Raw genomic sequence first — 144,179 nt, 5'->3', positions numbered from 1 at the left:
ACAAAATGTAACGAGATCAATTACACACTACTGCAACAGTAGGTGGTGGCATGCACAAACAAAATGTGCGAATGCTATGATACCAAAGAAGAAGAAGACTTGGGTGCCGCCAGAGATATTTTTGAGGAGATGGGAAACTCCGTTGGAACCCTATTAATGCCCACTGTGAATGTTGCCCATACGTTGTCAATGGGCTGTGGTGTGCATTCTGGGTTAATTCTTACAAAAGAGCTCTCCTTCAAGGAGTCAATGGGAGTCAATTGTGCGCTAGAAAAAATAAATAACATGAGCACGAATTATGTGAACAAGAAGCTCAACATTACAAATATTTTATAGGATTTTAGATAAATAATAATATCGTATAGCTTTGAAATTGTCACATTATTTACTTTCGAGGAAAATAGGCAGGTTTCTCGACTCGTGCCACGTTCACATGCTAGTCGGAACTAGGAAACTCTGACATTTTCGACTTGCTAATTCGTTGTACGTGGCATGTGTATAACTACAACCAGTTAGTAAGTCGGACATTTTCAAGTTTCCTAGTATCGAGAGCAAACTCTGATTTTTAGAAGGGATTGCGTGAGTATTATTTTAGCAATCGCATGACACAGCATGACAACATGAACAGGATTGGTCGACAGTCTGCTGGGCGGAGTGTTGTATATTTCTCCGTTCATTTCCTGCTGGGATTCTTATCTCCTCCTTTTCTCCTCCGAGTGGCGCAGCGGTCTAGGCACTGCATCTCAGTGCTAAAGGCGTCACTACAGACCCTGGTTTGATTCTGGGCTGTATCACAACCGGCCGTGATTGGGAATCCCATAGGGCGGCGGACATTTGGCCCAGCGTCGTCCGGGATAGGGTTTGTCCTGGGTAGGCCATCATTGTAAATAAGAATGTGTTCTTAATTGACTTGCCTAGTTAAATAAATGTTAAATAAAAAGATGGTGCTACTTGCTTGCAGCAGTGTGATGGGCAGGGGCCTGTGAGTTTGGCACGAGAGGGAAAGAGAGAGAGTAGCCATACGAAGTTTAGCGGCCTCACCCATTTGATGGATGATAGGAGCTTAAATTGGAAGTGGAGGGAGTACAGGGCTTAGCATGTCCTTCGAGGAGGCTAAAAAGAGATTTCTACTTGGAAAAGTTGAATATTTTCAGGAGTCGGGTAATTGGTTAAGGGAGGAGGATTGGAGGGAAAGAGGTTAGTTAAGAACTGTTCATCGAGAGCTTCATGAAATGGGTTTCCAGGGCCAAGCAGCCGCACACAAGCCTACAATAACCATGTGCAATGCCAAGCGTCGGCTGGAGTGGTGTAAAGCTCACTGCCATTGGACTCTGGAGCAGTGGAAACGCGTTCTCTGGAGTGATGAATCATGCTTCACCATCTGGCAGCCCGACGGACAAATCTGGTTTTGGTGGATACTAGGAGAATGACATTCTAGACAATTCTGTGCTTACAACTTTGTGGCAACAGTTTAGGGAAGGCCCTTTCCTGTTTCAGCATGACAACGCCCCCATGCACAAAGCAAAGTCAGAACAGAAATGGTTTGTCGAGATCGGTGTGTAAGAAGTTGACTGACCTGCACAGAGCCCTGACTTCAACCCAAACTGAATACCTTCAGGAGGAATTGGAACACCTAATCGCCCAACATCAGTGCCCGAAATCACTAATGCTCGTGGCTGAATGGTAGCAAGTCCTCTCAGCAATGTTCCAACATCTAGTGGAAAGCCTTCCCAGAAGAGTGGAGGCTGTTATAACAGCAAAGGTGGAACCAACTCCATATTAACGGCCATGATTTTGGAATGTAATTTATCGACGAGCAGGTGTCCACATACTTTTGGTCATGCAGTGTACATTTGGCCCAGTAGGAGTGAGATTTTTGAAGAGGGTGGAACCAGGCTGATCCATGGGTGGTTTCAGGTTGGGTGGAAAAGATGGTGGGTGCGGTGAAGGTAACCCGAAGTGGACTTGTGATGTTTATCTGTGTTTCTTCAGATCAGAGGGAGCAGGCGCTCTGTGCGACGCAACTTGAGGAAAGATCTGTATCGTGCTTTGCGCTAAGGTAAAGGGCACTATTGAAAGGAGTGCCCTGCCGTTTGGAGCAACGCAGACCCGGTGGGGAGAGTGGTATTTGTATTTATTAGGGATACTCATTAGCTAACGCCAAGGCAGCAGCTACTCTTCCTGGGGTCCAAACACATTAAGGCACTTACATGACATATAAAACAAAAGATAAAACAGTACATCATATAACATTATTACACCACTACATACAGCTGAAGTCAGAAGTTTACATGCACTTAGGTTGGAGTCATTAAAACTCGTTTTTCAACCACTCCACAAATTTCTTGTTAACAAACTATAGTTTTGGCAAGTCGGTTAGAACATCTACTTTGTGCATGACACAAGTCATTTCTCCAACAATTATTTACAGACAGATTATTTCACTTATAATTCCCTGTATCACAATTCCAGTGGGTCAGAAGTTTACATACACTAAGTTGACTGTGCCTTTATACAGCTTGGAAAATTCCAGAAAATGTAGTCATGGCTTCAGAAGCTTCTGATAGGCTGATTGACATCATTTGAGTCAATTGGAGGTGTACCTGTGGATGTATTTCAAGGCCTACCTTCAAACTCAGTGCCTCTTTGCTTGACATCATGGGGAAATCAAAAGAAATCAGCCAAGACATCAGAAAACAATTGTTGACCTCCACAAGTCTGGTTCATCCTTAGGAGCAATTTCCAAACGCTTGAAGGTACCACATTCATCTGTACAAACAATAGTACGCAAGTATAAACACCATGGGAACACGCAGCTATCATACCGCTCAGGAAGGAGACACATTCTGCCTCCTAGAGATGAACGTACATTGGTGCAAAAAGTGCAAATCAATCCCAGAACAACAGCAAAGGACCTTGTGAAGATGCTGGAGGAAACAGGTACAAAAGTATCAGTAGCAACTGTACATGGGCACAAAGATCGGACTTTTTGGAGAAATGTCCTCTGGTCTTATGAAACAAAAATAGAACTGTTTGGCCATAATGACCATTGTTATGGTTGGAGGAAAAAGGGGGATGTTTGCAAGCCGAAAAACACCATCCCAACCGTGAAGCACGGGGGTGGCAGCATCATGTTGTGGGGGTGCTTTGCTGCAGGGGAGACTGTTGCCCTTCACAAAATAGATGGCATCATAAGGAAGGGAACTTATGTGGATATATTGAAACAACATCTCAAGACATCAGTCAGGAAGTTAAAGCTTGTCGCAAATGGGTCTTCCAAATGGACAATGACCCCAGGCATACTTCCAAAGTTGTGGCAAAATAGTTTAAGGACAACAAGTCAAGGTATTGGAGTGGCCATCACAAAGCCCTGACCTCAACCCTATAGAAAATGTGTGGGCAGAACTGAAAAAGCGTGTGCGAGCAAGGAGGCCTACAAACCTGACTCAGTTACACCAGCTCTGTCAGGAGGAATGGAACAAAATTCATCCAACTTATTGTGGGAAGCTTGTGGAAAGCTACCCGAAACGTTTGACCAAAGTTATACAATTGAAAGGCAATGTTACCAAATACTAATTGTGTTAATGTAAACTTCTGACCCACTGGGAATGTGATGAAAGAAATAAAAGCTGAAATAAATAATTCTCTCTACTATTATTCTGACATTTCACATTCTTAAAATAAAGTGGTGATCCTAACTGACCTAAGACAGGGAATTTTACCAGGATTAAATGTCAGGAATTGTAATAAACTGAGTTCAAATGTATTTGGCTAAGGTGTATGTAAACTTCCGACTTCAACTGTATCTACAATACAATGTATAATACCACCATACAACAACATTACAATGTACATGTATGTAGAGTGTGTATGCTTGTGTCTGTACCTTTGTGTGTCTCTTCACAGTCCCCGCTGTCCATAAGGTGTATTTTTACCAAAAAAATTCAATCTGATTCTACTGCTTGCATCAGTTACCTGATGTGGAATTGAGTTCCATGTAGTCATGGCTCTATGAAGTACTGTACTCCCATCGTCTGTTCTGGACTTGGGGATTGTGAAGAGACTCTGGTGGCATGTTTTGTGGTGTATACATGGGTGTCCGAGCTGTGTGCTAGTACTTTAAAACAGACAGCTCGGTACTTTCAACTTGTCAACACTTCTTACAAAAACAAGTAGTGATGAAGTTCTCTCTTCCAATTTGAATCATGAGAGACTGACATGCATATAATTAATGTTGGTTCTCCATGTACTTTTAAGGGCCAGCCGTGCTGCCCTGTTCTGAGCCAATTGTAATTTTCCTTAGTCCCTCTTTGTGGAACTGGACCACACTACTGAGCTACAGTGGTTCTTCTTTTACAAGTTGCATTATACTGCAGCACACCTTGTGGGCTGCCGCAGAATGCATTAGATATTCTGTGTTTTTATTTTATTCTTTTTTTGTTTTACCTTTATTTAACTAGGTAAGTCAGTTAATTAAGAACACATTCTTATTTCAATGACAGCCTATGAACAGTGGGTTAACTGCCTTGTTCAGGGGCAGAACGACCGATTTTTACCTTGTCAGCTCGGGGAATCAATCTTGCAACTTTTCGGTTACTAGTCCAACGCTCTAACCACTAGGCTACCTGCCGCCCCATTTACAGTAGTGATGGACAGCTGGAGGCATTTTGTTTTTCACAAGCGTAGTTTTAGAGTACTTAAGCATCGAATACATTGCAAGTTTGCCCATTTTGGCCTTTAGGGTACACTTTACAATAGTACAAATATATTATTGAATAAAAAAAACTGTTTTAAATGTATATGTTTATTAACCCTCCTGTTGTGTTTGTTTCATGTTAATTAATTCTGTGTTCCCAGTCCAAAATGACCACCCCATTATAGCTGATTATAAATCCATAATAATACATATATTATCACCTAATGTTGTGTTAGATCTTTTTATCAACTTAAGTTCTTGTGAACATTACAATGTTTTGAACTACTATTTGCTATTTATGGCCAGAGGCCTCATTGACCTGAGCTCATACAACTCGTTTTTGAGTTTAAAAAAGCATAATGTATGTATTATTTTGACTATAACAAATACTCAGATGAAACATAGTGCTATTTATCACAGACTATTTTGTGTCAAAGTTTAACAAAGACATTTGTTTTGAAACCCTTTCAAATTTTAAATAGTGGCAGGATTTTATGTCATCAACCCGGCATATGGCGTATCTCGTTGGCCCTGGGGTCATCCTGATAACATTTTCAGCCGACAGCCGACCTCTCCTCTCAGGTGGGGATGAAGACCAGGACAAATTCCCATTCTTTGACCAGAATGTAACAACAACCTCAGCAGGGCCCTCTTCCTCATCACTGGCTTGTTCCACATCGGTTGTCTCTTGGTCTGGATCATATTCTGTGGTGTCTTCAACTTCTGACACTTCATCCTCTAATGCATCTTCACTGTCAGTTTCCTGGCCTCTCTCCTCCTCACCAGTGTCATGATCAAAGATATGATCAAGAGCCTCACATACAGTATATCGTTTGGTCATTGTGCTGCCACAGATTGAATTGTGAGCAAGGCCTCAAAAAAGCTTTATATACCAGAGCTGCGAGAAAAATTCTATATATTATTGAAACAATGTTGCGATTGTCTGTGAGAATTCCAACAGGTGTGGTTCCCGTGGGGGAAAGATTCTATTGGGGAAAGGTTCCCGTGGGGGTTGCCATGGAAGCCAAGAAGGGGAGTGAGGTGTGTGTGTGTGCTCAAACACACATGCATGTGGGGGTCTGGGAAAGGAAGTGAGTCCATCTGATGAATGGGCATGTGCCTGAACTCAATTTTATACACTAATTGTAGTCTCACCCATCCATTTCTAACAACCAGTCATTTTTGACTGGGAACAACACATGTGTACAAAAGTTAAATAAAACACCCAAAATGTTATGAAAATCATCAACATTTATTTTGTGTGTTCAGATACCCTGTGTGGACAAAGTCATGGAACCCTATGACAATCAGATTAAATGAACTACATTTTCAGAGAGAAAACTTGTAAATATGTCCAATTCGACCGGAACACAACAGGAGGGTTAAGTAGTCTTGTTTGTCTCAGAGCAGCGTGAAACGGTACTGAAATAGTTGACCACACGCGGGTAGGCTATTGCTTCAAATCCTATTATAACAATTGGATGACATTGGGTGTTCCAGTAAGCAAATATTTGTTTTCTTCATTAGCCTACTTCATTAGCCTACATTTATAAAATGTCTTATTTTTAAGACATTTTATATATAAATATATATATATATATATATATAATTTTTTCCAGAACATGTGTGTTCTCTTGTTTTGTACTGTTCTGTAGTTTTGACCCAATGATTCTCTGACAAACAAAGACCTTTGCGTACTGCAGGACCATGCATGGATCAAAGCTGGCGAGACATTCAATGACATCATTAAGAGATATGCTGGACCCTACTTCAGAGAGGTGTTTTTGGGACCACATCGTGTCTATTGTCCTGCTAATAGACCTTGTGAAAACATGTTTTCAAAAGGCCTCCAGGGCCGACAGAGAAGTTCCTTACTTTTTCCCCCTTCCACTTGCCTCTTCCATTTATTCCAATAGTAATTCGTTATTGTTTGCATTGCAAATTAGGGCATAAACTGGGTCAAGACGCCAGCAGAGCAATTAGACCTTTATGTAGTAAAATTAAGGTTAAATAAAAATAAATAAATTAAAGACCTACTACACTTTTAATAGCACATTACTCAACACTAGTGAGACTCATGTTGCCTACAGTTGTCACGTTCCTGACCTGTTTTCTGTTATTTTTGTATGTGTTTAGTTGGTCAGGACGTGAGTTGGGGTGGGCATTCTATGTTTTGTGTATCTATGTTAAGTGTCAGTGTTAATTGACCTTGTATGGCTCTCAATCAGAGGCAGGTGGTTTACGTTTTCCTCTGATTGAGAACCATATATAGGTAGGTTGTTTCACATTGTTTGTTGTGGGTGATTGTCTTCCGTGTCTGTGTCTGTGCACCACACGGGACTGTTTCGTTTGTTCGTTCGTTTGTGTCGTCTGTACCAGTTCATGCGTTCTTCGTGTTATGTAAGTTCGTTTGTTCGGGTCTGTTTGACTTCGTTTATTATTTTGTATATTCTCAAGTATGTTTAGTTTTCGTCTTGTTTAATAAATATTCATGTCGTATCACAACGCTGCGTTTTGGTCAAATCCCTACTCCTCCTCTTCGTCTGAAGAGGAGGAGGAAAACCGTTACAACAGTATATCAAATAAAATGTGTAGGTCTTCTGATTTAAACCTGAACTTGTTGCAACTGCATGTTTGTCTGGCATGGATTGTGACTCCAACACTGCCAATGCCGCCTGACTCTCCGCCAATGACGTGACTCTCCGCCAATAATTACATTTAGAGGATTGGAGGATTCTAAATTAATATCTAAGGGGCATTTTTCGTTAGGGCAAAACTGGTCTGTGAGAAAATCTAAGGGGCTTTTATATAATTATAATGCAGGGTTAATAATAATCATTTTGTAAATAAGGATGCATTATGAAAGTAAAATGACATGCGCGAGAGAAGGTGGTATATATTTTTATTCATCACAAATTTCTTTAACCAATTTTGGTCTTTAATGCAGGGCCTTAAGACAAGTTCCTTAGATTTTTTAAACTGAAATTGCAACCAACTTTCTATGGCTTGTTTAAAAAATAACAATATTTTGGAGATGATTTTGTTTAAAATAATCGAAAGTGAGCGATTGTAATCTGAATAAAGGGAAAAGGCCATCCTTGGACATGGGTGAGACATTCTTCTTCTTTTTTTTATTTAACTAGGCAAGTCAGTTAAGAACAAATTCTTATTTATTATGACAGATTTTTACCTTGTCAGCTCGGGGATTCGATCCAGCAACCTTTCGGTTACTGGCCCAACGCTCTAACTACTAGGCTTACAAATTTGTAAATAAAGCCAGTTTGTTTTTTAGAATTATTTATTTCTGTTTTTAGAGGGAGAGAAACCCAAAGCCCACCGTGCCTATTTTTTGAAAATCGTCAGTCCACATGTCAAGTGAAATTCCTCCATTGTATTTACCCAAGTTCTCTCTTAACTCCAGGACCACCGACAGTTTTTGTTGTTATTGCCTGACGCAGGACTCTGGTGCCAGAGGAGAGACTCTCAGACTGAAAACGCCTCCATTAATTGCCACAGTTTAGACTTCCGACAGCCTTCTAACTCCCTCTTGTGACAGTATGATGCAATGACAGAATGCCACCATCTACCACAAACGGTTGCGGCATAAGCTCGTAACTTTTAAAGGAAGAACCACTGTAGGGCCTATAGGACCGGCCTTGTTGATAGTGTTGTTAAGGCAGAGCAGTGCTTTATTATGGACAGACTTCTCCCCATCTTAGCTACTGTTGTAACAAAATGTTTTGTCTATGACAGTCCAAGGTTACTCCAAGCAGTTTAGTCACCACAACTTTCTCAGTTTCCACATTTTTCAATACGAGATTTAGTTGAGGTTTAGGGTTTAGTGAATGATTTATCCCAATTACAATGCTTTTAGTTTTGGAAATATTTAGGACTAACTTATTCCTTGCCACCCATTCTGAAACTAAATGCAGCTCTTTGTTAAGTGTTGCAGTGATTTCCCTCGCTGTAGTAGCTGACGTGTATAGGGTTGAGTCATCCTCATACATAGACACACTGGCTTTACTCAAAGCCAGTGGCATATCATTATTAAAAAAAGGTAAGGGGCCTAAACAGCTGCCCTGGGGAATTCCTGATTCTACCTGGATTATGTTGGAGAGGCTTCCATTAAAGAACACCCTCTGTGTTCTGTTAGATAAGTAACGTTTTATCCCTAATATAGCAGGGGGTGTAAAGCCATAACAGATAAGTCTTTCCAGCAGCAGACTATGATCGATAATGTCAAAAGCCGCACTGAAGTCTAACAAAACAGCCCCTACAATCTTTTTACCATCAATTTCTCTCAGCCAATCATCAGTAATTACTGCTGGCGCTGTGCTTGTTGATTGTCCTTCCCTATAAACGTGCTGAAAGTCTGTTGTCAATTTGTTAACTGTAAAATTGCATTGTATCTGGTCAAACACAATTTTTTCCAGAAGTTTACTTAGGGTTGGTAACAGGCTGATTGGTCGGTTATTGAGCCAGTAAATGGGGCTTTACTATTCTTGGGTAGCGGAATGACCTTTGCATCTCTACAGCCCTGAGGGCACACACTTTCTAGTAGGCTTAAATTGATGATATGGCAAATGGAGGAGTGGCAATATCGTCCGCTATTACCCTCAGTAATTTTCCATCTAGGTTGTCAGACCCCGGTGGCTTGTCATTGTTGATAGATAACAATTTTTTCACCTCTTCCACACTCACTTTACAGAATTCAAAAAGTACAATGCTTGTCTTTCATAATTTGGTCAGATATACTTCGATATGTAGTGTCAGCGTTTGTTGCTGGCATGTCATGCCTAAGTTTGCTAATCTTGCCAATGGAAAAAGTAATTAAAGTAGTTGGCAATATCAGTGGGGTTTGTGATGAATGAGCCATCTAATTCAATGAATGATGGAGCCGAGTTTGCCTTTTTTCCCAAAATGTCATTTAAGGTGCTCCAAAGCTTTTTACTATCATTCTTTATATCATTTATTTTTGTTTCATAGTATAGTTTTTCTTTAGTTTAGTTAAATGATTTCTCAATTTGCAGTATGTTTGACAATCAGTTGGGCTGCCAAACTTATTTGCCATACCTTTTCGCCTCATCCCATTCATCCATACAATTTTTAAATTCCTCATAAATCCAAGGGGATTTGACCATTTTTACAGTCCTTTTATTAATGGGTGCATGCATGCTTATTAGTAACTGGAATAAGCAATTTCATAAAATGTGTCAAGTGTAGCGTCTGGTTGCACTTCATTACACACCACAGACAAGCAAATATTATTTACATCATCAACATAAGAATTACTACAAAACTTATTGTATGACCTCTTATACACTATATTAGGCCCAGCCTTTGGAACTTTGGTTTTCCTAGATATGGCTACTATATTGTGATCATTACATCCTATGGATTTGGATGCTGCTTTCAAGCAAATTTCTGCAGCATTAGTAAAGATATGAATACATGTTGATGATTTCATTCTATAATGAGTACGATGGGAGACAGAGTGCTGGTTTCAAGCGCAGGGCACAGCAGGTGTTTATTAGTAAAGGACCACAGGAGGAGGCAGGTAGCTGCGTCCAGGGACAGGCAGAAGGTCATACACAGGGACTCCAAAAAGGTAACAGTACAGGCAGGGAAAAGGCTAATAACGTAGTCCGGGAGATCAGACAAGCGGTTGATGACAGGAAATCTGATAGGCAAAAGTACAGGCAGGGATGGCAAAAAGGCGTTGTTAGTGAGGATGGCCAAAAACTACGATACACGGGAGGACTAATATGGAAATAAACAGAGCTCCGAATAGAATGTCTACCAAAACAAACAATACCTCACAATGATGGGGTGCAAAGAACTGAACTAAATAGTGTGTGTAAATGACATACAGGTGTGTGAACAGGTGATCAGAATTCAGGTGATTGGGATCTGGAGAGTGAGCTGCGTTCAGGGGATCTATGTGTTTGAGAGTGTGAGCTGGAAAGTGGGCGGGAAAGTGAGCTGCGTTCAGGGGATCTATGTGTTTGAGAATGCGAGTTGGAAGCAGACGTTACACATTCCTGTGCTGTTTGTAACTACCCTGGTAGGTTGACTGACAGCCTGAACCAGGTTGCAGGCACTGGTTACAGTTTTAAGTTTTTTCTTGAGTAGGCAGCTTGATGAGAGCCAGTCAATATTTAAATCACCCAGAAAATATACTTCTCTGTTGATATCACATAACGTAAACTCACTCACTTTTGTACATCGCCTTGGTCCGTACAATTGACCTTATTTTAGCGCCCCAAAAACGTAATACTTCCAGATCAACTGTAATGTCAATACCATTGTAAAGCACAATTTCTCCCCTTTCCAACAAATTTAATGACATGACCTCCAAGCTGCCCGTTTCTGCATTATTCAAAAAGGCAATGAGCTCCGTCGGGTCTTTTTAAAAATGGCGGGTGGGGAAGAAAAACGAATGTGTGGTAGTGAGAAGGAGAGGATATGTGTGGGAAAACAGCTTTTTTTCACTCGATCTGTCCAACTTATCACCTTATCGCCTCTAAAATGTAAATAAAACACTATAAAGAGTTTATATAATGTGTCATTACATACCTATTTGAAGGTTTGTGTCGAATTTGAAATCGGGTTTTTAGGGCGGTGCTAAAGTGATCTTCAGAAGTAAACAGAGGCTTTGAGAGTCATGATCGCTTACAGTGATGACGCAAAAAATTACTAGGTATCCCCCCTTACCCCCGTCACTGTCCATTTCTTGTTTTTAAACAATGAGAGAAGTGCTACACCTGGTGGAGATTGATTGTAAGACAGAAATAGTAGCTTTATGCGTGCTGTACGTTACGGCATGACACGTCACGATGTAACGGAGGGTCAGTTTGTTCAAAATTTTCTCCAATACTATAGAGCCATTACCATGTCGATCAACGCTTGAATAGAAACGTAGTCCCCACCCCAGATTTTGAAGTCAACACAGTCGCTACAGTCCCATTAGTTTTCTTTGCAGCCTCGTTTGAATGTCGCGGTTGCGCACATTTGTACGAAATGGGGTGAGTTTACGTTACATAATCAAGCATTTCACACATATTATGCAGATACTAACTGTTAGCACTTGGTGGTCTATAGCAGCTTTCCACAAGAAGAGGATGTAGGTGAGGCAGATGAACTTGTAGCCATATTACTTCAACATCAAATAAAATGTAATTGTATTTGTCACATGCGCTGAATACAACAGGTGTAGACCTTACTGTGAAATGCTTACTTACAAGCCCTTAACACTATTTCTTGAACTGCATTGTTGGTTAAAAAATGTACTAAATTAACTAAAGTAAAAGAATTTAAAATAACAAGGCTATATACAGGGGGTACCGGTAACTAGTCAATGTGAGATCCTCTAAGCTTTACATGAATGTGGTTCTGAATATAGACCGCAACACCGTCCCCGTAAGCATTTCTCTTTTCTGTAGATGTTATAACCATGTATTGCTACCACTGTATCAAAGGTATTATCCAAGTGAGTTTTAGAGATAGTCAGAATATGAATGTCATCTGTTACAAGCAAGTTGACGGAATGAACCTTGTTTCTTAGGCTACATAAGTTAATATGGGCTATTTTTTAGCACTTTCTGATTTGCTTGATTGTTTTCGATGCTTTACTGGGAAGCTTATCAGAAGTAGACTTGTGGTGGTGAAAACAGAGGTGACACAGTCTGTTCTTTGAGCTTGATTCAGAGGATTTACCTGATAAAGTAATGTTAGGATATATGAGTTATGCTGTTAGAGCTTTTGTGCTGAATCCACTGCAGTGTTCTAGTTGTCATGTTTATGGGCATGTCACAGCAGTATGTGGGAGGGAGAATCTAAGATTTGGGAAGTGTGCAGGAGGACATGGGACAGAATAATGTTAAGTTTCGGTAGGAAAAGTTGTGTGTGTCAACTGAGAGAGAGGCAGGTTGAGTTGGCCAGGGTCAGAGAGGCAGGTTGAGGTGGCCAGGGTCAGAGAGGCAGGTTGAGGTGGCCAGGGTCAGAAGGGCAGCTTGAGTTGGCCAGGGTCAGAGAGGCAGGTTGAGGTGGCCAGGGTCAGAGATGCAGCTTGAGGTGGCCAGGGTCAGAAAGGCAGGTTGAGGTGGCCAGGGTCAGAGAGGCAGGTTGAGGTGGCCAGGGTCAGAGAGGCAGCTTGAGGTGGCCAGGGTCAGAAGGGCAGCTTGAGTTGGCCAGGGTCAGAGAGGCAGGTTGAGGTGGCCAGGGTCAGAGATGCAGCTTGAGGTGGCCAGGGTCAGAAAGGCAGGTTGAGGTGGCCAGGGTCAGAGAGGCAGGTTGAGGTGGCCAGGGTCAGAGAGGCAGCTTGAGGTGGCCAGGGTCAGAGATGCAGGTTGAGGTGGCCAGGGTCAGAGAGGCAGGTTGAGGTGGCCAGGGTCAGAGAGGCAGGTTGAGGTGGCCAGGGTCAGAGATGCAGCTTGAGGTGGCCAGGGTCAGAGAGGCAGCTTGAGGTGGCCAGGGTCAGAGATGCAGGTTGAGGTGGCCAGGGTCAGAGAGGCAGGTTGAGGTGGCCAGGGTCAGAGTAGTGCAGAAGATGCCGCATGCTGAGGCAGTGAAGAAAGTAGAGGGAGGATCAAGGGTGAGGGATTCTGAGAGGAACCCTGTGAATATTAGGTCTGTGCTAGAACAGAGGGATAAGCCAATATGTTTCAGTAAGGTTGGCTTCTTAGCAATGGTTATCAACTGTACCTGTCACGCCCTGATCATAGAGAGCCCTTGGTTCTTTATGGTATTGTAGGTCAGGGCGTGACTAGGGGGGTGTTCTAGTTTTTTCTAATTCTATGTTGGTGTGCTTGGTATGGTTCCCAATTAGAGGCAGCTGATTATCGTTGTCTCTAATTGGGGATCATATTTAAGTTCTCCATTGTTCCCACCTGGGTTGTGGGATATTGTTTTGGTAAGTGCTTTGTTGCGCTCCGTGACTGCACGTTTGTTATTCTTTGTTGTAAGTTTCACTATTAAAGATATGTCGAACTCTACTCACGCTGCGCCTTGGTCCACTCATTTCAACAAGCCTGACAGTACCGCAGAGATGGAACATTAGTCACAGAAAATATATGTTGTGGTGGCAGCTGCAGAGAAGTACTTGGGGGTTAGAGATTTGACTTCAGAAGAGTTACAGGGTGTGTGGAGTGGTAGTGTCTGTCCTCTCAGGTCAGTGGCCTGGGGAAGGATCAGATAGGGTTAAAGTAGTGGAATAAGGTGGTGGGTTTTAATGGGTGTAGGGTTAGTTGTTAGGGTAATTAAAACTATATTTATTTTTCCCGTTTCCCCTTTTCCCATGTTGTATCACAAAGTGTAATGAATTTATACTATAGTTCAGTTGGGAGCGGTAATTCAATATATTGGATGCCAACCGCCGGTAAACCTCACCGAAGAAGAAGAGTAGCCATACAGACTCATGCTAGTTAGACAAACCTGTAGATTCCAAAGGTTATCATCACATCTGGGAGTGCCTGTCTTGACGATAGCTAGCTAAATAAGATACCCAGCTGTTAGCCAGTTAATAAGCCTAGGTTGCTAGCTAGCTAAGGCTATTTTGCTACGCTTCTCGTCCTACCTGATGGTTGCTCGTCGTTGTAGCCTACTCCTTCTCATTTAACAAACTTTATTATGTAATGTGTATTCCATTTTGCATTGATTAGAAATCTCCCACTTTGCTGGCTAAAAATGGAGCCACTGACTGTAGACACTGCCACGACAAATCAAATCAAAGTTTATTTGTCATGTGCGCCGAATACAACAGGTGTAGTAGACCTTACAGTGAAATGCTTACTTACAGGCTCTAACCAATAGTGCAAACAAGCTATTAGGTGAACAATAGGTAAGTAAAGAAATAAAACAACAGTAAAAAAACAGGCTATATACAGTAGCGAGGCTATAAAAGTACGAGGCTACATACAGACACCGGTTAACAACCACAAAAACAAACACGTGAAACCCTTGTAGGTTACTACGGTATGTCTTTTTATGGGGCACGTCATAAACTACATTCAAAGGTTTGTTGTTTTATTGAGTTAAGAATTTCAAACGTCATGGTATATCATTGGGTGTAGCAATGTCACATGAAATGATTTGTCTTTCTCCAAAAATGAATACTCTTGCAAGTATTCAAATACTAACGTCCGTTTGGATATTCTACTATTCAAATAACCGTGCCCATCCCAAATTAATACACACCTCTGCCTTTAACACAACTTCAGGACCAGAAATGTTGGTCAAGAACATGTCATCCATCATGGATTAAAAATGAATTCATGTAAGGCGATTACTTGAGAGGTTGTGTACTCTGCTCATTTAGTCTGACATATTTCTTTGAGTTGCCCAAGTACAGCCATTACATTTACTCCATTTATACAATTTCAAGGTCAGATGTATGTTTTAGGGCTCCAGAGTTGCGCAGCGGTCTAAGACCGCTCAGTGCTAGAGGCGTCACTACAGACCCTGGCTTTATTCCAGGCTGTATCACAACCCGCCATGATTGGGAGTCCCATAAGGCGGCACACAATTGGCCCAGCGTTGTCCGGGTTTGGCCGGGGTAGGCCGTCATTGTAAATAAGAATTTGTTCTTAACTGACTTGCCTAGTTAAATAAATGTTAAAATAAAATAAACAAATAATACTAAAATGCCTAATTTCATTCTCTACTCTGGAGCGGTTGATTGAATGCATCAGCAAAACTGCAGGAGAAACCTATAGCATAGAAAATTATGGCGACTCAATTGGCAACAGATGACTGTGATCCAGTAACTCAGTTGCAGTACCAAATTCACTTAATTTACAATTGCTAAAACTAGATAATTGAGCCAGGAAGACAGATTGGCAAACAAATCAACCAAAACAATGTCATAGCTGCCACTGCTTCTGAGTGGTGTATAATGCCATTTTGAGACAAGGTTAACCTCATGAAATTCCTGGGAGATTTTTAGCGCAAATGTATTCACAGTTTGATCCCTATATGTAGGCCTTTGCACTCGTACCCGTATACGGGTTGAAAATGGCAGATTTGGGTTACTGATAAATGGCTACATTGGAATGCAGTGGCTGCACAGTACAGTAACATGCTATAGCCTACATGACGCCAGAGCTCTGGCTCTGCGCTTCACGGGTTTTGACTGAAAGGCGTTCTGAACTTGAGCACCTCCGCAACAAGAAGTTGCCCCCATCTCTCCTGTTAAATGGGCAACTCTTGACATTTTGAGGGAAATGCTGTAAATTTCAAACTATGTATTTTAGAAGATGAGACATTGAGGATTATATTAAATACCACAGCTTTGGTGTCAAGCCAAACACCTGTGAATCCAAATGTGCACTTCACATTTCCATATCCTAACACTCGTGTCATATACAGTGTCAACATTTATGGTCATTATGTTTGATATACAGTTACAAGATGACATGGCGTCATACCCTGGGTTGTTCTGAACAGAATGAGCCATGTTTGTCTATTGTGAAAGAAAATTGGCCCAGGACACACCTAAATGCACTCATGACTCCTTTCCTGACTCCGTGCATTGTGTAATATCGTATTTTATTACTTAGCTAGTCATGTTGTCAATAGAACAAGCTTTCAAATCATGCCCACCTGACCCAGGCTGTTTTTGGATTGCATAAACAACAACATATTGTGTGATGGTGGGATGCAGGATTGTGTTCCAAATAAAACAACTACAAGTGTGCTTGTTCTAATTCCTCAACTGCACAGTTAGGAAAGCACAAAAAAAGTACCTTATAGTTGAAGACTGTTCTTTGAGTCATAAAAATGCATTGAAATTGCTTAGGAACTGTACACACTTTGGAGGGGGGTGAAGCCACTTGGAGACACCACCTAGTCCTCTCACCCATACCCTTCTCATGTGTTTGTCTTATGTTGCACCTACCCCACATTTCCCAGAAATAGTCTTATTGTGATAATATTGCGTTTAGGAGGTAGGTGAAGGAGTCAGGCGCAGGAGAGCAGAGATGTCTGAGAAGCGTACTTTAATTGGCAAGTCCACCCACACAGGTATGGCACAATCAAAAGGTACAACGCCCTCGACAACAGAGAACCCGTACAAACGCACGGAGGAACAAACAAAGTTCCGACAATAACACACTCTTATGAATCCGTGAAAACAAAAAATGGCATAACCTCACCGAGCACATCACAATGAAAGAATAATCCCACACAAACCTAGGCAGGCAACAGGGTAAATATATACACACAGAAATGAAGGCAAATGAAACCAGGTGTGAAAAGAACCAAAGACAAAACAAACAGAAAAGGAAAAAGGGATCGGTGATGGCTAGTAGACCGGTGACGCCGACCGTCGAGCGCCGCCCGAACAGGGAGAGGAACTACCTTCGCTGAAAGTCGTGACACTTATCACGTTAGTAAATGTTTCCAGAGTATTTTTTTTTTCGTTATTAGCAAATGCATTGAAAACAGTAAATGAAAAATGCACATAAAATCAACAGTTTAATGTTTGGATTCCGTCTTGTGTCAGGTGAACTGTCGTTGTCCTGAATTTTGGTCTAATAATTTTTCCCATAATCTCCCAACTGTTCCCTTTCAATTGTTACCATGCTTATGCTTTTCGTATTTCTTCTGTAAAAAAAAAAAAGTTTCATTTATCCCTATCCATATAGACAAATTCCCATAAGTGTAAAGGGTTAATGCAACATCATATAAATCGTGGCACGCCTGAATCAGTGTTTTGAAAACAGACATACATCTTTGTCAATGGAAGCATATTAACATACAGGCTAGGCTGCGTGATAATACAAAAAAAAAGTTAACCTAATTTAGCAGGCGTAGAAAGACGTCTGAGCGAAGTTCCCACTTCCGTTTTCAGGGGAAAGGGAAGTTAGTTTGAAAATACTGTATCCCTGAAAACCAGATGTTAGCGTTTTCAGGCGACTCCACATAGGCTAAGCTCTTCATGACATACACATACTGACAGCCAGTGGTGTAAAGTACTTAAGTAAAAATACTCTAAAGTACAACTATTACTTTAATACATTCCTGAAGAAAATAATGTACTTTTTACTCCATATTTTTCCTAACACCCAAAAGTACTCATTACATTTTGAAAGGAAAATGGTCCATTTCACACACTTATCAAGAGAACATCCATGGTCATTCCGTTACTACCGCTGAGCTGGCAGACTCACGAAACACAAATGCTTTTTGTAAATTATGTCTGAGTGTTAGTGTGCCCTTGGCTATCTGCCAGTAAATTAAAAAAATACAATTGTGCTATCTGGTTTGCTTAATATAAGGAATTTGACATTAACATTTCATTATTTATTTTTCCATATTTTCTCATGGTTTCTGTGATCAAAAAATACAATTAGCATTTAAATTAATTTCTTTAAGAGTCCAGTGTAGTATTTTAGTATTTTGATACTTTGTGCAAGGCAATTGATAAGCATTAACAACTTTGTGGATGGGGCCTCCTGAGTGGCGCATCGGCCGCACCTGGGAGACCCATGAGACGGCGCACAATTGGCTCAGCGTGGTCCGAGTTAGGGGATGGTTTGCCCGGCTGGGGCAAACCATGTCCTTGTCCCATCGCGCTGTAGCGACTTCTGTGGCGGGCCAGGCGCATGCACGCTGACATGGTTACCAGGTGTATGGTGTTTCCTTCGACACAAAATGTTTTTTTTTGTGGATGTGTATAATTTGTATGTATAAAATGAATAATAGTAATATTTAAAATTACTAAATCGGGTAATTTTGTATACATGTATTTACATTTGCATCAGGTCGCTTCTGGGGGGATTCTGGTAAGATGCCGGCAAAGTCGGCTGAATTCCGGTAGACTGAAACGGCCCAATGTACTTGGGCCGATTCTGGGCAGTCATTCATTATGATTCGGGCTGAGTCTGACACCCGATTCCGGGCCAATTCAATCAGTTCTGGCTCCCCGGAAGAGGGCCGCTTCTGGGGTGATTCCTCATTGCTAGCTGGGAAAGGAGAAGTGTTTGCTGCAACGCTCAGCAGACTGCAGGGCAGAGTATCCATATGAGGCAAAGCTGTTCTGCCAAGTTACTGATTTTGTTTTTACGATCGTTTGGATGGCTCCATAAATTAGCATCGCTAATCAACAGCTAATCGCTAACAGTCATGGTAAAATGCTCATGTATTCCAATGCAAAATGCTAAAGGTAGTGCTAACACTAGAGGGAGCAGGAGCTAGCTAACAAGCTCAACACAGGGTAATTATACACAATAGACCACAAAACTTAGCTCCACATAATAGCACACAGATCTCAAGGCACTTACGTTTAGATGCACACACAATCAGACAAAGAGATTCAGCCCACAGGAGTAAAAGTTCAGTAGGAGGGAAAACTGTGGAAGTGCTCATCAGGATGGGGAAAGCACATTTCTGACCACACAGCGTGCTAGACTAACTGAAACTGAAGTCCCGTGAATCAAAGTCACTGGTAGGCTGATCGAGATGTGGTGATAAGGATTTGGCGTGACCTTGGCCAATAAGACACTAAGAAAAGTGGGGGTCCTCTGAATGGGAGACTAAGATTCCCGACTAAAACTAACCAGAAGGGATGGCTAGAATCAGCTGACTGAGTTGGCCGTTTTAACAGCAGCCAAGTGTTTGAGTACATGCATCCTCTAAGAGGGACGTTTCATAGTCAGTGCTTGATGGTCAGTGCTATCCCATTGCTTGATATGAGGAAGGGTTGTCATTAGTTACCACAGCCACAAAGGTATAAACCCCGCCTATTTCTGCAATGTATCGTCTTAAAATTGTATTTTAAACTTAACCTCTAGCTCTACCCAGGTTTCTTTGGAATGTGGCATATTCATTTTTGCATTATGGTAGAGAGATGCCCGATGTCGAGAGCTCAAATCAAATCAAGTATACAGAATTGATTTGAAATCCCAGATGATCTAAAGGAAAGTAAACAACTTACGAAACTAATGTAACTCCATGTAAGAGCAGCAGTACTTGGATGGGCTCTCACATGGCATGAAGGCAGACACTTTTATATTCCTAATATTCATGTCTGGTCTGCCAATACCTATACTCCTCAGACAACAGCAACTCCATTTAAAGCCTTTTAACAGATTTAATGACAGTATATTCAGAGCTTTAATCATGAAAGATATAAACGGCACTAAAAGGTGCAGAGACCAACCAACCCACAGTTATTTAAGGTTAACTGCTACCACATTACCGGCTGTGAAAAAAATAAGACAAATAAAGTTGATATGAAAATATACTGTAATTCTTCCAGTGACAAACCCACAAGAATACCACTCTGATATCCCTGTTACTGTGTTTCCAATGTAGAGAAGCCATTGATTCTAAGAAGTAAAATTGTGCCACCCTCTGGAATACCTACAGTATCACCACATTACTACCTCCAACAAACCACTGCCTCACATGGCCTGTGATTGGCATTAGAATTGTCTCCAAGGCACAGTAAGAACAGAGTAGTATTCAGTACGGTTCTCTCCTCTATAAAACTGCAGACTGATTTCACAAAACTCATCCAGAAAACCCTGTGAGTTATAGCATATTAGTGGACGTTTACAGTTACCATCCGAAGCCAAAAGTTAATAGATCCAATTGTTCTAAATGATCTTTAAAGTTCTCAGTAGGACGAACGTACTTAATGATTGGCGTGAAGGAAATTTCCGCAAAGAGTGACATCATGGACTGCTGAGGCTGATAGATATATAAATCATACTGTATTTCAAATCCATTTCTGGAGTATGAGGCATAGTCACAGTACATACGTGAATGCATGCTTATAAAACACTTGTTCAGTGCATTTCATTTTTACAATGTCTTTATCTCCTGGATGAGCTAGCTTTTGATTTATAGCCAGCAAGGCAAATCTCCATTCTCCCAATAATCCATGTCTGACATATCCAACGAGAAAATTTCAACAGAAAACAGGGTGTTGAAATTGCCCTGTCTACCCTCATAATGCCGCCCTGTACATCAACCTCTAAGCCGTTTGGCCTTGGGTTAGGTCACCTCCCATTTAGTTTGGAACCCTATCACAGGGAGCTTTCTCAAGCTCTTGCCTGACTGATGTCTTGGCCTTCATGAGCCCTAACCAACCAAAACACAGTGTTGGCCTGATTGCGGTTGTCTGCCTGTCTTGTGAGGTCAGCTTTTTTTTTTACAAGCTAAGCCACCCATAAAGACAGCAATGCTCACTCAGCGTACCGGTGGGTGTTCTCGCTACCTAAGGCAGGGCATCATTGTGGTTGAGAGAGCAGTTTGTGGCTACCCATTAAATGACACAGTAATATGTGTGGACAGACACATTGCCTATACATTCAAACAGCATCCAGGAAGGGCTACTACCAACTAATAAGCACTATACAGATAGCTAACACCGCCCACCATTAAATGCACAGACGTTTTGTCCTTCAACAGACTGAAGGTCTCTGAGGATGCTATGTGAGCAGTAGTCTCTGTGCAGTAAGTCTACGCTATGTTAAAAATATGGTGTTTTGGCAGAGGTGGCGACTGTGGGCCGGAATGGAAAGAATCAGTTGAAGATGGCTGGAAAAGAAGCTGTTCACCTGATCTGAAGCCCTGCACTCCCCAGAGGGCGATATGGCTCTCACCACACTCTCATTCTGTTAGCTTTCAGCCTGATACTAAACCTATTGTGAATCCAGCTAACATTTGATATCTCCAAGAGGGTAAAAGTAAATGGCATCAATAGTTTGCCACAAGGAAGAAAAGTAAGAAGTTCATTAATCATCTTCACAATCGTGAAGGTCAATGACAATATAAAAAAGTATTGAAAATCTATGAACTTGGGACATGCACAGCTATTGTGAGTGAATTGTAACACCAACCATAAAGTAATTTAAGATCCACTATCCATTTTTTAGAGGGTGTCTTTCCATACAGAACTGTATTGAACACTACTGTCATGGAAACTAGCCTACATCAAGCCAAACAGTAAACATTTAGACCCAAAGCACCCTTTAAACTTCTGTCTGATACCCTTGATATCTTTGCTATTGATGGTTAAGGCAGATTGTATTTTTAGAACTTGGATCATGGATGTGAAAAGATACATCTCAGTGTGCAACTCAAGGTTGTGTTTTCCACAGACCCTTTTCTCTTACTTACCGTCTGTTACTCTTCATTTGACAGGCCTGTGCAGCTGCAGGATTTCACTTTGAAATGGGCAGCAATGAATGATCCCCATGTGTTTGCAGACCAAACCAGGCAACCAGAGTTGAATTGCCCAATAAATGCATCTCCATTGACCACCTGGTGGGTGTATTTTACCGAAGAGCATATAACTACAACAGCATTTCCTATCGCCCAATCATTAAACTGCTTAGCCACTCACTTTCATCCAGTATGAAAGCTTCTATTTTTTAAAGGGCTATCCTTGCAACCTACCCAATTCGTAGGATTTGGTACGTACCTTTGTTTCCCTCCATTTAGTATTATACTGTATACTACTTTACATTAGGTTACTGTCACGACTTCCGCCGAAGTTGGTCCCTCTCCTTGTTCGGGCGGCGTTCGGCAGTCGAAGTCATCGACTTTCTAGCCATCGCTAAACCTCTTTTCATTTTCCTTTGGTTTTGTCTTGTCTTGTATCACACCTGGTTCCAATCCCATCAACTACATGTTGTGTATTTAACCCTCTGTTCCCCCTCATGTCTCGTCTGTGATTGTTTGTTTGTAAGCTATGTGCAAGTTATGTTCTGGTGTGCGACGGGTTTTGTACCCACTTGTATTACTTTGGTTTTTGAGCATTTATTTAACTGCTCTGTTTATACCAAGTTCGATCTCCTGCGCCTGACTTCCCTGCCACCAGCATGCACCCGCTTACAGTTACATTATGACTGGAATAGCAGTGTACAATATCATACGAATTAGATTACGTTAGGGCTGGGCGGTATACTGTATTTTACTATATACACCGGTATTGATGCGCGGACTGCTTTGGGTTTGTACTTTACCTTCTATAGGGGTATTTCAACGTTTACTCAGTTAGCTACTTGAGTCATATTTCTCACTCTCCTCCTGCTGCATGCCGCTTCCCACACCAAGCCCTGCCCCCTGTCACTGAAGGAGAAAAAAAGATGTCCAAAAGGCGTCAGCATTGGTCCGTGCTTACTGAGTTATAGCCTACAACAGGGATGGGCAACTCCAGCTGAAACGAATTGCATTCTAAACTGAAGATCATGATTAGTTGATTATTGGTGTCAGATGTGTTAGCTGGGGCTGGGGTAAAATAGTGACACCAATCAGGCCCCAGAAGACTGGAGTTGCCCATCCCTGGCCTACAGTGTTGCCTGAAATTACATTTTAGGAATGCCCATCTATGTAGTAGGTCTACCGTTTGTAAACCCCCCCCCCACCCCCCAAAAAAATAGAAGTCCAGTCCAGATAGGACCAAAAAAAGACGGCCAAAGACGTCGGCATCCGTGCTTAGTGGAGTGTAGCCTAACATGTCGGCCCGCAATGGAATTTTGTGAATACCCATCCATGTGGTAGGCCCACTGTTTGTAAAACAGGCCATTGCATTGGCCTTATTAGTCCTGAATTCTGTGACTAATCAATTTGGATATTTAAGATCTGAATATCAGCTACCAAACTTTATTAGGAAGAGTTATCCTGAGCCTATTTGCAATGTGTTTACACAGCTGGAAATGCAAAAGTATTTTTTCCCCCGCTATGATCAGCTCTTAAAACATCTGCGGATACAAACTTAAAACCACTGATCATCTAGCCAGTACCCAGAACTTAGTCACTGTCTCTAGCTGGCTACCACCCGGTTACACATCCCTGCACCTTAGAGGCTGCTGCTCTATGTACATAGACATGGAACACTGGTTAATTTAATAATGTTTTACCCATTTCATATGTATATACTGTTTTGTAGTCAAGGCCATCCTATTCCACTATTGATGTACATATACTATTCTATCCTAAGTATTCTTCAGATATACTACATATTCTATCCATATACTGTCCATAATGTCTATGCATCCCATCACACACATATACTGTATATATATATTTATATATTTATACTCCAGACGCCGACATTGCTCTTCCTAATATTTCTATATTTCTTATTTCCATTCTTTCCTTTTAGATTTGTGTGTATTGTTAGATATTACTTCATTGTTGGAGCTACAGTAGGAAAACAAGCATTTCGCTACACCCGCAATAACATCTGCTAAATATGTGTATGCAACCAATAAAATGTGATTTGATTTGGTTAATTTAGCTTGGAAAATGCTGCCCTCGTCAATCTGCCGCCACAGGCGGCCGCCTAATCCTGCCTAAAGAGCAAGCCGGCCCTGAAAGAAACACATACCAGACAAGTAGATGTGCAATGGATTATGATCATTGTTGTTAATTACCACGTTTTGTGCCCTAAACTATATTGAGAATATTGGCCTGTTGGAAACTCCCTACTACATTGCACAGTTCAGGCTGGATCAGACTTATCTCTAGAGAAACTGTGCTTTGAGCTTGCAGGGAAAAAAACTGAATGAAATGGATTTCAAATAATTGAACCGACATTGGTCAATTAGTTGTTTAAACAATGGAAAATAACCGACATTTTGGTTAATCGCTCAGCACTATGAACCCCGCTTATTTCTACAATTTCTCTTCTTAAAATGTGCTTTTAAACCTAAACCTAAACTTAACCATACTGCTGGCCTTATGCCTAACCCTAACCTTAAATTAAAACCAAAAGGCACATTTTTGTTTTCATGAGTTTTTGCGATGTTGCCAATTTTGACTTTGTGGAGGGTAATTGTCTACTACGAAGATAGCTATGGCTCTGGCAGCAAATAGTAAAACATATCAACAAGCATTCAGCAACGTAACCAGCTGGTTGCACAGTAACAGCGTCAGCATCACCAGCTTGAATCTATTCTGTAGTTACAGTTCCTCTATCAGCATATAAATTACTTCCAAAGTAGAGAAAGTTATTTTTCTCGCGATATGTTTATTGAGCGATAATATTTTATTTCAATCACGTGCTAAAACCTAGTGGATATTTTTTGCTCAGTAAACTTGGGGGGACAAATAAAGTTGGGGAACCCTGCCATACAGGGAGGTGTAATATTTGCACATTGTTAAATTAGCAGAACACTGCTTCTACAGTATTATGTGAAGTATGGTTTGTTCTACATGGAACTGTCACACTTGAAAGTTATCAAAACACCTTATTTAGAATATCTACATAAGTTCAGCAATTGCTCTCTTCTCATATTACTCTGCAGGCTACTGGCCGATACAATGCTTCCTCCTGGAGGAGGCTTTGAATTGGTCAATAGCCTACAGAGTGGTATGAGAAGAGTGCCATCCTCCTGCATCTCACATCTACCTGTAGTTATTGAACTCTGCCTGCTGGACCCATGGGTTGAGGCAAACTCTGTCATATCCAGGATGGAGTGTCATGCATTCCACCTCTCCTGCCACCTGGCTGCACCTGTCCATAACCTGTAATACATTACATATAGTAGATGGAAGGGACTTTATCACCCACTGGAGACTTGAAGACAGAACCTCACCCAGATAGCTATCCATGTCAGTGTGTGGTTAGACAGCCAAATCCTTAGATAGACAAATAGAATGGCAAAACAGAACAAATGCAATGCCAGTTATGTTAGACACCTGCAGTTGTACTCTACACAGAACTTATTTTTAAGTGTAGGCATAGTTACTGTCTTTATAAGCACATCAATATGATATTTAAAGCATAACATATTTTGTCTTTCTAACACAAACATACTTTTTTGTTGATAAATGTATCTACACTCAAGCTGGGTGATGTTAGTACAATGTCCACATGTAGCCTAAACCTGTTGTAGGGATATTAGTAGTTCTGGGAGGTGTCCCCCAGGAAAGATCTAACCGTGACCGACAGTGTGGTGAAAAATGCGCAAAAGCGCCTCGTCAACCTCAGGAGACTGAAGAATGTTGTCTTGGCCCCTAATACTCTCACAAACTTCTACAGATACACCATTGAGAGCATCCTGTCGGGCTGTATCAATTCCAGGTAAGGCAATTGCACCGTCCGCATCCGCAGAGCTCTCCAGAGGGTAGTGCAGTCAGCCCAACGCACCATCGGGGGCACACTGCCTGCCCTCCAGGACATCTACAGCACCCGGTGTCACAGGAAGGCCAAGAAGATCTGTGATTTTAATGCAGAAAAACTGAAATCCATTTTACCTCATTTCTACGAGCATCTCACCTGTACAATTTGAGGGGAAAAAACTCTAGATCACATTTATTCCACACACAGAGACCCATACAAAGCTCTCCCCTGCCCTCCATTTGGCAAATTGGGCCATAACGCTATCCTCCTGATAACTGCTTATAAACAAAAACTCAAACAGGAAGTACCAGTGATGCACTCAATGCGCACGGCAAGGGGTACCAGAGCGCCAAGTCTGTGACCAAAAGGCATCTGAAAAGCTTCTACTCCCAAGCCATAAGACTGCTGAACAGTTAATCAAATGGCTACCCATAATTTACATTGACCCTCTTTATTATTTATCTTGTTTTGCACTGGCTCTATGCACACTCACTAGACTCTACCCACACACTCACACATACTACACTGACACTCCAACCCACGCGCACACACACTACATACGTACGCTCACACACACACACACACACACACACACACACACACACACACACACACACACACACACACACACACACACACACACACACACACACACACACACACACACACACACACACACACACACACACACATGTATATTGACGCCACACACTCATACATAGACACACTTTACATACGCTGCTGCTACTCTGTTTATTATATATCCTGAAAGACTAGTAACATTTACCCCTACTCACAGTTCCTTCAGAAAATATTCATAATCCTTGACTTATTCCACATTTTGTTGTGTTACAGCCTGAATTCAAAATTGATTAAATTGATTTTAGGTTATTGTCCTGCTGAAAGATGAATTCATCTTCCAGTGTCTGGTGGAAAGCAGACGGAACCAGTTTTTCCTCTAGGATTTTGCATGTGCTTAGCTCCATTCCGTTTCTTTTCTATCCTGAAAAACTCCTCAGTCCTTAACAATTACAAGCATACCCATAACATGATGCATTCAGTAATGTACTGTATTGGATTTGCCCTAAACGTAACACTTTGTATTCAGGACAAAAAGTACATTTCTTTGCCACATTTCTTTTAGTATTACTTTAGTAGAGAAGAAACCCCAACTTAATTAGGTCTATAATCAATAGTCTAACCGTTTAATGTGCCTGGCTTTATAAATCATCCATATATATCTACATAAATAAGACAGATCTTGCTTTTGGTGCCTGTTTGAGTATTTGTTTAATAGTATACTGATTTCATGAGCACCAAGCCTCATGCAATGTTGCAAACAGAATATTTTTATTCTGTACATGTTTCCTTCTTTTCACTCTGTCAGTTAGGTTAGTATTGTGGAGTAACTGCAATGTAGATCCATCCTCAGTTTTCTCCTTTCACAGCCATTAACTCTGTAACTGTTTAAAGTCACAATTAGCCTCATGGTGAAATCCCTGAGCGGTTTCCTTCCTCTCCAGCAACTGAGTTTGGAAGGACGCCTGTATCTTTCTAGTGACTGGGTGTATTGATACACCATCCAAAGTGTAATTCATAACTTCACCATGCTCAAAGGGATATTCAATGTCTGCTTTTTTTTTACCCATCTACCAATAGGTGCCCGCCCTTCTTTGCGAGACATTGGAAAACCTCTCTGGTCTTTGTGGTTGAATCTGTGTTTGAAATTCACTTCTCGACTGAGGGAGATTACAGATAATTGTATGTGTGGTGTACAGAGATGAGGTAGTCATTCAAGAATCATGTTAAACACTATTACGGCACACAGAGTGATCCATGTGTCAATGGTGTAGTGGAGGCGAAGTCAGGTGCAGGAGAGCAGAGTATAATGAACAGGCACACTTTTATTATTGTTCCAAAAACGAGAGAACTACACAAATCAAACGCGCTCAAAAAACAGAACATAAAAGTAAAGCGCGTAAACTAACACCACATAACATGAAACAATTACACACAAAACACGATGGGAAACAAAGGGTTAAATACAAGTAGATTGATTGGGGAAATGAAAACCAGGTGTGTATGGAAACAAGACAAGACAAATGGATATATGAAAAATGGAGCGGCGATGGCTAGAAAGCCGGCGACGTCGATCGCCGAACGCCGCCCGAACAAGGAGAGGAGCCGACTTCGGCGGAAGTCGTGACACCATGCAACTTATTATGTAACTTGTTAAGCACATTTTTACTCTTGAACTTATTTAGGCTTGCCATAACAAAGGGGTTGAATACTTATTTATTCAATACATTTCAGCTTTTCATTTTTTATCATTTGTAAACATTTCTAAAAACATAATTTCTAAAAACATAATTGTGTTTAGGCCAGTGACACAGAATCTTAATTTAATCAATTTTAAATTCAGGCTGTAACACAACAAAATGGTTAAAAAGTTAAGCGGTGTGAATACCTTTTGAAGGCACTGTATTTAGCATGATACCATATAATCTATAATTGTATACAATTCAACAGCACAATCCATCTTCCCTGTACTTACTCATGAGACATTCAGGAGACCCCCCCCCCAAAAACATTTTTTTATAATTAAACAGTCAGTGACCTTGAGTCACTTCTTTAGTGTTTCACCCTCCCTACAACCCACATACAGTATGACTGATAAATGCAATTGTTATTACTACAAGTCTCATAGTCAATTGCCAACAATAACTGTCAGATTTAAACTAAGAAACCACTGACATTGAGAAAGTAAACACATGGCGTGGAGAAAGTCGAGAAGGAGACAGACAGAGAGGCCCCCGTGGAGCAAGCTGACTGAAACCCTGTGCGGAGGATAAGTGTTGTCTGTGGCCCCTCCACCAGAAAGAGCCACAGGGCTTAAAGAGCAACTGAAGGCAATAAACAACTTATCTAGTAGAAAACTGGCAATGTGGCATTAATATTAGTCAACATTTATTCTAGTGGAATCTAGTCTCAGAATTGACTACAGAGTGTAAAAGTCAGTCTCGTCCAACTATTTGTGAGATAATTAGGAAAACAATTTATGTCACGGAATGAAGGATACCATAAGAGTTTTCCTTGGGTTGGGTTTATTTCAATTTTGCCCACATGCCCACAATTCAGAGAGCAGCTGCACGCAACCCAATCGTTATGCCCATCTTTGATTTGGTTTGACATTTTATATCCATATGTGGCTAGTTTATTACCATCAGTAAATTACACAATGTACATGGGACAATATTTTTTAAACGTCAATAGCTCCAAATTTCAATGGCTTAAAAACTTAAAACTAACTATAAATTGTAGATATTAATGTACAAATATTAAAAGCATTTAATTACATAACTATTGTGTGATTGTCATGTATTGCCGGTCCCTAACTAAACCAATTTTGCCACGATCGCACACCGGCCTGGCTGAAGCTAATTGGTGAAAGAAGTTGGCTAGCTTGCTAGCTAGTCTAGGCTACTTCCAAACACAACCTGGTTAGACTGTTTCAAGTTATCTAGAAGAGTGACTGTAAATGTGTACTATTTTTGACAGAATGAAAGTACAAACGCTTCCCACGTTCGAACACACACACACACACACACACACACACACACACACACACACACACACACACACACACACACACACCACACAAGAGACACCCACATCAAAGCATGCCTCCAAAACCCATTTCTCGTTCTCAGTCGCATTTCCTAATGAGGAAAATTGAAACAGAGGTTAAATCAGAACTTTCAGAACCCCGTTAATTAGGCTGCGTAAGTCCAGAGTTTCAAATTATGCTTTCATAACATTTGTGCTCTTACCCTGCATTGATTCCATCAACAGCAGTTACTATTCCTCTGTTCAATTCTGAAAATAATTATGAGGCAAAGAAAGAGTCCAGTTCGTTACGAAAACTGAAACACTTGTAATTGGTATAAAAGAAATGCGTTACTTGTTCTACGATGTTCGAGAGCAACAGCAGGAAGTATTTACAGCGCAAGAAAGCAGTTTGATCTCCAATATACTTATCCTTTGAATCTGAGGATTATATGGCTATAACTAAAAATAACCAGTACGATTATGGGACAGACAGTTTTCTTATTGTGTTGTTGATTTTTACACAGTCTTCATTTAAGTGTATTGAAATATAGCTCCATTTCAAATCAGTTCATGCTGTACTCTGGCCTCTCAAGCAGACCGAAGCAGACCTGAGACCTTGACAGAACATAAATCCACATACACAATTCTACATGTGCAGTATTTCCAGTGAAACTATTTGATCAGTGCTTTGGAGACTTTACACTCACATAGGAACGCTGAAGTGACGCTTCGCTGCTCACTCCATGATGTTCCTAGGACATTTTAGACTGAGATCTGGACGATCTGATAAACAATTTATTTGGGCTAAAATTTGCGCAATAAATCATCCAAAAGCACTGACAGAGAAGCAGAATTTCAGAGCAGCCTGCCACTTTAATTTATATCTGTTGAATACCAAAAGATAAGCTTAAAGCTGTAATCAACCACATTCTATTAAAGACGGTGTAACGGTTCTCGTCCTCTTCGTCTGAGGAGAAGCAAGGATCGGACCAATACGCAGCGTGGAAAGTGTCCATTTTAATTTATTAAAACTGAACACTGAAAAATACAAAATAACAAAGTAAATAATACCGAAAACCGAAACAGTTCTGAAATGTGCCATAAACACTGCAACAGGACACAATCACCCACAACACACAATGAAAAACAGGCTACCTAAATATGGCTCCCAATCAGAGACAATGACTGACACCTGCCTCTGATTGAGAACCATACTAGGCCCAACACATAGAAAACTAACAACAGAACAAAACATAGAAAAACAACATAGAATGCCCACCCCAACTCACGTCCTGACCAAACTAAAATAAAGACATAAAAAAGGAACTAAGGTCAGAACGTGACAGACGGAGGTTGTCAGATCTTAGTTGGTTAAACAGGTCAACTGCAGTGCACATAGGGACACTGGCAAACTGCTGACTCCAAGGACAAACACAATAATCTCCAGATGTGTAGTCCAGTAGGAAGGAAATATAGCTACATTTATGTCTTAATCTCAAATCAAATCAAACGTTATTCGTCACATGAATACAACAGGTATTCACCTTACACTGAAAGGCTTACTTACGAGCCCCTAACCGATGGTTTAGTTTGAAAAAATACGGATAAGAATAAGAGATTAAACTAACAAGTAATTAAAGAGCAGCAGTAAAAAATAACAATATACAGTTGAAGTCGGAAGTTTACATACACCTTATCCAAATACATTTAAACACCGTTTTTCACAATTCCTGACATTTAATCCGAGTAATAATTCCCTGTTTTAGGTCAGTTAGGATCACCACTTCATTTTAAGAATGTGAAATGACAGAATAATAGTAGAGAGAATAATTTTTTTCAGCTTTTATTTCTTTCATCACATTCCCAGTGGGTCAGAAGTTTACATAAACTCAGGCCTCCCGGGTGGTGCAGTGGTCTAAGGCACTGCATCGCAGTGCTAGCTGTGCCACTAGAGATTCTGGGTTTGAGCCCAGGCTCTGTCGTAGCAGGCCGCGATTGGCCCAGCGCTGTCCGGGTTAGGGATGGTTTGGCCGGCAGGGAGATCCTTGTCTCATCGAGTACTAGTGACTCCTATGGTGGGCTGGGCTCGGTGCATGCTGACCAGGTGTATGGTGTTTCCTCCGACACATTGGTGCGGCTGGCTTCCGGGTTGGATGTGCATTGTGTCAAGAAGCAGTGCGGCTTGGTTGGGTTGTGTTTTGGGGGACGCGTGGCTCTCGACCTTTGACTCTCCCGAGTCCGTACGGGAGTTGCAGTGATGAGATGAGACAAGACTGTAACTACTACCAATTGGATACCATGAAATTGGGGAGAAAAAAGGGCTAAAAAAAATAAAAGAAGAAGTTTACATAAACTCAATTAATATTTGGTAGCATTGCCTTTAAATTGCTTAACTTGGGTCAAACGTTTTGATAGCCTTCCACAAGCTTCCCACAATACGTTGGGTGAATTTTGGCCCATTCCTCCTGACAGAGCTGGTGTAACTGAGTCAGGTTTGTAGGCCTCCTTGCTCACACATGCTTTTTCAGTTCTGCCCACACATTTTCTATAGGATTGAGGTCAGGGCTTTGTGATGGCCACTTCAATACCTTGACTTTGTTGTCCTTAAGCCATTTTGCCTAAACTTTGGAAGTATGCTTAGGGTCATTGTTCATTTGGAACACCCATTTGCGACCAAGCTTTAACTTCCTGACTGATGTCTTGAGATGTTGCTTCAATATATCCACATAATTTTCTTCCCTCATGATGCCATCTATTTTGTGAAGTGCACCAGTCCCTCCGGCAGCAAAGCACCCCCACAACATGATGCTGCCACCCCTGTGCTTCACGGTTGGGATGGTGTTCTTCGGCTTGCAAGCATCCCCCTTTTTCCTCCAAACATAACAGTGGTCATTATGGCCAAACAGTTCTATTTTTGTTTCATCAGACCAGAGGACATTTCTCCAAAAAGTACGATCTTTGTCCCCATGTGCAGTTGCAAACCGTAGTCTGGCTTTTTTATGGTGGTTTGGAGCAGGGGCTTCTTCCTTGCTATGAGGCTTTTCAGGTTATGTCGATATAGGACTTGTTTTACTGTGGATATAGATACATTTGCACCTGTTTCCTCTGGCATCTTCACAAGGTCTTTTGCTGTTGTTCTGGGATTGATTTGCACTTTTCGCACCAATGTACGTTAATCTCTAGGAGACAGAACCCGTCTCCTTCCTGAGCGGTATGACGGCTGCGTCCCATGGTGTTTATACTTGCGTACTATTGTTTGTACAGATGAACGTGGTACCTTCAGGCATTTGAAAATTTCTCCCAAGGATGAACCAGACTTGTGGAGGTCTACAATTTTTTTCTGAGGTCTTGGCTGATTTCTTTTGATTTTCTCATGATGTCAAGCAAAGAGGCACTGAATTTGAAGGTAGGCCTTGAAATACATCCACAGTTACACCTCAAATTGACTCAAATGATGTCAATTAGCCTAACAGAAGCTTCTAAAGCCATGACATAATTTTCTGGAATTTTCCAAGCTGTTAAAGGCACAGTCAACTTACTATATGTAAACTTCTGACCCACTGGAATTGTGATACAGGGATTTATAGATTATTTCACTTGTCTGTAAACTATTTTTTTGAAAAATTACTTGTGTCATGCACAAAGTATACGTCCTAACTGACTTGCCAAAACTATAGTTTGTAAACAAGAAATTTGTGGAGTGGTTGAAAAACGAGTTCTAATGACTCCAACCTACGTGTATGTAAACTTCCGACTTCAACTGTATACAGGGGGGTGCCGGTACAGAGTCAATGTGCGGAGGCACCGGTTAGTTGAGGTAGTATGTACATGTAGGTAGAGTTCATCAAAGTGACTATGCATAGATGACAACAGACAGTGGCAGTGATGTGGAGAGGGAAGAGGGGGAGGGGTGCAATGTGAGTACTCTGGATGTTCAGGAGTCTTATGGCTTGTGGGTAGAAGCTGTTTAGAAGCCTCTTGGACCTGGACTTGGCGCTTCTGTACCGCTTGCCGTATGGTAGCAGAGAAAACAGTCTATGGTGGCTGGAGTCTTTGACAATCGTTAGGGCCTTCCTCTGACACCGCCTGGTATAGAGGTCCTGGATGGCAGGAAGCTTGGCCACAGTGATGTACTGGGCAGTTCGCACTACCCTCTGTAGTGCCTTGCGGTCGGAGGCCGAGCAGTTGCCATACCAGGCAGTGATGCAACCAGTCAGGATGCTCTCAATGGTGCAGCTGTAGAACCTTTTGAGGATCTGAGGACCCATGCCAAATCTTTTCAGTCTCCTGAGGGGGAATAGGTTTTGTCATGCCTGCTTCACGACTGTCATGGTGTGCTTGGACCATGCTAGTTTGTTGGTGATGTGGACACCAAGGAACTTGAAGCTCTCAGCCTGCTCCACTGCAGCCCCGTCGATGAGAATGGGGGCATGCTCAGTCCTCTTTTTCCTGTAGTCCACAATAATCTCCTTAGTCTTGATCACGTTGAGGGAGAGGTTGTTGTCCTGGCACCACACGGCCATGGCTCTGACCTCCTCCCTATAGGCTGTCTCATTGTTGTCGGTGATCAGGCCTACCACTGTTGTGTCATTGGCAAACTTAATGAAGGCGTTGGAGTCATGCCTGGCCGTGCAGTCATGAATGAACAGGGAGTACAGGAGGGGGCTGAGCACGATCTCCTGAGTTCCCTTTGCTGAGGAGCAGCATGGTGGATGTGTTGTTACCTACCTTTACCACCTGGGGAAGGCCCATCAGGAAGTCCAGGATCCAGTTGAAGAGGGAGGTGTTTAATCCCAGGGTCCTTAGCTTATTGATGAGCTTTGAGGGCACTATGGTGTTGAACGCTGAGCTGTAGTCAATGAATAGCATTCTCACATAGGTGTTCCTTTTGTCCAGGTGGGAAAGGGCAGTGTGGAGTGCAATAGAGACTGCATCATCTGTGGATCCGTTGGGGCGGTATGCAAATTGGAGTAGGTCTAGGGTTTCTGGGATGATGGTGTTGATGTGAGCCATGACCAGCCTTTCAAAGCACTTCATGACTACAGACGTGAGTGCTACGATTTGGTAGTCATTTAGGCAGGTTACTTTAGTGTTCTTGGGCACAGGCACTATGGTGGTCTGCTTAAAACATGTTGGTATTACATACTCGGACAGGGAGAGGTTGAAAATGTCAGTGAAGACACTTGCTAGTTGGTCAGCACATGCTTGCAGTACACGTCCTGGTAATCCGTCTGGCCCTGCGGCCTTGTGAATGTTGACCTGTTTAAAGATCTTACTCACATCGGCTGCGGAGAGCGTGATCACACAGTCTTCCTGTACAGCTGGTACTCTCATGCATGTTTCAGTGTTATTTGCCTCGAAGCGAGAATAGAAGTAGTTTAGCTCATCCTGTAGGCTCGTGTCACTGGGCAGCTCTCGGCTGTGCTTCCCTTTGTAGTCTGTAATGGTTTGCAGGCCCTGCCACATCCGACGACCGTCAGAGCCGGTGTAGTACGACTCGATCTTAGTCCTGTATTGACGCTTTACTTGTTTGATAGTTCGTCGGAGGGCATAGCGGGATTTCTTATAAGCTTCCGGGTTAGAGTCCCGCTCCTTGAAAGCGGCAGGTCTACACTTTAGCTCAGTGCGGATGCTGCCTGTAATCCATGGTTTCTGGTTGGGGTATATATGTACGGTCACTGTGGGGACGACGTCATCGATGCACTTATTGACGAAGCCAATGACAGATGTGATGTACTCCTCAATGCCATTGGAGGAATCCCGGAACATATTCCAGTCTGTGCTAGCAAAATAGTCCTGTAGCTTAGCATCTGCTTCATCTGACCACTTTTTTATTGATCTAGTCACGGGTGCTTCCTGCTTTAATTTTTGCTTGTAAGCAGGAATCAGGAAGATGGAATTATGGTCAGATTTTCCAAATGGAAGGCGAGGGAGAGCTTTGTAAGCATCTCTGTGTGTGGAGTATAGGTGGTCCAGAGTTCTTTTCCCTCTGGTTGCACATTTAACATGTTGATAGGAATTTGGTAAATCTGATTTAAGTTTTCCTGCATTAAAGTCCCAGGCTACTAGGAGCGCCGCCTCTGGGTGGGCGTTTTCTTGTTTGCTTATGGCGGAATACAGCTCATTTAATGCTATCTTAGTGCCAGACTCTGACTGTGGTGGTATGTAAACAACTACAAAGAATATAGATGAAAACTCTCTCGGTAGGTAATGTGGTCTGCAGTTTATCATGACAAACTCTACCTCAGGCAAGCAATAGCTCGAGACTTCCTTAGATATTGGGCACCAGCTGTTGTTTATAAAAATACATAGACCGCCGCCCCTTGTCTTACCAGACGGTGCTGTTCTATCCTGCCGGTACATTGTATAACCAGCCAGATGTATGTTGATATTGTCGTCGTTCAGCCACGATGTTACAGTTTTTAATGTCCCGTTGGTAGTTTAATCTTCCCAATAACTCGTCCATTTTATTGTCCAAAGATTGCATGTTTGCTAGCAGAATTGAGGGGAGTGGGGGTTTATTTGATCTTCTCTGACTCCTCAGAAGTCAGCCCGCCCTCCGTCCTCTCTATCTCCACCTCCTCTTCACGCAGATCACTTGGTTTGGAGCCTGTTCCGAGGGAGTCGTATATCCTCCGCCTCGGGCTCGTCATCTATCCTTGATTTTAAGAATATTCAGTTTTATACGCACACACACACCAATGAATGGATCGTCTGGTTTCTTAGGTTTGCCACTCTGGCATCCTTTATATCCTGGCAAACTGTATGTCATTGAGGGGACTGTGTGGGAGTTGGATACTGTCTGCAGACCTATTAAACTGAGAATATTCAAAATCCTAGTCAATTCAACAAGCAGACAATGCCAGAGTACAGCAGTATCTCAACTATGAGAGATCAAACATTATAGTTGTCAATAAAAGTATTTCCATGTCAGAAGTTCACAAAGATATGTCATTCACAAGTGACTATTCTAATCACGGCCTCTACATTCAGACAGATAACAGAATCTATAAAATGACGTTGGCTATCGTTTCTCGTGCACCTGCAAAAGTTTCTCTTCATAAATCAATGTAATGGCTGGAATGTTAGATAATGGAAACAGGGATAATGACGGCACATTGGTGTAAGATATCTCCAAAATTATGAGACGGAACGGTAGTAGGTTGATATGGAAGCATTGAGACATCTGGTTCAGGTTGTTCATAAAGCACCAAGAGGTTGACTACCAGATTAGTTCTTCAAATCTAATTTAATATGTTGCAATTAAATGAAATATGTTACAAGTTACAATAAGTGAAGACATTACATGGATTTTAATGAGATTTTAAAAATGATACAAATTAAGAATGTTGCGCAAGTGCCTTTTGCTTCAACAGAGACCTACTGTGACAATGCCTACAGTACAGTACATTAAATATATTTTTAAAAGTTATATCTTTAGGTGGAGCTTTTGTCCTGCTTTTCAGCAGTGTTTATACTGAAAATCCACTGTTATTTGATCCAACAATATATTAGTAGCCTATACCAAGAATATAAAGCAAATGTATAGCTTCTATGTTCCATTCTTTTTAGTCTGATATACCGTTACCATTTTTCTTTGTGAGCATAACATGAGGAATGCATGATATGGATCAAGAGATGAAAATAAAAATATTATACAAAAATACAACATACAAGACTGAATAGTTGAGCTGTGAGTTTAGGCCGTGAATTTTACCTGACTATGTAAAGTCATTCAACCGGGTCTGATAGAAAAATGAACAAGTGCCCTCTTGTGCCAATGAAAAGATTCTAAGAAGAAAAGAAATACCACTTTTATGTGCTGAGTAAAAAAACTTTGAGATACCTTTTGAAGTTGAAAATGCATTTAACAACGACTTGAATCCACTGACCTAGGAGGTCCTTCTAACCAGTCAAATGGGAAATATAACCCATTGAGACGGCATAAAGAGCTGAGGCAGAATATAATTAAAATAACATATAAAGTCTGTATGACCTGCGAGACGGAACAGGACTATTTCATCTGGCTCACTATCAATGTCATAAATCAATCAATTATTTATGGCTGGGCCTGTAAAGAATATAGTGGACCTGGAATTTCCTTTTTTAACGTTGGACTGTACATCTTGAAATGTAGCAGGGACATAAAAGCAGTTGTCTCGAACCGTTGACAAAATAATAAAGAGACAAACTAACAAAAGTACACAGGTGACCCATGTCAACAGTAAGACGTAGGGTCCAACAACCGGCAACCAGACAAGAATATCTTATCAATGAGAATATAGTAAAAAACAATACAGCACTCAGTATTATACAGACGCTCATCCTCACATGCATCCACATACAGTAACACTCATCCTTATCATTTTTTGGGACGTGATATCATGCCTGTAATCTATTCAGAAAACACATTTATATATATAAAAATATGACACATTTAATGCTGGCTTTACTGCCAATAAACATTTGACACTTTTCCAAACCAAGTGTCTGTTTTATTTATTAGTCACTACAATTTATACAGCCCTCTACAGGGGGGACCTATCAGATGTCTTTTTACATAGGAAAACCTGTGATCTCATCCCTCCACCCCTACTCCATGATCCCTCCCTCTATCCCTCCACCTCATCAAACACTCTCACCTTTTCGCACAACACTGGGCAAGGGACCAGTTGAGGATAAAAACTGACAACCTGTGGAAATACACTGACTTTACAAAACATGCTCTTTCCATGACATAGACTGACCAGTTGAATCCAAGTGAAAGCTATGATCCCTTATTGATGTCACTTGTAAAATCCACTTTTATTTAACCTTTATTTAACTTTCGCCTTAGCAATCTCACTAGAATAAAGACCTCCTCCATTCCTGCCATTATTGAAAGAGATCGTGATACCTCACATCTCAAAATAGGGCTACTTAATGTTAGATCCCTCACTTCAAAGGCAGTTATAGTCAATGAACTAATCACTGATCATAATCTTGATGTGATTGGCCTGACTGAAACATGGCTTAAGCCTGATGAATTTACTGTGTTAAATGAGGCCTCACCTCCTGGTTACACTAGTGACCATATCCCCTGTGCATCCCGCAAAGGCGGAAGTGTTGCTAACATTTACGATAGCAAATTTCAATTTACAAAAAAAAAAACGAAGTTTTTGTCTTTTGAGCTTCTAGTCATGAAATCTATGCAGCCTACTCAATCACTTTTTATAGCTACTGTTTACAGGTCTCCCGGGCCGTATACAACGTTCCTCACTGAGTTCCCTGAATTCCTATCGGACCTTGTAGTCATAGCAGATAATATTCTAATTTTTGGTGATTTTAATATTCACATGGAAAAGACCCACTCCAAAAGGCTTTCGGAGCCATCATCGACTCAGTGGGTTTTGTCCAACATGTCTCTGGACCTACTCACTGTCACAGTCATACTCTGGACCTAGTTTTGTCCCATGGAATAAATGTTGTGGATCTTAATGTTTTTCCTCATAATCCTGGACTATCGGACCACCATTTTATTATGTTTGCAATCGCAACAAATAATCTGCTCAGACCCCAACCAAAGAGCATCAAAAGTCGTGCTATAAATTCTCAGAAAACGCAAAGATTCCTTGATGCCCTTCCAGACTCCCTCTGCCTACCCAAGGACGTCAGAGGACAAAAATCAGTTAACCACCTAACTGAGGAACTCAATTTAACCTTGCGCAATACCCTAGATGCAGTTGCACCCCTAAAAACTAAAAACATTTGTCATAAGAAACTAGCTCCCTGGTATACAGAAAATACCCGAGCTCTGAAGCAATTTCCAGAAAATTGGAACGGAAATGGCGTCACACCAAACTGGAAGTCTTCCGACTAGCTTGGAAAGACAGTACCGGGGAGTGGCGCCACTCCGGGGGCTGGGGAGTATCGCCGTCCACGGGAGGAACTGGAGGCAGCAAGAGCAGAGCGGCAGCGTTATGAAGGGACTCGGCTAGCAAGGAAGCCCGAGAGGCAGCTCCAAAAACGGGGAGTGTGGCTGAGTCAGGTTGGAGACCTGAGCCAACTCCCCGTGCTTACCGTGGCAAGCGTCGTACTGGTCAGGCACCGTGTTATGCGGTGGAGCGCACGGTGTCTCCAGTGCGCGTGCACAGCCCGGTGCGTTACCTTCCAGCTCCCCGAATCGGGCCGGGCTAGAGTGGGCATCCAGCCAGGTCGGAGGATGCCGGCTCAGCGCATCTGGCCGCCAGTACGTCTCTACGGCCCGGGATATCCTGCTCCGGCTCTGCGCACTGTGTCTCGGTGCGTCTGCACAGCCCAGTGTGTCCTGTGCCTGCGCCCCGCATCTGCAGGGTGAAAATAACCATCCAGCCAGGACGGGTAGTGCAGGCTCTACGCTCAAGACCTCCAGTGCGCCTCCACGGCCCAGTGTATCCGGTGACTCTGCCTAGGACAGGGCCTCCTGTATGTCTCTCCAGCCTGGTGAGTCCTGTGCCTGCGCCTAGATCTAATCCTCCCGTATGTCTCCCCAGCCTGGTGAGCCCTGTGGCAGCTCAACGTACCAGACTGCCCATACGTCTCCTCCCTCCAGTGATGATCCATGGCACGAAGCCGCCAGTGATGATCCATGGCAAGAAGCCTCCAGTGATGATCCATGGCACGAAGCCTCCAGTGATGATCCATGGCAAGAAGCCTCCAGTGATGATCCATGGCAAGAAGCCTCCAGTGATGATCCATGGCACGAAGCCTCCAGTGATGATCCATGGCAAGAAGCCTCCAGTGATGATCCATGACACGAAGCCTCCAGTGAGGAGTCATGGAACGAAGGCCTCCAGTCCGGAGCCTCCAACGACGTTCTCCAGTCCGGAGCCTCCAGCGATGGACTCCAGTCCGGAGCCTCCAGCGATGGACTCCAGTCCGGAGCCTCCAGCGATGGACTCCAGTCCGGAGCCTCCAGCGACGTTCTCCAGTCCGGAGACTCCAGCGACGAGGGTGCCCAGTCCGGGGCCCGCTACGAGGGTCCCCATTCCGGGGTTGGCGGCGATGGTCCCCGCACCAGAGGCGCCACCAAAGTGGGGGGAGCCAGAGGCAGAGGGGGGTCTACGTCCCGCACCAGAGCCACCGCCGTAAATGAAGCCCACCCGGACCCTCCCCTTTAGAGTCAGGTTTTGCGGCCGGAGTCCGCACCTTTGGGGGGGTACTGTCACGCCCTGGCCATAGAAAGGCTTTAATTCTCTATTTTGGTTAGGCCAGGTTGTGACTAGGGTGGGCATTCTAGTTTCTTTATTTCTGTTTACAGAAACTGTTTACAAGGACAGCTTTTTCAAAAATCTGAAACTTTCTGTCCAAAAATGATGCAGAAAAATTAATCCATGCTTTTGTTACTTCTAGGTTAGACTACTGTAATGCTCTACTTCCCGGCTACCCGGATAAAGCACTAAATAAACTTCAGTTAGTGCTAAATACGGCTGCTAGAATCCTGACTAGAACCCCAAAATTTGATCATATTACTCCAGTGCTAGCCTCCCTACACTGGCTTCCTGTTAAGGCAAGGGCTGATTTCAAGGTTTTACTGCTAACCTATAAAGCATTACATGGGCTTGCTCCTACCTATCTTTCCGATTTGGTCCTGCCGTACATACCTACACGTACACTCCGGTCACAAGGCGCAGGCCTCCTAATTATCCCTAGAAATTCTAAGCAAACAGCTGGAGGCAGGGCTTTCTCCTATAGAGCTCAATGTTTATGGAATGGTCTGCCTACCCATGTGAGAGATGCAGACTCGGTCTCAACCTTTAAGTCTTTACTGAAGACTCATCTCTTCAGTAGGTCATATGATTGAGTGTAGTCTGGCTCAGGAGTGTGAAGGTGAATGGAAAGGCTCTGGAGCAACGAACCGCCCTTGCTGTCTCTGCCTGGCCGGTTCCCCTCTCGCCACTGGGATTCTCTGCCTCTAACCCTATTACAGGGGCTGAGTAACTGGCTTACTGGTGCTCTTCCATACCGTCCCTAGGAGGGGTGCGTCACTTGAGTGGGTTGAGTCACTGACGTGATCTTCCTGTCTGGGTTGGCACCCCCCCCCCCCCTTGGGTTGTGCCGTGGCGGAGATCTTCGTGGGCTATACTCGGCCTTGTCTCACGATGGTAAGTTGGTGGTTGAAGATATCCCTCTAGTGGTGTGGGGGCAGTGCTTTGGCAAAGTGGGTGGGGTTATATCCTGCTGGTTTGGCCCTGTCTGGGAGTATCATCGGATGGGGCCGCAGTGTCTCCTGACCCCTCCTGTCTCAGCCTCCAGTATTTATGCTGCAGTAGCTTATGTGTCGGGGGGCTAGGGTCAGTCTGTTATATCTGGAGTATTTCTCCTGTCTTATCCGGTGTCCTGTGTGAATTGAAGTATGATCTCTCTAATTCTCTCTTTCTTTCTTTCTTTCTATCTCTCGGAGGACCTGAGCCCTAGGACCATGCCTCAGCACTACCCGGCATGATGACTCCTTGCTGTCCCCAGTCCACCTGGCCGTGCTGCTGCTCCAGTTTCAACTGTTCACAAATTCTTTTTTACAATGACAGCCTACACCGGCCAAACCCGGACGATGCTGGGCCAATTGTGCGCCGCCCTATGGGACTCCCAATCACAGCCGGTTGTGAACCAGGGTGTCTGTATTGATGCCTCTAACACTGACCTTAGACCGCTGCGCCACTCAGGAGCCCACTTCAATCAGTGTTCAGTGGTTCTCAAACTTTTTATAGTCCGGTACCCCTTCAAACATTCAACCTCCAGCTGCGTACCCCCTCTAGCACCAGGGTCAGCGCACTCTGAAATGTTGTTTTTTGCCATCGTTGTAAGCCTGACACACACACATACTATACGATTCATTTATTAAATATAAGAATGAGTGTGAGTTTGTCACAACCCGGCTTGTGGGAAGTGACAAAGAGCTATTATAAGACCAGGGCACAAATAATAACATAATAATAATCAATAATTTTGCTCTTTATTTAGCCATCTTACATATTAAACCTAATTTGTTCATCAGAAATTGTGAATAACTCACCGCAGGTTAACGAGAAGGGTGTGCTTGAAAAGATGCACATAACTCTGCAATGTTGGGTTGTATTGGAGAGAGTCTGTCTTAAATACTTTTCCACACACAGTCTGTGTGTAACGGCTGTCGTCTTCCTCCTCGTCTGAGGAGGAGAAGTTTGAAGGATCGGAGGACCAATGCGCAGCGTGGTAATTGTTAATCTTATTTAATGAAAGTGAACAACTCAAAATACAAAAACAACAAAGTGAAAACCGAAACAGTTCTATCTGGTGCAGACACACAAAGACTGAAAACAACCACCCACAAAACCCAACCGAAAACAGGCTACCTAAATATGGTTCCCAATCAGGGACAGCGAATGACAGCTGCCTCTGATTGAGAACCATATCAGGCCAAACACAGAAAACCAACACAGAAATAGAAAACATAGATTACCCACCCAACTCACGCCCTGACCACACTAAAACAAAGAAAATACAAAAGAACTATGGTCAGAACGTGACACTGTGCCTGTATTTAGTTGTCATGGTAGTGAGGGCCAAGAATCCACTCTCACAAAGGTACGAGGTTGCAAAGGGCATCAGTCTATTAACAGCGCGATTTGCCAAGGCAGGATACTGTGAGTGCAGCCCTATACAGAAATCTAGCAGTCGCTTCTTTTATTTTTTATTCCCCTTTTTCTCCCCAATTTCGTGGTATCCAATTGGTAGTTACAGTCTTGTCCCATCGCTGCAACTCCCGTACGGACTCAGGAGAGGCGAAGGTCGAGAGCCGTGCGTCCTCCGAAACACCACATAGCCAAGCCGCACTGCTTCTTGACACAATGCCCGGAACCCGGACGCCAGCCACACCAATGTGTTGGAGGAAACACTGTACACCGGGCGACCGTGTCAGCGTACATTGCGCCCGGCCTGCCACAGGAGTTGCTAGTGCGCGATGGGACAAGAACATCCCTGCCGGCCAAACCCTCCCCTAACCCGGACGACCATGGCCCAATTGTGCGCCGCCCCATTGGTCTCCCGGTCGCGGCCGGCTATGACAGAGCCTGGACTCAAACCAGGATCTCTAGCGGCACAGCTAGCACTACGATGCAGTGCCTTAGACCACTGCGCCACTCGGAAGCCCTAGCAGTGGCTTCTAATTAAATTAAATTTTCACAGAACCACTTGTTGCAATTTCGATGAGGCTGTCTTGTTCAGACATCAGTAAGTGGACTGGAGGCAGGGAATGAAAGGGATAACGAATCCAGTTGTTTGTGTCGTCTGTTTCGGGAAAGTACCTGCATAATTGCGCACCCAGCTCACTCAGGTGCTTCGCTATATCACATTTGACATTGTCCGTAAGCTTGAGTTAATTGCACACCAAAAATCATACAATGATGAAAAGACCTGTGTGTTGTCCTTGTTAATGCAGACAGACAAGAGCTCCAACTTCTTAATCGTAGCCTCAATTTTGTCCCGCACATTGAATATAGTTGCAGAGAGTCCCTGTATTCCTAGATTCAGATCATTCAGGTGAGAAAAAACATCACCCAGATAGGCCAGTCGTGTGAGAAACTCGTCATCATGCAAGCGGTCAGTCAAGTGAAAATGATGGTCAGTAAAGAAAACTTTAAGCTCGTCTCTCAATTTAAAAAAACGTGTCAATACTTTGCCCCTTGATAACCAGCGCACTTCTGTATGTTGTAAAAGCGTTACATGGTCGCTGCCCATATCATTGCATAATGCAGAAAATACACGAGAGTTCAGGGGGCTTGCTTTAACAAAGTTAACCATTTTCACTGCATTGTCCAAAACGTCTTTCAAGCTGTCAGGCATTCCCTTGGCAGCAATAGCCTCTCGGTGGATGCTGCAGTGTACCCAAGTGGCGTCGGGAGCAAATGCTTGCCCGTGCGTTACCACTCCACTCCCTGTAATGGCGTTTGCGCCATCAGTACAGATACCAACACATCTTGACCACAAGTCCATTTGATGTCACAAAGCTGTCCAGTACTTTAAAAATATCCTCTCCTGTTGTCCTGGTTTCCAGTGGTTTGCATAAGAGGATGTCTTCCTTAATTGACCCACCATAAACGTAACAGACAAAATACCAGGAGCTGTGCCAGGCCCGCCACGTCTATTGACTCATCCAGCTGTAGTTGCTTCAAAACATCTCCTGCCATGTCACTGATGCGTCATGAAACAGTGTTGTTTGATGAAGACATTGTCTGTATAGTTTTTTTTGGCCTTTTCCCCTAGCATTGTCCGAGCCATATCTGCTGCAGCAGGAAAAATTAAGTCCACTACAATTGTATGGGGCTTGCCTGTCCTAGCCACTCGGTAGCCCACCATATAAGATGCTTCTAGCCCCTTTTTATTAATGCTATCTGTTAGTTTTATACTACTCAAAAGTCGTCTTAATTCTCATTCAAAAAAGTCCCGTGGCTTATTTTTCAAATTGGCATGTTGCGTTTCTAAATGTCTGCGCAAGAGTGAAAGTTTCATCGAGTTGTGAGATAGTACTTTTGCACATATAACACACTGTGGCTAAGGAAAGGCACTACTCCCAATATAAGTGAACCCCAAATCAATGTAGTTCTCATCATATGTGCGCCTCTTCGATGGTCCAACGTCCCTGTCTGTTGTTCGGTGCTTTCCTGGGTAAGGGGGCAGTAGCTCTTCGGCTGCATCAGATTCTCAACTGTCAGTGTCCATGCTAGCTGGGCTAGCAACAAATATAGAATTACTGATGCTAGCATTGGATGTGCTCGTGGAAGCAGAACAACTTGTGTCATCGATAGGTGCAGGTGTAGTACTGCTGGTAGAGCTGGTATGTGTCTCCATGGATGTGGGCCTTACTTTTTTTTTAACCATTTATCAATTTTTGATTAAACGGAATGAGCAGCAGCTACGTTTGGCTACATAGTGGAATTCCTGCGAGAGAGTAACGGTTAATGTGATTGGATGTTAATTATTTGACTAGGCTACCTGTCACGCCCTGACCTTAGAGATCCTTTTTATGTCTCTATTTTGGTTGGTCAGGGCGTGAGTTTGGGTGGGCTTTCTATGTCTGGTGTTCTATGTTGTCCTTGTTTTGTATTTCTATGTGTTTGGCCTGGTATGGTTCCCAATCAGAGGCAGCTGTCTATCGTTGTCTCTGATTGAGAATCATACTTAGGTAGCCTGTGCCCACCTGTGTTTGTGGGTGGTTGTTTTCTGTTTTGTGTGTTCACCTTACAGGACTGTTCGTTTGTCGTTTTTGTTGTTTTGTTCAGTGTTCAGTTGTTTAATTAAAATAATGAACACTTACCACGCTGCACCTTGGTCCTCCTCTCCTTCTCCCGACGACGTTCGTTACACTACCTGTATTTGACATTGTGTTGTTATCTCGCTGAACACTAGATGGTTTAATTTTATTTTTGGCAGTGAAACGAGGCTACTTTAAATGGACTGTTTGAAAATGTGAATCACATTTTTATTTGGTGTACCCCCGAAGGCATTGCGTACCCCAGTTTAGGAATAGCCTGTGTAGATGAAGTAATGGACTTGTAACCTGTTTTGAAGATGTTCTATATGTTTTAGTGGGAAAGAATGTGTTTTGTTTCATTTTAAGCCTTGATACAATTGAGACATGGATTGTGTGTGCATGCCATTCAGAGGGTGAATGGGCAAGACAAAAGATTTAAGAGGCTTTGAACAGGGAATGATAGTAGGTGACAGGTACCCTGGTCGGTGTCAAGAACTTCAACGCTGCTGGGTTTTTCACACTCAACAGTTTCCTGTGTGTATCAAGAATGGTCCACCACCCAAAGGACATCCAGCCCAACTGTGGGAAGCATTAAAGTCAACAAGAGCCAGCAACTCAATATTAGGAAGGTGTTCTTAATGTTTTGTACACTCAGTGTATGTTAATGTCAAAACCCCCAGCAAAATGAGGTTGAGTGGATGATGTCATGTGGAAGGACTGATGGTGCCATGTTGCGATATGAGTGGCAAACCAGTCGAGAATCCTTTTACTTCAGTCAAGTAAACACATTCACACCACACCCCCACTTTCCCAACATGTCCAGTGTGGTACATTGCCATCCTTCAAACTCTTAGAAAAGAATTAGCCACACATCTTACCATGCTATAATGCTTTAGTGTAGTGTGTTTACGTATCCAAATCCGAGGTGGGAAAAATGCAGAACTAACCAAAAAAATTACTGGCATTTTAAATGTGAAATTCCAATGGCTCTAGTTCATCTTGAGGATTTTCTGGTTGTATTTTAATGTAGGCGCAGGAGGACAGTGAGGGAGGCACTGGTCTGGGAGATATGTATTCACAATGTTAGAGCGTGAACTGTTCTTTATAAGGGAGGGGAGCTACAGTTCACTTTCTCCTCTGGTCAGCTTTCGGTGCACATACAAAATCATAAGCTACGTTTTGTTCGGTTTAACCAAATCCTTAAGCTATTCTTCTTAAAACAGGGCCGTTACATGATTGAAATAACACCTTTAATTCATTTCTACATGCAACATTTACCTTTAAGCTGTGCGGGCCAGAAAAGTTGCCTTTTTTCCTCCTTTGAGTATGAGGTTTTGACTGCTGTGAGTTGTTTAAAGGGTTTTTTGAGAAGCTGAGCCAAATAAAATATAAAAAGATAATGTTTTCACTTGCCTAGGTTATCATTGGGGCTGAAATTAAAGGGATTGCAGGAACTCAGACAGATGTTTGAAACTGGAGTATGGCACACTTAGCGACCAACTGGAAAAACAGTGGTGCATGGCTTAAATGTTCTCTTCTGACACGAGGAACACTTTGCAGTATTCCCTTAACCACCATTTGCCCCTTCAGATCACCTCAACTCTTAATTAGAATTAAATATGTTGGAAATTGGAATTTTTATATAAACCAACATAAATCTCACATTTTCAGCCCACCAATTGCCACTCTACTAAATGAAAGTAACGCAACAGAGCTAATGTGGTTGATTCACGCTAGATTAGATACTCAATACACAAAGCATGCAATGTGCTACTAAACTCAGGTGCTGCTCAGGTGCTTAGTCTGTAAATACAGAGAGAGAGGAGAGCTATGGAGGCGTATGAGACACTGGAAAGCTAGGGAGTCCAAAATGCTGTACTGTATGGTGGAACTCACTAAGCAATGGAAAATATATGTTCTCAAGGGATAGGCCTATGGGGACTGGTGCTTACATGCAATCATGTCTAATGGCGTAGTCCAGTTTCAAGAGGCGATGGAAATCCCTAATGCTCATTCATGTACTGTAAGGGTGAGCAGAAATACAGGACAACGTACCCTACAGTAGGCACCTGGCTAATCAATTAGCTGTAATTTTAGTACGCTAATCTTGATCGAATCTAGGCTAAGTGGCTGGATTGGTAACGCTCTGTAACGGGCCGTTTTGCTACCTTATCACAAAGTTATCTGGCAACTCTGGCCTTCCACATCGTATCTGCAGCCAGGCTGAAAATGGTGCGTGTAATAGCTTGTCTTGCACAATAAAGCTTTGTGCGATAAGAGGCAATAGCAGCGAGGAAAGCACCCTACTCTGCATGCAGCCCTAAGCTTTAATTTGGCTACGGTTACGAGCCAGGTTGCCGAATGACTGCAGGCCAACCATGACCGCATAATGTGATAATGAAATATATGCCCCGAATACAACTGGTGTAGACCTTACCATGAAATGCTTGCTTATGAGCCTTCCCAACGATGCAGAGTAAAAAAATTATAATAAAAATACAAATAGTAACACAAGAGAAATCAAATACACAAGAATGGAGCTAAATACAGAGAGTACCAGATCAATGTGGAGCTAAATATAGGGAGTACCAGTACCAGATCAATGTGGAGCTAAATACAGAGAGTACCAGATCAATGTGGAGCTAAATACAGAGAGTACCAGTACCAGATCAATGTGGAGCTAAATACAGGGAGTACCAGTACCAGATCAATGTGGAGCTAAATACAGAGAGTACCAGATCAATGTGGAGCTAAATACAGAGAGTACCAGTACCAGATCAATGTGGAGCTAATACAGAGAGTACCAGTACCAGATCAATGTGGAGCTAAATGCAGAGAGTACCAGATCAATGTGGAGATAAATACAGGGAGTAGCAGATCAATGTGGAGCTAAATACAGGGAGTACCAGATCAATGTGGAGCTAAATACAGGGAGTACCAGATCAATGTGGAGCTAAATACAGAGAGTACCAGTACCAGATCAATGTGGAGCTAAATACAGGGAGTACCAGTACCAGATCAATGTGGAGCTAAATACAGAGAGTACCAGAACCAGATCAATGTGGAGCTAAATACAGAGAGTACCAGTACCAGATCAATGTGGAGCTAAATACAGAGAGTACCAGTACCAGATCAATGTGGAGCTAAATACAGGGAGTACCAGATCAATGTGGAGCTAAATACAGAGAGTACCAGTACCAGATCAATGTGGAGCTAAATACAGAGAGTACCAGATCAATGTGGAGCTAAATACAGAGAGTACCAGTACCAGATCAATGTGGAGCTAAATACAGGGAGTACCAGTACCAGATCAATGTGGAGCTAAATACAGAGAGTACCAGATCAATGTGGAGCTAAATATAGGGAGTACCAGTACCAGATCAATGTGGAGCTAAATACAGAGAGTACCAGTACCAGATCAATGTGGAGCTAAATACAGGGAGTACCAGATCAATGTGGAGTTATATACAGAGAGTACCAGTACCAGATCAATGTGGAGCTAATACAGAGAGTACCAGTACCAGATCAATGTGGAGCTAAATGCAGAGAGTACCAGATCAATGTGGAGCTAAATACAGGGAGTAGCAGATCAATGTGGAGCTAAATACAGGGAGTACCAGATCAATGTGGAGCTAAATACAGGGAGTACCAGATCAATGTGGAGCTAAATACAGAGAGTACCAGTACCAGATCAATGTGGAGCTAAATACAGGGAGTACCAGTACCAGATCAATGTGGAGCTAAATACAGAGAGTACCAGAACCAGATCAATGTGGAGCTAAATACAGGGAGTACCAGATCAATGTGGAGCTAAATACAGAGAGTACCAGTACCAGATCAATGTGGAGCTAAATACAGAGAGTACCAGTACCAGATCAATGTGGAGCTAAATACAGGGAGTACCAGATCAATGTGGAGCTAAATACAGAGAGTACCAGTACCAGATCAATGTGGAGCTAAATACAGAGAGTACCAGATCAATGTGGAGCTAAATACAGAGAGTACCAGTACCAGATCAATGTGGAGCTAAATACAGGGAGTACCAGTACCAGATCAATGTGGAGCTAAATACAGAGAGTACCAGTACCAGATCAATGTGGAGCTAATACAGAGAGTACCAGTACCAGATCAATGTGGAGCTAAATGCAGAGAGTACCAGATCAATGTGGAGCTAAATACAGGGAGTAGCAGATCAATGTGGAGCTAAATACAGGGAGTACCAGATCAATGTGGAGCTAAATACAGGGAGTACCAGATCAATGTGGAGCTAAATACAGAGAGTACCAGTACCAGATCAATGTGGAGCTAAATACAGGGAGTACCAGTACCAGATCAATGTGGAGCTAAATACAGAGAGTACCAGAACCAGATCAATGTGGAGCTAAATACAGGGAGTACCAGATCAATGTGGAGCTAAATACAGAGAGTACCAGTACCAGATCAATGTGGAGCTAAATACAGAGAGTACCAGTACCAGATCAATGTGGAGCTAAATACAGGGAGTACCAGATCAATCTCTGTATTTAGCTCCACATTGATCTGGTACTGGTACTCCCTGTATTTAGCTCCACATTGATCTGGTACTGGTACTCTCTGTATTTAGCTCCACATTGATCTGGTACTCTCTGTATTTAGCTCCACATTGATCTGGTACTGGTACTCTCTGTATTTAGCTCCACATTGATCTGGTACTGGTACTCCCTGTATTTAGCTCCACATTGATCTGGTACTGGTACTCTCTGTATTTAGCTCCACATTGATCTGGTACTCCCTGTATTTAGCTCCACATTGATCTGGTACTCCCTGTATTTAGCTCCACATTGATCTGCTACTCCCTGTATTTAGCTCCACATTGATCTGGTACTCTCTGCATTTAGCTCCACATTGATCTGGTACTGGTACTCTCTGTATTAGCTCCACATTGATCTGGTACTGGTACTCTCTGTATTTAGCTCCACATTGATCTGGTACTGGTACTCCCTGTATTTAGCTCCACATTGATCTGGTACTGGTACTCTCTGTATTTAGCTCCACATTGATCTGGTACTCTCTGTATTTAGCTCCACATTGATCTGGTACTGGTACTCTCTGTATTTAGCTCCACATTGATCTGGTACTCCCTGTATTTAGCTCCACATTGATCTGGTACTGGTACTCTCTGTATTTAGCTCCACATTGATCTGGTACTGGTACTCTCTGTATTTAGCTCCACATTGATCTGGTACTCCCTGTATTTAGCTCCACATTGATCTGGTTCAGAGAGTACCAGAACCAGATCAATGTGGAGCTAAATACAGGGAGTACCAGATCAATGTGGAGCTAAATACAGAGAGTACCAGTACCAGATCAATGTGGAGCTAAATACAGAGAGTACCAGATCAATGTGGAGCTAAATACAGAGAGTACCAGTACCAGATCAATGTGGAGCTAAATACAGGGAGTACCAGTACCAGATCAATGTGGAGCTAAATACAGAGAGTACCAGATCAATGTGGAGCTAAATATAGGGAGTACCAGTACCAGATCAATGTGGAGCTAAATACAGAGAGTACCAGTACCAGATCAATGTGGAGCTAAATACAGGGAGTACCAGATCAATGTGGAGTTATATACAGAGAGTACCAGTACCAGATCAATGTGGAGCTAATACAGAGAGTACCAGTACCAGATCAATGTGGAGCTAAATGCAGAGAGTACCAGATCAATGTGGAGCTAAATACAGGGAGTAGCAGATCAATGTGGAGCTAAATACAGGGAGTACCAGATCAATGTGGAGCTAAATACAGGGAGTACCAGATCAATGTGGAGCTAAATACAGAGAGTACCAGTACCAGATCAATGTGGAGCTAAATACAGGGAGTACCAGTACCAGATCAATGTGGAGCTAAATACAGAGAGTACCAGTACCAGATCAATGTGGAGCTAAATACAGGGAGTACCAGATCAATGTGGAGTTATATACAGAGAGTACCAGTACCAGATCAATGTGGAGCTAATACAGAGAGTACCAGTACCAGATCAATGTGGAGCTAAATGCAGAGAGTACCAGATCAATGTAGAGCTAAATACAGGGAGTAGCAGATCAATGTGGAGCTAAATACAGGGAGTACCAGATCAATGTGGAGCTAAATACAGGGAGTACCAGATCAATGTGGAGCTAAATACAGAGAGTACCAGTACCAGATCAATGTGGAGCTAAATACAGGGAGTACCAGTACCAGATCAATGTGGAGCTAAATACAGAGAGTACCAGTACCAGATCAATGTGGAGCTATATACAGGGAGTACCAGTACCAGATCAATGTGGAGTTATATACAGAGAGTACCAGATCAATGTGGAGCTAAATACAGAGAGTACCAGTACCAGATCAATGTGGAGCTAAATACAGAGAGTATCAGTACCAGATCAATGTGGAGCTAAATACAGAGAGTACCAGTACCAGATCAATGTGGAGCTAAATACAGAGAGTACCAGTACCAGATCAATGTGCAGAGGTACAAGGTATTTGAGGTAGATATGTACATGAAGGCAGGGGAAAGTGACTAGGCATCAGGATAGTTAATAATTAAGAGTAAAATAAAGAACAGAGTGCAGCATATGATGAGTGTAAAAGTGTGTGCGTGTGTTTATGTTGTGTTGATATGCGCCTGTGTGTTGTGTGTGTTATGTGTGTGGTGTATCTGAATGTGTGTGGGTTTTATGTGATTGTTTTGGTGTAGTGTGTGTGTGTGTGTGTGTGTGTATATTGTGTGTATACTGTATATAGTCTTGTGAGTGTGCGTAAAGTCAATGCAAGATAGGGTCAATGCAGATAGTCCGGGTAACCATTTAATTGACTATTTAGCAGTCTTAGCAATTTTATGGCTTGGGAGTAGAAGCTGTCTTGGAGCCTGTTGGTCCGAGAGCCGATGCTCCGGACGGTAGTAGAGTGAACAGTCTATGGCGTGGGTGGCTGGAGTCTGGCAATTTGCGATATAGAGGTCCTGGATGGCAGGTAGCTCGGCCCCAATGATGTACTGGGCTGTCCACACCACCCTCTGTAGTGCAGGGTGGTGAATTTGCCATACCAAGCAGTGATGCAGCCAGTCAATATGCTCTGGATGGTGCAGTTCTAGAACCTTTTGAGGATCTGAGGACCCATGCCAAATCTTTTCAGCCTCCTGAGGCGGAAGAGGCACTGTCGTGCCCTTTTCAAGACTGTGCGGGTGTGTGTGAACTATGTTAAATCCTTAGTGATGTGGACGCCAAGGAACTTGAAGCTCTCGACCCGCTCCACTGCATCCCTGGTCGATTTGGATGGGGGCGTGCTCTCCCCTCCTTCTCCTGTAGTCCACGATCAGCTGTTGTCTTGGCACCACACTGCTAAGTCTCTGACCTCCTCCCTGTAGGCTGTCTCATCACTGTTAGTAATCAGGCCTTCCACCGTCGGGTCGACAGCAAACTTGATGATGGTGTTGGAGTTGTGCATGGCCATGCAGTCATGGGTGAACAGGGAATACAGGAGGGGACCAAGTACACACCCCTGAGAGGCCCCCGTGTTGAGGATCAGCGTGGCAGAGGTGTTGTTGCCTACCATCACCACCTGGGGCCGGCCAGTCAGGAAATCCAGGGTCCAGTTGCAGATGGATGTGTTCAGTCCCAGGGTCCCAAACTTGGTAATGTGCTTGGAGAGGACAGGCCTCACCAGAGCTCTAGCGTCATGTATAGCATGTTACTGTACATCCACGGCGTTCCAATGTAGGCGCTTAGTGTCCAAATCTGCAATTTTCAACCTGTAAAGGGCTACACAACAGGGGCTTTCACGCAAGACTCGGTGTTGTGTTCCTCGAAGAGAGCATAAAAGGTATTTAGCTTGTTTGGGAGTTCTGCATCATTGGGCATCTCACGGCTGGGTTTACCATTGTAATCCATTATCGTCTGCAAGCCCTGCCACATATGTCAAACATTGGAGCTGGTGTAATAGGATTACACCTTTCTCCTATATTGTCCGCTCCCCGCTCCTTGTAAGTGGTAGCTCTAGCCTTTAGCCTAGCGCGGATATTGTTTGTAATCTATGGTTTGGATACGTTCATATAGTCACAATGGGAACAACGTAGTCTACGTACTTATTGATGAAGCCTGTGACTGTGGTAAACTCCTCAATGCATTCGGATGAAACCCAGAACATATCCCAGTCTGTACTAGCAAAACAGTCTTGTGTCTGCTTCATCAGACCACTTCCGTATTTAAGTGAACAGGAAGCAGGAGAAAATAGAGTCATGGTCAGATTTGCCAAAGTGAGGACGAGGGAGGGCCTTGTATGCATTTCTGTGGGTAGAATCAAAGTTTCAGCACTGATAGTGGCACCTGTGACGAATTGGTAAAAGTGAGGTAGAGCGGCTTTAAGTCTCCCCACGTTACAGTCTCCGCCCACCAGAAACACTGCCTGTTCGTTGAGTGCCAAAGCGGTGCTGGCTTGTGGAGGGTCTACCCCGTCTACGCAGGGCCGGCGCCAGAACTAATCAGTGGGACGGGCCTTTGATTTCCATAGGCAGGCACATTTTCGCAAGGGACCTCAAGCGCGTGCACTCATTTTTTTTTGATGGGCGTTATATTAAAAACCATAGGTGGTTCGTGAGTTTCAAGTTTGGGGAAGCATACAATTTATCCTACCATTTCTACTGATCTGCGTGCCAGGTATTATTAATAAAAAAAAATTAGATAGGCATTTTTGTGGAACAGTTTAATTTCAATAACATTGTCCTTTGTCAAAATCATTGTCACATGGTTAATCATACAAGTAAAACGATAAAAATCGGGAGTGGGACACCATTCCACAGGCCACAATCAACAGCATGATCAACTCTACGCGAAGGAGATGTGTCACACTGCATGAGGCAAAAGGTGGTCACACCAGATACTGACTGGTTTTCTGATCTACGCCCCTACCTTTTTTTAATCAGGTTTGAAGGTAAGACCCAGATTCAGACTGTGTCGAAGTAACAATGTTTATTATAACAACAGGGGCAGGCAAACGACAGCTCAAGGCAGGCAGGGGTCGATAATCCAGAGTAGTGGGGAGAAAGTACAGGACGGCAGGCAGGCTCAGGTCAGGCAGAGGTCGGTAATCCAGAGTAGTGGGGGCGAAAGTACAGGACGGCAGGCAGGCTCAGGTCAGGCAGAGGTCGGTAATCCAGAGGTGGGGCAAAGGTACAGGCAGGCTCAGAGACAGTGCAGGCAAGGGTCAAAACCAGGAGGGCGAGGAAAAAGAGAGACTGGGGAAAAGCAGGAGCTGAGACAAACCACTGGTTGACTTGACAAACTGACGGAAAACACAGGTATAGGTACCCAGAGGATAATGGGGAAGATCGGCGACACGTGGAGGGGGGTGGGGACAAGCACAAGAATAGGTGTAACAGATCAGGGCGTGACATTTTTTGAAGGTATATTTGACCAACAGATGCATATCTGTATTCCCAGTCATGTGAAATCCATATTTTAGGGCGTAATGAATTTATTTAAATTGACTGATTTCCTTATATGAACTATAACTCAGAAAATCTTTGAAATTGTTGCATTATGCGTTAATATTTTTGTTTAGTGTAGATTTATTCACTTAATATATTTATTTCATTCACTTTAAGTCAAACTATAAATGGAAGAAAATAAAAATGACACTTGCAGGGTAACATCAGAGTTAGTTAGTGCATGGAAGCCATTGTTAGGTGCTCAACGGAAAATTCTGCCACCGACCATGATTATCACTGCTAAAGATTGCCACCTAGGGGTGGTAACAAGCAAATGATTCCTCACATTTCCAATATTTCATAAACACATTGACAGTTTTGATAGTTTTGATGTCTTCACTATTATTCTACAATGTAGAAAAAGAGTCTAAATAAAGAAAAACCCTTGAATGAGTAAATGCGTCAAAACTTTTGACTGGTACTGTAGCTTAGTAGCTAAATACATGTACAAAAAAATCGACAGGGCTTTAGTTGAGCGGGTCGAGAGTTTCAAGTTCCTTGGTGTCCACATCACCAACAAACTATCATGGTCCAAACACACCAAGAAAGTCGTGAAGAGGGCATGCCCCTCAGGAGACTGAAAAGATTTGGCTTGGGTCACCAGATCCTCAAAAAGTTCTACAGCTGCACCATCGAGAGCATCCCGACTGGTTGCATCACCGCCTGGTATGGCTACTGCTCTGCACCCGACCGGAAGCACTACATAGGGTAGTTGGGGCGGTATGCGAATTGAAGTGGGTCTAGGGTTTCTGGGATGATGGTGTTGATGTGAGCCATGACCAGCCTTTCATGACCAGACTATTTATTTGCAGTGCAGAGACTGCAGTGGTACACTAAAACAATTAGGCATGGGTTGGTCTTTATACATTGTTTATATTGTTGTCTTTCTGTTTTGTGATGTAGCAGATTGAAAGGGCTGTGGGCTCTTCTCCTGTAGCCTCTCCTGAAACAGGGATACCATGGTTGGTCTTAAGACCCTGACCACTGCCCCTCTCATTCTCAGCGAGACAGAGGGAGACTCCAAGTGTGATGTCATTCCTTCTACGCCCTTTACACCCGTACGGTGTGACCCTGGCCTGGCAGCGTTGTCACTCTCTTCCTGCGGTCTGCTTTTCCTCTCCACTCAGTGAGATGGCTCCCAGGGGTCTAGTGGTGCCTTTCTTTGGTAAGCTTCAGATGACTTCTAGAACTTCCTGTTCCTCTCTTCAGTCTCCTGAGCTCCTCCCGGGGTGTTAGGGCTGGATGAGTCAAAGCTGTAAACCTTGAGCCCTTGGAAGACAGCGGAAACTGGTGCTCTTCACAGCCATCGATTGTGTAAGCAAGATATAGAGGAGGCCTGTAGCCTAGCTTCTAGTGCAGTCACCATCATAATCTTCATCAGTGATGTGCATCCTAAAATAGTTGTCTGTGTACTTTCTTGCAATGACAATCTTTTTTGTTCAAAACTCCATACATGCATCTGGCTTTAGAATCTAATTTGGAATCCCACTTGTATCTGTCAGCAGCACCAGACTCACAAAACAACATTTTAGAAGATGATCAAAGCTCTCTAGGGCCTTACTCATCACAAAATATGTGGAACATTCTAGAGGCCTAGTCTAGTCCAGTGACAGACATGGCTGGAGAGAGTATTTTTACACCTGCTTGGCTGCTGTGAGATGGAGCAGACACATTTTTTATAGCATCAGGCTGCTTGCCTGAAGTGGAGACCCCACCGGCACAAGACTAATCCATGCAGCATTTATTGGATTATATCTGTGAAACAGCCACATATAAAACAGCACTTTTGGCAAGTTGATGAACATTCACATTTTAAATAACGATCAAGCGTCAAAAGTTCAAATGTAATCAAAAGTTGTTTATGGATACATGCCAGTGTTACTGTAAATTAAATGAGTTATTTTGTCAGAGTATATACAGTTGCCAAGCCTGGCTAATTGCCTGCAAGTAATACTGCTGCTGAATGCCAAGTTTGACCTATTTAGAAATTTCTATAGATACAGTTTCATAGCCATCATGAACCATGGAACCATTATCTACTCTGATTTATTGGTCTTTGATTCTCTCAAAGACAAATTCATTCTCACTAAAGGCTATGAAAGACTTGGTCCAGTTAACTTAAGAGGGTATAATTCTGTTTTGATGATAATATGTTCTTCCACATTAAAAACTAATGCAGTTTCCAGATGCTCGGCACAAACCTCAGTTTTCCAAAAACAATGCCTTGAATCAAAGATGCATAACATCTCTGTTTCCTATTCACAAAGGCCTTTACCATACTGTTCTATACTTAATTCTCGAAAGCTATAGTGTACATACATTAGAGCTTTCGGGCTGTATGGTACTGTACATGCTCCTCTAATGCCCTCATCTGAACATTGCCGGCATTACAACTCATACCTCTGATCTGCTGAGTACAGTCACCACACAAATACTGTACCATTCTGTAAAAAATAACAAAAATACATTGAGTGTGACATTACAACCCACCTTGTTCATTATAAGTATCTTAGTTAGCTATTCTGTCATGTTCTCACTACTAGACCAAATGTCTATACAATGATTAAGTTCCATCAATTTGAGGTGTTGTTTCATTTGGCACAACTTGTCAGCATCTTAATATAAGCATCAGCATCCCATATGGAGCATCATTGCAAGCCAAGAGGACATAAGCTTTTGTCGATTGGACAAAAGCCAGGAAACTCTTTCCAAGAATGTTCTGGTTATTGAATGTTCTCCTTATTTTGAGATGGAGTAGGCCTAAATGTCTATACAACAACTTATTGTTTTATTCATCAACATAGTGACCATTTTATTTATAACGCTTGTCTCGTCTGAGGAGAAGAGTAAGTGAACATAAATTATTGCCCATGTCAATAAGCATTTCAAAGGTATCTATGGCTTTGAAGAGGAAAACTGTCAGGGTTGTCATAGCGCTCTGTAAATTAATCAGCCTCTGTAATTAGTTGCCAGTTGTGAATGGGATTCAGCTGCAAATTTGAGGCATACAGATCATAGAGGTCATGGTCTGATTATGATGTCAAAAAACAAATGTTCATTAATTTCTTCTTCTTCTTCTACTCTGGATAGTGCACACTGCGTTATGATTTGAGAAAGTCCAGCTGCTGCACGGGATTTGTTCGGGACCAGGGATGGGCAGCTCCAGTCCTTAGGGTCTTCACTGGTGTCTCACTTTTCCCCAGCCCTGGCTAACACACCGGACTCTAATAATCAACTAATCATGAATAATCAACTAATCATGATCTTCTGTTTAGAATGCAATTAGTTTAATCACCTGTTTTGCTAGGGATGTGGGAAAAGAGTGACATTCCTGTTCTAGACAGATAATCCCACCTGAAAAACCAGGTAGTCAAATATGGCACTTATAAAGTTTACTATAGGGCAATCCATGGTAAGAGAGTGACATTGAGACTCAGATTTTCACTTTAAAATGTGTCAAACAAAAACCAATGATTGCAAAGTTAAAGGCCCAGTGCAGTCAAAAAAAAAAAATATATATATATATATATATATTACACTATGAGGTTGGAATAATACTGAAATTGTGAAAATTATAATAAAGAGCTGTTTGAAACGACCACCTGAAATTTGAGCCTGTTTTGGTGTGATGGAGTTTTGGCAAGCCTGGTGAATTAGAATAGACCAATAAGAAAGAGAGTTCTAAACCACTCTGCCAATTACAGCTAGTTTTCAGTTTTCCTCTCCCCACTCAGTCCACTCCCAAACAGTCCTAGCTCTTTGCTAAGAAGCTTTTTTTTGGTTTGTTTCTTTTTGACCATTTTAATTTAAAACAGTCACAGTAAGGTATGTAATTGTTACCCAGAAATTATTTGATATTGAGATTTAAAAAATGGCTTTATTGGACATATAAACAAACCCTACTTTCCACTGAAAAGTTTACAACACATATACTTAAATGCATCTGCACTGTTATTCTGGTAACAGAATGATGGCACGAACACTCACTGTTACTAAACTTTGCATCTGCATTGTTCTTCAAGTAAAGTTTTTGTACAAATGTTCAGTGAAAATTGTTAAAAGTAGTCCTTGTGCATAGATGTGGTTCGTTTAACTGCAATTATTGATTTTAGTTTGAAATAACATTTCAAAGTAAAGAATCTGAGTCTGTCACACTGTTGCCATGGAGTTGCCCTATATCTACAGACGCGAATCGACATTGAGTCCCTCCCCGCAGGCAGGTCTGTGAAATTCCTCCAGTTATGTTAACAGAGGAAATACAGCTTGTTGAAGTTGTGACAGATACACGTTTGACTGTCTTTAGTGCCTTCCAATAACACATGGTAATGTATTACTTTACTTTCGCTTACTATTTTAGAAAGTAGCCTACTTTAGCTAGCTAGTTGGACTGGACAACTATCTGCAGTGACGGGTGAACCAGAATCTGGGTTTACGGGAGACGTTCTCCTCATAGATTCTGGTTCAAGTGGCGGGTAACGTTAACAGTTTGAGAAGGGTCACTCTTTGTTAACTTTGTCGACAACTCTCATTTCTATTTTACCTTAGTGCTAAATATGTTATTTTTGGCTGAAGTGACAAGAATGCTTTTTATTTTAGAAACATGTCGCTACACCCGCGATAACATCTGATAAATATGTGTATGCGACCAACACAATTAGATTTATTGTTGGTGCTTTCAAGACAACTGATAACTTCAACAACAACAAAAAAGTCAAATTTATTACGTCAGTGATCTTTAGTTCGGAAAGTCGTTACTAGAAAGATGCCAGAGTTTGCCAGAGTTTCCCGACTTGGAATTCCCGAGTTGGATGACCGTTCAAAATATTTTTCAGTCGGAGCTCGTTTTTCCGACATCCCAGTTGTCTTTAATGCACTGAAGTCGAGATTTCCGAGTTCCCAGTTGTTCTTAAAGTAGTGGTGTTGGTGATTTTTTTTCCCCCCGTGTTGTGAACTGGAAGTTTCACATGCCGTGGGGTCTAGGCCTAATCATTAGTCCGAACAAATTTCTATTGGACAAATTCAGCTAGGTCCCTTTACGTTTTGCAACAAAATCGGCGTAATGAATACGCTTCTGGTTTGATGGCCTGTTAAGAGGTCAAATAAGTAAACGTAATATTCAATGATTTTGGCATCTCTGTCTCATAGGGTGTGCTGGGCACTGTGCCAGCCAGGATATTGTTGATTGATTTTCAACAGAAATGGGTTATCACTAAAGTTCACTAAAAAGGTTAGTCTACATCTTTAGAAAATGCAGATCAGAACCACATTTTTCATCCAGTCATTACTTTTATGATAACCTGCAACACTGATTTGCCATTGCATCACAATATTACATTGCAGACCTGTTAGACAATTGCATTACACCACGTTGGAATTGTATAATTTTTCACTATCCATGATGGTTAAACTGAGAAGTGGCCTCAACCAGGAAGTGACTTTCAATTGTCAGTTATCTGACTGGGTAAACTTGAAAAACCTATGACCAGGTCGGATGTGCTGAAACCACTGACTGACACATGGCCTGATAGGCAGGCCAGCGTTTGTTTGTACACTCCCAAGAACAAAGATTAGATCACATAACAAAACAGGAAGCGGTTTAGTTACCACACATTGATCTAGTTACTTATGTCATAGTGAGAAGTAATTGTCAAATGACAGTATACCCATTCCGTTGATGTATGAATTGGGGTGGTAGGAGGTGGAATAATGCTCCGTTACCACATATTTACACATTTATCCTGTTTCCACAATCCAGTAATTGTCTTACAAAAAAGTTTGCTTTGTGACTTTTTCTCTTGCGAAGGTTGGTTGGCTCCCTCTTGCTATTTTGTTGCACCTCAACATCCAAGCACTTGCTGATTAGGCTTAACCTAGTGAAGTGGTCAAAAGGGGTTGGAGACCATTCATTCAGGTACTCTTCAATAACTTTACCTGTGGTCATAAGCTCCAGTATGACTTTGACCTGCTGGTGGACCAGCACACCCAGGAGAAGTTGTATTTTTTTAGGGCAAATGGCTCTTGTCATAGTTCAAACAAAGGAAGTAGAGTAGTGAGACTGGCAGCACAGAGTCTGAGTGCTTCAGAGACAGCCCAGTAAGAGTTCTGCTCCGGAGATGAGTCACTTTCATAGGCAGCCTATTTGTAGGCAACCACAATTTTCTGTTGAACTTAGTGCATTGTTGTTGTTTTTTTACATTAATGAATGTCTGACTTTACACAGTTGTTGCTTCCTATATTGATTTAGTGTTGTCTATTTTAGTATCTCGCTTAATCAAATAATGTCATACATTGAAGGCCCTATGTTGCCTCCCTGAATTACTTCTGGTTTGATGCAGCAACTTGGAAGATAAGTTAGCTAACTGTATGCAAAGTAGTACAGCAGATTATTTTCCTAAGTTGACCATTGAAACAAGCCAATAGCATACAGCAACATTTAGCTTAGACTGTTTGAAATTCAATTGTTATGGAAACTGCATAAGGCATATGCTACTCTGTTCTACTTCTCTCATTAGCCTACATTGTAGGTCATAGACTCCTAGCTAAGACGCACGGTCTCTTATTCTATTCAACAGAGGGTGTTGTCATTCATTGCATTGTAAATAGCCTATGTGTTTGAGTTGGTGATGTGTCATCATGCCATGTGGATTGTTATGAGACCACTACATAAGATCTCAAGTCTTCAACCTCCGTATCAAATATTGTCTGATCCCTGTGGGTCGAGATGCATCCAGGATGATGAGATTCTCGGTCGAGAACATAAACTGAGTAGGTCTATTCATGATAGTCGTGTTGTCACGCGATTAAAAATTATAGGATTACTGGTCCTGTGCAAAAGAAAAGTGTCAACTTCAGAGCTTTTAGAGTGCAATGCACAATAAAAAGTATTTCATATTCTATATTTAATAGTGTTCAGAATCTCCTGGTTCGTCTTTCAGGGTTTAGTCTACAAGGTTTTCTCTTACTTTGGAGTGAGCAGATTTGTCAACAAAATAACCGTCCAAAAATGTTGATGCGGAGCATCAAACATTAAGCTAGTTGGAGCATGAGGAGGAATAGGGAGCACATGTATTCCAGCTGCAGACAGTCTGAAGTGTGTGTATGTCTGAATTGGCGTGCATGTGTGGTGGTGCGCTGTCTGTTCTCTGCCTGCCCTGCAGTGACTCAGCCTGCAGCCTACAAGAGCGGGACAGCCCCTTTAAGGCAGTCTTCCATACCAGTGCACACAGGAGCCCATATAGACCTAACCGCCGTGTGGCTTTACCAGTCAATATTTCCATGCACGGCCCTTCCAGACAGGCCAAAGTACTCCTCCGCCTCTCAACTTGTCGCCGATCATCAATCCATTCACTCGTACGTGCTGTGGTCACAATGTGTGCCGTACCAAGAGAACAGTAGTACTGTGGTCTTTTGTGGACGCACAACACACAGTCAACCTTGTTGGATTGAGAGTTCAACAGTCTCCTATGTTGATGCATTGCATAATACTGTGCTGTAAGAATTGTAGGATTCTGTACCATTTGAGACTTTTTCCCCTGTGGACTGGATGCTTAATTCAGAAGAATGTCTCTTTCCTGTTAGCCTCTTTACCCTGAGAAACCAGTAAGAATTGGCCCAGCCTAGTGCTAGCATAATTGTTTCCTTTGAACTACTCTGATAGAGAACATGCTACTTCACACTGATAGGGGGAGGGAACTAAGTTCGAACTTGGCACTTCTGCCATCTGCTCTGTGAATTTACTTCATGGGTTTTTCGAAGATGGACCTAATATCTAGTTACACACTCGGTGCTCCTCTTTGTCCCAGTAGTCCGCCTAAATTGGAGCTGTTTGTGTAAACTGTTTATGGTCACTTCTCTTTAGCACCATTCTTTGTTGATGTGTTCAAAGTAGGTTATCTTTCTCCTTGTGAGCTATGAGTTTTGCATCGCTCCTTCTAGGCTTGTTGTACTGTATGTTTTTTTTAAGTTGGCTGCGTTATTAGACTACAAGTCATTATATTGTAATAAGACCTAGGTTATGTTATCACCCCAAAATGAACAACATAAAATGCTATGTGAAGAAACACCATAGTCTGACATGTCACACTCCATCATTCAGAGAGAGGGTTATTTTGAAGGGATCCATTTTACCTTTTCTCTCTCTCGCTCAGAGCCTGGGCTTCATCGACTAATTAAAGAGGCGGTTGCTAAGAGATGACAAGCGGTGACATCGCTGCTGAGAGCCTCTGTGCTGCAGCCTGAACCTGCGTCTCTACTCTGGGTCTCTTTTCTCAACCCCTGTCTATACCTGACTACACCTGACCCATGTGAAGGAGTAGGGGGAGAGGGAGCGAGAGGAGCCACACCACACACACGCCATGGCAGCTTTCACCAGTACCCCCAAAGTGAGATCCAGGAGTGCTCCTCGGCACAGAGACTGGGACCAGAGCCCGGCCGAGTGTGACTGGAAGGACTGTGAGGCTGGAGGCGGTGAGAGATCTACAGGACACAGCACCATGCTGGAGAAGACCCAGGACTTCTTCCAGATCTGTGACATCGAGGACAAAGGCTTCATCACCCACCGGGACATGCAGGTGAGATCACCTACTGTCTATGGGGCTCACTGAGTGTGACCAAACCGTCCCATGGGAGTTATTGACGTTTTTAGGCTACACCAGCATTATGCATGTTCCCATCCTTAGTACTGTGTATATATTAGTTACCTAGTCATGTATACCCTCGATGTTACTTTTGTCATTATTTCAGAGTAACTCATTTCAAATGGCTGACTTTTGATATTGATTGACAGTGCAAGTTGTTGTAGTTGTTTTTTGAACTGTGTTTTGATCCTTCAGAGCAAGAATCAATCATGAGTTGTGGTGGGTTTGTTGGAGTTGCATTCTGGACCATTTGAGGCTTTTTCCCCCTGTGGCCTGGATGCTTAATTCAGAAGAATAATTCATCTTTCCTGTTAGCCTCTTTACCCTGAGAAACCAGTAAGAATTGGCCCAGCCTAGTGCTAGCATAATTGTTACCTTTGAACTACTCTGATAGAGAATACATGATACTCTGTGGATTACTCTGTGGATGTATCCTAACTTATGCACCAGCTCCCATAGCTCATTGTTGTAACTTAGGCTTTTGTCAGGGCATCTGAATGACTGCTGTTGACAATAGCATACAGTGCCTTCGGAAAGTATTCAGACCCCTTGACCTTTTTCCAAATTTTGTTCTGTTACAGCCTTATCCAAAAAAATAATTTTTTAACATTATTATCCTCAGCAATCTACACACAATACCCCATAATGACAAAGCGACGACAGGTTTTTAGAAATGTTAGCAAATTCATAAAAATAAAAAAAATATACAGAAATAGCTTATTTACATAAGTATTCAGACCTTTTTGCTATGAAACTCGAAATTGAGCTCAGGTGCATCCTGTTTCCATTGATCATCCTTGAGATGTTCCTACAACTTGATTGGAGGCCACCTGTGGTAAATTCAATTGATTGGACATGATTTGGAAAGGCACACTGTCTCTATAAGGTCCCACAGTTGACAGTGCATGTCACAGCAAAAACCAAGTCATGAGGTTGAAGGAATTGTCCGTAGAGCTCACAGAGTTGATTGTGTCGAGGCACAGTTTTTGGGAAGGGTACCAACACATTTCTGCAGCATTGACGGTCCCCAAGAGTACAGTGCTCTCCATCATTCTTAAATGGAAGAAGTTCGGAACCCCCACTCTCTTCCTAGAGCTGGCCGCCTGGCCAAATCTGGGTAGAAGGGCCTTGGTCAGGGAGGTGACCAGGAACCCAATGGTCACTCTGACAGAGCTCCAGAGTCCCTCTGTGGAGATGGGAGAACCTTCCAGAAGGACAACAATCTCTGCAGCACTCCACAAATCAGGCCTTTTTGGTAGAGTGGCGAGACTGAACCCAATCCTCAGTAAAAGGTGCATGACAGCCCGCTTGGAGTTTTCCAAAAGGCACCTAAAGAATCTCAAACCATGAGAAACAAGATTCTCTGGTCTGATGAAACCAAGATTGAACTCTTTGGCCTGAATGCCAAGCGTCACGTCTGGAGGAAACCTGACACCATCCTTACGGTGGTGGCAGCATCATGCTGTGGGGATGTTTTTCAGTGGCAGGGACTGGGAGACATGCTCGAGGGAAAGATGAACGGAGCAAAGTACAGAGATCCTTGAAAACCTGCTCCAGAGCTCTCAGAACCTCAGACTGGGGCGAAGGTTCACCTTCCAACATAACAACGACCGTAAGCACACAGCCAAGACAACGCAGGAGTGGTTTAGGGACAAGTCTCTGAATGTCCTTGAGTGGCCCAGCCAGAGCTCGGACTTGACCACAATCAAACATCTCTGGAGAGACCTGAAAATAGCTGTGCAGCGACACTCCCCATCCAACCTGACAGAGCTTGAGCGTATCTGCAGAGAAGAATGCAAGAAACTCCCCAAATACAGGTGTGCCAAGCTTACCCAAGAAGACTCGAGGCTGTAATCACTGCCAAAGGTGATTCAACAAAGTACTGAGTAAAGGGTTTGAATACTATATACTATATTTTTTTAAATGATAAATTACCAATAATGTCAACCTGTTTTTGCTTTGTTAATATGGGGTATTGTATGTAGATTGATACATTATAGCCTTATTCTAATATTGATTTATAACAAAATGTGGAAAAAGGGAAGGAGTCTGAATATTTTCCCAAGGCACTGTACATTAGGCTAAATAATCCCAAACCTAACAACTGCAACAAATCCTCCGTAGACCCTTTGTTAGATTTGGAGACAACAATCTGGTCATTTCACAAGGCTGCATGTGGAGGACAGGGGCTGCGTTTGCTCCATAGAATTAAATGGGACACTTTTATGTCTCTGTGGCATGCTCATTAGAGATGATTCTGAGGATGTAGCCTGTATCTATCTTATTCAGGAGAGCATGTGAAAGAGTGACAGGAACCCACAACACATACGGGCAGCAAAGAGCCACACAGAGCCGTGCTTTGTCATACAGCAACTTCATTTGCGTGACTGTGCAAATCCAAACGCTTCTTACATATTCATCGATGGGCAGAGTATTCCTTTGATCGAGCACTTGTGAGCCCACGCCGTGACGAGAGTCTCAATAGAATAGATCCCTTTGATCCAATGTTTATGGAAATATACAAAAAGATTCCCTATACCCGCTCCCCGTGTTCATTTATGAGTTGTGAAAGTAATGAAATCAGCCCCCCAAAATGTTTTGTAATAACGTCAGTGCATAACTGTGTGCACTCCTGTATAATACATTACAATTATCTGCGTGAATGTGTTATGCAACTGAAATGCATTTCTGCTGGTCTATCCTTATACGACCCGAGTGGAAATGTATTTCTCTGCCATATGCAAGTTGGTTTTAGATTTAGTCGGGTATTTACTATGCCTGATTAGGCTTACCTTGTTTATCCATAAGGGCAAAGTGGATAAAGTAATTTGGCAAAGTTATGAACACATCAATTTTTATTTAAATATTTTTACATTTCATGAATGTTTTCTAGCGACTGCCAGCATTACCCTGTATGTGTGCGTGTCATTTTCTGCTGATTGCACAAACAGCCTTACAATGTTTCTCACACCGTGACCAAGAGGGTGGCAGTGGTGTCTCCGGCTGTGATCTGTCTGCTGACATAAGGGATGTGTTCAGCCCAGATAAGAGAGTTTAACAAGGAGTTCCTACCACAAATTTCACAAGTGGTTTCGGTGTAAACATAGACATGCCCAGCTCACAGAGGTGAGGCGGAGCTTTGGCTTTTCTGCATCGTTGTGGTCTTTACTGCTTATTTTCAGGGTTTCAGAGTCTGTTTGCTTTTACACACTGCTTGGCCTTCGCGTGTAAATGGCGGTTTGGGCGTATGTTGACTGACTGTTTTTGACTTTGGGCAGAAATGTTCATTTCTATAATGTTTTGAGTTCAATCTGAACGGATGAATGTCTCAAGTTTATTAATATAAACGTTTTATGGAGCAGCCTGTCCTAGTTGTTAACGGTTCCTTTTTGTCATGAACTTGCGTTACGTCGGTTGTGTGAATGCAAATGATACACCATCCTACACTTTATGAACAGGAAGAACATCTGCTCTCCTGTACTTGGGTACATGACCGTCTCTTCTGATGATACTGTTGAGTGTGTTCCCAGGTGTTTGTGCTTGGCTGGCAGCTGTTGTTCTGCACTGTATTGTTGGCACAGGAGGCTTCTGAGGGATAATGGCTCGTAATAATGTCTGGAACTGCGTGAAATGCATGGAAACCGTGTGTTTTTTGAGTTTGATACAATTCTATTTATTCCGTTACTATGAGCATGTTCTCCCCCAATTACGGTGTCTGTTTAACGTAAAGACTCTTGAGTCCTTCAGGTCCCCAGTTGTGTCCATGGCACCTGATTTGTGTTTTGTGTCCTGCTCCGCAGAGGCTCCATGGACAGCTGCCCCTCAGTGCAGAGGAGCTGGAGAATGTCTTCGACACCCTGGATTCTGACGGCAATGGATACCTCACCCTGCAGGAGTTCTCCTCAGGGTTCAGTACGTTGACTATGTCCTCTTCTCACTTTCTACTGTCCTATGCATGTTGTTTTGAAAAAGTGATGTAGTTTGATTTGATGCATCTTCCCTTTCCACATAATAACATTAACTGTGCTAGTGCAAGCAGATTATGCAGCTCTGAGTAGGTATAGATATATAGAAAGAGAGGGAGTAAAGGGTATTATAAATCATCTCCTGGACTCTCTATTTCTCCAGGTGAGTTCCTGTTTGGCCGAAGGATCTCTGTAACAGAAGGGATGGGAGAGGCCAGCCCCATTGCCAAGGAAGCCAACCAGGGCCCCCCAGACTCCCTTTACCAGACCCAGTGGGAGGAGAGGCTGATGGGCAGCGAGGACGAGGAAGAGAGGCACTTCTGCATGCTCATGGAGAGCTTGGGCGCCAGCAATGTCTTTGAGGAGTGAGTGTTTCTTTTTGTCTGTGACGTCCATACTATGTGAATCTTTGTCCCAATCCTCAATAATGCCCTCAAATGACCAGTCTTTTCCTTTAGAAGGATTAGATTGATTGAAGTCAGCTGTGCAAAACAAAAAGCGCTAAGTTGCCGCTCCATAGTAGTGCTAGCCATTCTGTTTCAATCTGCTTGCTTTGATATTTCTCAAATTCTATAAGCTTAACAAACAAGCATAAAGTCTACAGACATGTTTAAGTAGAAAACAGATGAAATACCTGAGGTCACTGTCGTCTACCCAAAAAACCTCACATAGGAAAAGTTAGTCTAAGTTGAGTTGGGTTATTTAACCTTGAACAAATCATTATAGTCACTGACATTCATGTCTGTGGATGTATTCCAGACATTGGTGGGTGCTGGTACCAGTGCTTTTGGCCTTTTGAACTCCAGGCATTCAGAGGAGAGAAACGAGAGAGCCGGGCCTCATTTAATGCATGACTAGACTCACCTTCAGCAAACAAATGTGGCTCAATAATAGTAAACGGTAGTAGGTGAGGATGTCAACTTGATAAGTACATCCTATTGACTGTCTGCAAACCTGGGTTAGAACCAGAAAGGAATGCTGACAATTTACATCAGATGAATTTGCTTCAACCTCCGGTGTGTTTTCCTGAAGTTGACACGGCATGTAACTCTACTGTGAGGATTGGAAAGTTTCCATATTTGTTTAGGAGTCTTCCAGAGGCCTGCTAGTCTTATCAATCAGTCCAAATTTCAATGAACAGAGATCCATCAAACATGCATTGCATGAGATGATTTTCTCAGATCATTTTCTCAATTGGTCTTTCCACATATGGCCCTGCCAAAAAATGACATAAATGTATTCCAGTCGTTACTGAACACTGACGTGAAGACCATGGCACAGACAAAGATTGCGTTTAAACTGTTGTATCAAAATAGCACTATTTTCAACTAACAGGAAATGGGATTTTCTAGGCTAAGATCATCTTGACCAAATGTCAATTTTGCATAAATATGTCAGCACGGCTGCAGGCAGCCCACAGCTACCCACTGCCTGCCTGCCTACATTGTTCACATTGACCTAAAAGATAATTCGACTTAAAAGTACTTTTTTTTTCCCACACCAAGAAGTACCTCAGTACAGTTGTTCTACACAGAAACCTGAGTACAGACTGTATTCCAGGTCTTGTCATTCAGACTAATCTTTGTTCTGACCCCCTTCCCATCAGCCCTGGTGAGGTGCGTAGTCTGTGGGCCCAGCTGAGAAGAGATGAGCCGCATCTCCTGTCCAACTTTGAGGAGTTCCTGGCCAGGGTCACCTTCCAGATCAAAGAGGCCAACCATGAGAAGAGGGAGATGGAGAGCGCCCTTAAAAGGTAGAAATATCGCCATTCATCAGGTATTGGTAGAATTTGGGCAATTAGTAGCTCACTGTAGCTTGGTCCCAGATCTGTTTGTGCTGTCTTGCCAACTCCAAAAGTCATTGGCTAGACAACACAAACAGATCTGGGACCAGGCTAGCTCAATGTTCCTTTACAGATAACCTCTGCCCTAGTAACGAAGGGCAAAGTAGCTTACTGTATGTGCTTGCTACAATATGAATGTCATTTAAACCTTTTTTGCATTAGTGCATCTATAGAATGATCGTCCCCAGTTATCTGTTTTTTCTGTGTTTTTTCCCTTAAAAAAATGTTTTACTAAAAGTATAGCTTTTTCTGACTGACAGATTTGTAGTCCTTAGTTAAGCCTGCTAAATTCCACACGTTAAGAGCTAGTGCTGCCTTGGGAGGGGAGAAAGTGTTAAAGTTTTACAGTGTGGGAGAAACAAACTTTTACTCCACCGTTGGGATGTGGCTAACCTCCCAGCTCCAAAGCAATATTAAGTGCTTGTGAATGTGCTCCCAAATCTCTCACTTTCTCCAAATTGTGACGGACAATGTTCATGGCAATTTTACGCAAAGGAGTACTACTTGACAATCTCCACCTACTTGTTTATTATGTCATGTTTCAACTGAGCACAGCTTAGCTTTTGTACCATAGTGGTGCATTGTCACACAGTTTCCCATAGCTGAAAAGCAACCCTCAAACTGTTATTTGTTGCTGTGCCTGTTCAGAATGCGTCGTGCTAGCTTACAGTTGACCTACTGTATGATTTGAAATGGCAGACTGAAAGCTTAACTAAACATTTGATAACGCTTGAGCGGCCCATTTTCTTATGTGCTGCCAAAGCTAATGGAAAATGCTTTATTAGCATTAACAAGACCCCCACCCCCCCAAAAAATAAAAAATAATTCTACATCCGAACAGAAAAGCAGCAACACATGACGACGAGATCCAGCGCTTATATGAAGAAATGGAGCAGCAAATCAAAAATGAGAAGGACAGGATCCTCCTGCAGGTAAAGGAAGAGATCTCCCACTGCATACGCCTTGTTAGTAACCTCAGTTTTCGGGAAGATCCTCTTGCTCTCTCGTTCTCCCTCCCGCTCTCTCTCTCTCTCCCCCTGCAGGACTCTGAACGCTTCCTGTCTAGGAGCCAGGACTTAGAGCATCAGCTCTCCAGTAAGGAGCGGGAGCTGGAGCAGATCTTCCAGAAACAGAGGCGGGTGAGTCAGGATACGAAGGATGAGTCCTTGATGATCACAGGCATCACACTGATGGGTAGATTTGCACTGTACAGAACTTATTATTTTTGATCAAATCTAATTTTGGTGACTGAATTGTCACCAGTTATTATTAGACTCTAAGAGCTGTTGCTGAGTGTCTGTCTGCAGCATATTCTTTAATGGAAACTAAGAGATGATCATGTCTAACCGTGACACACTCACAAACAGAACTCCACTGAAGCTTTTAAGACTAATTTGTCCATTGGAAATTAGTCTCATTTTTAAAAAAATTTGGGAGGTGGAGATTAGCTTTAATATTGCAGATTGTGGCTTCCATCAATGTAATTGTCTGCATCATTTCCAAAATTTATTATTTTCCCCTACCTCGCCTAACTGGAGTAAACTAATGGGCAACAATTAGTCTTACCAGTACTTCTTCATTTGCTTTACAAAGGGGAATAAGGCATTAGTTCCTACTGTACCCAAGGCACCAAGGCTTTCTCTCAGAGGTACCGGAGTGCCTCTAATTATTATGTCTGTAATTCACATTCCATGTTCCTCTCTGCCGACCATGGAAATAGAATGGCAGAACATTGACTTTAATGGGAATGTCTGTTCTAGAGATTCTATTTCAATGCTGCCAACACAGTCTCTGTAAAGGAGGCATCCAGACCTTATGCTGGCTAGCCTCATCATATATTGTTTTAGATCCCCTGTTGGAGCACTTTGGCTTATATATGTAGAACAGTGATAGTAGTGTTTGAGGCTACAGTCAGACAGCAGCCTTATGTGTGTCCTCACACAGCCCCTGGATTTAATGGGTGTGTGTGGGTCAGACCAGGCCGGGAGATATCACTCGTTTCATATTTTCCATTCATCAATGCACGGTGTATTGTTGCAATCACACAATAGTCACTGATTGCTAAGGACGATCAGACTATGATTGTTACTGCATAGTAGTGTCTGGGAAATTGTGTTTTTAAAGCTGTATATGATCAGATGAAAGTGCATTTCGTAGGGCGTCTGCTTTTGGCCGTAGTGTTTTTGTGTGTTGTCCCCTCTGCCCGTCTCCTCTGTGTGACCGTGGCCCCTCTCCCCTGTGTCCCCCTCCCCCAGTTGGAGTGTCAGTGTCGGGAGCTGCACAGCGAGCAGCACGTGACCAAGGTGGAGAATGTGAAGCTGAAGCAGACCAATGAGGATCTGGCCCAAGAGCTGGAGCACACCAGTCAGGAGCTGACCCTGGCACAGGAGCAGCTGGGCCTCCTGCAGGAGCAGTCGTCACGCCTGCACAAGGAGAGGGAGAGGTAAGTCTGCTTGTTTGTGGCTGGTTGGCTAGCTGACTGTCTGGGATCCTGATTGGGTCTCCTTGTGAGTACAGTACACGAATATGTGGATTTGTTTTCCAACACAGGGAAATGTACCAGGTCACAGAGGGATTGCAGAGAGAGCGAGCAAGCCTGCTGAAACAACTTGACCTGCTGAGGTAAGAGTGGAGACGGACAGACACACACTAGGAGAGAGGCAATGGGTTATATTAGTCCAGGGGCCACTGTTCTCCAAGTGTACAATAGTGTACAATGTTATTTTCACTACAAACCAAGGCCACGCATCCATCGAGCAGATAGCAAAGCATATAGCATTGACCTCAGGCAAACTCCTCGAAGCGCTTTCTCACTTGTTCTTAGAAAATGTTTATATTTTTTGCAATGAACCCATTCCTTGTTATATTGTCTCCAGGGAAATGAACAAACACTTACGAGATGAACGAGATATGTCCTCGTATCAAGTAAGTATTCGCATGCATTTTTCATTGTCCATTTGTGAAATCCCATGTCTGTCTGCTCTGTTTGATAGAGCCTATCCTAAAAACATTTTTTATCAAATCCAATTGCAATCAAACTGTAGATTTAAATTTGTTTTGCAGAAACTGAGGAATACTGTTGAAAATCCTGCTTGGAACCCGAGGCCTGGATCAAATACTCTGAATCCCTTTGACAAAAAGGCCTTTAAATGGTACACCGTTTGCTCTGAAATGCTTTTAATACAAATTGAGTGAATACTGTCTGATTCAGTCGTGGAGGCCTTCATTTATACTAATGTTCAATTCACCTACAATACACACGTCAGTATGACTGACTGTAGCTTGAGTAGTTATTCATGGTGAATGATTAATATTTTCTAAGTAGATGGCATTACACAAAGTAGAACAAAGCACATGACACAGAATTCAAATGTAGGACAGAAAGCTGTTCAATAGGGCTGCAGTTGTAACTCTTTGCAGAACATGTCCGTACTGTATTTACATTGTTCTGAATATGCAAATGCTTATATAAATATGCGAGTCAATTCACATTCTACAGCCATACCGTTATGTTCCAAAAAAAAAAAAGCAATTGTCAGCCAATTCACATTTGTCCCTTCAATTACCATCTCATCCCTGTCTCTCCAGTGAGGAAGAGGTAGGGCTCCCCCACTCTAAGAAGAGCCCGGGGGGAGTGAATGGCTACAGCCTGGAGGATGTGGTAGCCTCCAAACCCCCCCACAGACCCCTACAGAGGATCATCTCCATAGAGGAGGACCACCTACCCCAGCTCTTGCAGGACGACTACCATGCCCAGCTCTGTGAGTGGAGCGAGGAGGCAGAGGAAGACGGGGAGGAGGAAGAACACATAGAGCTGCAGATGAACTCAATATATCCTCCAAGTTCTCTTCCGACTAGGGAGCAGCAGCCAGCTGACACCAGAGAGTCAGAGACGCCTACATCCCCCAGGGGCCAGCCTGTCGGCAAGGAGACCGTAGTGAACGTAAGACTTGTGTGCTCAGAGACGAGGTTGATTGGTCATAATGTGGACAGGCTTTGTTTTGTCTCTGATCAATAGAGAATGAGAAGGTGTCAGTTGGCCTAGTAACCTTCCCTTTAAAAGAACCTTGCCGTCCTCTTCAGTCCTTCAGGGTTGTTTATAGGTCAGTGTTTTTGTTGGTTCTCCTGACCCGTATAGAGAGGGGTGAAGGTGGATGTACAGCACAATGTGTTCTCAAAGTCCTGTTTCTCTGAGCAGACCTGAGATAGGAGAACAGCGGTCACAGGGTTGGGTTTTTCACTTAGTGACTTGACCCCACAGTTACCCTGGCAACAGGTTTAGCTATTTGTGTTGAATGAATGTTTCAGGAGGTTTTCATGATTTAATGTCATCTAGGAACTTACTTACTTAGGTGACTTAAATGACTTAGGTGACTTAAATCAGAGGAATATTATCTTGTCCATCCTGCATCAACAGGCATAGACTACAGTGTGAAAATGATAACGGTGCATTTGGAAAGTATTCAGACCCCTTGACTTTTTCCACATTTTGTTCAGTTACAGCCTTATTCTAAAATTGATTAAATTGTTTTCCCCCCTCAATCTACACACACTACCCCATAATGACAAAGCAAAAACAGGTTTTTAGAAATTTTTGCTAAACTTAAATCACATTTACATAAATATTCAGACCCTTTACTCAGTACTTTGTTGAAGCACAATTGGCAGCGATTACAGCCTAGTCTTCTTGACGCTACAAACTTGGCACAACTGTATTTGGGGAGTTTCTCCCCTTCTCTGCAGATCCTCAAGCTCCCGAAGCCACTGCTGCGTTGTCTTGGTTGTGTGCTTAGGGTCATTGTTCTGTTGGAAGGTGAACCTTTGCCCCAGTCTGAGGTCCTGAGCACTCTGGAACAGGTTTTCATCAAGGTTCTCTCTGTACTTTGCTCCGTTCATCTTTCCCTCGATCCTGACTGGTCTCCCAGTCCCTGCCGCTGAAAAACCTTACCACAGCATGATGCTGCCACCATGCTTCACCTTAGGGATGGTGCCAGGCTTCTTCCAGATGTGACGCTTGGCATTCAGACCAAAGAGTTCAATCGTGGTTTCATCAGACCAGAGAATTTAGTTTCTCATGGTCTGAGTCCTTTAGGTACCTTTTGGCAAACTCCAAGTGGGCTGTCATGTGCCTTTTACTGAGGAATGGCTTCCGTCTGGTCACTCTACCATAAAGGCCTGATTGGTGGAGTGCTGCAGAGATGGTTGTGCTTCAGGAAGGTTCTCCCATCTCCACAGAGGAACTCTGGAGCTCTGTCAGAGTGACCATCGAGTTCTTGGTCACCTCCCTGACCTAGGCCCTTCTCCCCTAATTGCAAAGTTTGGCCGGGCGGCCAGCTCTAGGAAGAGTCTTGGTGGTTCCAAACTTCCATTTAAGAATGTGTTCAATGCTGCAGATGTTTTTTTTATACCCTTCCCCAGATCTGTGCCTCGACACAATCCTGTCTCGGAGCTCTACGGACAATTCCTTCCACCTCATGGCTTTGTTTTTGCTCTGACATGCACTGGCAACTGTGGGACCTTTATAGAGACAGGTATGTGCCTTTCCAAATCATGTCCAATCAATTTAATTGACCACAGGTGGACTCCAATCAAGTTGTAGAAACATCTCAAGGATAATCAATGGAAACAGGATCCACCGGAGCTCAATTTTCAGTCTCATAGCAAAGGATCTGAATACTTATGTAAATAAGATGTTTCTGTTTTACATTTTTTATAAATTTGCTAAAATTTCTAATAACCTGTTTTTGCTTTATCGTTATGGGGTATTATGTGTAGATTGAGGAAAAACATTAATTGAATACATTTTAGAATAAGGCTAACGTATATGCCTGAATAATTTACGAATGCACTGTATTTCAAGAACTTTACAACTTGATGTTTTTATAGGATAGTAGTTGTGTTGTGGACTTAGAATTAGGGGCTATATGATGTATTCAAAATATGCTAAAATATGTTGCTCAATGCTCAAATATTTGGTGCATCAGCTAGGGCCATGTCATCGTTTTAGTATACCCTCTCCCAGCATATATCGATTTGGATAGCCGCAATCTGAAATAACTTTTCCTCAAGTAATAAGCAAGATAACTTAAGCACAAAAAGGAGTATGGCAACATGTAATGAAACTTATAGAATTACCTCTTCCCTCTGCTTTATCTCTCTGTGTTGTTTCCAGGAGGGTGCAGCGCCACCCCCGGACCGCCTGTTTAAGATCGTGCTGGTAGGGAACTCTAGCGTGGGGAAGACCTCACTCCTCATGAGGTTCTGTGACGACTGCTTCTACCCAGGCACCTCTGCCACCGTGGGTGAGTAGTGGCTGGCCTCTCCAGGGTTCCTTTTCTACAGCAGAGCAGGGTTTTCATTAGGCACCAATGGAACAAAGTGGACGGAAACCCAGGAGGAACTACCTGGACTTAAGAATAAGAATCTCTAGTTTTATGTTGCAAACTGTTTTGATACGGTGTGTCCTAATCAACATGACCCAGGGCAGAGCTGAGCCCACAGACATGTGGCTGGCTGACCTCACCCTCCCTCTCACACCTCACACTGGCTTTACTCATTAAGCTCTTTTAAATGCCGATTGCTTACACTGTGGAGGTCCGACTGTTGTGTTGATCTTGCACTACATAGGCAACAGCCTAAGCAGATAAACCATATTGTGGTACTGTTGTATTGACTGACTTGCATTCACACAGACCATAACTGGATACTTCCAATTGGGCTTTCTGTTGTACAGTAGATTGTTACACACCCAAACCTAGTTTGTTCCTTGACTGACTGCGAGCATACTGAATTATTCTGAATCCTAGTACGAACAGCTCCAGAACTCTAATCTCCTCTCTATTAGACCCTGTTTGGAAGCACACAAAAATGATTTGATTCTGAAAATAGTCATTTTTAGGAGAGTCAGATGGATTTTGAATTGTATGGTCCCTCTAGAACAATGGGCAATATACTCTCATTGACGCAATTGTGATGCAATCATTGACAAAAAAAACATATTTCTCCTTTTCTATTTGAGCACAGGGGACAAATATTGTTGATTGCAACCATCGATGGGAGTAACATTTCAAAAACTCAGAAGGACATATCCTTTTGAAGTTCCTTGTTCTACCAAATTTGCCCGGAAATCAATTGTTGGTTCCTTTCATCATGTTTAACCTTTTCTATCTTGCTACAAACCCAGCACTTCTAAAAAATAATACTGACAGAAAATTACAAGAACAAATATAATTGGAAGGCAAAATCTAGTAAATTACTTAGGTGACTTAAATCAGAGGAATATTATCTTGTCCATCCTGCATCAACAGGCATAGACTACAGTGTGAAAACGATAACGGTGGACAACAGCAAGGTGGCGCTGCAGATGTGGGATACAGCAGGACAGGAGAGGTGGGAGCTTGAACATATTAAGTGAATTTACACACATTCCACGTTTTACCTCAGCAGCTTTTGTTTTGCTACATGCAGTTATGCTGTATGGCACGTTGCTAATGTCAGTGAAGTGAAATATTACTGCAGTGCTTAAATGTCTTTTTCCCCCTTTTTTATTTTACAGTATTTTCTAATGAGACCATGTTGCACATGACACTTGAAAATAGTATCTAATGAGACAACATTTTTAGTATAAGATCAAATTCCGTACTTATTTTGTTGTGCTTGAGGATAATGTACAAATGGGGGAGTTCTCAGTTTTCCTTCTCCACCCCTTCAGGTATCGCAGCATCACCAAGCAGTTCTTCCGCAAAGCTGACGGTGTGGTAGTCATGTATGACATCACTGATGAGCAGAGCTTCACTGCGGTGAGACAGTGGCTGACCAGTGTACAGGTGAGACGAGCCCAGACACTTCACTGCTCACCTCTGAAATAGCAGGCCTACACATACAAGCTCAGAGAAATGTAGATAATACGGAGAGCCTCCTCCTGCTCAATAGCACATTCAATGTAGGCTTACAGAACATTTTATATACAATATCAGATCAAATGCGCTAATTATTGTAATTCTTACTGGATATTTGTAAAGCGGCACGATACAAGTTACCATTCATTATCGTTACGGATTGTGTGTTATGTACTACTGTTATGCAACATGTAGTGAATATAGATTTGTCCGTGACCTTGCTCAGTGTAACACTGATGTTAAAAACCTGCGACGCTGAATGCTGCCCACCCACTGGGTATCTGAAAGAGACTGCTGAGGTTCTAGCCCTAATGGAGTGCATCAGTGCCCAACATCTCCATCTCTCTTCACAGGAGGGGGCCGGCGAGGATATTCCCATCATGCTGCTGGCAAACAAAACAGACAAGGAGAGCGAGCGGGAGGTTCAGACGAGAGTAGGCGAGAAATTGGCCAAGGTCTGTCTATCAGCAATTCCCTGGGTGTTGTCTTCAACCCGCAGGCTTCTCAGTGCCCACAGCCACAAAGTAGTAGGCCATCTTCTCACTGAATAAGTAAAAGCAACAAATATATATATTTTTTTTACGAGATGTGCGTGTGTGGGCCTTAAAGGTCTAGGAGTAGTTTTTCAACTTCTATCATCCCTCTATAATTTTGTATATTACATTTTTTTTCCCATTTGGGTCTGTAGTTTCTACGGTGATAGATAATTGCTAAGGGCCTTAGATCAGTCGAGCTGCTCTTATTTTTCATTTTGCTCCAATGGCCATTAGTCCAGACAATGATTACCTTTAATGTTACTAAACAGGCCTCAGTAGGAGGCTGTGTGGAAGAGGAGAGCGTGATCGACCTACTACAGCCAGTTCCAATCAGAGCACTGTACTGTACATCCCATTGACTGCCCTGTTTTTCATCTGCTAATGACAGTTATCAAATCTCCTTTGCAGGACTGCCAGTTGATTTTCTATGAGTGCAGTGCTTGCTCTGGACAAAACGTCGTAGACTCTCTGGTACATTTGGCAAGGTGAGTTAAGTTAAGCGCTGTGTGGGATTCTGCCCAGCGTTTTAACAGGACATAAGTCTTACTACTTCCACATTTACTATTGTCTTAACACGACTGTTTGTCATTTCGATTTTTGGCCATTTAGCAAGGCTATACGAAGGGAAAATATGCTTAATACTGTCAGGCCAAAAATGTAATAACTGTCTGCTTGGGCTTCATCCAAGCTAGGCTTTATGTGGTTTGCAGTGAAATCTGACAACTCACTTTAGGCCAAATGTGTCAGTGTGTCTGGAGGTACAAAAAAACTCTTTGTTGATGTTAACAAGTACAGGGAAAGAAAGGAAAACAATGACCAATCTTATCATTCCTAAATATACACTTAACACACATAATAAACAACTTTATCCTAGCAGTTAATTCTCCCAACTTCAATAATAGTATCGGAATCTAATATTGTGTAATTTCTTTAGTCAAGTCTATTGCAATGTAGTTTATGTTGGGTTCTCACTCAATAATAAACAATTAACCTACAGTATGTGACGTTGGCTCATTTCTGAGTAAAATCTCTTCTGTGTCCCCTAGAATTCTGAAAGAGCAGGAGGACAGAGAGAAAGAGAAGACGGTCCAACTGGTAAACAGCTCTTCACATAAGAAGAGGTCCTGCTGCTAGCAACAAGAATGCTACTAGCTAGCTTCTATCTTCTCAACACACAAGGTGATGGTGAACTCACCTAATTAAATATACAGTATATTCTGACTAGAGTTCCTTAAGAACTTAAAGATCTACAGCACAATACCTCTCACTGTCACCCAGTCCACCTACGGTGTGAACACCTGTTTCTTGAATCTGTGGTTTTAAAAAGAAAAAAACACCTCTTTGAGGGGGAAAAAAAAATAATAAAAATGTCTTAGCATTTCACACGATGAAAGGGCCAGGGTAGGTGCTGACACTGCCATACATGGATAATGACATTTTTTTAAAGACAGTCTTGCACTACAATAATAAAATATGGATTTTCCTAATGACAACTTATTTTTAATACATTTATTTTCAACTAGCTAAGTCAAAACCAGTAACTATACTACTTTTATATTTAATTCAGTACAGTTTACACTGTCTGAAAAATGTACTGAAAAAATAAAAGTAAACCTTGTTAATAGTTGGGTTAGGTTTCATGAAATCTGAATTTCATTCAGGACCAATTTAACATTTTCCAATAGTAGAGAAGGGTTATAACATTTGTCAGATTTGGACTTTATCTCAGATCAATTTGATGAATAGATTAGCTTATCCCTCAAATGTAATAAGGTTTACTGTGTTGTATATGTAATGTTGGGATGATTTACCAGAAGTCAACTACAGATGTGGGATCCTAATTTGACCAGTATTGTCGCAGCAAAATAATCCTGCAGCAACAGGATTTGAACGTTTAGTCCATTAACTTTTCTGCCGATGTAATGTTGCTAGATCGTGATTAGGCTACATGAAAAGTGCAACTGTTAATATAATGTGTGAGTTTTTAGTGAATCTATGTCAATTCTGGGGCACAGAAATCCTCAGCAACAGCAGTGATCAAGTGAAGATCCTACATCTGTATGTGTCTATAAAGTCTAATTGGCAGCTTCTCCTTTTACACAAATGTTTGTTTTACACTTTGCATTGACAGTGGAAGGTAGTAAAGCTCTGACATACTATACCTCTCTCAAAGCGTTTGCATATAAACCGTCACCACTGTTTGGCTTTTTTATGTAATTGGCACAGTGTTATTTCTATGAAGGAGTTTTGTACTGTAGTTGTTTGCTTAGTTTTGCCAAGAGATTTGCCTTCTCTTAGAAGTATTTGTTTGTGGGCGCACTAAAACGTTTCTCCTAATAATTCCATAAAAATGTATATTGTGCCAAGTATCCTTGAACAAATGTTCCATTTTAAATCTAACACATTGCAATGTATGCCATCACTGCACCTGGAAAGATCCTCAGATACGTATGAGACATTGGAGGTATTAGATACGTGCTGTATGTGTATGTTCTGTGATGTTGAAGGATACTGAGAAATCGTCATTTGGAGCCCTCCGGTATAGAGAGTATTCCTTGTGTATTTGACAGTGTGCCATAGCACCATGACTACTCTAAATGAACCAATTGTTGCATTTGCGCCACGCTACTGGGCCTGTGTTCTTGCACAATAATGTATGTGAAAATGTAAATATGAAAAATGTTGTATGGTTTCTCTGAATAATAAACAGATATTGTATATTTCAGTGATAAATTAAATAATCTAACCCAATTAAAACACCACTTCCTTGAAGTAAGAAAGTGGATGCAATTGTGAAACTTGAATTTCAGATGCCACCTAGTGGACAATGTTGATCTAGAGTCGATAACTTTTATTTAACTGTTACATGACAGGAGGTAAAATTAACAATACAATACAAAGCTTGAATATAACTATTTTTCAACTCAGAATTGTCATACCAAATTAACATACACAGCACAATTTCAGTAGCTGACATGAAATAGTGGCAACCATGTTGTTTTAGTACTTGGTGTAAATAACCAACTGAATGCCATGAGTGGTAAACTGGAATGACACTAGTCGTGTTAGATCTGCTAAAGGCCAAACCTTAAAGTTAGCTTAAATCACTGACTTAATTCCAAAGACAACAGTTTTGTATGCATGCTACTGAAAGTGATTCAATGGATTCTATTAAAGTTAGTCTAACTACTTTTGCTTTTGATCCAGTATCAACTTGTTTATCTACAGGTTTAGTTTATTATTCATCTACTGTATGTATAGCACAGCATCTACAATAGAATACTATACAAATCTATGCTCTCACAAGTAAGCGCTCAACATGAAACAGAAAATAGTCAGACCCTTTACTGAATAGATTGTACATCCATCAAATGTGACTCACTCATTACTAGCCACTGGTCTATTCATACATGGCATGTCCTACATCTTCTGAACAGTCATAAGTGCTGTGCTGATGAGCTTCACAGAAAGGCATGGGAGAGCGAGCGGACTGGGAGTGAGGATCTTGGCTGCGTAAAGGAAGGATGGTGTAAACGCACGTGTCAAACTCATTCCACGGAGGGCCGAACGTCTGCAGGTTTTCGCTCCACCTTTTCTATTTGAGTGATGAATTAAGGTCACTAGTTAGTAAGGAACTCCCCTCTCCTGGTTGTCTAGGTCTTAATTGAACGGAAAAACCTGTAGACACTCGGCCCTCTGTGGAATGAGTTTGACAACTCTGGTGTAACAGTACTACACAACTGTGAGGGGAGGTCACAGTTGGACTGGAGGACACCTCCAGTTGTTGCCTTGGCGATGACCTTAGTAAGAGCACAGGTTAAGGGAAGGAGCTGCTGTCAACTGACGCGCCGAACAGAGAGGCCAGAATGAACACTGCTACTGATCTAAGGATGGGACTAACTGATGATTTCTGCTAGGCTCTGAGGCCAGGCCAGTTGCAGACCCGAGATCAGTGGAGCCAGAGAAAAAAATGGTAACGATGTGAGGCCCCGCCCACTGAATGCTGCAGCGCACTCACCACTTCCTGGGAGCGATCTCAATTGCATCATATTCGTGTCCTCTCTCCTCGTCTGCATCTCAAAACCCAGTGGAGATGGTCAGAGGGGTGGGACCTCTGGCTTTCTCATCCAATGGGTTTTGAGAAGGAGGCGAGTTAAGAAGACATGAGAATTATGGAATTAAGATCTTCCTCTGGTGTGGTTTCAGTGTGTCCACATCAACTACAATTATCAATTACAGAACTTAAGAGATCATGGTTATTGTTGAAAATCGTGATTACCTAATTATCTATAGTATGAGAAATATAGCACTATAGAATAGAGTTAGGGAGGATTGGAGAAATGTAGGCTTTGTAGCCAGGAGCTTTTGCAGGCATCTAGACGGGGCCCCGGTCTATACTGATTACAATGTTGACATCACAGCGCTAACAGAAACCACAGACCACCACTTTGGAGTGCAAGCTGTGCAAATGTGTGAGCTCTCATACTGTTATTTTGCACCCACCTGAAAAGCTACAGTACGTCGCCTGACTGCAAATACACATTTACATATATTCACATCCTTACACAATACAGTATGCAGTACTGAATTTCTGATATATTCAATTACTGTACTTTTACCAGATATGAAGATTATTATTAAACATGCAAAATTGGGTAATTTAAAAAGCCTATTTGAAGAAAAATCAATACTACTGGCTGTAGGATGTATTATTATATGCAATATAAATGTGAAGTTCCTGAAAAATACAGTAATTGATTATATGGGATCCAAACTTGCTGTAGAAGATAACATTGGTTGCCACCTCTCACATACAGTATAGATCAATCAATAACATTCATAATGACTCGAACATTCTTGAATTCATAAGGTGTTACATTCAAAGTTGTCCTCTGAACAGTTGGCCTAACAGTAAAGTGCCAGTTAGAGGTGTCAATGTGAGCATGTTGATATTGCTTGGAGTGCCACCCCTGCACTGATGAGCTTCTCTCATCATAGCCTGCCTCCTCTGATCTAGCCTATCCCTCCATTTCTCTCCAGCCATCCTCTCTCATCCCTTCATCTATTCTCTCTATCTCCTCTCTGATTCCTGCATCCAACCCTCTCTCATCCCTTCATCTCCTACCTCTATCCAAACTTCTCTCCTCCCTCCATCCCACCCTCTCTGATCCCTCCAATGCACTCCCTCTCCTCCCTCCATCCCATCCTCATTATTGTCTGTTGTCGAGAGGAGTGCCTCTTCTTTCCCTCTGTGTATTTGTAGGGCTGCAGGCGGCATTGCGCGCCGGCTTCTCCCTATTGGACACCTAGCTAGCGCATCTTGTAGTCGTGGGAGATGGCTGCCTCGCATATCTGTCCTTTGAAATCCAGCTCAAAGGTGAAGTCCAAGTCACGCTGTGTGTGAGAGAGAGAGAGAGAGAGGTAATTCACCAGGGGAATAAAAGAGAGAAATCTAAGTGAGGGTTCAATCAGGAGTGGGGCACTGACGCTGTTGCTATCCTCATCTGCTGTTTGGTCTGGGAGTGATTAGTGCTCTCTCTCCTTTGACCTCTATCAAAAAGATGATGATTGAAGTTCAAACAAGCAGTCTATTGTGGAGAGGTAGTGGTGGAATTGGGTTTCTTTCTAGCCATATAATGTTGGTTAAAATGCCTCGCCTGCCTGAAATGACTTGATTTGACCTTCTGACTTTATTTTGTTAGACAAGTACAAATGTATGTATGACCTCTACCTATCCCTGTTGGGCCAGTGTCTAGTTATCATACAGTAGGTAGGGGCCAGGGGCCTCATTTATCAAAGGTGCGTGTGCACAAAATAAACTCAACCTTGCATCCGCCAGTCTTCCCGCAAAGGTTGGTATTTATACTTTTTGAACTTGACGGGAAAAGTGTGCATCTCCACGCACAGCTCAGACCATGCGTACACACAACTTCTAATGGTTGGACAATTGTATTGGGGGAAATTGTGTTTTACGCACACGGGTAGGCTAATAAAAACATTCAAACGTAATGATGCATTTGCCGTTGGTAAGGAGATCACATAGCAGCATGTAGGTAGGCGTATGTTTCTTCAAATGTTATTATATAGGCCTAAATCATAATCACATTGCAGGACATCTCCTTTTCTTACATTACTTGTTTATTCTCGCCACACAACACATATTAGGCTACCATTCATCCGTCACTCATTCAATAGCCAAGCATGCTTGAAAGTAAATAGACTGGTACCCTATTTAAACTATTTGACAGTATGGGTAGGCTACAGTATTGGTGTGCGATAGGAGCGCGACATCATAGCCTATTTCATCTCAAAGCCTATACCACGGCAGGAGAAATACAATCATCTATTGATCAACAAGTTATTAAAGAACAATTTTCATTTTGCATAGAAGTGTGGGCTGTAGCATTTACTTTACAATCGTTCGAATAGACAATCAATCTTGCAGAATTTGCGGCCAGTGTTTGGCACTTGCTATTGGGAGCATGCATTTTTCGTTTGAAAAAGTCACTGCTAAATATTAAAACGTTCTATCCACACCTCTACAGAAATGTCATCAAATTTGCCGTTGTGTTTCTTTTAGAGACGGTCATGGCCCAGTTCCAACATTTCCAAATCATACAGTAAATGATGACGTTTCTGCTACCATAAAAGGTAAATAGAGGGCAATTGCTAGGCGGGGATGTAATGCTCATATACGCCAGAATTTAGTATGAAATGTATGCACGGTTGATAAATGAGGCCCCAGGACTCTGGTCCCTAGATGGGGCGGTTTCCCGAACACTATTAACACTATTCCTGCACTACAAAGCATTTTCAATGCAGATTCTCCATTGAACCTTGCTTTTTAGTCCAAGACTGGAAACTGCCCCTATAAGTGTCTCAAAGTGAATGGCTTTTTACTGGTCATAGATTCCAGAACACTCACTATGTTCTTCTCGTTGGGCTTCATGTTAATACTGCCAATGATCTCCTCGCCCCTCTTTACGGTCAGGTAGTCCTCCAGGTAGAAGACTGTCTGTTTCCAGTGTGTGAACGGAGCATCAGGGGCTGTAGGATGACAGGCATGCAGTTAGGGCCAAATCTCAACTTCAGATTTGTATGTTTAATTCATATTTTAACATAAATAATGCATTATTGTCAATGGGAGATTTGTTCAGAAACTCAAGTGAAGCGCGCAGAGTTCATTTGGCTCTTAGAGTGGACACGACCCCTGACCCTTAAAACCAAAACAATCATGAGCCAAAGTTTTGACCCCCAACAAAAACTAACATAAATTTAACTTTTCACCTTTGACATTGGACCTCTGATGCACTTATTAGTCACGAAGACACAACTTTTGTAACATTAGACAAAGTTTTTTCTTCTCGCTTTTTTTTTTATCTCTTGGTTTAGAAAAAATGTTACCCATGGTTCTGACTGAATATACGTGATTCACTATATCATCATGCTATTTACAAGCGTAGATGCAGCACTGAGGATCGATCATGCTAAAATGCTGGTTAAAATCAGGATATCAAATGACATTGATATAATAGACAGATAAGAGGAATTGATTGAGTTGACCCTCCCTACTGCCGTTTGTCCTTGTCAATCTCCATTCTCCCATTACCTCGCCCACATGCATTCTGCTAGTTGAAGTGTGTGTGTGTTTGTGCATGAGTACAGTATGTGTGCTCGTGTGTATATGCTCATGTGGATCTTCCAGCAAGACAATGACCCCAAGCACACATCAAAATCCACAAAGAAATTGTTAATTGACCCCAAAATCAACATTTTGCAATGACCATCTCAGTCTCTAGACTTGAACCCCATTGGAAACCTGTTGTTTGAAGTGAAGAGGGAAGTCCATAAGAGCAGACGAAGGATATTGAGAATCTGGAAAGATTCTGTATGGAGGAATGGTCTAAGATCCCTCCCAATGTGTTCTCCTCATAAAACATTTTAGAAAATGCCTCAGTGCTGTTATCCTCGCAAGGTGATGTATTGAAATGCATTGAAAACAGGGGTGCCAATCATTTTGACCCCTATCTTTTTGAGAAAATAAAATATGACTTGTTAAACAAAATCTCTTTCTCTGATCAATTGTATTCTAAAATAATATAATAACAAACATTTTGAAGCCTACAATATAGCTAAGTATTTGTAGTATTTTTTGCTCAACTTTATCAACGGTGCCAATCATTTTGAACCTGACTGTACATGTGTGTTTGTGTGGGTCTATAAACGATATGCGTGCATGCGTGTGTGTGTGTTTGTATTTGTGTGTCTCAGCTTCACTCCAGCTGCATACTGCTGATAGCCAATACCCCCGCCCAAAACAACGTGCGCCCACCTGTGCCTGCGCTGTTAAATTACCGCTTGGCCAAGGCTCAAAGGCTCAAAGGTCAATACAACTTTAATTGAATTTCAGCCGGCTGTCCTGGGATAACTTTGTACCTCAGACTTTAAAGGCATGCCGTTTGAGGGCTCATGGATAAATTGAGTTGCTGATCATGCTGCATAAACACACAGATTATGAAAGCTGTACTCAGTGGGAACCTGAACGGAATAGATAAGGCTGTGTTTGTTGTGGTGGTTCAATGGGTGATATTTTCCAGCAGCGTACAGCATATGTCCGAGTTTCTCTGTGTGCTCTTTTTCCATGTACTGTATATATTACCATTAGTGTATTACCATAAGTATTTATACAGTATATTCCTACTACCAGTCACTTTTCATCCATGTTTACATGTATAGTATATCCTACTACCAGTCACGTTTTATGTATAAACCCACCTCAAACACTCCAGTACCCCTGTACATTGAATAAGATACCTGTATATATTTGCATTCTCATGTTTCTTCAATTTATATCGTACTTCTTGTGTTGTTCTATTATCTATTATTATCTATATAATCACTGCAATGTTGGGAAAGAGCTCTCAAGTAAGAATTTTACTGTACTGTTTTACACCTGGTGTATCCTGTGCATGTGGCGAATAAACTTGAAACTAGAAATACCTGTCCTACAGGAGAATATAGGAAATCAATGGCCATAGAGGACTTAGGCCTCCATGTGCGCATTTAGATGTGTATCAGAGGTTCAGTGAGGCTAGCAGGGTTTAGCATTTGATAAGGTGATTTGGTTTGATGGACAGGCTCAAATCAATACAAGAAGAGCTGGAAGATCTGTATATGATTGGAGGTCAAAAGTAAGACATTGTCCACTTTTAAGAGTGACAACACATGGTCATCTAGCCACTGCCTCTGCATAATGCAAGTCACAGTTTAAAGTCTCCTATTTGCATCACAAACTCTGATAAAGGCGAACTACTGTAGACATTATGCATATAATCACAGAGGAGCGATAACATCACACCACCACTAGAGGTCGCTCACAGACAAATCCAAACACGATTCTTGCTAAATGAATTTAGCTCATCACACAACTTCTCTGGATCATGCAAATCAACTGGGGACTCAAATGTCTTCTAATTTCCAGTGGTATCAGTGTTTGCTGTTGTACTCCAGGCCTTTCTGACTCATCAAAGAGCTCATTAAAGGGGGGTCTTTGTCTGTGAATACAGATCGGGATGGAACCCACAGGGAGGATGGGAGGATGGTGGGCAGGGAGCAACGGGACTCTCCTAGCCTATAATCTGCTGCTGCCAATTAAAAGGATGAAACCCTGGGTCTGTCAGGAGCTGGTCTGATAATGACACAGTGAACTGGAGAGATGCTAGTACTACAGTAAAAAGAGTGCTAATGAATCAAAACAAATCAAACTTTATTTGTCACGTGCGCCGAATACAACAGGTGTAGTAGACCTTATCGTGAAATGCTTACTTACAAGCCCTTAACCAACAGTGCAGTTCAAGAAAGAGTTGATATAATATTTACCAAATAAGCTAAAGTAAAAATTATAAAAAGAGTAACACAACAAAATAACAATAACGAGGCTATATACAGGGGGTACCAGTACCGAGTCAATGTCCAGGGGTACAGGTTAGTCGAGGTAATTTGTACATGTAGGTAGGGGTGAAGTAACTATGCATAGATAATAAACAGCGAGTAGCAGCAGTGTAAAAAACAAAAAGGGGGGGGGGGGTCAATATAAATAGTCTGGGTGGCCATATGATTAATTGTTCAGCAGCCTTATGGCTTGGGGGTAAAAGCTGTTAAGGAGGCTTTTGGTCCTAGACTTGGCGCTCTGGTACCGCTTGCCATGCGGTAGCAGAGAAAACAGTCTATGACTTGGGCGACTGGAGTCTTTGACAATTTTTGGGGCTTTCCTCTGGCACCGCCTAGTATATAGGTCCTGGATGGCAGGGAGCTTGGCCTCCCACATGAAAAAAATACTACAGTACTTACTATAGAATTCTATTGTAAACTGTAGTATACTGTAGAATAATACACTACACACTGTAGTATCCCTTGATCATGTATAGTATTTACTATAGAATGTTGTAGAATACTATAGTAAAAACTACAGCATTATTCACACAAAAAACACTGTAGTAAATACTACAGTAATGTCCGCAAAACACAACAGTTTAGCTATTGTAAATACTTCAGTATTTCATTTGCATATACAGTACCCTGCCCATTGCCCTTCTCCATATCCCAATTTGTGCCACCCATAAGTGAGAAACATACATGCCAAGTATAGATCATATTGTGTTCCATACAGGTTATAGAAAAGAGTGGAATGCTGAATTATCCATTCAGACCCCAGAATTACCTACCTACAAGTTGTGAACAATTTGTATTTTAGTATTTCTCCAGTACGTTTCATCAAGGAGAAAGACTCCACTTCTATGTCAAAGATAATTAAACAAAAACACTATAGTAAATAATACAGTAATGTCCACAAAAACTCTACAGTAAATACTACAGTATACTATAATCCACAACAACACTACATTAATTACTATAGTATTTACTACAGTTCTTTTACTATAGTATTTCTAATATAGTTAACTGTAAAAAATACAGTATACTACAGTAAAACTACAGTATTCACTATAGTGTTTTTGCTGACTCTAGTCCGCAAAAACACTACAATGAATACTACAGTAAAATCAGCAAAAACACTACAGTAAATACTATAGTATTTATACCATAGTATACTTAAGCAATAAGGCCTGAGGTGTTGTGGTCAATGGCCAATATACCATGGCTAAGGGCTGTTCTTACGTACGACGCAACGCGGAGTGCCTGGATACAGCCCTTAGCCGTGGTATATTGGCCATATACCACAACCCTCTGAGGTGCCTTATTGCTATTATAAACTGGTTACCAACGTAATTAGAGCAGTAAAAATAAATGTTTTGTCATACCCATGGTATACGGTCTGATATACCACGGCTTTCAACCAATCAGCGTTCAGGGATCGAAGCACCCAGTTCATAATATATTATATGAGCCTATGTGAAAAATCAGAGAGAGAGAGAGAGAACAACACTGAGAAGAGAAAGAAAGTTGAGGACGTACCGGTGGAGAAGCCAGTTTTCTTGTGACACTTGGTGAACTCAATGTTGAAGTAGGTGACCAGGGCGTGGATGTAGTCGTTCCTCTGGATCTGAAGGCAGAAGGCTGAGGTGAAGGACAAGTCCTCAGTCTTCACTGTGTAGATGTCCACCTCCTGTTGAAGAGAGAGAATAACCACACTGCTCTGTTACATCTACATCTTGCATTGTTAATGCTAATCACATACAGAATCCATAGTGATTGGGGTTCTATTCACACCATTCACTGCCAGCACAGTGGTTTCTCCATTGTACATGTACAGATGTAGGATTTGAATTTTATCACTCTTTTGTTGCTGAGAATTTCGTGACTTACATAAATTCACTGAAAACCCATACTAAACACAGTTATATTAACAGTATTCCACGTTTCATGTACCCTCATTTGGACCAGCTAATAGCCTAACCACTGATCAAGCAAAATTATGTTGCTGCAGGATTTTTTTTTTGCTGCGAAAATACAGGTCAAATTAAGATTCTACATCTGTAGGCCTAACTCTTCCTCTGTGGGTGGCCATTAAGCAGTGTGACATGGGAGGCTGGTCAAGTCTTACAGTAAGTCTTGTAAGGAGATGAGAGGTGTGAGTGTGTCCAGGTGCAGGTCTTATATGCATGTCATATGATCTATGTGGCGGTGCCTCTGAGCATTGTGTCCTGTATTATCCCTGAGTCCCTTATTCTCTCTGTCAAGGATGAGGCCTCTGCTTTCTGCTACTCTGCTCCAACCTCTCCCTTTGGGTTCAAGGTTCACGCAGCTGAAACCAAACCCCAGCACCCCCTCCCCCCAGAGGGACCAGCCAAGGAAACCCCACTATAGGGGGGAGAACGAGGAGAAGATGGGGTCATTTGGCTGGAGAACCAAGGCAGTAACTATTGTCAGGGTAGCATTGTACTGGTGTCCTGCTCCTTTATAGACCTCCCCTGGTTCATATCCCATATTTTAACAGGGTATCTGATGCCTCATGATTCTGCAGTGGGAGAGAGGAGAGAAAGGAGAGCATATGGCAGTGAAACACAGCTCTCTGTTCTGGTGAGACCCACATAGTTGCTGTGGAAAAATGACTTTTATGTATCGCGCGATCAGCAGTAAAAAAAATAAAAAAGAGTGCGCAATACAAAGTCAAGCTCCCCTGCTATCTTTCGCAAACAAATTCCAGCTTCCATAAGAGTAAAAACTCTTTATTTTGGTCATGCACCACAAACTCCTGAAAGTCATATTTTTATAGTGCAGGACGACAATTCAATTCAGCTCTCTCTTTCTCACTCACAGTAAAGGTAAAGTTCTGAACATGAGGCACTCATTTGATCTTTTTAACAGCCTAAGCTCCTTTTTGCACACTGTCTGTGTACAAGATTAATGACATGATTCATCCTGTAATCCATTTAGAAGACATGCAACAGCTTGTGAGTGGGTTGTCATTTTCAAAGGGGTTTCATCTTACAGGCGCGAAGGACAAATAAGGCACCAGTGTCAAAATCTTGAATATAAAACACTGACTGTTTCAAATATTATTTCCCTGCTTCCTATTATTACAGTCTAATGGCTTTAGATAGCAACAATAGAAACACATTTTAGTTATGTAACATCAAAGCGTTTTTTTATTTTGCTGGTGACTGATGGTGCCTGTATGTGATGGTCAGTCTCAGCGGATGGAAAGTGGGAGGGAGATGGAGTGTGTGTGAGAGTGAGAAGCCCCTTAAATTGAAATTGAAAGAGAGCAGCGGATAGGCCTCTCACCGTCCCTCAGCTCTTCCTCCCTCCTCTGACTGACCACAAAAGGGACACCGTCTTCCATCTGATGGCGAAATTCGAGTCACACTTTATTTCTGACTCATGCACAAATTCATGTTGTTACTCGTATGACCAGGGAACGTGAAATCCTCCTCGTTATTGGAGAGCTAGAAACATAAGCATTTCACTGCACCTGCGATAACATCTACAACATTTGTGTACGCGACCAATAAAATGTGAGTGGGTTGTCATTTTCAAAGGGGTTTCATCTTACAGGCGCGAAGGACAAATAAGGCACCAGTGTCAAAATCTTGAATATAAAACACTGACTGTTTCAAATATTATTTCCCTGCTTCCTATTATTACAGTCTAATGGCTTTAGATAGCAACAATAGAAACACATTTTTAGTTATGTAACATCTGAACTGAGAAAAGGGCAGAACAATCCAATCAATAAACGAGATAAGAAGGGCACCTCGGACAAAATACACAATTAGCGGTCTAGACATGGGAATAGATGCATAGCATCATAAATGGAACAATCCCTGTACCTAGTAGTGAAGGATGGCCAGCATGGCCAGAAGGCTCAGATTGAAGGATCACGTTACGGTAACATATTGTCTAGTTACAGCTGAGGTCATACACCTCTGAATTGGGATTGGTATGTGGATTGTTTACTGTCCCTTTACTGTAACCCAGTGATCACCAACCGGCCGATCGCGATCTCCATGGCTTTCCTAGTCAATCACCAAACAAAAAGCACTAATTTTTTATTTGTACTTGATTCAGCTGCCCTGCGAGCCAGGTACTCGAAGTGTTCCCATTTTCAACCATTTAATGTCTGAAGGTACAAACTCCGCCTACACGGCGGGCCCGGAGAGCAAATCAAGTGCAAATAGGCTACGGCTGGCCAATGAGATCAAATCACTTTGTCTGCAGCTTCTACGAGCCCACAGCGAAGTTGATAGTCGACTCTAACGTGTGAGATTTGATTTTGAAACTTTAAAAACCATAACTAGAGAGAGACTGTCAACGAATACAGCAATGTCTGCTGTTTTTATGATTGACTTCATGTTTAAGATTTTATTAAACACTGTCACTTTATTCAACACTTTTATAAGATATTAAATGTGCTCCCCATCCACTCGCGTTACAAAGTGTATCGATAGACTTGTCTTGTTATTAGCGACTTGTGTCTTTCCAACAGTGCAGTAATATCTAACAATACACACAAATACAAAAATATCAGAACGAACCATGTCAGAGTCCGAAAAATAAATACAGTACCAGTCAAAAGTTTGAACACACCTACTCATTCAAGGGGTTTTTATTTTTACAATTTTCTACATTGTAGAATAATAGTGAGGACATCAAAACTATGAAAAACACATTGTGTAGTAACCAAAAAAGTGTTCAACAAATCAACATGTATTTTATATTTGAGATTCTTTAAGTAGCCAACCTTTGCCTTGATGACAGCTTTGCACACTCTTGGCATTCTCTCAACCTGCTTCATGAGGTAGTCACCTGGAATGCATTTCAATTAACAGGTGTGCCTTGTTAATTTGTGGAATTTCTTTCCTTCATAATGCGTTTCAGACAATCTGTTGTGTTGTGACAATGTAGTGTTGGTATGCAGAAGATAGCCCTATTTGGTAAAAGACCAAGTCCATATTATGACAAGAACAGCTCAAATAAGCGACAGTCCATCATTACTTTAAGACATAAAGGTCAGTCAATCTTTCTTCAAGCGCAGTCACAAAAACCAGCTCAAATAAGTAAAGAGAAATGTTACTTTAAGACATGAAGGTCAGTCAATCCAGAACATTTAAAAAACTTGAAAGTTTCTTCAAATGCAGTCGCAAAAACCATCATGAGCTATGATGAAACTGGCTCTCATGAGGACCGCCACAGGAAAGGAAGACCCAGAGTTACCTCTGCTGCAGAGGATAAGTTCATTAGAGTTAACTGCACCTTCGATTGCAGTTCAAATAAATGCTTCACAGAGTTCAAGTAATAGACACATCTCAACATCAACTGTTCAGAGGAGACTACGTGAATCAGGCCTTCATGGATGAATTGCTACAAAGAAACCACTACTAAAGGACACATTTACATTTACATTTAAGTCATTTAGCAGACGCTCTTATCCAGAGCGACTTACACCAATAATAAGAAGAGACTTGCTTGGGCCAAAACATACAAGAAAATCTGTTCTTTGGTCTAATGAGTCCAAATTTGAGATTTTTGGTTCCAACCGCCGTGTCTTTGTGAGACGCAGTGTAGGTGAACGGATGATCTTCGCATGTGTGGTTCCCAAAAGGAAGCATGGAGGAAGATTCGTGATGGTGTGGGGGTGCTTTGCTGGTGACACTGTCTGTGATTTATTTAGAATTCAAGGCACACTTTACCAGCATGGCTACTGCAGCGATACGCCATCCCATCTGATTTGCGCTTAGGACTATCATTTGTTTTTCAACAGGACAATGACCCAACACACCTCCAGGTTGTGTAAGGGCTATTTGTCCAAGAAAGAGAGAGATGGAATGCTGCATCAGATGACCTGGCCTCCACAATCACCCGACCTCAACCCAATTGAGATAGTTTGAGATGAGTTGGACCGCAGAGCGAAGGAAAAGCAGCCAACAAGTGCTCAGCACATGTGGGAACTCCTTCAAGACTGTTGGAAAACCATTCCTCATGAAGCTGGTTGAGAGAATGCCAAGAATGTGCAAAGCTGTCATCAAGGCAAACAGTGGCTACTTTGAAGAATCTAAAATCTAAAATATATTTTGAATAGTTTAACACTTTTTTGCTTACTACATGATTCTATATGTGTTATTTCATAGTTTTGATGTCTTCACTATTATTATACAATGTAGAATATAGTAAAAATAAAGAAAAACCCTTGAATGAGTACCGTTGAATTCGGAAGTTTACATACACTTAGGTTGGAGTCATTAAAACTCGTTTTTCAACCAAATTTCTTGTTTACAAACTATAGTTTTGGCAAGTCAGTTAAGACATTTACTTTGTGCATGACACAAGTAATTTTTCCAACTATTGTTTACTGACAGATTATTTAACTTATAACTCACTGTATCACAATTCCAGTGGGTCAGAAGTTTACTACATACACTAAGTTGACTTAGTGGAAAATTCCAGAAAATTATGTCATGGCTTTAGAAGCTTCTGATAGGCTATTTGACATCATTTGAGTCAATTGGAGGTGTACCTGTGGATGTATTTCAAGGCTTACCTTCAAACTCAGTGCCTCTTTGCTTGACATCATGGGAAAATCAAAAGAAATCAGCTAAGACCTCAGAAAAAAATTGTAGACCTCCACAAGTCTGGTTCATCCTTGGGAGCAATTTCCAAACGCCTGAAGGTACCACGTTCATCTGTACATGTAATAGCACGCAAGTATAAACACCATGCGACCACGCAGTCATCATACCTCTCAGGAAGGAGAAGCGTTCTGTCTCCTAGAGATGAACTTACTTCGGTGTGAAAAGTGTAAATCAATCCCAGAACAACAGCAAAGGACCTTGTGAAGATGCTGGAGGAAACAGGTACAAAAGTATCTATATCCACAGTAAAATGAGTACTATATCGACATAACCTGAAACCAGCAAGGAAGAAGCCACTGCTCCAAAACCGCCATAAAAAAGCCAGACTACGGTTTGCAACTGCACATGGGGACAAAGATTGTACTTTTTGGAGAAATGTCCTCTGGTCTGATGAAACAAAAATATAACTTTTTGGCCATAATGACCATCGTTATGTTTGGAGAAAACGGGGAAGCTTGCAAGCCGAAGAACACCATCCCAACCATGAAACACGGGGGTGGCAGCATCATGTTGTGGGGGTGCTTTGCTGCAGGAGGGACTGGTGCACTTCACAAAATAGATGGCATCATGAGGGAAGAAAATTATGTGGATATATTGAAGCAACATCTCAAGACATCAGTCAGGAAGTTAAAGCTTGGTCGCAAATGGGTCTTTCAAATGGACAATGACCCCAAGCACACTTCCAAAGTTGTGGCAAAATTACTTAAGGACAACAAAGTCAAGGTATTGGAGTGGCCATCACAAAGCCCTGACCTCAATCCTATGGAAACTTTGTGGGCAGAACTGAAAAAGCATGTGTGAGCAAGGATACCTACAAAACTCACTCAGTTACACCAGCTCTGTCAGGAGGAATGGGCCAAAATTCACCCAACTTATTGTGGGAAGCTTGTGGAAGGCTATCGAAATGTTTGACCCAAGTTAAACAATTGAAAGGCAATACTCAAATACTCATTGAGTGTATGTAAACTTCTGACCCACTGGGAATGTGATGAAAGAAATAAAAGCTGAAATAAATCATTCTCTCTACTATTATTCTGACATTTCAGGGAATTTTTACTAGGATTAAATGTCAGGAGTTGTGAAAACTGAGTTTAAATGTATTTGGCTAAGGTGTATGTAAACTTCCGACTTCAACTGTAGATGTGTCCAAACGTTTGACTGTTACTGTATATATATATGCATGTAATAGTGTCTATAGACAGTGTCATGACTGTCCTGTGAGGATCCAGATGGGTTGGATCAGCTTTACAGTGGATGACCCCTCTCCTCTGTGGGGGGGGGGGGGGGTTGACAGTTCACACCCTGTTGTAAATCAAGGATTAGAATTTTTAAGCTATCTCCCTCTCCAAATTCACACAGGAATGTGCCTTTGTTCCACAGACGTTTCCTGCTAAAACTCTAACACATTTTAAAGCGAATACTGGGGAATGGTCAGAGGCGACCTAAAGAATAATAATGTAATTTAAATGTTATAAAGGAAATACTGTAACTTGAAAAGTAAATACACTATATGTACGAAGTCTCCATCCTTTACGTTGTGTATGAAATATGAAAAATTATGAAAGTGTTTTTGTTAAGAGAGGGATGTGATCTTAGAAACTATAAGAGGAAATTGTTTCTATAACTTTGTACAAGTGAGTAGTCACCGCCCCTTGAGTGAGGTCAGAGAGCGTTTCAGCCTCACGAACCGCCACTTTTGACTGAACTGCATAAAACGGTGCGTTAAGAATTAACATATCAGACCAGAGAGACGTTTTAGCTGCAACTCACGTCCGAAATGGTTTGAACTCTGAAATCTCAACACGAGGTAGAGACAATAACGTCACCTCCCGGACAATCACTGGTGTGGCTGATTAGCTGTCCTAAGTAAAGTATCTAGAAAAGAGAATTTAAGTGGGACCATTCTACTACTCTTCAAACCAACGTATTCTACTACTCTCATCACAACTGAGAACCTTCGACTACACTGGATAGCCTATCTTCAAGTAAACATCTTCCAGAGCGAGTGGAAGCAGAGTGAGCTCTGTAGTTCTGTTCAGGACTACACGACAGTTCGCCGGATGCCGGGTGACAGCAGAGGAGAGCAACAGTAGAAGAGACGGGTGGGGGACCCCTTTTGAACAATCATAGGGACAATCCAAGGGTTCACCTACTTTTTCCAACCTACACTGTGAATGTTTAAATGATGTATTCAACATAGACAAGAAAAATACAATAATTTGTGTGTTATTAGTTTAAGCACACTTTGTTTGTCTATTGTTGTGACTAAGATGAAGATCAGATCAAATTTTAGGACTCATTTATGCAGAAATACAGGTAATTCCAAAGGGTTCACATACGTTTTCTTGCCACTGTACGCACGCACGCACGCACGCACGCACGCACGCACGCACGCACGCACGCACGCACGCACGCACGCACACACACACACACACACACACACACACACACACACAAACGTGAAGTGAAGACATAGCTGACCTTGATCAGGCAAGAGTTGGTGACCACATGTTTGGGGTCCACTATGTCCACCAGGGGCTCCTTCAAGGCCACGTTACGGATGCAGGTCATGTCAAAGCCATACACATTCTCCCACCCTGTGGAAACACAGCGCATTATGGAACACCTTTGTGGAAGAAGGGCTATTACATAAGGACTCCCTAGAGAGGGAGGAATACATTGTGTCTATCCGATATGGCACCCTAATCCCTATGTAGCTGACCAGGGCCCAACGACTCTGGTCTAAAGTAGTGGACTAAACAGGGAATTGAGGGGCATTTCAGAAACATTTGTATTCCCCCCTCTCTAGGTCGGATTTACAGTATTTCATTGCCCTTCTATAAGGTCGGGTAGACAGCTTCCTTAGACTCTGTTGCACTTTGCCGGCTAACCATCACTGCAGTGCAGTGCATGGCAGTAAACAGAGAGATTCTCCTTCTCTTCCCTAATATATTTTCTCCTCAGGCTAACTGATCATGGATTATGCATGGCCACAGTACTTAAAGATGGACTGTCAAATGTTTGTATAATTTTAGATCCCGAAGTGCATCTTTAAGATAGGATAGTGTGTGTGTAAGCATCTCTACTGTGTCCCATTAAAGTGGAACCACTTAAGTTTAACGATAGGAGAAGGAAGGAATAATGAGCAGGTCGCACCTCAGCTGTTGATGTGCATTCTCATGCCCTAAAACTGAAGTAGTCTAGTCCTAGGTCATATTCCTTAAGCATTAAACATAAGAAAATGGACTGAAACAGGAAGGCAAGGCAAGAACAAGAAATGCTAATTCCATTTTCTATTGCAAAATGTTTTGCTATGGTATGCCCTAATGAATACAACAACAAAATTCTCTCAGGACGACAGAACATTATTTTAGAGCACTAAGTGATCCAGCATGCCATCCCTTCCCAAAAGGCATCTACAGTATAAGCATTTGTTTGTTGGAACCAGACTGGGCCCAACATGGACAATGTGCCCCAATCGTCTTCTATCTTTTCTCAAAGCTTTCCCTAAAACATCCCTCTGCACACGCAGAGAGCGAAACAGCACTAGCTGGACTTCTCTTCAGGGCTCAGTCATGTGGCCTGGGTTTCTGTAAGCCTAAGGAGCTCTGTCTCATGGTGTGTAATTCCCTAGTTGTGGCGGTGTGTATGTGGAGTTGGTGCGTGTATTGCTTCTGCTTCTTGTCCTCTGTTCTGCTGCCATGGCTTGTGTCTCTGGTCTCTGTGCTGAAATGAAGATGAACAATTCCACCAAATCCTCCAGGAGAGCTTTAGTGTGGGCTAGCACAGAAATGGAGAGGCTTGTTGAATTGTAATATCAGATCAATCATCACTTATGTCTTTGAAAAGTTAAAATGCACCAACACTAATGTGTGTGTGTGTGTGTGTGTGTGTGTGTGTGTGTGTGTGTGTGTGTGTGTGTGTGTGTGTGTGTGTGTGTGTGTGTGTGTGTGTGTGTGTGTGTGTGTGTGTGTGTGTGTGTGTGTGTTTGTGTGTGTGTCTTTTTTTTGCATGTGCTGCCAAGGTTGTTCTACATTCACGGTCTATTAGCGAAGCAGAAACATAAGCCAGATAAGATTCACCCTGGGAATAGAGAGCGAGTTAGGGGCAGCAGGACTTATGTGAGGGCCCAGGGCCAACTAAACATACACACACACAAACACACTCACAGTGGATTTTGAAGTCCTTGTACTGCCTGTCCTCGATGGCCACCACATACAGCGCAGCACGGTCGGGAAACATCAGACCGCCGGGTTTCTGTGTAAAATATGGGGAGGAAAAAACACCCTGCAATCAATCCTGCACACAAGACATGTCATTTATCAGCTGTGCTGCATGTGAGAAGAACCAAACACCGGGCCAGGTTATGGTTTTCATCCCTGGTTAAGTCTGTGAGGTTTGAGCGTTGTTCGTTCTGCTAGCATGTCTGGTTAATGCATGTGCACGCACACATATGTACACACACACACACAAACACGCCTACCAGCCACTTGTCCCTTGCAAAGATGACGGTATTAAGCATGGACTCGTAGAAGAGACAGTAGCCCATCCACTCTGAGATGATGATGTCAACCTTCTCCACTGGCAGCTCCACCTCCTCCACCTTGCCCCTGAAGATAGTAATAACTGCAAGACATACCATAACACACCATTACCATGGAGCCAATCATATTAGGTCTATGTGAAGAGTACATAGGAGGTCAACACCACAGCACAGAACACCATCACTTAAGCTCTGCTTCTAACTCAGTCGGGGTCTCAACTTACTTTCTTAAAGTGTTCTGAACAATTTGAGAACATTCTCAATGTCAAACCAGTTGGAGAACATTCCTAGAACATTACCAATTTCTATTTTATTTTAATCCAGAAAGTTGTGGGAAGGTTGTATGCAAAATAAGCAAAGAACAACATGCTCTACCCAAGCTGTAAGAAACATGGTTCTCAGAAAAGTATTTGCTAGCTGGGAAGATACATTCATACAGAAAGATTCTAATCATTTAGGACGTTTCCATCCACAGTTTTTATGCGTGTAAAGTTATACTGTTTTTCTAAAAATGTATTGAGTACTATTGGTCATAGTATGGATATAGTTAGTATGCCAAAAGTTTCCGGATGTCATACTAAATTCGCCAAATTTCGAAATATACAAGCAGTGGACACTATTGCTGTGCTTTTAGGCCCCATAATGCAATTCTTCAAGAAAATGGGCATGGCTTCGCAACATTTGCAGATTTGAAGAAAGTCCAATGAGAGATGATACAAATGTAAATACAAAATGTAAATATTAATTGCTTTAACTAATTATTACAAATGTTACATGTTACATTATTACAAATGTTACATGTTATGTTGGCTGATTATTTGTTAGCTACACTACTAGCCTTAAACTGCATAGCATATCATTACAGCAGATGCTTGTATGTATGTATATTAGCTAGCTACCTAATGTTAGGTGGATACTAATACATCAAACTTGCCAGTATATGAACTATTACATAGTTGTGTATGTCTGTCTCAAGCCACATACAGTGCATCGCATGCCGATGAGCCATTTAGGGATTAACATAGGAATGGATACAAATAATGAAATATCAAATACAGATGGAGGAAAACATTTATTGATTTGATTATTCAAATTAGCTTAGCTTAGCTAACGTAGCTAAGTGGTATAGTCGTTGTGCATTCTCAATGGACATTGCTAATGAAGTCGTAAGATGTCTAGCTAGTAATTTCTTACGCTAACAAGCTAGCATGAAGTTGCATAGCAACAGCATCAACTTCCAGTAGACATGCGCTAGTACTCTCAACTGAAAGGATACCGTTCGTTTACAGTATACAAAAATTAACTAATAGTATGCAGTATATACTCATTAAGTACACTACCGTTCAAAAATTTGGGGTCACTTTGAAATGTCTTTGTTTTTGAAAGAAAAGCATTTTTTTTGTCCATTAAAATAACATCAAATTGGTCAGAAATACAGTGTAGACATGTTGTAAATGACTATTGTAGCTGGAAACGGCAGATTTTTTATGGAATATCTACATAGGCATACAGAGGCCCATTATCAGCAACCATCACTCCTGTGTTCCAATGGCACGTTGTGTTAGCTAATCCAAGTTTATCATTTTAAAAGGCTAATTGATCATTAGAAAACCCTTTTGCAATTATGTTAGCACAGCTGAAAACTGTTGTGCTGATTAAAGAATCAATAAAACTGGCCTTCTTTCGACTAGTTGAGTATCTGGAGCATCAGCATTTTTGGGTTTGATTACACGCTCAAAATGGCCAGAAACAAAGACCTTTCTTCTGAAACTCGTCAGTCTATTCTTGTTCTGAGAAATGAAGGCTATTCCATGCGATAAATTGCCAAGAAACTGAATATCTCGTACAACGCTGTGTACTACTCCCTTCACAGAACAGTGCAAACTGGCTCTACCTAGAATAGAAATAGGAGTGGGAGGCCCCGGTGCACAACTGAGCAAGAGGACAAGTACATTAGAGTGTCTAGTTTGAGAAACAGATGCATCACAAGCCCTCAACTGGCAGCTTCAACGTTAACAGTGAAGAAAAAGCCATATCTCAGACTGGCAAATAAAAAGAAAAGATTAAGATGGGCAAAAGAACACAGACACTGGACAGAGGAACTCTGCCTAGAAGTCCAGCATCCCGGAGTCGCCTCTTCACTGTTGATGTTGAGACTGGTGTTTTGTGGGTACTATTTAATGAAGCTGCCAGTAAGGGCAGGGAGAAGCCTCAGGAGGAAGCCAGGAAGGAGGAAGAGAAGGCCAAGGACAGAAAAGCACAGCTGGAGCTTGAGTTCAAGGTAAGGGAAACTGCACAACAAATCATCTATATGAATGACCGATTGACTGACTGACACTTTTTTGGTGTCATGACCCTTTTGTGCCGTTTATCACATATCACATTTATGATTTTCTGCATTGGAGAATAATAGTGAAGACATCAAAACTACGAAATAACACATATGGAATCATGTAGTCACCAAAAAAGTGTTATATTTGAGATTCTTCAAAGTAGCCACCCTTTGCCTTGATGACAGCTTTGTACACTCTTGGCATTCTCTCAACCAGCGTCATGAGGTAGTCACCTGGAATGCATTTCAATTAACAGGTGTGCCTTGTTAAAATTTCATTTGTGGAATTTCTTTCCTTCTTAAACCTCTCTGGGATATGTGGGACGTTAGCGTGAGGACCGCCACAGGAAGGGAAGCCCCAGAGTTACCTCTGCTGCAGAGGATAAGTTCATTAGAGTTACCAGCCTCAGAAATTGCAGACCAAATAAATGCTTCACAGAGCTCAAGTAACAGACATATCTCAAAATCAACTGTGTGAATCAGGCCTTCATGGTCGAATTGCTGCCAAGAAACAACTACTAAAGGACACCAATAAGAAGAATAGACTTGCTTCGGTCCAAGAAACATGAGCAATGGACATTAGACCGGTGGAAATCTGTCCTTTGGTCTGATGAGTCCAAATGTGAGATTTTTGGTTCCAACCGCCGTGTCTTTGTGAGACGCAGAGTAGGTGAACGGATGATCTCCGCATGTGTGGTTCCCACCGTGAAGCATGGAGGAGGTGTGATGGTGTGGGGGTGTTTTGCTGGTGACACTGTCGGTGATTTATTTAGAATTCAAGGCACACTTAACCAGCATGGCTACCATAGCATTTTACAGCGATATGCAATCCCATCTGGTTTGCGCTTAGTGGCACTATCATTTGTTTTCAACAGGACAATGACCCAACAAACCTCCAGGTTGTGTAAGGGCTATTTGACCAAGAAGGAGTGTGATGGAGTGCTGCATCAGATGACCTGGCTTCCACAATCACCCGACCTCAACCCAATTGAGATGGTTTGGGATGAGTTGGACCGCAGAGTGAAGGAAAAGCAGCCAACAAGTGCTCAGCTTATGTGGGAACTCCTTCAAGACTGTTGGAAAGCATTCCAGGTGAATCTGGTTGAGAAAATGCCAAGAGTGTTTAATTCAAAACCTGATACTGACTAGTAACTCACATGCTTCACTATTGAGCCTATTATTCACCCCAATGTAATGTCGGTGTTTGTCCCAGATCACTGTGCCCAGGGTCATGTGCCCATTCTCAACAAGGCCCTCTTCCCACCGGTCCCCCATGATTTGGGCCAGCAGGAACACCCATGTGAATTGCTCCTGCAGGGGGAGCTATACCGGTCTCTTCTAAACCCTAACCCTCTAAACCTTAACCCTAATCCTTTAACCCTTAACCCTAAACCTAACCCAATTCCATTTCAATGTAGGAAGTACACTGAAATTCCAATTCAGATTTTTTTCTCATTGTTGGCAATCTGGAAATTTAGATTTGATATTTGAATTTCAGTTTACTTCCTGAATTGGCTGAATTGAACCAACCATAACTCTAATCCAGGGTTTCCTAAACTCTGCTCTAACCCTTTACCCGAAACCTTCTAATCATACCAGCTGACCCTTACCCTCTACCCCTAACCCTACACCCCAAATCATTCTAACACCGAGACAAACAACTCTAGCGCACTGTCCAAAATGTATCGCAACAGTTGACAAACAACAAAAGAACCATCTGGCTTTTTTCACATGTTTACCTGAAATAATCTGTACAGTAGGTGTGCTTGTCCTTGCAAATGACATAATCACAACCTTGTTAGCTCTGATCAAAGCAATGACTCTTTCGTTCTCTCATGAAAGCCTCTTACTGAAATGCAAGCCTGTCTGTTTCAATATACACAGATCTATGCAGAACTCCTTTTCTTTTCTCTGGGATAATTAATTGATTGGACATGTATAGCGATTTTGAGACACCCAAACACTTTGCAAATTAAGGGGGAAGCTCACCTCATCCACCTCCAATGTGTAGCACCCACTTGGGTGATGCATGGCAACCGATTTGCACCAGAATGCTCACTACACATCATCTATCAGGTGAGGAGTGATATATGCCAATTAGGAATGAGGGGGATGATAATGTGGCCAGGTTAGGAATTTAGCCAGGCCACCGGGGATGACAACCCTACTTTTACGATAAGCACCATGGGATTTTTTTGTGACAACAGAGAGTCAGGACACCCGTTTAACATCCCATCCAAAAGAGGGCACCCTACGCAGGGCAATGTTCCCATCAATGCCTTGGGGTATTGGGATTGGAATTTTAACACCATTTACAGCAAGCAGCATCTGGTCTCCCATCCAGGGACTGACCAGGACCTACCCTGCTTAGTTTCAGAGGCAGGCCAGCAGTGGGATGCAGGGTGGTATCCTGCTGGCATAGTCACCTGTTGAAGTATCCTGTGGTTAGGAAAGCTTTTTTGGGATTATCAAGTCCCCTTTTTGTTCAAGTTGGGCTGAAGTGCTTTTGGGTACGCTTTGACTTTCTCAGTGTATTTGATGTCTGGTAGAGACCAAACGTACAGTAAGTACCACATTATAATGAATGATACTGCCACACTCAAAGGTGTTATGACTGGTTTCATAAAGATGTTATGAATGTCTTATGTATACCCCCTTTAGGTAAAGTGTTACCGATGTGTCACTCTATTATTTGGCCGTGACGCCATTTTGTCACATACGAACACTGACAAAAGATCTCAGACACACTTTTAGTGGTGAGCACTCATTACATCATATATTATGGTATCCGAGTCCCAGCTATCCCTATGCAGAGCCAGCCCTTAGTGTTCTCATGTAAATCAGCTCAGCTGGAGGTTAAAGAAAACGAGCGGAATCTCACTCTGGCTGAGATGAGTTGGCGACAATCACTTTTGTTCTCCTACTGGAAGTAATTGAATACAGTTTCTCCAAGAAAGGAAGTATTTGTCAGCATGAAATGAACACTTAGCGCCCCCCCCCCCCCCCCCCAGGCTTGGTCCCAGTTTGCACTCTATCCTTGGCTTGCCAAAAGCTTTCCAAAACACACTGGATGTTACAAATGAGCTGGTCCACTCAATTACCCCATCCATATTTAATTAGATATATTTTGCTGGTGCCACTTTGTTTATGCTGCTATTATTTTGTTAGCGCTTAAATCGCAACTTAGCTAAGCTGTCAGCTGTTGGCGCCCCCCTTGGATTTGTGCTGTGGGGGAGATCTTCGTGGGCTATACTCGGCCTTGTCTCAGGATGGTAAGTTGGTGTTTAAAGGTATCCCTCTAGTGGTGTGGGGGCTGTGCTTTGGCAAAGTGGGTGGGGTTATATCCTGCCTGTTTGGCCCTGTCCGGGGGTATTGTCGGACGGGGCCACAGTGTCTCCCGACCCCTCCTGTCTCAGGCTCCAGTATTTATGCTGCAATAGTTTGTCGGGGGGCTAGGGTCAGTCTGTTATCTGGAGTATTTCTCCTCTTATCCGGTGTCCTGTGTGAATTTAAGTATGTTCTCTCTAATTATTTTTCTCTCTTTCTTTCTTTCTTTCTTTCTTTCTCTCTTTCTCTCTCTCGGAGGACCTGAGCCCTAGGACCATGCCTCAGGACTACCTGGCCTGATGACTCGTTGCTGTCCCCAGTGCACCTGGTTGTGCTGCTGCTCCAGTTTCAACTGTTCTGCCTGCGGCTAAGGAACCTTGACCTGTTCACCGGACGTGCTACCTGTCCCATACCTGCTGTTTCAACTCTCTAGAGACACCAGGAGCGGTAGAGATACTCTGAATGATCGGCTATGAAAAGCCAACTGACATTTACTCCTGAGGCGCTGACCTGTTGCACCCTCTATAACCACTGTGATTATTATTATTTGACCCTGCTGGTCATCTATGAACATTTGAACATCTTGGCCATGTTCTGTTATAATCTCCACCCGGCACAGCCAGAAGAGGACTGGCCACCCCTCATAGCCTAGTTCCTCTCTAGGTTTATTCCTAGGTTCTGGCCTTTCTAGGGAGTTTTTCCTAGCCACCGTGCTTCTACACCTGCATTGCTAGCTGTTTGGGGTTTTAGGCTGTGTTTCTGTACAGCACTTTGTGACATCAGCTGATGTAAGAAGGGCTATATAAATACATTTGATTTGATTTGATAGCTGAGTGACCATTTTGCATGAATGTGTTGTTGTTCCCCTATAAAATATGACCGTACTACAGATAAGTGAGAATAGAGGTTACCTTCATATTATGTTTTAAATTAACCTATCGCACACAGAAGGACAACTTCCCATGTTCTTGGTGAATCCTCCCCTTTCAGACACTCTACCACACATCCCTGTTGTACTGCATCTCTGAGGAGAATAGTGAATAGGCACAGTGAATAAGAAAGACCTTCAGCTCTTACCACTGTCCAGGTGGTTAGACTTGATGATTTTCTCAGAGTATTCCGATATACTGGAACATTCAATCTGGGGAAAAAGCAAAACAAAAATAATTTCAAACATTTTGCCACTAATACCAGTGATCACCAAAGTAAAGAGATGCTTGAATATGCCACTCTCTAACTATGTCCAACCAGGTGGGTTCTGAGACGGTAGTTAGCACTGGGAGTCCAGAACTTGAAGTGTTCTTCAGTAGAGTTAAAGAAACAAAGAATATAACAGTCTGTCCATTCCTGTGCCCAGCTGTCAGAGCTGCGTACTTCAGGTAATGGGCCAAGTACAGGTTATTCACAAGTCGCCTGCCCGCAGTCCTCCCAATGGAAGCAGGACCTAAAGAACCTCTCGCCCACTCACTCTCTCTCTCTTTTATTCCTCTCTCTCGCTCTCTCTCTCTCTCCCTTTAACACAGACACACTCACAAGGCACACTGACACGAACACACACACACACACAGAGAGAGCACAGCGAGATAGGCGCCTGTATAAAAAAAGCAGCTCACCCCATGTCAGTGGTGCTCTGCCGTCCTGTCTGGATTTCACAATGGCCACACTTTACGGGCCCGAGGCCCATAGACTGGAACCCCACCAGGAGTGCCTAACTATGCCCACTGCACTTCCAATATGCTTGATTTATTGAACTGACAAAAATTTTGTTTTTATACAATAAAGACGTTTTTATATAATAAAGACACTCCTCTATCAACTTTAGAGAATCCAATTGAAAGCCTCCACATGAATAAAGCAGGGACACAGTCATGCCGTGTGCACTGGGTCCGCGGTCAAACGACCAGCCCTCATCACTGTCAAACGCTCCCTAAAACACTTCAGCAAGCAGGCCTTTCTAATCGACCTGGCCCGGGTATCCGGGAAGGATATTGACCTCATTCCATCACTAGAGGATGCCTGGTTATTCTTTAAAAGTGTTTTCCTCACCATCTTAAATAAGCAGGCCCCATTCAAAAAATGTAGAACCAGAAATAGATATAGCCCTTGGTTCTCTCCAGACCTGACTGCCCTTGACCAGCACAAAAACATCCTGTGGCGTACTGCATTAGCATCAAATAGCCACCGCGATATGCAACTTTTCAGGGAAGTTAGGACACTGGGATACTGTAAAGTCCATGGAGAATAAGAACACCTCCTCCCAGCTGCCCACTGCACTGAGGCTAGGAAACACTGTCACCACCGATAAATCCACGATAATTGAGAATTTCAAAAAGCATTTTTCTACGGCTGGCCATGCTTTCCACCTGGCTACCCCTACCCCGGTCAACAGCCCAGCACCCCCCACAGCAACTTGCCCAAGCCTCCCCCATTTCTCCTTCACCCAAATCCAGATAGCTGATGTTCTGAAAGAGCTGCAAAATCTGGACCCCTACAAATCAGCCGGGCTAGACAATCTGGACCCTCTCTTTCTAAAATGATCCTCCAAAATTGTTGCAACCCCTATTACTAGCCTGTTCAACCTCTCTTTCGTATCGTCTGAGATCCCCAAAGATTGGAAAGCTGCCGCGGTCATCCCCCTCTTCAAAGGGGGAGACACTCTAGACCCAAACTGCTACAGACCTATATCTATCCTTCCCTGCCTTTCTAAGGTCTTCGAAAGCCAAGTTAACAAACAGATCACCGACCATATCAAATCCCACCGTACATTCTCCGCTATACAATCTGGTTTCCGAGCTGGTCTTGGGTGCACCTCAGCCACGCTCAAGGTCCTGAACGATATCATAACCGCCATCGATAAGAGACAATACTGTGCAGCTGTATTCATCGACCTGGCCAAGGATTTCGACTGTCAACCACCACATTCTTATTGGCAGACTCAATAGCCTTGGTTTCTCAAATGATTGCCTCGCCTGATTCACCAACTACGTCTCAGATAGAGTACAGTGTGTCAAATCGGGGGGCCTGTTGTCCGGACCTCTGGCAGTCTCTATGTGGGTGCCAACCCAATTCTCGGGCCGACTCTCTTCTCTGTATCAATGATGTCGCTCTTGCTGCTGGTGATTCTCTGATCCATCTCTACGCAGACGACACCATTCTGTATACTTCTGGCCCTTCTTTGGACACTGTGTTAACTAACCTTCAGACGAGCTTCAATGCCATACAACTCTCCTTCCGTGGCCTCCAACTGCTCTTAAATGCAAGTAAAACTAAATGCATGCTCTTCAACCGATCGCTGCCCGCACCTGCCCGCCCGTCCAGCATCACTACTCTGGACGGTTCTGACTTATGTGGACAACTACAAATGAGGACAATTACAAATACCTAGGTGTCTGGTTAGACTGTAAACTCTCCTTCCAGACTCACATTAAGCATCTCCAATCCAAAATTAAATCTAGAATTGGCTTCCTATTTTGCAACAAAGCATCCTTCACTCATGCTGCCAAACATACCCTCGTAAAACTGACTATCCTACCGATCCTTGACTTCGGCGATGTCATTTACAAAATAGCCTCCAACACTCTACTCAGCAAATTGGATGCAGTCTATCACAGTGCCATCCGTTTTGTCACCAAAGCCCCATATACTACCCACCACTGCGACCTGTACGCTCTCGTTGGCTGGCCCTCGCTTCATATTCGCCGCCAAACCCACTGGCTCCAGGTCATCTATAAGTCTTTGATAGGTAAAGCCCCGCCTTATCTCAGCTCACTGGTCACCATAGCAGCACCCACCCGTAGCACGCGCTCCAGCAGGTATATTTCACTGGTCACCCCCAAAGCCAATTCCTCCTTTGGCCGCCTTTCCTTCCAGTTCTCTGCTGCCAATGACTGAAACGAACTGCAAAAATCACTGAAGCTGGAGACTCATATCTCCCTCACTAACTTTAAGCACCAGCTGTCAGAGCAGCTCACAGATCACTGCACCTGTACATAGCCCATCTGTAAATAGCCCATCCAACTACCTCATCCCCATACTGTTATTTTTTTTTTTTTTTTTGCTCCTTTGCACCTCAGTATCTCTACTTGCACATTCATCTTCTTCACATCTATCACTCCAGTGTTTAATTGCCATATTGTAATTATTTCGCCAATGTGGCCTATTTATTGCCTTACCTCCCTTATCCTACCTCATTTGCACACACTGTATATAGACTTTTTCTATTGTATTATTGACTGTATGTTTGTTTATTCCATGTGTAACTCTGTGTTGTTGTTTGTGACACACTGCTTTGCTTTATCTTGGCCAGGTCGCAGTTGTAAATGAGAACTTGTTCTCAACTAGCTTACTTGGCTAAATAAAGGTGAAATAAATAAAAAAATACTGATCAATATTAAACCTTGAAAGTGTCAGAATTCTGCAGGTATAGACTTCTACTCCCATGTACGCTAAATAACTCCCACTATGGGCTTGTGTCCAGGGTAAGGTAGGTTACTTTCTAAATGTAATCTCTTACAGTTACTAGTTACCTGTCAAAAAAATTTATCAGCAATGTAACTTTTGGATTACTGAAACTCATTAATGGAATCTGATTACTTTTAGTTACTTTTTTGGATTACTTTCCCCTTAAGAGCCATTACAAGAAGACAAAAAGGATCCATCAAACGCATTTGGTGTGTCATCATAGTTGTCTCTGACATCTGGTCAGACTCGCTCAGGTGGAACAAACTTAAACTGTGTGTTTTTTCAATGATGAATTGAATGTCATTGAGAAAACAGAAAGTTGTCATAATGTACTTTTTGCAAACATCCTTTCTGAATTTAAAAGTGATCCAAGAAGTAATCATCTTGTTTTTCAAAAGTATCTCTAATCTGATTACAATATTTTTGCTGGTAATGTAATTTATTACAGTTTTTTTGTGACCAGTTTACATGTAATCGAAGACATGTAATCAGTTACTCCCCAACCCTGCAAGTATCTCTGAGCTGTACGAGGTGATTCATGCTCTACACCACCCATTTATTCTCCGGAAAACAGAGAGGACAGGGCGACAGGGTGAAGCTGGCTAATGCTGGAGCCCTTGGTTAAGCCGGGGTAGGACACAGCTGTGGCCTGCCTTCTCTGTGCATTGCTGTTCTGGAGGTGTCAACCTGGGCACAGCTGGACCTCTACAGCCCATTAGTAGCAGTGCCCATGGTAATCAGTCAGCTGCCAGCCTGCCACCACTGGCCACACACATCTGTTCCCCCAGGCCTGGCCTGCTGTAAAATGGCATGTAGAGGAGAGAATGCCATCGATAATGTGTAGCCTGTGAGTGTGTGTGTGTGTGTGTGTGTGTGTGTGTGTGTGTGTGTGTGTGTGTGTGTGTGTGTGTGTGTGTGTGTGTGTGTCAGCTCACACTAATTGGCACTGATTTCTCCCTTTGCCGAAGACAGAAGACAGTGACAGGCACCTACCTTCAGTGCCATGCCTGAGTGGGCGCTCTCACCCACAGAGATCTGTATGCCCCTCACATTGCCTCCCAGCTCCCAATGGTGCCAGAAGGCATCAATCTATCTCTCACCCACAGGCAGTCACCGAGCTCCTCCTCCCTGGAGACAGTCTCCAATTGTCACATAGCTACCTCTAAGGAATAAATTCCACAAGGTTGGCTTAAACGTACTCACGCACGCACGCACGCACGCACGCACGCACGCACGCACGCACGCACGCACGCACGCACGCACGCACGCACGCACGCACGCACGCACGCACGCACGCACGCACGCACGCACGCACACACACACACACACACACACACACACACACACACACACACACACACACACACACACACACACACACACACGCCCTCAGAACAGCCTCAATTCATCAGGTGCATGTACGCTGGTGTCAAAAGCGTTCCACAGGGATGCTGGCCCTTGTTGACTCCAATGCTTCCCACAGTGGTGTCAAGTTGGCTGGATGTCCTTTGGGAAGTGGACCATTCCTGACATACACGGCATTGCAGTTCTTGACAGCAGAGTTGGAGTTCTTGACACACTCAAACCGGTGCGCCTGGCACCTACTACCATACCCCGTTCAAAGGCACTCAAATATTTTGTCTTGCCCATTCACCCTCTGAATGGCACAAATACACAATCCATGTCTCAATTGTCTCAGGGGTTTAAAATCGTCTTTAACTTGTCTTCTCCCCATCTACACCGATTGAAGTGGATTTAAGGTGAAGGTGAGAAGGGATGATAACTTTCATCTGGTCAGTCTATGTCATGGAAAGAGCAGGTGTTCCTAATATTTTGTACACTCAGTGTAATTGCACATAGCCTAGTTGTACCACTGGGCGATTCCACACCAGCGTAGAAACTTCATTGGGAGGAAGGATGTTTGACATACTTTTTACATTTGAAGAGTTTATTTCCAAAGCGCTATATCGACCAAATTTTCACATTTGTGTTTTGTCATCAGAAATGATTGCTTATGGGTACCTTCATGTGTGTGTAAAATATTACTATTCTCAGATGTTTTATTAATCGATTTTAGGTATGAATTAAAATGTTTTTCTTGCAAAACGCTATTTATTAATTATTTACCTGAAATTGAATGTTGGTATCCTGTATATTTGATGCTGATATGTGGTTGTCTCCCTAGATACAGTGCCTTCAGAAAGTCTTCATACCCGTTGACTTATTCCACATTTGTTTTGTTACAGCCTGAATTCAAAATGGATTTATAAAAAATGTCTCACCCATCTACACACAATCCCCCATAATGACAAAGTGAAAACATGTTTTTAAAATTATTTGCAATTTTATAGAAAATGAAAGACAGAAACATCTCATTTATATAAGTATTCACACCCCTGAGTGAATACATGTTATACCTTTTGCCAGTCTTTCTGGGTAAGTCTCTAAGAGCTTTGCACACCTGGATTGAACAATATTTGCACACTATTCTTTAAACTACTCAGGAATATTCATTGCCATCTTGCTAAGCAACTCCAGTACATATTTGGCTTTGTGTTTAAAGTTATTGTACTGTGGAAAGGTGAATTTATCTCCCAGTATCTGTTGGGAAGCAGACTGAACCATGTTTTCTTCTAGGGTTTTGCCTGTGCTTAGCTCTATTTCATTTATTTTTATCTCAAAAACTCCCTAGTCCTTGCCGATGACAAGCATACCCATAACATGATGCAGCCACCACCATGCTTGAAAATATGAAGAGTGGTACTCAGTGATGTGTTGTGTTGGATTTGCTTTGTATTCAGAACATAAAGTGAATTTCTTTGTTTTACTTTAGTGCCTTATTGCAAACAAGATGCATGTTTTGGAATATTTTTATTCAGATCCCGTTACAGCCTTATTCTAAAATGGATTACATTGAAAAAAAATCCTCAGCAATATACACACAACACCACATAATGACAAAACGCAAACAGGTTTATAGAAATGTTTGCAAATGTGTTAAAAATAAAAAGCAGAAATACCTTATTTATATGTATTCAGATCCTTTGGTATGAGACTCGAAATTGAGCTCAGGTGCATTCTCTTTCCATTGATCATCCTTGAGATGTTTCTACAACTTGATTGGAGTCCACCAGTGGTAAATTCAATTGATTGGACATGATTTGATAAGGCACACACCTGTCTATATAAGGCTGCATAGTTGACGGTACATGTCAGAGCAAAAACCAAGTCGAAGGAATGTTCCGTAGAGCTCCGAGACTGGGGAAGGGTACTGGGGAAGGGTACCAATAAATGTCTGCAGCATTGAAGCTCCCCAAGAACACAGTGGCTTCCATCATTCTTATATGGAAGAAGTTTGGAAACATCAAGACTCTTCCTAGAGCTGGCCACCTGGCCAAACTGAGCAATCGGGGGAGAAGGTCCTTGGTCAGGAAGGTGACCAAGAACCCGATGGTCACTCTGACAGAGCTCTAGAGTTCCACTGTGGAGATGGGAGAAACCTCCAGAAGGACAATAATCTCTGCAGCACTCCACCAATCAGGCCTTTATGGTAGTAGAGTGGCCAGACAGAAACCATTCCTCAGTAAAATGCCCATGACAGCCCACTTGGAGTTTGCCAAAAGGCACCTAAAGACTCTCAGACCATGAGAAACAAGATTCTCTGGTCTGATGAAACCAAGATTGAACTATTTGGTCTGAATGCCATGCGTCACGTCTGGAGGAAACCTGGCAGGATTCCTATGGTGAAGCATAGGGATGGCAGCATCATGCTGTGGGGATGTTTTTCAGCGGCAAGGACTGGGAGACTAGTGAGGTTCGAGGGAAAGATGAACGAAGCAAAGTACAGAGAGAACCTCAATAAAAACCTGCTCAAGAGCGCTCAGGACCTCAGACTGGGGCGAAGTTTCACCTTCCAACAGGACAATGGTCCTAAGCACACAGCAAAGACAACACAGGATTGGCTTTGGGACAAGTCTCTGAATGTCCTTGAGTGGCCCAGCCAGAGACCGTACTTGAACCCTATCGAACATCTTCGGAGAGACCTGAAAACAACTGTGCAGTAACGCTCGCCATCCAACCTGGCAGAGCTTGAGAGGATTTGCAGAGAAGAATGGGAGAAACTACCCAAATACAGGTGTGCCAAGCTTGTAGTGTCATACCCAAGAAGACTCAAGGCTGTAATTTCTGGTAAAGGTGTTTCAACAAAGTACTGAGAAAAGGGTCTGAATATTTATGTAAATGTGATATCAGTTTTTTATTTGTAATAAATTAGCAAAAATTCTAAAAACCTGTTTTTGCTTTGTTATTATGGGGTATTGTGTGTAGATTGATGAGGTGAAAAAAACGATTTAATACATTTTAGAATAAGGCTGTAACATAACAAAATGTGGACAAAGTCAAGGGGTCTGAATACTTTCCGAAGGCACTGTAGGTCTAAAAATACCAATTGTCATTATTTAAAAAAAATATCACTTGTGATACAAATGTGAAAAGCATGTCAAACATCCTTCCTCCCAATGACATTTCTTTGTGATTATTGCCAGAACAATAAATATATACACGCACGCACACACACACAGTTACACAAACTGACAAAAAACCTTGTCCAAGACCAATGTACTAAATGAGAACCACCGGGTTGTCAACAAGCTACTGGCCCAAATCCAGCATGCATTTTCAGATTTGCCTAGAGTGGAAATTACTCCACAATGCACAACTCAGCATCTGAGAGCTCTAAAATAGAGAGAGCTTATCCAGACAACCTGCCTGACAAGCAGACAGCAAATAACCACCTGAGGTAAACCAAGTCTGCACTGTGACAAACTCATACATTCATAAACAAATATATGTGCATATGCATAGTATACACATGTAAACATAGAAGTACACAGACACACACTCGCTCGCACGCACACACACTCACGCAACGCACGCACGCACGCACACGGTCTGGGGAGAGCAAGCGGCTTGTCAGGCTAGGCTTCACAGCATTTCCTGATGCTGTCGGTTATGATGGTTCTGCCTGATAACATTCTAGTCTGAGGCCAGACAGGGAGCAAGGAGTGAGGCAGCTTCTCGTACCCCGTACACGTGCTTGGCTCCCGCCTTGGCTGCAAACATGGACAGGATGCCGGTCCCGCTGCCGACGTCAAGGACGATCTTGTCCTTGAAGGCGTGCTTGTTGTGGTACATGGAGTTCCTGTAGGTCAGCGTCCTCACTTCGTCCTTCAGCATCTCCTGTTCAGTGACAAATGATTGGTGTCAGGGTGGGAGATGTCAAAACCACTTCTAACAGTGTATCAAGGTGAAAAACAAGGTGCTTTTCAATCAAAGCCATATTAACTTCCATGACAATATGAACGTAGACTTAGTGTAGTGTGAGTGGATGAAATACAGTATATTAAATATGAATCCGCCAGTCACTGTGATCCCACCCTTCCATTTCAGACACACTGGTCCACATTGAAAAACAGTGTGGGGTTACTGCATATCCCTCTTAAGTCAATTCAACCATTCTCTTTCTCTGTCTGTCAGGAACATTCACAGAGCAGAAATTATAAAAACCAATCTGACCTAGTAAATTCAAAAAATGTCACAGAACAAACCCCATCTCACAGGTCTTACTTGAAATATGCTCCCTACCCTTCTGACACCCTCCTCCCATATACCCTGGAACAGTTGGACATCTCTGGGGAAGAGCTGCAGTTCTGTGAAGTGGTCTAATGTGGGCTGGCCTTTAGTGGAACTAACTTTACATAGAGTCATGTAAGAACACAGTTGGTAAGAACTGAGAGTATATTTACAAAGCATCTTAAAGTAGAATAATAATAATAATAATGATACTAATAATAATAATGACAATAATAATAATAATAATGAAATAATAATAATAATGATACTACTGCTACTACTACTACTACTAATAATAATAATGATACTAATAATACTAATACTAACAATAATAATAATGATAATAATGATACTAATAATAATAACAATAATAATAATGATACTAATAATAATAATAATAAAAAATAGTATGAGGGCTCATCTAAAATTAAGACCCCTGTCTAATCTTATGCTGATCCTAGATCAGCATTACTACTTTAAGTTTGAGAGGCTTGATGCATACAGCCCCTGGGCAGCCCTACCTCATGGATTCCAAAGTGGGCGTAGGAGTCAAAGTAGTAGTCCTTGGAGGTCATCTCCTCAGGGTTGAGGAACTTGGCCATCTTCCCCCGGCCAGGGCAGCTAGGCAGGGGGGCAGCGTGGGGAGTATGGGGCGGCCGCGGGACATGGTGGACGAAGGGCACAGGCTTGGGCAGCGAGGTGGGCTGCACGCGCTGAGATTGGATGATGCGGATTGGCTGTGGCTGCTGCTGTTGCTAAGGGTTTTTAGAGAATGGTAACACACAATAAAGACATCATGGGGCCGGAGCAGATTTCTAAAAGTCAGGTCTTCTACAGAGAAATAGTGGGTGAAGGACATACTGTATGATGATAAAACTGTAAAACCCAATGAATTGATTTTGTGTTAGGACAACACTCTTTGCATTCACCTCACAATCTGTGGGAAGAACCGATCTTGCAGCAGTTTATATTCTTTGCTATTTTCCTCTCTCATTTGTTCTTTCAACGGTCATTGGCTTTCCCATGGAGCCCCAGAGGTGAGTGGATCAAGCGTATTTGTCTAGAGACAACACTAACAGTATTGACAGGATGTCTGTCTGTCAGTCTGTCTGAGGAAAGCAGAAAATACAGAATTCTACACAGAAGGTGTGCCTGTAAAACTCTGATTGTCACCTTTAATGCCTGCTGGGAGAGCACAGACAGAAGCCTGTCTGATCAGCCCATAGCTCAGCGGAAGAAAAAGGATCCAGGATTTCCTTCCCTTCCAGACATATTATCAAGAGAGGAAAAAGGGGAAAAACTCATTTGAGCATTCAACTCAACCCATGTCATGTTCTGTTCCCTGGTGCACATATATCTTAAGAGTTAGATTTCACTCTCATGGCTATCAGGGATATTGATCTGGCCTTGTTAAAGAGAGTCAGTCCTTCTCCTCAGTCTTGTGCTCGGCAGCCACTCTGACTGTGCAGCTTTGTCTTTGTCCTTGTTTTGCCTAGTAATGGGGATGGTCTGTCAACAGGGGGCGGAGCAACAGGCAGCTCCAAACACTGGCTCCATTCACACAGAATAACCTGTTCTATTCACATGCTGGGTAAGCAGAAAGCTACATGGCAACAAACATTACTTTCACAGATGGACAAACAGGATGGGCAAAAACAAACACAGAGACAAGGGGGAAAAAAGTGTATTAAAACTATATGGGTACCACAGTCATCTTTTTTCACCACCTATCTTCTGTTCCTCAAACTTTTACTCTCAAGCAGAGAATGCTACAATTCTCATGTTAACTACATCTAAAGTAAACTCTCGCTCTGCTGATGAGAAGTTTTCTCCTCTCTCTGCTCATGCAGGGAGTAATAAAGGCCTAGTGCAGTAATTTGGTGGAATGTTTAATATGTATATAAATTCGTTTTTTATTGTGATTTATCAGGGGGTGCTGCAGCACCCTCAGCACCCCTACAAACCGCGGCTATGCGTTTCGCCGGATGGTCCACTCAAGAAAGATAGCCGTTCCAGTTTGAGGTTGCTACAGCAACAAGGACAGCGCAGCGCACGAGCTATAAACGCGAGCTTCGCGCCTTAAATCACGTTTCTCTGAATCTTGACCTGTGACTGACCGAATGCAACCTTTCTCTTGATTACGAACCAGCCAAAATAATTAGTGGCAGACACGAGTAGGCTATCATTAGGGTAGCTCCTATTAAACAGAGTGTCACACGAATCAATTACATTTACGGAACTCAACTAATGGTCAATGAACAGTTTGAAGTCACTGTATGCTTAGGATAAAAAATATTGTATTAGTGGAGCGTGCCATTTGGTATAGACATTTTACAGGGCATAGACTATGTTGCACAAAAGTGGACCCAAAGAATACCAACACATATATTGCAGAAGTACCAGCATACACTTGTGCGCGATGTGCTTTCCATGCTTGAAATGAGAAATTAACCTGACAGTAACAGCGCAGTGAACTATTCATCACTCACGTTGTTGTGTAGCTTTGCCTATGAAGTAATCGAAGATTGCACACCTACCTCAGTGCTCTCAGACTCCGCCATTTTCCCCCTGAGCAGCATACAGCGGGAGGAGTGTTTAATTCCCATAAAAGCCCAGGAGATTTGGTCTCGATAGGATGAAATTATTATTTTTGAAAGGATTTCGTCGGAGTTACTTTTGTCCACACTTTTCCTCAACTTGTAATTTACAGACACAATTGCTGTGAAATTATATTTATAAGACAAAAAAACGACATAAAGTCTCACAGGAGTAGCGACCTCTATTAGCAGATAAAAGTGTTCTGGATTCCATTGTGCAAAAGTTATATGTCTCCCATGTCGCTTTCTAGGAGAGTATACGGCAAACCTCTCATCACTTTGCAATACTTGAGGAAAATGAATAAGGTAAACGGCATTCCATGTTCTCCAGCGATGTAGGCTACTCTAGATCAGGTGCAACGCACACTATCAGAACACATTTAGGAGCAAGTTGTTAATTTATGGTCGGAACATTGGTGTCTAAAAATAGAGACCCATGTCCCTATTGCTGTGATGTCTTGGAGAAAAGCAGGCACCATGTTATTTCCTTAACTTTGGGTTGTCACACTCTTGATCACCCCTTACAGATGTTCATGCCATTTTATTTTCCACGAGATGATATTGCAAGCATTGCCTATTTAAGCCTATGAATAACGCAATAACTACTGTAGAAGAGTCCATTTCAGCGCAGGCAGCTCCAAAACATAGAAGGGCTCACGCTTTGCTTGATCTAATTTCCACTTTGTCGAATTGCTAGGCAGCCTCATATGGAAAGTTCAACTTTACTCTCAGTTTGAATGTGAAGATATGACAGGATGCTCAAAGCCTTGATACTTGAAACAGAAGGCACCACCACCTCAGTGCGCGTGTGAAATCAGTGCATGCTGCTCGCGGGTTTGGTTTTTCACCTTCTCAGTTGATCCTGTCATTTGAGATTAGTTCAAACCCCTCAGTGAGAGAATAGGTGTCTAGTCAGTGAGGTTCTCCTGCTCCCTCTCCCTCCCCCTCCCCACAACTGAGATTAAAAGAGACAGCATCCCTAAACCCCCCCCCCCCCCCCCCCCCTGCTTGGCAAAATGATTGTGCAGACAAGTAAGGGATGACAAATTTAGCTTGCCCTCTTCAATTTTTTATTTAGCTACTTCTTTCATTTTTATTCAGCTATTCCATTCCTTTGCAAGTATATATTGTGGTGCTGCTCAAGACTGAGCTTTCCTGGATTTTTTGGTGTGCAATTTGACTGAGTAAAAGCTGTGTTTCTTTTCAGGCAATACCTACCTCTGCCACCAAAACCACTCACGGCCCCTGCACACACCATGCATTGAGCACAGAAATTGTGTACTAAAGCCTGCAAAAACACCCTGAAACCCAGATACTGCAACTATGCATGCACACCCACGCACTTGAGGTCCTTGAAAAATGTTTGACTATCGAACAGATTGGTGGGGACAGATTGTGTTCAAATGGTGGCCAGCCCTTTGGCTTAAGTCTTATTGCTCCTCAGATCTGATGCTACATCAGTGTCTTGTCCATCTGACTCTCTATTTCTCTGAACACAGTTCTCAGCAGAGGACAGACAGTCTCATTGTGTCAGCTGTCCTCCATTCTCCCCATAAGAGGCTACATTAAAAGTGATGCGCTGAAATTGCTTCAATTACCTCTTCTTCTTTCCCCTGATCTATATACCCGCCTTTTCATTAGCAAACGACTGTTACTGAAAATATCCTATCGTCTCGTCTGATAAAAAAGCAAAGTAACAAGGAATGACAATGAGTTTGAATGATTAGCCTCTTTTTTACTGACATTGCTCAGAGCTGTCTATTGACTCCTGCTGTTGTCTCACAGTTACCTCTGCAGGATGTTCTGATTGGAGAAGTGTTCCCTCCCATTTAACAGTGACATTTATAGTCCGAAATTTAGAGCACCTCCCCCTAGTCCCTAGAGACATTTCCAAAATATTCCACATTTGCGTGGTAGTCCCAGAACATTGCACTCTCACAGGAGGGAGTGGGAGTACCCGTGTAGGAGAGTACAACAGGGGGATATTTCTGTAATGCTCACTGACATTTTGTGCAAATCTACATGCTGCACGCCATCAACGATTGTGGAAATCCCCCAAAAATAATTGGCATACAGTCACTGATTGCACCTTGCAGATCTATAGATAGATGTGTCCATTTTTTATTCGTTTTTTGTATATTTTGTTAATATTTGTATTTTTTCAAAAAATTATGCACTTTGAGATTATTCTGTATAGTGTAATACATTATTCTTGTTATCTTGTGAGTATGCAAAACAGGTGTAGGCCTATAGTAAAGCATACATTCTATTGAACAAATGTTGAAAAGAGGATTCAAATTTAGTCATTCACCTCTCTCTCTCGTCCCACTCTCTCTCTCGCTCTGTTTCTTTACCTGCTCCGTTCTTCCTCTGTTTGGCTGGCTTGACCCAGGCTGACTTTAGTCTACTCTGTTTAAACAGAGAGAATTGTGAGCGAGTTCATTCCAGCTCAGTGAACTGTGAATTGACCTACACATCACTTATTTGGCCTGGCTCTAAGGCTATACATTTTTTAGGCCTGATAATGATATGTAACCTAATTTGGAGTTTGGTGATAAGTCATTTTTTATGAGATGCTATGATGTAAAACAAAATGGTTGCTCATAGAACACGGTTGTTTTAGTCTGCAGTGATTTGAGGTTAATGATTATGTGCCATAGAATAGATGGCCAACATCCAATGTACTTTCTTCTATGTAGATGTAACCGAGTGGTAAAAATGAGATTGAATATCAATCTCACAACCTACCTAAAACCATAACAGACTAATCAGCTTTGAGGAATTGGGCTGGGGTGTGGAAAAAAAATGAATTTCCATACATGGCCACATAGAGAAGTCAGATTTGAAAATTCCTAATAAGACACTTTAGTCATCACCTTTGTGCACAAAAAAAATCCATTGAATTATTCAAATAATTGTTGCTGAGGCCATTTTTTTTCATCACTCATAGCTGAAGATATTAACATTTTATATTCATCCAATGTCTGCCATGTTTTTGGATGACGTCGTCGCTGCTTGCGCTGCTCCTGCTCCTGCGCTGCTCATGTGATGTTGGTTCGTATAAACCGGATGCAACCCGGGTGCATTCAGAAAGTGCATTCAGAAAGTATTCAGACCCCTTGACTTTTTCCACATTTTTACAGCCTTATTCTAAAATGGATTAAATATTTTTTTCCCCTCACCAATCTAGACACAATAACCCATAATGACTAAGCAAAAACAGGTTTGTAGACATTTTTGGAAATGTATTAAAAAAAGAACAGAAATTTCACATTTACATTAGTATTCAGACCCTTTACTGAGTACTTTGTTCTTCTTGGGTATGATGCTACAAACTTGGCACACCTGTATTTAGGGAGTTTCTCCCATTCTTCTCCGCAAATCCTCTCAAGCTCTGTCAGGTTGGATGGGGAGCATCGCTGCACAGCTATTTTCAGTTCTCTCCAGAGATGTTTGATCGGGTTCAAGTCTGGCCTTTGGTTCGGCTACTCAAGGACATTCAGAGACTAGTACCAAAGCCACTCCTGCGTTGTCTTGGCTGTGCGCTTAGGGTCAGTGTCCTGTTGGAAAGTGAACCCCAGTCTGAGGTCCTGAGCGCACTGGAACAGGTTTTCATCATACTTTGTTCCATTCATCTTTCCCTCGATCCTGACTAGTCTCCCAGTCCCCGCCGCTGAAAAACATCCCCACAGCAGGATGCTGACACCACCATGGTTCACCATTGGGATGGTGCCAGGTTTCCTCCAGACGTGACGCTTGGCATTCAGGCCAAATAGTTCATTCTTGGTTTCATCAGACCAGATAATCTTGTTTCTCATGGTCTGAGTCTTTAAGTGCCTTTTGGCAAACTCCAAGCGGGCTGTCATGTGCCTTTTACTGAGGAGTGGCTTCCGTCTGGCCACTCTACCATAAAGGCCTGATTGCTGGAGTGCTGCAGAGATGGTTGTCCTTCTGGAAGTTTCTCCCATCTCCACAGAGGAAGTCTGTAAGTCTGTCAGAGTGACCATCGGGTTCTTGGTCACCTCCCTGACCAAGGCCCAACTGCTCAATTTGGCCGGGCGGCCAGTTCTAGGAAGAGTCTTGGTGGTTCCAAACTTCTTCCATATAAGAATGATGGAGGCCACTGTGTTCTTGGGGATCTTCAATGCTGCAGACATTTTTGGTATCCTTCCCCAGATCTGTCCCTCAACACAATCCTGTCTCGGAGCTCTACGGACAATTCCTTCAATCTCATGGCCTGGTTTTTGCTCTGTCATGCACAGTCAAATGTGGGACCTTATATAGACAGGTGTGTGCCTTTCCAAATCATGTCCAATGAATGGAATTTACCACTGGTGGACTCCAATCAAGTTGTAGAAACATCTCAAGGATGATCAATGGAAACATGATGCACCTGAGCTCAACTCTGAGTCTCATAGCGAAGGGTCTGAAATATCATGTAAATAAGGTATTTCTGTTAATTTTTAATACATTTGCAAAAAAATCGTAAAACCTGTTTTCTCTTTGTCATTATGTGGTGTTGTGTGTACATTGATGAAGAGGAAAAATAATTTAAGCAATATTAGATTAAGGCTGTAACGTAACAAAATGTGGAAAATGTCAAGGGTCTGAAAACTTTCCGAATGCACTGTAGACAGTCCATGAATCAATCGCCATTGCGAACGTGAGTAGATTACCTTGAAAACAACAGGCGGACATCTTGGACGCAGTGTCCAGTTGTTATTATACCTCAGTGGAAAACAGTCCCGAGAGAGGCCAGGGGCCATTTTGCATACAGTAATAGTTTCACACGTGCATATAGTCTACAGTATATAGTTGTCCTGGCTATTGTAGCCATGTATGCTAACCTGCCCACAGCATCCAGTTTCATTTGGTAGCTAGCTAAGTTTTCATACTAGCTTTTGTTTTGTCATGTCCTAGATATCCTATGAGCAACGTCAACTCACCAACATTACGACCAGGAATACGACTTTCCTTGTTTGGCCTACCACCCAGGACAATGTTTGGCCTACCACCCAGGACAATGGATCGGATCCCAGCCGGCGACCCAAAACAACGACTCCGTAGAAGAAGGGGCAGACGGAGCGGTCTTCTGGTCAGGCTCCGTAGACGGGCACATCGCGCGCTGCTCCCGAGCATACTACTCGCCATTGTCCAGTCTCTTGACATCAAGGTAGACGAAATCCGAGCAAGGGTAGCATTCCAGAGAGACATCCGAGACTGTAACCTTCTTTGTTTCACGGAAACATGGCTCACTCGAGACACGCTATCTGAGTCGGTACAGCCACCTGGTTTCTTCACCCATCGCGCCGACAGAAACAAGCATCTCTCTGGTAAAAAGAAGGGCGGGGGTGTATGCCTTATGATTAACGAGACGTGGTGTGATCATAACAACATACAGGAACTCAAGTCCTTTTGTTCACCTGACTTAGAATTCCTCACAATCAAATGCCGACCGCATTATCTACTAAGAGAATTCTCTTCGATCATAATCACAGTCGTGTATATTCCCCCCCCAAGCAGACACATCGACGGCCCTGAAAGAACTTCATTGGACTCTTTGTAAACTGGAAACCACATATCCTGAGGCTGCATTTATTGTAGCCGGGGATTTTAACAAGGCTAATCTGAAAACAAGGCTCCCCAAATTCTATCAGCATATCGATTGTGCTACCAGAGCTGGCAAAACCCTAGACCACTGATATTCTAACTTCCACGACGCATATAAGGCCCTCACCCGCCCTCCCTTCGGAAAAGCTGACCACGACTCCATTTTGTTGCTCCCAGCCTATAGACAGAAACTAAAACAGGAAGCTCCCGCGCTCAGGTCTGTTCAACGCTGGTCCGACCAATCGGATTCCACGCTTCAAGATTGTTTCGATCACGTGGACTGGGATATGTTCCACATTGCGGAGAACAACAACATTGACGAATACGCTGATTCGGTGTGCGAGTTTATTAACAAGTGCATCAGTTATGTTGTACCCACAGCGTCTATTAAAACATTCCCCAACCAGAAACATTCGCATTCGCGCAAAACTGAACGCGCGAACCACTGCCTTTAGTCAGGGCAAAATCCTTATCCCAGTCTGCTGTCCCCACATGCTTCAAGAGGGCCACCATTGTTCCTGTTCCCAAGAAAGCTAAGGTAACTGAGCTAAATGACTACCGCCCTGTAGCACTCACCTCCGTCATCATGAAGTGCTTTGAGAGACTAGTCAAGGACCATATCACCTCCACCCTACCTGACACCCTAGACCCACTCCAATTTGCTTACCACCCCAATAGGTCCACAGACGACGCAATCGCCATCACACTGCACATTGCCCTAACCCATCTGGACAAGAGGAATACCTATGTAAGAATGCTGTTCATCGATTACAGCTCAGCATTTAACACCATAGTACCCTCCAAACTCGTCATCAAGCTCGAGACCCCGCCCTGTGCAACTGGGTCCTGGACTTCCTGACGGGCCGCCCCCAGGTGGTGAGGGTAGGTAACAACATCTCCACCCTGCGGATCCTCAACACTGGGTCCCCACAAGGGTGCATTCTCAGCCCTCTCCTGTACTCCCTGTTCACCCACGACTGCGTGGCCATGCACGCCTCCAACTCAATCACCAAGTTTGCAGAGGACACTACAGTGGTAGGCTTAATTACCAACAACGACGAGACAGCCTACAGGGAGGAGGTGAGGGCTCTCGGGTTGTGGTGTCAGGAAAATAACCTCACACTCAATGTCAACAAAACAAAGGAAATGATCGTGGACTTCAGGAAACAGCAGAGGGAGCACCCCCCTATCCACATCGACGGGACAGTAGTGGAGAGGGTGGAGAGTTTTAAGTTCCTCGGCGTACACATCACGGACAAACTTAAATGGTCCACCCACACAGACAGCGTGGTGAAGAAGGCGCAGCAGCGCCTCTTCAACCTCAGGAGGCTGAAGAAATTTGGCTTGTCACCAAAAACACTCACAAACTTTTACAGATGCACAATCAAGAGCATCCTGTCGGGCTGTATCACCGCCTGGTACGGCAGCTGCTCCGCCCATAACCGGAAGGCTCTCCACAGGGTAGTGAGGTCTGCACAACGCATCACCGGGTGCAAACTACCTGCTCTCCAGGACACCTACACCACCCGATGTCACAGGAAGGCCAAAAAGATCATCAAGGACAACAACCACCCGAGCCACTGCCTGTTCACCCCGCTATCATCCAGAAGGCGAGGTCAGTACAGGTGCATCAAAGCGGGGACCGAGAGACTGAAAAACAGCTTCTATCTCAAGGCCATCAGACTGTTAAAGATATTAACATTTTATATTCATCCAATGTCTGCCATGTTTTTGGATGACGTCGTCGCTGCTTGCGCTGCTCCTGCTCCTGCGCTGCTCATGTGATGTTGGTTCGTATAAACCGGATGCAACCCGGGTGCATTCAGAAAGTGCATTCAGAAAGTATTCAGACCCCTTGACTTTTTCCACATTTTTACAGCCTTATTCTAAAATGGATTAAATATTTTTTTCCCCTCACCAATCTAGACACAATAACCCATAATGACTAAGCAAAAACAGGTTTGTAGACATTTTTGGAAATGTATTAAAAAAAGAACAGAAATTTCACATTTACATTAGTATTCAGACCCTTTACTGAGTACTTTGTTCTTCTTGGGTATGATGCTACAAACTTGGCACACCTGTATTTAGGGAGTTTCTCCCATTCTTCTCCGCAAATCCTCTCAAGCTCTGTCAGGTTGGATGGGGAGCATCGCTGCACAGCTATTTTCAGTTCTCTCCAGAGATGTTTGATCGGGTTCAAGTCTGGCCTTTGGTTCGGCTACTCAAGGACATTCAGAGACTAGTACCAAAGCCACTCCTGCGTTGTCTTGGCTGTGCGCTTAGGGTCAGTGTCCTGTTGGAAAGTGAACCCCAGTCTGAGGTCCTGAGCGCACTGGAACAGGTTTTCATCATACTTTGTTCCATTCATCTTTCCCTCGATCCTGACTAGTCTCCCAGTCCCCGCCGCTGAAAAACATCCCCACAGCAGGATGCTGACACCACCATGGTTCACCATTGGGATGGTGCCAGGTTTCCTCCAGACGTGACGCTTGGCATTCAGGCCAAATAGTTCATTCTTGGTTTCATCAGACCAGATAATCTTGTTTCTCATGGTCTGAGTCTTTAAGTGCCTTTTGGCAAACTCCAAGCGGGCTGTCATGTGCCTTTTACTGAGGAGTGGCTTCCGTCTGGCCACTCTACCATAAAGGCCTGATTGCTGGAGTGCTGCAGAGATGGTTGTCCTTCTGGAAGTTTCTCCCATCTCCACAGAGGAAGTCTGTAAGTCTGTCAGAGTGACCATCGGGTTCTTGGTCACCTCCCTGACCAAGGCCCAACTGCTCAATTTGGCCGGGCGGCCAGTTCTAGGAAGAGTCTTGGTGGTTCCAAACTTCTTCCATATAAGAATGATGGAGGCCACTGTGTTCTTGGGGATCTTCAATGCTGCAGACATTTTTGGTATCCTTCCCCAGATCTGTCCCTCAACACAATCCTGTCTCGGAGCTCTACGGACAATTCCTTCAATCTCATGGCCTGGTTTTTGCTCTGTCATGCACAGTCAAATGTGGGACCTTATATAGACAGGTGTGTGCCTTTCCAAATCATGTCCAATGAATGGAATTTACCACTGGTGGACTCCAATCAAGTTGTAGAAACATCTCAAGGATGATCAATGGAAACATGATGCACCTGAGCTCAACTCTGAGTCTCATAGCGAAGGGTCTGAAATATCATGTAAATAAGGTATTTCTGTTAATTTTTAATACATTTGCAAAAAAATCGTAAAACCTGTTTTCTCTTTGTCATTATGTGGTGTTGTGTGTACATTGATGAAGAGGAAAAATAATTTAAGCAATATTAGATTAAGGCTGTAACGTAACAAAATGTGGAAAATGTCAAGGGTCTGAAAACTTTCCGAATGCACTGTAGACAGTCCATGAATCAATCGCCATTGCGAACGTGAGTAGATTACCTTGAAAACAACAGGCGGACATCTTGGACGCAGTGTCCAGTTGTTATTATACCTCAGTGGAAAACAGTCCCGAGAGAGGCCAGGGGCCATTTTGCATACAGTAATAGTTTCACACGTGCATATAGTCTACAGTATATAGTTGTCCTGGCTATTGTAGCCATGTATGCTAACCTGCCCACAGCATCCAGTTTCATTTGGTAGCTAGCTAAGTTTTCATACTAGCTTTTGTTTTGTCATGTCCTAGATATCCTATGAGCAACGTCAACTCACCAACATTACGACCAGGAATACGACTTTCCTTGTTTGGCCTACCACCCAGGACAATGTTTGGCCTACCACCCAGGACAATGGATCGGATCCCAGCCGGCGACCCAAAACAACGACTCCGTAGAAGAAGGGGCAGACGGAGCGGTCTTCTGGTCAGGCTCCGTAGACGGGCACATCGCGCGCTGCTCCCGAGCATACTACTCGCCATTGTCCAGTCTCTTGACATCAAGGTAGACGAAATCCGAGCAAGGGTAGCATTCCAGAGAGACATCCGAGACTGTAACCTTCTTTGTTTCACGGAAACATGGCTCACTCGAGACACGCTATCTGAGTCGGTACAGCCACCTGGTTTCTTCACCCATCGCGCCGACAGAAACAAGCATCTCTCTGGTAAAAAGAAGGGCGGGGGTGTATGCCTTATGATTAACGAGACGTGGTGTGATCATAACAACATACAGGAACTCAAGTCCTTTTGTTCACCTGACTTAGAATTCCTCACAATCAAATGCCGACCGCATTATCTACTAAGAGAATTCTCTTCGATCATAATCACAGTCGTGTATATTCCCCCCCCAAGCAGACACATCGACGGCCCTGAAAGAACTTCATTGGACTCTTTGTAAACTGGAAACCACATATCCTGAGGCTGCATTTATTGTAGCCGGGGATTTTAACAAGGCTAATCTGAAAACAAGGCTCCCCAAATTCTATCAGCATATCGATTGTGCTACCAGAGCTGGCAAAACCCTAGACCACTGATATTCTAACTTCCACGACGCATATAAGGCCCTCACCCGCCCTCCCTTCGGAAAAGCTGACCACGACTCCATTTTGTTGCTCCCAGCCTATAGACAGAAACTAAAACAGGAAGCTCCCGCGCTCAGGTCTGTTCAACGCTGGTCCGACCAATCGGATTCCACGCTTCAAGATTGTTTCGATCACGTGGACTGGGATATGTTCCACATTGCGGAGAACAACAACATTGACGAATACGCTGATTCGGTGTGCGAGTTTATTAACAAGTGCATCAGTTATGTTGTACCCACAGCGTCTATTAAAACATTCCCCAACCAGAAACATTCGCATTCGCGCAAAACTGAACGCGCGAACCACTGCCTTTAGTCAGGGCAAGGTGACCAGAAACATGACCGAATACAAACAGTGTAGCTATTCCCTCCGCAAGGCAATCAAACAAGCTAAGCGTCGGTACAGAGACAAAGTGGAGTCGCAATTCAACGGCTCAGACACGAGAGGTATGTGGCAGGGTCTACAGTCAATCACGGACTACAAAAGAAAAACCAGGCCAGTCGCGGATCACGATGCCTTGCTCCCAGACAGACTAAACAACTTTTTTGCTCCCTTTGAGGACAATACAGTGCCACTGACACGGCCCGCTACCAAAACCTGCGGGCTCTCCTTCACTGTAGCCAACGTGAGTAAAACATTTAAACATGTTAACCCTCGCAAGGCTGCAGGCCCAGATGGCATCCCCGGCCACGTCCTCAGAGCATGCGCAGACCAGCTGGCTGGTGTGTTAACAGACATATTCAATCAATCCTTATCCCAGTCTGCTGTCCCCACATGCTTCAAGAGGGCCACCATTGTTCCTGTTCCCAAGAAAGCTAAGGTAACTGAGCTAAATGACTACCGCCCTGTAGCACTCACCTCCGTCATCATGAAGTGCTTTGAGAGACTAGTCAAGGACCATATCACCTCCACCCTACCTGACACCCTAGACCCACTCCAATTTGCTTACCACCCCAATAGGTCCACAGACGACGCAATCGCCATCACACTGCACATTGCCCTAACCCATCTGGACAAGAGGAATACCTATGTAAGAATGCTGTTCATCGATTACAGCTCAGCATTTAACACCATAGTACCCTCCAAACTCGTCATCAAGCTCGAGACCCCGCCCTGTGCAACTGGGTCCTGGACTTCCTGACGGGCCGCCCCCAGGTGGTGAGGGTAGGTAACAACATCTCCACCCTGCGGATCCTCAACACTGGGTCCCCACAAGGGTGCATTCTCAGCCCTCTCCTGTACTCCCTGTTCACCCACGACTGCGTGGCCATGCACGCCTCCAACTCAATCACCAAGTTTGCAGAGGACACTACAGTGGTAGGCTTAATTACCAACAACGACGAGACAGCCTACAGGGAGGAGGTGAGGGCTCTCGGGTTGTGGTGTCAGGAAAATAACCTCACACTCAATGTCAACAAAACAAAGGAAATGATCGTGGACTTCAGGAAACAGCAGAGGGAGCACCCCCCTATCCACATCGACGGGACAGTAGTGGAGAGGGTGGAGAGTTTTAAGTTCCTCGGCGTACACATCACGGACAAACTTAAATGGTCCACCCACACAGACAGCGTGGTGAAGAAGGCGCAGCAGCGCCTCTTCAACCTCAGGAGGCTGAAGAAATTTGGCTTGTCACCAAAAACACTCACAAACTTTTACAGATGCACAATCAAGAGCATCCTGTCGGGCTGTATCACCGCCTGGTACGGCAGCTGCTCCGCCCATAACCGGAAGGCTCTCCACAGGGTAGTGAGGTCTGCACAACGCATCACCGGGTGCAAACTACCTGCTCTCCAGGACACCTACACCACCCGATGTCACAGGAAGGCCAAAAAGATCATCAAGGACAACAACCACCCGAGCCACTGCCTGTTCACCCCGCTATCATCCAGAAGGCGAGGTCAGTACAGGTGCATCAAAGCGGGGACCGAGAGACTGAAAAACAGCTTCTATCTCAAGGCCATCAGACTGTTAAACAGCCATCACTAACATTGAGTGGCTGCTGCCAACATACTGACTCAACTCCAGCCACTTTAATAATGGAAATATTGATGTAATCAATTTATCACTAGCCACTTTATATTTTATAATGTTTACTTACCCTACATTACTCATCTCATATGTATATACTGTACGCTATACCATCTACTGCATCTTGCCATCTTGATGTAATTAAATGTATCACTAGCCACTTTAAACAATGCCACTTTATATAATGTTCTCATACCCTACATTACTCATCTCATAAGTATATACTGTACGCTATACCATCTACTGCATCTTGCCGTCTTGATGTAATGTATCACTAGCCACTTTAAACAATGCCACTTCATATAATGTTTTCATACCCTACATTACTCATGTCATATGTATATACTGTACTCTATACCATCTACTGCATCTTGCCTATGCCGTTCGGCCATCACTCATTTATATATTTTTATGTACATATTTGTATTCATTCCTTTACACTTGTGTGTATAAGGTAGTTGTTGTGAAATTGTTAGGTTATATTACTTGTTAGATATTACTGCATGGTCGGGAACTAGAAGCACAAGCATTTCGCTACACTTGCATTAACACCTGCTAACCATGTGTATGTGACAAATACATTTGATTTGATTTTACATACACTTAGGTTGGAGTCATTAAAACTCGTTTTTCAACCACTCCACACATTTCTTGTTAACAAACTATAGTTTTGGCAAGTCGGTTAGAACATCTACTTTGTGCATGACACAAGTCATTTTTCCAACAACTGTTTACAGACAGATTATTTCACTTATAATTCACTGTATCACAATTCCAGTGGGTCAGCGGTTTACATACACTAAGTTGACTGTGCCTTTAAACAGCTTGGAAAATTCCAGAAAATGATGTCATGGCTTTAGAAGCTTCTGCTTGGCATCTAATTGACAGGCTAATTGACATATTTGAGTCAATTGGAGTTGTACCTGTGGATGTATTTCAAGGCCTACCTTCAAACTCAGTGCCTTTTTGCTTGACATCATGGGAAAATCAAAAGTAATCAGCCAAGACCTCAGAAAAAAATTTGTAGACTTCCACAAGTCTGGTTCATCCTTGGGAGCAATTTCCAAACTCCTGAAGGTACCATGTTCATCTGGACAAACAATAGTACGCAAGGATAAACACCATGGGACCACGCAGCTGTCATACCGTTCAGGAAGGAGACGCGTTCTGTCTCCTAGAGATGAACGTACTTTGGTGCGATAAGTGCAAATCAATCCCAGAACAACAGCAAAGGACCTTGTGAAGATGCTGGAGGAAACAGGTACAAAATTATCTATATCCCCAGTAAACAAGCCCTATATCGACATAACCTAAAAGGCCGTTCAGCAAGGAAGAAGCCACTGCTCCAAAACCGCCATAAAAAACTGACTACGGTTTGCAACTGCACATGGGGACAAAGATCATACTTTTTGGAGAAATGTCCTGTGGTCTGATGAAACAAAAATAGAACTGTTTGGTTATAATGACCATCGTTATGTTTGGAGGAAGAAGGGGGAGGCTTGCAAGCCGAAGAACATCATCCCAACTGTGATGCACGGGGGTGGCAGCATCATGTTGTGGGGGTGCTTTGCTGCAGGAGGGACTGGTGAACTTCACAATATAGATGGCATCATGAGGGAAGAAAATTATGTGGATATATTGAAGCAACATCTCAAGACATCAGTCAGGAAGTTAAAGCTTGGTCGCAAATGGGTCTTCCAAGTGGACAATGACTCCAAGCATACTTCCAAAGTTGTGGCAAAATGGCTTAAGGACAACAAAGTCAAGGTATTGGAGTGGCCAACACAAAGCCCTGACCTCAATCCTATAGAACATTTGTGGGCAGAACTGAAAAAGCATGTGGGAGCAAGGAGGCCTAGAAACCTGACTCAGTTACACCAGCTCTGTCAGGAGGAATGGGCCAAAATTCACCCAACTTATTGTGGGAAGCTTGTGGAAAGCTACCCGAAACGTTTGACCCAAGTTAAACAATTTAAACGCAATGCTGCCAAATACTAATTGAGTGTATGTAAACTTCTGACCCACTGGGAATGTGATGAAAGAAATAAAAGCTGAAATAAATCATTAACTCTACTATTATTCTGACATTTCACATTCTTAAAATAAAGTGGTGATCCTAACTGACCTAAAACAGGGAATTTTTATCTGGATTAAATGTCAGGAATTGTGAAAAACTGAGTTTAAATGTATTTGGCTAAGGTGTATGTGAACTTCCGACTTCAACTGTACATACTACAGTAGGTCTATAGGATATAGTCTACATATGTCACACCCTGGCCTTAGTTATCTTTGTTTTCAGTATTATTTTAGTTAGGTCAGGGTGTGACATGGGGAAGTATGTGTTTTGGTTTGTCTAGGGGTTTGTAGGTTTAATGGGGTAATGTCTTGTCTAGGTGTTTGTATGTCGATGGCTGCCTGGATTGGTTCTCAATTAGAGACAGCTGTGGTTTATTGTCTCTAATTGGGAGCCATATTTAAGGCAGCCATGGGCATCATGTGTTTGTGGGTAATTGTCTATGTGTAGTGTTTGTGTCAGCACTATTTGTCTGTATAGCTTCACGGTCGTCAGTTTGTTATTTTGTTAGTTTGCGTATAGTTGTTCATTTCTTGTTGTTTCTGTCTTCTGAAATAAAAGAAGATGTATTTTGCACACGCTGCGCCTTGGTCCAATCTCTCACAGGAAGACGATCGTGACAGAATTACCCACCAATCTAGGACCAAGCGGCGTGTCAAGCGGCAACAGGACCCACCTACACAGGATTCATGGACATGGGAGGAGATACTGGATGGTAAGGGACCTTGGGCACAACCGGGAGAATATCGCCTCCCTCGTGAAGAGCTGGAGGCAGCTAAAGCCGAGAGGAGGCGATATGAGGAGGCAGCACGGAAGCAAGGCTGGAAGCCCGTGAGTACAACCCAAAAATTTAAAGGGAGTGTGGCGAAGTCAGGTAGGAGACCTGCGCCTACTCCCTGTACTTACCGTGGAGAGCGAGAGTACGGGCAGACACCGTGTTACGCAGTAGAGCGCATGGTGTCTCCTGTACGCGTGCATAGCCCGGTTCAGTACATTCCAGCTCCACGTATCGGCCGGGCTAGATTGAGCGTTGAGCCGGATGTCATGAAGCCGGCCCAACGCATCTGGCCACCAGTGCGTCTCCTCGGGCCGGCTTACATGGCACCAGCCTTACGCATGGTGTCCCCGGTTCGCCTACATAGCCCGGTGCGGGTTATTCCACCTCCCCGCACTGGTCGGGCGACGGGGAGCATACAACCAGGTAAGGTTGGACAGGCTCGGTGCTCAAGGGAGCCAGTACGCCTGCACGGTCCGGTATTTCCGGCGCCACCTCCTCGCTCCAGCCCAGTACCACCAGTACCTACACCACGCACCAGGCTTCCTGTGCGTCTTCAGAGCCCTGTGCCTCCTCCACGCACTAGCTCTATGGTGCGTGTCTCCAGCCCTTTACCACCAGTGCCTACACCACGCACCAAGCCTCCTGTGTGTCCCCAGAGTCCTGTGCGTCCTGTTGCTGCTCCCCGCACTAGCCCTGAGATGCGTGTCCTCAGCCCGGTACCACCAGTTCCGGCACCACGCACTAGGCCTAATGTGCGTCCCCAGGGTCCAGCATGCCCTGTTCCTTCTCCCCGCACTAGCCCTGAGATGCGTGTCCTCAGCCCGGTACCTCCAGTTCCGGCACCACGCACCAGGCCTACAGTGCGTCTCAGCCGGCCAGAGTCTGCCGTCTGCCCAACGGCGCCTGAACTGCCCGTCTGCCCAACGGCGCCTGAACTGCCCGTCTGCCCAACGGCGCCTGAACTGCCCGTCTGCCCAACGCCGTCTGAACTGTCCGTCTGCCAAGCGCCGCATGAACTGCCCGTCTGTACTGAGTATTCAAAGCCGCCCGTCTGTACTGAGTCTGCAAAGCCGCCCGTCTGCCATGAGCCTTCAGAGCCGTCCGCCAGACAGGAGCCGCTAGAGCCTTCCGCCAGACAGGAGCCGCTAGAGCCTTCCGCCAGACAGGAGTAGCCAAAGCCTTCCGCCAGACAGGATCAGCCAGAGCCTTCCGCCAGACAGGATCAGCCAGAGCCTTCCGCCAGACAGGATCAGCCAGAGCCTTCCGCCAGACAGGATCAGCCAGAGCCTTCCGCCAGACAGGATCAGCCAGATCCGTCAGCCAGCCATGAGCAGCCAGATCCGTCAGCCAGCCATGAGCAGCCAGATCCGTCAGCCAGCCATGAGCAGCCAGATCCGTCAGCCAGCCATGAGCAGCCAGATCCGTCAGCCAGCCATGAGCAGCCAGATCCGTCAGCCAGCCATGAGCAGCTAGATCCGTCAGCCAGCCATGAGCCGTCCAGCCAGGATCCGCCAGAGCCGTCCAGCCAGGATCCGCCAGAGCCGTCCAGCCAGGATCCGCCAGAGCCGTCCAGCCAGGATCCGCCAGAGCCGTCCAGCCAGGATCCGCCAGCCAGCCAGGATCCGCCAGAGCCAGCCAGCCAGGATCCGCCAGCCAGCCAGGATCCGCCAGAGCCAGCCAGCCAGGATCCGCCATTCAGTCCGGTGCTGCCCTTCAGTCCGGTGCTGTCCCTCAGTCCGGAGCTGCCCTTCAGTCCGGAGCTGCCCCTTATCCTGGTGCTGCCCCTTATCCTGGTGCTGCCCCTTATCCTGGTGCTGCCCCTTATCCTGGTGCTGCCCCTTAGTCCGGTACTGCCCCTTAGTCCGGTGCTGCCCCTTAGTCCGGTGCTGGCACTTAGTCCGGTGCTGCCCCTTAATCCAGTGGGGTTAAGTTGGCGGGTGGTCATTTGGAGGAGGCTACGAAAGCGGGTAGTGACTATGGTGGGGTGGGGACCACGACCAGTGCCAGAGCCGCCACCGTGGACAGACGCCCACCCAGACCCTCCCCTAGACTTTATGCTGGTGCGCCCGGAGTTCGCACCTTAAGGGGGGGGTTATGTCACACCCTGGCCTTAGTTATCTTTGTTTTCAGTATTATTTTAGTTAGGTCAGGGTGTGACATGGGGAAGTATGTGTTTTGGTTTGTCTAGGGGTTTGTAGGTTTAATGGGGTAATGTCTTGTCTAGGTGTTTGTATGTCGATGGCTGCCTGGATTGGTTCTCAATTAGAGACAGCTGTGGTTTATTGTCTCTAATTGGGAGCCATATTTAAGGCAGCCATGGGCATCATGTGTTTGTGGGTAATTGTCTATGTGTAGTGTTTGTGTCAGCACTATTTGTCTGTATAGCTTCACGGTCGTCAGTTTGTTATTTTGTTAGTTTGCGTATAGTTGTTCGTTTCTTGTTGTTTCTGTCTTCTGAAATAAAAGAAGATGTATTTTGCACACGCTGCGCCTTGGTCCAATCTCTCACAGGAAGACGATCGTGACAACATAGGCATATATATTTCATTAATTTTGAAATAAATGTCATGTTCAATCAATTTAGTTTTATTTAGCTAATTGTAGGCTACTGGTTGTAATTTTTGCCTCAATATATGTCATGGTTTAACAACACGTGCACAATGATGTGCCAAATCTGTGATCAGTATTTTACCTACATATGCCTAACCTCGACCTTGACATTCTTGATACAAAGATATGACTGCTAAACTCTAGGTTGAGGTGTATGGCTTGTTTGTTCAAATGACTCAAGATCAATAGCACAGAGTGGTGTGTGACTGCCGCATACAAAGGCAGAAAATATGAGCAAATTAGAGACATTAGACTAGTTTGGTTAGAACCATTTTTTTTACTTGGCATCCCAGGGTGCATGGGAGCTGTCTGGAAGCACATAGACTGCAGTTTATTGTTATTTTTATTTATTTGTGAACAACTGATCATATATACATTTGTTGTTTCCTGCCTATATATCAAAGCATTATCAAAGCAGTCTCACACATAAGCTCTTCTTTCCAACGTATTCCATTGTCTTTTTCAAGGCTAATAAATGCACTTGCTGATCTGCCTTAACGAAAAGGGAGCTTACATTGTGATTAAGGGTGCCATCCCCCGTCCTGCATCAAGTACACATACACACTCACGCAGAGACACACGCACACACTGCTGACCAACAGATACAGTAGGCGTTGCCATCTGGTACCAAGCAACGGTTGGCTTGGAACCAACAGTTACGTCACTCATGTCTCTCTCACTCACTCTTGCCATAGGTTTGTGCTCCACTTGTTATTTTACACATCAATCAGGAACCATCCATTTACAATGGACAGAAAATGGTGGTCAGTATCAATCCCAATGAAAGATTGGACCTTCATAAAGTAATAAGAAGCCTTTTGTGTGTTTGTCAGGTTTGAAATAGCAGCTCTTCACCGATGATATGCTACGCTAGCTACGCTATGCTGTCACGTCATTGTGGTTAGGTTAGACATATTTTTATATTTTGTCTTAGAACATTCTTGGAATAAAGTAATCTGGTTATGTATTTTGTGGTGACACTATATTATCTCCAGTTATAATCTTCACATTTCTAGCACTATAACCATAACTCCAGATGAGAAGACCTACAGTAAATACAGTAAAGAAAGCCTGCAAACTTCGCCCCTCCTTGGGAAACCTGCTAGCACCGCCTTCAAGCCCTCTGGGGTACTTCCTGATACACCCTTACTGGTCTAACTTGTGTATTACACAGAGGGGCAAGTTTGCTAACTAGGACATTATGTGGTGGGTCAAAGGGTGAAACTTAAAGGGCCTCTACAGTGTTGTTATTCATGAGCACTCTCTGTGAGAGTTAGTTCTCCATGTGTCCTCACTCAGCCATGTCATTCACTGGGGAGCGAGCCCTGCACTGTTTGACAGCTGCAGAGGTGTTCCATATTAAACAGGAGAGAGAGCAGGAGTCATGAGAGTTTGGTTCTTCAGATGGTGCTCATTCAGATGGTGCTCATATTGTTGTTGTTTGTCAGTGGAATATAGTTGAACAGATACAGATAGTTTTTTTTATAGCTTTTCTTACACGGCTCATTCATCTTGCATGGACAAGTCTACAATGAGAGCTACCCTTCTAAAAAGATGACAGGATTCCCAAAAGGATGAAGTTAAAACTTCTTGCGACTACAGGGGGTGCTGTTCCGAATTAGCATTTTGTCGTCTCCAAATTAAACTGCCTAGTACTCAATTCTTGCTCGTACAATATGCATATTATTAATTCTATTGGATAGAAAACACTTTCTAGTTTCATACAAAGTTGGAATGATGTCTGTGGGTGACCCAGAACTCTTTCTACAGCGAAATCCATGACAGACAGTGAAAGGTCTGAGAGCGAAGCTCTGGTTTCAGATCAGTTTTTAAGGTCTCTGTCTATCCTATGGAACGACACGAACTGCACCCGCCTTCCCCTGGATGTCAGTAACCAATGAGAAGTGGAATGGGCCTTCTGCGTAGCTCTCAGAGGTTATAAAGGACCAAGGAGTGAGGGTAGCCCCCCTTTCGACGCTCGCCTTTACGCAGGAAGACACCTCCGGATGCCATTTTCAAAGGCTCGGTTATCAACGTAAAATGTATCCGTCTGTAATTTAATTCGATATAGGACTTAGAAACATCATAAGGTAGTTAATTTAAACCGTTTTATAGCAATTTATATCCGTTTAGTGCAATTTTGATGCATTTCTATGTGAAGCACCGGGCACATTTCGGGGTCCCGGTCGAACGTTAGCGGGCATTTAGACGGACAAAGGACATCTTTCGACCAAAAGAAGATTAAACCCAAGAAAGAATACATTGCCCAAGAATCTGATGGAAGAACAGCTCAAAGTAAGCAATATTTAATATGATAAATCGTTGTTCTGTCGAAATATTTTAAACGCATATTTCGCCATTTTGTTTGTTATCGCGTCACTTGGCGAACCCTGTATTGAAAAGTAAGGATAATTTTAAAAATGTAAGTCAGCGGTTGCATTAAGAACTAATTTGTCTTTCGATTCCTGTCAACCCTGTATTTTTTAGTCAAGTATATGATTAGCTTTCAATTAAACTAGATCACTCTGATAGATGACGTCAGACATATTGAGGCTTGATTTCCTAGTATTTTTATTGTGTAACCACGGTTTTGTATGGCTAAATATGCACCTTTTCGAACAAACTGTATATGTATGTTGTAAAATGATGTTACAGGAGTGTCATCGGAAGAATTCTGAGAAGGTTAGTGAAAAAATTAATATATTTTGGCGATGATAACGTTATAGCTCCCTTTGCCTTGAATTCATGCTCTACTAACGTTTGTACATGTGGTATGCTAACTTATCGATTTATTGTGTTTTCGCTGAAAAACGCTTAGAAAATCTGAAATATGGTCTGAAATCACAAGAACTGTGTCTTTCCATTGCTATGCTTTGTCTATTTTTATGAAATGTTTTATGATGAGTAAATTGGTCATACACGTTGCTCTATCTAGTAATTCTAGTCGATTTGTGATGGTCGGTGCAATTGTAAACTGTGATTTCTACCTGAAATATGCACTTTTTTCTAACAACACCTATCCTATACCATAAATATGTTATCAGACTGTCATCTGATGAGTTTTTGTCTTGGTTTGTGGCTATCAATATCTTAGTTTAGCCGAATTGGTGATAGCTAGTGGTGGAGAGAGAAAATGGTGGACAAAGAAAGATGGTGTATTTTGCTAACGTGGTTAGCTAATAGATTTACATATTGTGTCTTCCCTGTAAAACATTTTAAAAAACAGAAATGATGGGTTTATTCACAAGATCTGTATCTTTCATCTGGTGTCTTGGACTTGTGATTTAATGATATTTAGATGCTACTATTTACTTGTGAAGCTATGCTAGCGATGCTAATCAGTGTGGGGGGGGTGGGGGGTGATCCCGGATCCGGGATTGATACTCGTGAAAGGCTAGCTTTAGTTTAAAATGCTCACACACCAGTAGCAGTTCGTGCCGTTCAAGATTAGGGAGGATGATTTTTTTAATGAGCATGGCCTTATTTCTATTACTGCATATTGGATGACTGTCATTTATATTCTATTCACCTAACTCCACAATTGACAGGTTTAGGCTACTACATGATACTCACATTTTCCCTATACCTATCATGAGGTTGCTACAACCTAGCCTACAAATTAAAGTTTATAACATAGGTGCACAGGCCGAGAGACAAATTTGAGTTGTCAAGGTGACAGACAGTGACACAGCTTTATACACTCTTGCCTGCATCTAGCTGGTCTGGGGTGTAATCATTAGTCAAACAGTTGCTAAACATTCCGCTTTGCATCTAAAACGAGTTCAGTTAGGTCCCTCCCAGTTTTGTTCTGTTTGCTTCCATTTAAGAAACGTTTTGCAACAAAAGTGGCGGAATGTGTCACCCACACACATAGTTCACTTTTGTAGCAGCCATATACAGCATCATCACTTTGCTCATTGTAGCCAATAATTCCTTCTCGCATCTACGTGCTCTCCTCTCACCTTTTCCCTTTGCTTGTGGACTTCAGTGCACAACACAACAGCTGTCTGTGGGGCAAAAACCTCTCCAAGCTAAACCTTCATACCATAACCGCTAACCACTACTAGGGCTGTGGCGGTCATAACATTTTGTCAGCCGGTTATTGTCTTGCAAACGACTACCAGTCTCACGATAATTGACGGTTAATTCATATAAACATGTTTTGCATCTCCAGTCCACCACTCATACAAGCCGCTGATGCAAACATCTGTATTTAAAAAGACTAATAAATCCATTTAATATACAACATCGTAATAAGTCCATTAATTATTTTATGCAGGTCTAAAGACATATTATGATATGAAGAAAATTGATTTCCTACTGTATGTTATCTGGCTATGCGCCATCCATAGGCTCTATGCTAGTTCAATTAACTGACAAGAATATGTTCAGTGCCATTAATTTATATGATATGATTTTATTAACAATAATATGATTTAACTTAAATTAATAAAAAAAGAAAGGAGGGCCTCCCAAGTGGCGCAGCCATCTAAGGCTTGAGGCATCACTACAGACCCGGGTTCAATCCCAGGCGGTGTCGCAGCCGGCTGTGACCGGGAGACTGATGAGGCAGCACACAATTGGCCCAGTGTCGTCTGGCTTAGGGGAGGGTTTGGCCGGCTGGGATGTCTTTGTGCTCTAGCGACTCCTTTTAGCGGGCCAGGCGCATGCCCGCTGACTTCAGTCGGCAGTTGTACAGTGTTTCCTCCGACACATTGGTGCAACTGGCTTAAGCGAGCAGTGTGTCAAGAAGCAGTGCGGCATGGCACGGTCGTGTTTCAGAGGACGCATGGCTCTCGACTTTCGCCTCTCCCGAGTCTGCACAGTAGTTGCAACGATGGGACAAGACTGTAACTACCAATTGAATATCATGAAAAAGGGATACATTTAAAAAATATATATAAAATAAAGAAAATATATTATTCCCATTCCGGCGCGAATGTGAATATGAAGGGCTATGTTGAGTGTAAAAGTGATGATTTGAAACACTAGATTGAGTTATTTGACAAATTTAGTTGTGAATGATACAAACCTTAGAATGACTAAGAAAATCAAAAATGCACGATGAGACTATAAAAAGCTAGCGCTCTGTTCCTTGCATCAGGCTGCACACTCTGTTCTCTCATCAAGTGATTATATTTTCACCCATCAGACTATTCTCAATTGAATCTTGTCTTTACTAATATGTCAAATTTGTTTCAATTTAGAATGGGTAGGAACAGGGGCAGGGGAAAAATAAATGTAATCCGTATGCAGTTTAAATCATGCCGGGAAGCTACTCCGGTTTATAGCAGAGCAGCTAAGAACTATAGTAGCTGCTGGGATCCTCCTCTTTTTAGTGGCAACCATCAAAACTCTGCTTTCACTCGGAATTGCATATAGAAATGTCTGGGCTTATAACAACACTTATTTCACTTCATGCATCAACCACTGTTTGAGGAGCATGCAGACTCTCGACAGGTGATATTCCGCACAAACTCCGTATGCAATGGGCTCTCAAACCATGTTCCTGCTGCTACCTAGTGCTTAATTTTGGAAACCAAGGGAAATCTGTTCAGGAACATCGACAGTAACATGTTTTCACAACAAAACATATTTAATTAACAACCATCATCTCTGCATGCTTGAGAAAGGAATGAAGGAAAAAGAGGAGGAGATGGACACGCACGGTGGTGAGATATTCTGTAGCTAAAGGTAATGTGTCAGCCTATTAATTATGATTTTTTTTTTTTATTCCCTATTACTAGGCTATTCAAAATCAAATATACATTCCCTATCATTGTAGGCTAACTCTGTAAGCCGCCTTACACAATGAATGAACCAACAGCATCGCCTAGGCCTATACGTTCTCTCCCAGACTAGAACGTTTGGAGCATAAGGTAAGCAGTCCGTCTAGTATGCATAATAATACAGTCCACACTCAAAGGTGATTACAAGAATTTATTTAATTTTGGTCATTAGCTAGTTGGGTACTACCAATGCATGTCCAGAGTGCATGAAAGGATATTACCGTGGCTCAATGGTCACGTTGAATTTGACTGCGGTCATGACTCATGACTGCCGGTGTGGCAATAATACAGTCACCACATCAGCCTAAACTGGTACACAGCTTACGTCATATTAATATCATATTAACGTTATGGTCAACAAACTAGAACTAACCCATTAGTAAACCTAAAATCCAATCCATGAGTACAATTACGCAGTGCAGTTTAGCAGTTACCCCGGTGGCAATAAATTAATAAAACCAAACACTTACCTTGACTTGGAACCGATGCAGGTGTTAAATAGCCTTAGCCTGCTAGCTAACATAAATAGCATTTCTCACTCTTTGAGTCAGGTTGTTGACTAGGCTAAATAAGCTGCTTTAGACAAGTAAGTGAAAGGTAAACTAAGAAAAAAAATACAATGAAAAATAGCTAACTCTCTCTGCTGAACCTTCATTTTGGGAGAAAATAATTTGTTCAAAACTGTCCACACTTTATGCACTGCAGTGCTGGCTAGCTGTAGTTTATGCTTTCAGTACTAGATTAATTCTCTGATCCTTTGATTGGATGGACAAGATGTTAGTTCATACTGCAAGAGCTCTGAAAGGTTGGAGGATGTCCTCCGGAAGTCATCACAATTATTGTGTAAGTCTATGGAAGGGGGTGAGAACCATGAACCTCCTAGGTTTTGTATTGAAGAATGTACCCAGAGGAGGACGGAGCACAGCTGTCCTCCGGGTACACCATGGCGATACCCTAGAGGGCGCTGTTGATGCTACTGCAGACCATTTCAAAACATTGTGTTTTAATCAGTTATTTGGTGATGTGAATATATTCAGTATAGTGTATCTAAAAAGGATAACATTCATGTTATACACTTTTTATGAAATTCACTGAGTAGGATGGTCCTCCCCTTCCTCCTCTGAGTTTTGGGACTCTGGTAAATCCCTGTGGTCATTTGTTGTTGTTAAATGGAGCACAGTGTTCTTCAGTGTAGACTGTAGCTAGCTAAAACTGGATTGAGCTGTCATTCAGTCCCACTGGAGGATAGCTGATCTTGACAGATCAAAGTAGTTGTCTGGAGATCTCATTGTGTGTTGTGGATACATGGACATTTTTAATTACAGGTCTGTTTTTAGCTACAGTTGTTGCCTGCAGGCATGGACTGGCATCCGTCCAATATCTGTGATTAGAGCTAATGATAAAGTGTGTGTGCTTCGCCATTGAAATGAGTCAACGTGATGTTGACTTTCACAGCAACGGATGTTGTAGTTGCCTTAGAAGCCCATATCATTGCATACTCTTAAAATAATTTGGGTTTCATCTCCTGTTGATGTAAAGCTAGTCTGGTTTCTTTGGGAGTGTAACGCTCATCTTCCTCCTCGTCTGAAGAGGAGCAAGGATCGGACCAAAACGCAGCGTGGGTTGAATACATAATAATTTTAATAATAATAACGAAGACGAAAAAAAACACTTGAACAAACTACAAAATAATAAACGGTGTTAACAGACCTGAACTTGAGAACACATAAAACATGAACGCACGAACAGGTAGGAACAAACAAACGAACGAACGAAACGAAACAGTACCGTGTGGTGAAACAAACACAGACACAGCAACAATCACCCACAAACAAACAGTGTGAACAGCCTACCTTAATATGGTTCTCAATAAGAGGAAACGTAAAACACCTGCCCCTGATTGAGAACCATATCAGGCTAATTGAAAAGAACCCAACATAGAAACACATAACATAGAATGCCCACCCAGCTCACGTCCTGACCATACTAAACAAAGACAAAATAAAGGAAATAAGGTCAGGAACGTGACAGTACCCCCCCCCCCCCCCCCCCCCCCCCCCCCCAAGGTGCGGACTCCGGCCGCAAAACCTGAACCTATAGGGGAGGGTCTGGGTGGGCATCTGTCCACGGTGGCGGCTCTGGCTCTGGACGTGGTCCCCACCCCACCATAGTCAATCCCCGCTTCCGTGGCCTCCTCCTAACGGCCACCTTCCATATTAACCCCACTGGATTAAGGGGCAACACCGGACTGAGGGGCAGCACCGGACTGAGGGGCAGCACCGGACTGAGGGGCAGCTCCGGACTGAGGGGCAGCTCCGGACTGAGGGGCAGCTCCGGACTGGCTGACGGCTCCGGACTGGCTGACGGCTCTGGCAGGTCATGACTGGCTGACGGCTCTGGCTGGTCATGGCTGGCTGACGGCTCTGGCTGGTCATGGCTGGCTGACGGCTCTGGCTGGTCATGGCTGGCTGACGGCTCTGGCTGGTCATGGCTGGCTGACGGCTCTGGCTGGTCATGGCTGGCTGACGGCTCTGGCTGGTCATGGCTGGCTGACGGCACTGGGCAGACGGGCAGTACAGGCGGAACTGGGCAGACGGGCAGTGCAGGCGGAACTGGGCAGACGGCAGACTCTGGCCGGCTGAGGCGCACAGTAGGCCTGGTGCGTGGTGCCGGAACTGGAGGTACTGGGCTAAGGACACGCACCTTAAGGCTAGTGCGGGGAGCAGAAACAGGGCGCACAGGACTCTGGAGACGCACAGGAGGCTTGGTGCGTGGTGCCGGAACTGGTGGTACTGGCCTGGAGACACGCACCACAAGGAGAGTGCGTGGAGGAGGAACAGAGTTCTGGAGACGCACAGGAAGCCTGGTGCGTGGTGTAGGCACTGGTGGTACTGGGCTGGGGCGGGAAGGTGGCGCCGGATATACCGGACCGTGAAGGCGTACTGGAGCTCTTAAGCACCGAGCCTGCCCAACCTTACCTGGTTTAATGCTCCCCGTAGCCAGGCCAGTGCGGCGAGGTGGAATAACCCGCACTGGGCTGTGTTGGCGAACCGGGGACACCATGCGTAAGGCTGGTGCCATGTATGCCGGCCCGAGGAGACGCACTGGAGACCAGACGCGTTGAGCCGGCTTCATGGCACCTGGCTCAATGCTCAATCTAGCCCGGCCAGTGGAGGTGGAATAACCCGCACCGGGCTAAGCACACGTACAGGAGACACCGTGCGCTTTACCGCATAACACGGTGTCTGCCCGTACTTTCGCTCTCCACGGTAAGCTCGGGGAGTTGGCGCAGGTCTCCTACCTGACTTCGCC

At 43.1% G+C, this 144,179-nt stretch overlaps 2 protein-coding genes across 2 annotated transcripts; one reads left to right on the top strand and one right to left on the bottom strand.

Annotated features, from left to right (window-relative positions):
• The first annotated feature begins 59,358 nt into the window (after positions 1–59,358).
• On the top strand, positions 59,359–81,205 carry cracr2aa (calcium release activated channel regulator 2Aa). The gene is made up of 18 exons (XM_039001480.1): positions 59,359–59,456; positions 63,282–63,704; positions 67,571–67,682; positions 67,899–68,100; positions 69,342–69,488; positions 70,420–70,510; positions 70,622–70,717; positions 71,834–72,021; positions 72,129–72,200; positions 72,455–72,503; positions 72,642–72,730; positions 73,167–73,521; positions 75,751–75,880; positions 76,886–76,967; positions 77,290–77,404; positions 77,830–77,931; positions 78,421–78,497; positions 79,059–81,205. Exons 2-18 carry the CDS (start codon positions 63,489–63,491, stop codon positions 79,144–79,146), a joined length of 2,211 nt encoding a protein of 736 aa, XP_038857408.1. The 5' UTR covers positions 59,359–59,456; positions 63,282–63,488; the 3' UTR covers positions 79,147–81,205.
• Positions 80,843–118,368, bottom strand: LOC120054097 (protein arginine N-methyltransferase 8-B). Its single transcript, XM_039001481.1, has 10 exons — positions 117,433–118,368; positions 115,417–115,650; positions 114,347–114,502; positions 105,881–105,944; positions 99,085–99,227; positions 98,771–98,858; positions 97,083–97,198; positions 89,485–89,635; positions 84,938–85,059; positions 80,843–83,406 (listed from the first exon to the last, which is right to left on the bottom strand). Exons 1-10 carry the CDS (start codon positions 117,499–117,501, stop codon positions 83,323–83,325), a joined length of 1,227 nt encoding a protein of 408 aa, XP_038857409.1. The 5' UTR covers positions 117,502–118,368; the 3' UTR covers positions 80,843–83,322.
• Positions 118,369–144,179: the final 25,811 nt, after the last annotated feature.

The sequence above is a fragment of the Salvelinus namaycush genome, chromosome 9, assembly GCF_016432855.1.
Source record: "Salvelinus namaycush isolate Seneca chromosome 9, SaNama_1.0, whole genome shotgun sequence".
Lineage (NCBI taxonomy): Eukaryota > Metazoa > Chordata > Actinopteri > Salmoniformes > Salmonidae > Salvelinus > Salvelinus namaycush.
The sequence above is the reverse complement of the archived record's forward strand: the minus strand, read 5'-3'. Positions and strand labels throughout refer to the sequence as shown.

Coding starts and splice junctions, on each gene's coding strand:
- cracr2aa (XM_039001480.1), top strand. CDS start 63,489: ATGGCAGCTTTCACCAGTACCCCCAAAGTGAGATCCAGGAGTGCTCCT. Junction 63,705..67,570: donor TCACCCACCGGGACATGCAG/GTGAGATCACCT, acceptor CCTGCTCCGCAG/AGGCTCCATGGACAGCTGCC. Junction 78,498..79,058: donor TCTCTGGTACATTTGGCAAG/GTGAGTTAAGTT, acceptor TGTGTCCCCTAG/AATTCTGAAAGAGCAGGAGG.
- LOC120054097 (XM_039001481.1), bottom strand. CDS start 117,501: ATGGGAATTAAACACTCCTCCCGCTGTATGCTGCTCAGGGGGAAAATG. Junction 115,651..117,432: donor CGGAGTCTGAGAGCACTGAG/GTAGGTGTGCAA, acceptor AAAAACCCTTAG/CAACAGCAGCAGCCACAGCC. Junction 99,228..105,880: donor GTCTAACCACCTGGACAGTG/GTAAGAGCTGAA, acceptor TATGTCTTGCAG/TTATTACTATCTTCAGGGGC.